We start from the raw sequence: 139,464 nt of genomic DNA on the forward strand, positions 1-139,464 counted from the left end.
ATAATTCATTGCGGGTATCAGCGACAAGTTCTGGGCAGCCTGCCTAATCTCCGGAGTCACTTAAAATCTTGGTCGTTCCTGCAAAAGTGAATGTTTGAACAATTTATTCCACACGTCCTGTCAACAGAGACACCCTGGAGTCCTCATTTCCACATCACATTTCATGGTGTTACGCTGAAATGCGCCATGCGTGCCTGCCACACGTTAGTGCCGTAATCGCTCTCCGTTGCCGCGGAACTGACGGGGAAATGGTGCTTTGATACAAGGAAGGGTGACAAGGCCACGCGGTGCTGAACCTGGGATTCTGCAATTATCGCTCGTGAAAGGGAGATGGTTATCAAAGCAGCCGTAGGAAGACGTCTCCGGGCCGCCTCTCGGAGTCAGGAAATTTGAGACCTACGTCTCAGTGCCGCGCGCCACACCGTAAACCCTTCTGCGGAACGTGCGGACTTGATTTAATGTCGTTGTTAATTCTGCTGTTCACAGCGGGGTGCTCTTAAGGGACCCATCATTTTTATTTCAGGTTGTGTTTTGTGTTTTTTTTTTTCCCCCTTTCCCTGGCAACGGAGCTCTGAGGCTTTTCTGGGCTTGTCCTGAACTGTGGGAGCACAGACCCCCTCCCCGGGGCAGGGGAGCAGACGGCAGGCAGCTTCCCCAGAGGCTGGGGCTGTGTCTCAGCTCTCCGTGCCAGGCTGGGGCGGGTCAGAGCAGGAGGGCTGGGTTTGAAAAAATAGAAAAAGGAAGAAGAGGAAGAAAAGAATAAAGCTTTGTGGCAGAACAGGAAATAAAGGAAACCCCGGTCACTTTCCAAGAGCATGAGGGGACTGCTCTGGTCTGGGTTAGCCGAGGGCACAGGAAGGAGCAGGACAGACAGAGCAGAGTGGGGGGCAGGGAGCAAACCAGAACCAGGCCACCCACAGCAGGGACCCAGTGGACGGAGACACCTGCCCTTCGCCGGCCTGTGACCCCGCACCGCCAGTCTGCTGTCCTCCAGCCTCCGACCACAAGTGACCCGATGCCACAGAGCCTTCCTCCCCCAGGGAAGACATGTTCAGTGAGCAGGAGGGACCCCTTTGCAGCACCCTGTAACCCTGAGGTACCTCCTCTGGTCTGGAGACTTGAATGGCATCAGTATCCTTATGAACTGGACGCATGGCCAGGACCCAGGGGCGTCATGCTACAACCGTGACACAGGACGGATCCGTGTCAGCAAAGTCTCAGAGAAGGGAGCAGGACACTCTCCACTCTTGGGTCCAACCGATCCTTGGGGGGCGTGTCTGCCGTCCACAGACAGGTGCCGGCAGATGGCCCCAAGGTCACATGTCCCCTTCTTCAACGACAGAGAAGACGAGACAGGAGCAGCAGAGCACACACCGGCAGGTCAGGCAGGGGAGCAAACGCCACGAGGGTGAGAAGAGGGAGCACCTGCTTGCTCCAAGCTCTGGGATGGAGCCCAGGGCAGTCCCGGGACTCACACAGGCACCGTGGGGGTCAGCACCGCACCCCGGGCCTGGACAGGCGGGTGGGACATCTGCAGTGGACGTTTGTTCTCCGTGCTCTGCAGTCCTCCCCTCCCCCGCGCAGCAAGAGCTTGGGGCGCGTAGCACAGCGTCTGATACGTCACCGACACTCGGTGAAGGGTGGCAGGAGGCCTGTCACATTTGGTCTGTGCCCCCGTGCCCCAAGCCCCTATGTCGAGCACTAAACCCCAGGGCGGCTATAACGGAAGTGGTGGCCCTAGGAAGTAATTGAGGGTAAACGAGGCCATGAGAGCGGGCCTGGGTCCACGAGGGTCAGCGTCCTTGCGAGAGGAGACTGCGGAGGGCCGGCTCTTGCCCAGCTCTCCCCGCCCTGCCAGGCACCGACACCGGGGGAAGGTGGCTGCGGGCAAGCCAGGAGGAGGGCTCACCTGAACCTGTCCACGCAGATCTCGGGCTTCTGGACTCCTGCCCGTTAGGAAGAAACATCTGCTGCTGAAGCCCCCGCCTGTGCTGCTGTCAGGACAGCCTCCGCAGACTGACACGCCGGGGGCACCAGCCGGCCCTCACCCCAGCCCAGGTGGGGGCGGGGCACACGGCTCAGGCCCAGGCCAATCAGCGTGGACCTGGCCCCAGCCACGGCCAGGGTGGGCACAGGACCCGAGCCTGTCCAGTCAGGGTGAGTCTGGGGGCTCTGTGCTGGGAATGTGGAAGCACCTGCCTCCGCCGTACCTAAGCTGGACACGGGGGGCTGCCTCTCCCCGCGTGGAGGGCTCAGCCCGCCGGACACTGCAGGGCTGGAACATGACCGGGGCCTCTCAGCAGGCTGACCGCTCTACGGCCCCAAGTCTCTGCCCTTCCCATGGTCAACCTCCGCCAAACAAGTTCTCAGAGCCCTGCCACAGCGACCTCGGCCTCGGATGTGACACCGGCTCTGGGCGCCAGCCAAGGCTCGAAAGCCACACGCACTTGCGCTGCCGCCTCTGTCTGCCCAGGAGCGCGCCCCGCTCAGCCTAGTAAGGGAACGCGGCACCTGCCGGGGCGCTGCGTCCCCAGAGCTGACCTCCCGCCAGCCCGACACCCACCGAACCATGCTGAAGGGCCAAGAGTCAGAACCTTGGCTGTTCGCCGGAAGGTTTGCTGTAAGTTTAATGGCAAGTTCACAAAGCACCAGGAGCGTGAGAGTGTGCGCGGGGACACACACACACACACACACACACACACACACACAACTTTGATGTGGCATTTCTCGCCCTAGCGGAGTGTCCGGGCCACCGTCAGGGGCTGCGGAGGCATGGGGGGCAACGTGGGGCCCCCAAGAGGGTCTGGCACTGCCTCTGGTGAAGGGTCCGCCCCGCTCACCTGCACTGGGTGCCGGCGCTGAGCTCCCCATGGGTCTCAGGTGCCTCAGGGGTGCTGAAGACCTTCTCGTAGTACTCGATCAGCAGTTCGGTGAACAGGTTCAGAGGCACGAGGGCGCTCAGGGAGGATGCCCCCTGAGACGGCCAGATTAAATTCAGCCCAAAGACGCATGCCAGGTTGGAGCTGTTCATTCTGTTAAAAATGCACTCCCGGGACACCTGGAGGACACACACAAGACCAGGCGAGTGACGGTGGGTTCTGTGCTAGGGCCTGTGCAGCCAGCACCCTGCTCTGGGCCTCAGTTTCCCCGTCTGCAGAAGGAAGGCCTCGGGCTTGATGCTTGAGGGCCCCTCTGGCTCTGACTGTCAATGAGCTTCTTCTGGAATCTCCTCGGCATCAGTCTTGTCTTCTACTCCAAAGGACCGGGAAGGTCCCCTCGGGGCGGCGGTGGGGGGGGGGTGCCTCCAGGATGGTGGGTGCGAAAGCACCGTGTTCGGTGTCACCCAGCCAGAGCACGTCTCCGATACCCACACTTTGGCCAGTGAGTCGGGCATAGTCAAGACGGACCAGCATGCAGGGGTCATTGGAGGACTAGGGGCGGTGTGGGGGCAAGAGCTTGCCTTACAGCACTTAGAACCCCAAAAAGCAGGATATGTCACCCATCTTACGGAAGGAAAAACTGAGGCCCAGAAGGTGCAAGGAACTTGCTCAAAGTCATGTGGCCAGTAGGTGGCTGGGGAGGGGGGGCATCAGAGGGCATGGCCTGATCTCTTCCTTGCCTCCAGGGTCCTGGGGGTGTCCATGAATCAGAAGTAGGCAATGCAGAGCCTCGGGGGTCACAGGAGAACACAGAACTGGGGGGGTTGGGGAGAGCTGCACTGGGATCGATGAGGATGCCCAGGCCGCCCAAGCCTCGTCTCTGGGAGACACGCAGCCCCGAGCCCCTGCAGGTGTCCCCCGGGGGCCAAGGCTATGCAGCGCCAAGCCCCAGGGGACATATTAATGCCAGCAGCATGGCAGAGGACAGAAAAATAAATCCATTTCTAGTTCAAGAAAACATAGAAAAAAAGATGACGATCACTTAGTTTTTGGCTTCTGAGAAATAAGGTCAAGTGACAGAGAAGGAGAACGAGATAGCTTATTTTTTTAAAGTGATCTCTACACCCAACATGGGGCTCAAACTCATGACCCCAAGATCAAGAGCGGCCGGCCCTACCGAATGAGCCAGGCAGGAGTCCCCAAAGTTTATTTTTAAAACCAAGAGGTGGTCAAAAAAATAAAAAAACCCAAAAAACAAAATAAAACAAAAAAAACCCCAAAAAACCAAGAGGTGGTGTTTGATGAACTTCAACAGGTGACACTGGTCCTGCCCAGAGGTCCCCTCCCCTCCACTGGTCATCACATTCCCAGGCCACCTGCCAGGCAGCAGGGTTCCCGCATAAGCCCCAAAGACCCAGGCCAGCCCCTGCCGTGGTGTCACCATGTGGGTGGAAATGTGCCCCGCGGCTGAGAGCCCCACGGCCAAACCAGCCTCACTCACGCCTGCACCGCACGCGGCCTGCAAAGGGCCCGGAAGGATGCGTGTTCCAGGAAAGGTCGGATGACAGAGGGTTGTGGGTCTGGAAGCAAAGGGAGTGACCTCAGAGACTACTCCTCCCTGCCTGAGGCGTGGGGAGCTCAGCCCGGACCCGAGCCAGGACAATTGCTTCCCTCACTGTTCATTTTCTCACCCCATGTAGGGGGCTGAATGGCAGCTCCACCAAACAGATGTCTACCGGGAACCCGAGGATGTGACTGACCTCAGTCGGAAACAGGGTCCCTGCAGAGGTAATCAAGGGTCTCAAGTGAGATCATCCTGGATTACCCCACTGGGCCCTACACGCAGTGACAAGCATTCTTGTAAGAAGAAGCAGGACATCTGTAGAGAGGGGATGAGGCCTTGTGGGGACAGGCAGGAGCGAGGCGGCCACAAGCCAAGGGACGTGTGAGCCACCAGGAGCTGGAAGGGGCAGGAAGGACCCTTGCCTCGAGCCCCTGTGGGAGCACGGCGCTATGCACCCCTCGATTCTGGCCTTCGGGCCTCCAGGACCGTGACAACACGTTTCCATTGTCTGTAGCCGCCCATCGGTGGCACCGCATTACGGAAGCCCCAGGACACGTGCGCACCCGGTGACTTGCTCCTCCCTCAGGAACGGCCTCCTCAGTCTGCTCACTGTGCATCAGGCTCGGTGCCCTGGCCTGGGGACCCTGCTCCTCCCTCCAGACAGCCCGTGTGGGAGACGACACGGGAGCAGGGGACCTCAGTCAAGAAGTTCCCATCAGTAAGCGAGGGCAGCGGGGGGCGGCAGGGGCGGGCAGAGAAGCAGAGCTGTTGCCTGGTCAGGCCTTGAGGTCCTGCAGGCCATGGAGACCCCAGACCCTGCTCCGTTTGGGCACCGTGAGCGGGACAGGCCACCTGGGCCAGGCACAGAGCTTGGGCCTCCCCCCTCCCCTGCCGCCGGGACCCGGCTTTGCCCACTCACCTCGTGCAGGAAGCCCATGAGGTAGCTGAGGACAGCGCGGTTGTGTTCTGGAAGGCTCTGCAGGATCTGGCGGCAGCGGGTCACCCTCAGGCTGCTCTCCACACCTACAACGGGACGGGGCTCCTCCTGAGTCCTTCCCGAGGGGACAGCACGGATGTAGGGAGGAGGACAGCTCTGAGAACAGACTGTCCCGATGTCAGGCCTGGATGCCTCACTGACGTCCGGGCCATGAGGCTGTTCCCTGCAAAGCCCCCCCTTCCGAGAGCTCCAGTCCCTTCTTTACCCTGGAACTGCGGCTGTGACCTCCCAGAAAGCGCAGGAAGCCGAGTCACTCACTTCCTAGCGGGAACGGTCTAGCCCAGCGGTCCACGAACCACAGCCTGCGGGCTGCAGGGCCCCCGTTCGTCAGTACAGCTGGACTGGCACAGAGCCACCCGCTCCGTGTGTCCATCTGTGGGGCTTCTGCAGGACGGCGGAGCAGAGGACGGCAACGCGGATGGACCCGCAGAGCCTGAAAGATGGTCTGGCCCTTGCCAGGAAGTTCGCCGAGCCTGCTGCAGACGGAGGTGACCTGTGACTCCCACGGCTCGGGGCCCCACGCCCTCCGGGTCTGGGTGAGGCTGTCCCAGACTCAGACCCCCCACTTTCCTCGGAACGAAACCCTCCACTGGGCTCCGTAAGCTGCGAGTCAAAGCGGATCCACAGCGAATCCACGGCAGACACACGTGTGCACGTCCCGCTCCCCCAACACGCCCACCTCCTCCGGCCATGCCTTGGGCAGGGCCATCGTGAACCCCCTGTGCCTTCCAAACACAGCCACTGCTGAAAGGGAGGGACTTCCCTACCCGTGAATGTTCCTGTCGGCTTCTTAATAAAAGCTCTTCTTTCGTGAACTCAAGCCCTCGTGGGTAATGTCAACGGACAGTTCCCGTGAAGTTAATAGTCCCAAGAAACCAACGAGCTTGGAGGCTGCCCTCTCGGTGCCTGGACCTCAGCTTCCCAGCCTCAATGTCATCTTTCTACGAATTACGGTCCCAGAATGGGTCCTGGTACCAGGTCCACCTGCAGCTCACGACGGTCCCTTCGAGAAAGAGCCCTCGGGGGTGAGCAGAAGGGAGCCGCCTGCAGACTGTCCCAAAGCCCTTTTTGTGGACCATGAGCCATGTCACGTGTTTTATGCACATTTAATCCTCAAAGCAGTCCCCTGTTCCATACCAGTGAGGAAAGTGACCTCAGAGAGGTTAAGTGACATGCCCAGGGTCACGGAGCTACCACGTGTGGACGCCCAGACTTGGAGCCAGATCTGTCCGGCTCTGAGCCGCTCCTCGTAACCTACTCACTGCAGACCGGACGGCTGTCCCGGCTATGATTTTCCTGTGCCTTGGACACCGCAGGCCACCCAGAAAGCCCATTCCTCCCGAGTGCACCCCAGAAAGCCTTGTTTTCACATCCCTGCAAGGAGAGACCCATCCCACCTGAGTAGGGCTTCTAGATGAAACAGAGGACACCCAGCGAACTTTGAATTTCAGATAAACAGCAACTCTTACTTACACTAAAAAAGCAATCATTGTTGACTGGAAATTCGATTTGAGGTGAGCGTCCTGTATTTTTTTATATTGCTAAATCTGGCCAGGAGGGGCCTCCCCCTTCATTACAGAGCCTCTGCCTCTGCCCTGTTGATTTTGGGGCTGGGGGGTTTGTTTACACTGTGAGCTTGTGTTATTTCCATCATAATTGTTAAAAATTTTCAGCAACTGCCCCACCCCAGCCCTGCCCCCTGGTGCAAAAAGGCCAGAGGGCGTCAGTCACACTGCCAAGCCCTCCGCTCTGTCCTCCTCCTGCCAGGGGCCCCTCTGCTCTCCTTCGGGGGGAAACACCAACGCCCACCTTGAGACACGCTGCCTCTGTGGGGTTCTGCCCCCGCCTTGGGTCGATGACATGCCTGTCCCTGCAGCTAGCCTGGCCGTGGTAGCCTGGCCTGGCCATGGACACCGTGGCCCACCGTACCAGACTGCGAGCAAACCCTACCCCCCCAGACTGGCCCTCGGCGGGCACCCCCAGGACAGGCACCTACTGGTGATCCCGAGAATCTGCTCATAGGCCCTGAAGGTCAGGAGCGGTTGGGGCAGCTCTCGAAGAAAGGTCTTCAGGATCACGGCAGGGATGTGGATGTCTCCATAGTCATCAAAGTTCACTGGCTTCCCTGGACAGAAATTGTCATATCTGGGTCCTGACGGGGTTGGGGATCCGGCTTCACGGGGGGCTCATACGCAAATGGCTTTAAAACTGTGGGGAAGAGCTTTCCTGGAGCCAGGCGTGTCCCTGCCCCGGGTGTGCCCCGGTCACCTGCGGGCTGGGACCGCTGCAGCCCGCCCTCCTCTGCTCTCCAAAGGCCTGGGCTATTCTGGGGCGGAGGTGGGGCGGGGCAGCTACTCTACCCTGGGATTTGGGACCCTGCAGCCTTGGAGGGCGGTGCAGGCCGGTGCGGGGCTGGTGCTTACAGGGAGGGGTCTCTGGGCGCCAGACTCACCTTGATTGTAGAGCCGCTGAATCTCGCGGATGGCGTGGACGCTGGCCGATCTCCGGAACAGGCCCTCCGTGCGGAGTCCTGCGGAAGGAAGACCTCCAGGCATCTCACAGGTCCCAGCACATGAGGTTTCTGGAACATTCCCTGGCTTCCGCTCACACATGCTCTCCGGCCGGGCTCATTCCCTCCCCTCCCCCACCACCGGCCCCACCTTTACTCCTCCAGCTGCTTCACTCCCCAACCCCAACTGACGGTACTTCTGCGGCCCCCAGGAAGGGAGACTCTCGTCAGACAGTCCTGGGGTCCAGCCCAACTGTGTTCATCCAGCTGCGTGACCTCACAGAAAGCACGCGGCCTCTCTGAGCTCGGCCGCCCTGTGTACAGAGTAAGGCCGCGAGCCCGGGGTCTGAGGGCCGTAGAGAGGATCCACGGGACGAGGCCCGCGTCCAGAAGGCTCCACAGGTGCTGCCTCCCCGTGTTCCCACCGCTGTGTCTGCACGGCTGACCCGTCTGGTGGGGTAGCCACTGGCTGCCCAGGGTGATGTAAATTTACATTTAAGTCGTAAGAATTAAATAAGATTAAAAACCCAGTGGCCCAGCCTAGGAGGCAGCTAGGAAGCGCTCCATTGGGTCACTGGCACCAGCAGCCAGAGGCTACCACGTGGGACGCGGCAAACAGAGGACGCGGCCACGTGGCACGGGGTCGCACTGGGCTCCCCTCCCAGTCTCTTCCCCGTCCTGAAGCCGAGAGCGCTCTTCAGCATTCTACGTCCGATTCCGACCCGTCTCCACGGAGCCCGTCCCCGTCCTCGCGGGTTAGTTTCCCACGGGCACCACGGACCTGCACAGTCCAGCCACTCCTGCCGCTGCCTGCTCCGCACCCCCACGCCAGCCTCCAGCCTGCTCCACACTGCTTATACTCCCGGCCTTTGCATGTGCCGTGCCCCCTGTGTGAGCGGCCGGTCCCTCTTTCTTTCTTCTGAGAGACGGCAGTAGGGGAAGTTCTGAGATGGCTTCCAATTCCTGGACCCTGTGCTACAGACACTTTCTTCCTGGTATTCATTCAAACACTAGTCTACGTGCTCCAGAGAAGGGACTCTGCAGAATTCAGGTCCAAGGCAGCTGACCCTAAAAAATGGAGATTATCTGGGGCACCTGGGTGGCTCAGTGGGTTAAAGCCTCTATCTTCGGCTCAGGTCATGATCTCAGGATCCTGGGATCAAGCCCCGCATCTGGCTCTCTGCTCAGCGGGAAGTCTGCTTCCCCCTCTCCATCTCTGCCTGCCTCTCTGCCTACTTGTGACCTCTGTCTGTCAAATAAATAAATAAAATCTTTTTTTAAAAATGGTGAATATCTGGGGTGGGCCTGACCTAATCAGGCAAACTTTTAAAAAGGGACCAGATTTTTCCTGGCAACAGAGTGCTGGAGCATGGAGGCTGGAATCTGACAGATGGGAAGGTCTGTTGGTGGAGGGGGAGGGCACAGGGGAAGGGGAAGTGTGCACCACTACAAGAAAAAGAACTGACAGCCCTGAGTAAATGGGCATGTCTGCATGAACTGAATTGGGCTTACAGCCTAACGAGCGTGGAAGTGGATTCTTCCCCAAGGCCTCCAGGAAGAAACGCAGCCTTGCCAATGCCTGGAGTTTCACCCTGTGAAGCCCCAAGCAGACTGGCCCCCGAGCGCCCTGACTTCTGACCTACGGTAACTTCAAGAATAAATTCATGCCGTTTGAAGCCACTAAGCTTATGGTCACTTGCCATGCAGCAGAGGAAGCTGGTCCAGTGACCTCGGCCCAAGTGTCCAAGCTCAGGTCCCCTGATGTCCAGGACAGCTCAACCCCGCCCGTGTGAGCACCTGGTCGTCACGAGTGTAGTGTTAATGGAGGAAAACGTCGCGGAGTCTCGGTTCCCACCACGAGCCCCCAGAACAGGGGCTGGGTGTTGCAGTTACCATGGCAACCCCAGCGCCTCCATCCGGGCTCGAGACAGGGAGGCGCCCAATGAGCACACGCTTAGTCATGTACTCGCTCAGCAAACACATACGGAGTTCCCCCTCTGGGCTGGGTTTCTCGTTCGATTTTGTACTAAAGGAACTGATAGGTTCGAACCAAGGAGGCGCCCTCTCACGGTTTCTGACTCGCGGTCGTGAAAGACGGAGCAGACGGGAAGTGCCGCCAAAGTGGAGACTGTTCCAAACGACCACCACAGTGTCTTCTGGCCCGAGAGGGAACACGCAGTTCTGAGCCCGCCTGGTCACGGAGCACCGGGGAACCAGCAGTGGCCCCCACGTCTCGTCTGATGCAGCCTACACACCCCCCACCCCCGGCACCTGCACCTGCCGGTCCCCCCCCACCGCCGGCAGCCTGACCCACGCCAGAACCATTCTCACCGAAGGCACCTGCCCCACTGGGGAAGGCACCTGCCAAAAAGCTATCTGTCACGTCATAATTTATGGGGGGCTCTATGTGTATCGTGTCACTTAGGCCCCACAGCAACCCCGTGCTTCAGGTACTGTTACCAACCGCATTGGGCAGATGAGGAGTCAGAAGCCCAGAGAAGGTAAGTAACTGCCCAAGGTCACACAGCCAGTCCACAGTGGAGCCAGGATTCAGACCTGGACAGTCCATGTGCCGGAGCTCAGCCCGTCCTGGTCGGCCTCCCGGTGCGGCTTCCACCCCTCCAATTCCCTAGTCTGCAGGGTGCGCAGGACAGGAGTCGAGGCCCCCAGGGAGGTGCACCCAGAGGTCCTTGCGCCCCGGGCGGAAGCCAGCTCTCACCTTTCTCTCTCAGGTACGTCACCGTGAACCTCAGCACAGGAGGGATGAGCTCCCCTTGATTTTTGTCCTTGAGGCTGAGGGGAAAGAAGAGGAAGTAAGTGTTTCCTGGGCCTGACGGGAGACTCTGGTCTTCTCCACGCCGCGGTGAAAACACAGGACCGAGGAGCCGTGCAGGGGGAGATGCGGCCTCGGTGCTCAGAGTCAGTGTTCCGGGGCCGAGAGAGGCAGGGGTAGTAAAAAGGATAATGCGGCAGCCGAGAGCTCCACAGAGAGGATGCCTGTGACACAGGGGAAACCTGAGGGCTGGGGGGGGCCTTCCCATGAGGGCAACTTCTGAGTAGGCTGTGAAGGATGGGTAGGAGCCCGTGGGGGACCAAACAGGGAAGGGCATTCCAGGCAGAGGGGAGTGCACAGGGCGGGCCCGGAGGCATGGGATTCGGCCGTGAGGACAGACCCAGGAGACCCAGAGCAGATGCCGACCCATCAAACACCAGGTCGGACACGCCGGACAACACCAGCCTCCTACTGCACTCATCTGACAGACTCGCTACAAGGCAACTTGAAAACACAAATAGAAACATAAAAGAATGGCCCTCCAGACAGACAGACAGACAGACACACTCCACCCCAGGTGGTAGAGTTAGCATCTGAGGCCCCCTTTCCCCCTGTGTAAAATGTTTTTCTCTCTCCTCATCTGCTGGATGTTCTCGCCCGGAAGGCAGCATCCTTGGGAGACCGTGTCGGACGGAGGAAAAGGGCTCCGAGGTCAGACACACCGGCTGGAGTCCTGCTCCAGCACGTTTCAGCTGAGAAAAGCAGGGGCATTGCTCCTCTGGGAGAACACGTTGTCCAAAGGTCAGTTAGGTTCGCTTGGCTGACTGTGGTGTTCGCATCTTCTAGACGCTGGTTTTCCACCTACCGATCGTTCAGAGCAGGGTACGGATGTCTCCGCGTGGAACCGTGTCTGCTTCTTTCTTGGTTCTACTAGGTTTTCCTTCGTGTATTTAAAAACTCGGTTACTAGCCCATGCACTTTTAAATTTATGTCTTCTTTATTATTATGAAATGTCCCTCTTTGTCCCTGGGCTTATTTCTTGTTCTGAAACCCACTCTGCCTGATATTAATACAGTTCTTACAACTTTCTTTAGGTTGGTGGTTGCACGGCTTAAGTTCTCCATCCTTTTACCTTTTACCTTTTAAAAAATAAAGTTTATTTAAGGGCACCTGGGTGGCTCAGTTGGTTAAGCCTCTGCCTTCAGCTTGGGTCATGATCCCGGGGTTCTGGGATCGAGCCTCAAGTCAGGCTCCCTGCTGAGCCCCCGAGGAGGCTGCTTCCCCCGCTCCCACTCTCCTGCCTATGGTCCCTCTCTCGCTGTGTCACTCCCTGTCAAATAAATAAATCTTTTTTTTTTTAAGATTTTATTTATTCATTGATGCGGGGCTCGCTCCCAGGACCCTGAGATCATGACCTAAGCCAAAGGCAGAGGCTCAACCCAGTGAACCACCCAGGTGCCCCTAAATAAAATCTTTTAAAAAAACAAGGCACCAACAGCATCCACCGGCCTCTGATTGCCCCACGCTCCGTGGGCAGCTGGTTTCCCGGTGTCTCTTTGCAGAAGCTCTATGTCCGGGACGAGAAGCAACAACCCAGCCGGCCAAGAGGCCCTGATGACAGCCGCTGCCTTTGTGAGTCCTCTCGTCATAGGAACGTGGGGGGGACAACCCCCACCCTTGTCCAAGGCTTGGCTTCCCGTGTCCCTCTGGAGTAGAGTCCGGACAGCCCCCTCTGCGTCCCAGGGAGGGAGGAACATGGTGGATGGGATGAGCGGCCTCTTCCTCCTCCTGCTTCCTTTGGGAGCCAGACAGAGCTCTGGTCCTGCCCTGAGGTGGGTGGCCCGAGGCCAATCTCTCAGCCTCCCCAGCCTCTGTTTACCCAGATGGAAAGCAGAGGTGCTGGCACCATTACCGCCCCCGCCGGGAGCAGCAGTCAATGCTGAGGGCTGTGGAAAGCTTGGTTACGTTCTGAGTCAAATGTACTAACAATTCAAATCACTGGAATGCCAGGGCCTGAGTGGCCTCCCAGGCCAGATATGGGCGGCTCGTTTCACGGGAAGACACGGGCTGGGGACACTGCAGGGACCAGCCCAAGATCTCCCAACTTGACAGCCTGGGTCTGTTCATTCCAAAGTCTGTGCTAGTTAACATTTCGGGGAGGGGTCCCCCCTGAGACCTGTAAAATAGGCCGGATGGACACTGGTGAGCAGCCCAAAGACCCCCTTGCCTACAGCTTAGCCCATATCTCCTCTTTCACAAGTGGGCTGTCAGGGCAGGGAGGGGCCTGGGGTCCCAGAAGGGGAGGGGTCCGCTCGCAGTAGTGGGGTCCCCCCGCCCAGACATGCCTCCTCGCCTGGGCATTCAGGGTGCACTGACTCCAGCCGGGCGGCTCGTGGTGAGCAGCAGAGAGGGTCCCGGTGGTCCGTTATTCCTCTCGACGGCACAAAAACCCCCGCTGAGGATTTCTCCTCCATCCCTGTCCCCAGCTGCTGGCTCGGAGAGGGGCCCATTCAGCCCACTGAGTCAGGGCGGAGAATGACCTCTGCCCAAGGGGTTCTGGATAAAAGGTGCTTCCTGGCCAGGTGAGGGGGGAGTGCCCAGGCCAGCAGAATTCTGTCCTACCATGACCCGCCCTGTGCATCCCCAGGTGTGCAGGCCGTGGCCAGTCTCTGCAAGGGGGCACGGAACATTAAACCCACACCCCGAACTCAAGTTCCGAGGCACGTGCCAGGCGCAGGGGCTCTCGGGGGCACAGTGCTGTTCCGGTCCCGCAGCCCCCAGAGGGCACCGGGGATTTCTCGCGCGTAATTCTCGCGTGTAGCCCCTCCCCTTGGGGGACGTGCCTCGAGTTATTCAGAGCATGTTTCTTCCCTGGTTTTGCATGCAAGGAACACAGAAAGGAAGAGAGACTGTAGCATTTTAGAAATGCTAAACATGGACAGGGAGGAACGGCTGGCCTGCCTTGCTGGGACCCCGGCTTTCCCACCCGTCCGAGACGGTCCTTCATCTCTCATCCCCCTCCTAGTTCCGAAAGCAGGACGGTGGCTGCAGCGCAGCTCACGTCGCTGACCTGGGGAGGTCTCAGCCGCAGAGGGGGCCAGGAGGTCCCGGGCACTGGCAAAAGTGGGGAACGCAGGCGGACACCCCAGGAACCACAGTGTGCGGAGGACCAATGTGCACCAGCACGCCCACGCACCACCGGGACTGCGGGCTTCGTCCCTGGGCCGCACTGAGAACCAGAGCCTGAGGGACGCCTGTTCCCCTCCGCACAGGCCATTCCCAAAGAGTGGCAACTTTTGTTTTCTGGACAGCCCACGGCGCAGGAGACCAAAGACGAGTGAACCCAGGCACGCAGCGAAAGAGAAGGGAAAGCCGGACGCCCAGCACCTGTTTCCTCGTGAAAGCAGGCCCTGGCTCAGCCAAAACCTCCCGCTCTGGGAGAGACGCAGCTGTAAGAGCCACGCGGTCCTGCTTTCAGGGTATCTCTGAATCTGTCCCCCCCAGATCCCATTCCTGCAGATACGAGAGGAGGCGGAGAGGTGTGGGTAGGGGGAGCACCTGCCCTTCTCCCATGAGTCTGAAGATCCCTCAACCCCCGTGAAGGAAAGATTCACTCTGATCTGACACAAACTTTTGCAGAAAACAGAAGGGCCATGAAGCTAAGTCAAAGACACCACAATGGAAGGTGGCCGCAGGCCCGTGTTTCTGAGGAATACAGGCACCAAGTCACCCACAAAATACCAGCAAAGCAATCGAGCTACGTGTGAAAAGATGATCTACCACAAACATCGTGGTTTATTCCTAGAATACAAGGTTGGTTCCACACAAAAACCAATCGATGTCATCACTATATTAGCAAAGGGCAAAAGCAGGGGCACCTGGGTGACTCAGTGGGTTGGGCCTCTGCCTTCGGCTCAGGTCATGATCTCAGGGTCCTGGGATCAAGTCCCACATCGGGCTCTCTGCTCAGCGGGGAGCCTGCTTTCCCCCACCCTGCCTGCTGCTCTGCCTACTTGTGATCTCTGTCCATCAAATAAATACATAAAATCTTTTAAAAACAAAGACAAAGGACAAAAGCTATGTGATCTCAATAAAGGCAAAAAAGGCATACGACGCAAACTCACATCTCTTCTTGGGAAAAAGAAAAACAAGAGCCGACCACTCAGCAAGGTAGGGATGGAGGGCTTCTCCGCCAACGACAGACGGTGTCTATGAAAACCCTCAGCTAAGATCACATTGAATGGGGAAAAATCATAGCCACTTCCCGGTAAGAACAGGAAAAGACAAGGACATGCGTGCTCTACCCAGTGGAGGGTCTGGTCAGTGCGATCGGGCAAGCAGAGGAAGTAAAAGGCATCTGGAATGGGCAGGAAGAAGTAAAACTATTTCTATTTGCAGATGACATGATCTCAGATATAGCAAATACTCAGAAAATTCACAAAACATCTATTAGAACTAAAAACTGATGTTGGGCAGCAGGATAGAAGGTCAGGGTACGAAAATCAACTACATCTATTCGTTAGCAGTGAACAATCCAGAAAAAGGGAATGCAAAAAATTTCATTTACAACTGCATCACAAAGAACAAAATACTTACAAAAATTTAACAAAAACAGGTGCAAAATACAGAGATGGGGAGCCATAAAACCTCACTGAAAGAAAAGGAGAAGAGCCACCTGTGAGGAAAGACTTGTTGTGGTTCACCAACTGGAAAGCGTGGTTTGGGGAAGACGGCCGTGCTCCCCGAAGGGATCCGCAGAGACAGCACCATCTCCGCTGAAATCCCGGCTGCCTTTTTACGAAATTGACAAGCTGATTCTGAAGTTAATATGGAAATGCAAGAGTCCCCAAAGAGCCAAAACCATGTCAAAAAAGAAGAACAAAGTTGGGAGACTCACATTCCCGACTTCAGAACTTAGTACCAAGCGACAGTACTAAAGACAGTGTGGAACCAACATGGGCCGATGGACGAGAATCCAGCATCCAGAAATAAACCCTCACACTCATGGGCAATCGGTTTTTGATAAGGGAGCCAAGGCAATTCGGTAGCAGAGAGAATGGTCATTTCAACAAGTGGTCCTAAGTCTGTGTGGAGTCATCAGGGAAGGCTTCCTGGAGGAGGGGAAGATGAAGGAGAAATGAGAGCCGGCAAGCCGGGCAGTGGGGACTAGTTCACACGGTCTGCACACCTTGTTGTGAAGCTCCCCTGGAGGTAAGGAGAATACGGTTTTAGCTCCACTTACGGGGAAAGAAACTGGGGTGAGTTACGTCACTGGCTTGACTTTCCCAAGCTGGGACCTGCATCCCCTCCGTTACCCAAAGGAGGCTCTCATTTACCTGCCCTCTTCCCCCTACCCCACAGCTGCCTAGAGGGAGCTGTACAGAATGCACACGTGCCTTTCTCCTTCTTCGGGGATGGCAAGGAGCAAAGCTAGCTTGACTCTCTGTCTCCCCCTTAATATATTATCTTAATTAGCTTGTTCTAAGGTGATAGCTTTCTGTTGTGTGCTTCTGAACTTAACTCAGCAAATTAACATTTGTGAATAGGATTTGGTTATGAATTTTAATGACTTCCATTCATTCATAGTCCAAACAAATTACATATTTGGTGCTCTATCTAATATGTTTATTGCCATTTTATTGTAGTCATTTTCAATGAAACAGCATAAAATATTAATTTAAAGAGGCGATCCCATGGATTAGCTCTCAAAGTGGCACACACGGCATGTTCTTCAGAGGCTGTCCCGGGATACTCATCGTTCCCTAAAGCTGCAATGAACTGGGGGTGCGGGGCCGGCTCGGTCGGTTGAGCCGATGACTCTTGATCTCGGGGTCATGAGTTCAAGCCCCACGTTGGGCGTCAAAAAAGAAAAAAGTACAACTGAACTGAGTTCAAACTCGTTTGAGTATAAACGAACTGAGTTACAACTGGCCCCAGAAGGAGTGAACTAAAGGACATCTCTAACACCCGTCTTTGCTCTGCTAACGGAGAGGTTCTAGCGTTCAGATGCTCCGCGAACACACTCTGAAAGCGTCTGTGGAGTCGGAAGGCCGAGGCTGCCTCCTCTGCTCTACACTCAGGTCGACGGCGCTAGCAATCCAGGAGTCTGGTGTGTTTTGTTTTTTTTATTTTTCATTTTTAAAATGTTATCGGACAATACGGTGACAGAAGTGGCTCTGAATACACTCTCAAAGGCCCTGCTGGGTTCGCCAGGCTAAGGGACGGATAACGGAAGCGCCGCGGGCCTCGGGCGTGGCCACCGAGGACCCCGGTTACCAGCCGGCCGCTGCCCCACAGGCCAGGCTGAAAGCGAGAGGGAACAACAGAAGCCTCAGAAGTACGGAGCCCACCTGGGCCCCTTGTCTGAGAGCTGGGTTCTCACAGCAACCCCAGGTCCCCCACACTCACTGCAGGTACCTCCCCGGCTGCCTTCCCTGGCGGCCTCCAGAGTCACACCGTGAGCTGGAGTTGGTCACGCCAGCACGTTTTTACAGCGTGTAAAGAAGGAAAATCTGGTAAATGTTTGTTCCAGATATATGTGGTAACACCGTATAGGCTCGGACGCTGCCTTCCCCAAGTGCTTCCCAAGTTCTCTTCAAGGGAACCCGCTTGTGCGCGTGTCCCGGTGGGAGCCAAACCGTCCTGCAGGCCAGCCGGGGGCCGTTTAAGTTCACATCCATTAAAATGACATAAAGTTAGAAATTCAGGGCCCGTGCCACACTAGCCACAACGGGCAGTGTGGACCACGTGTATCACTGCAGAAAGTTCTGGAAAATGGGGCTCATCTTTAGCTGCTGAGACCCACCCAAGGTGTAGACAACTCCCACCTCCTTACCCACCCCTCCTTACCCGTGCCAGCCCCGCCCTCGGCTCGACCCCCAGCCCCCAAGCCCCCGCGAGCCAGCACCAGCCCCCGTGGCGTGTTCTGGGAGCCGGGTGACAGCTCACCTTGCTCCCCCACACACTTCTCCTGCCGGCTCTTAGCTCCCTGTGCCCGCTGCAACTAATTACTATGGACACGGCACTTCCGAACGGTAAGAGCTCGCGGTCCTAGCCTTCTGCAGTGTCAGAGGCTAAAACGGGTCGACGGGGCTGTGTTTTGTACAGAGGCTCGAGGGGAGAACCCGTTCCTTACCTCTTCCGGCTCCTCGGGGTCACCTGCATTCCCTGACGTCACTCCAGCCTCCTGCTTCCATGCTCCTGGCTCCCCTCTGACTCTGACCCTCGTGGTGCCGCTGGGCCCACCCGGGTCCCTCACGGTCCCGAGATCCCTCACTGAATCACCCCTGCGGAGTCTCCGTCACCATGTGACACAATCGCAGGGACACTGATGTCCCCAGGGGCCGTGATTCTCCCCGTCACACGCAGCAGCCCTCCTTCACTCCAGGCCAGGAAGAAAGAGGGGTCCCCAGCGTGTCTCCCCTGTAGCCCCACAGCCCCCACGAGAAGAGGATGAGGAGTCCACATGCCCAGAGACCTCAGGAGAGGCAAGTGGCAAGTCCGAGGGGGCAGGTGGGGATCCCCCAGCGCCTTTGCCAGGACACCGGCCAGTCTCCAATGCTCAACCTTTCAGACTGCATCAAGTCGCAGAAAGGATTGTGACTGAGCAAACCACATCCAGGACCCGGCACCACCTCCAGACCCCGGTTTTCCACACACTGTGCACACCAGACCCAACAGCCCCACGCGGCCGTCAGATAAAACACCTCCTCCGTCTGGCCTACGGCCGGCAGCAGAGACCAGGATGGACCAGGCGCTCCCTGCCAGGCGGTGGAGTGGGAAGGCTCCCCATCAGCCCGTCGGAGGCAGTGGTGAGGCAGGAGGTCTCCATACTTCACCAGCAGCATCAGGGAAGCCTTCCTGCAGAAGGGGCCACTGGGGGAGTCTCAAAAGCAATGAAGTCGGCCCGGAATCCTTTACAAGGAAATGCTCATGGTCACATCCTCCAGCTCCTTCATTCCAGAAGTAAGTTAACCAGCTGAGATGGGGAGTGGATTCAGGGTCATGCGGCTGGTAAGGGGAGAGACCAGTCAGGAAGGACAGGACACACCACGCTGTGACACTAACAGTCCCCAATCAGGCGCTAGACAGGACAGAAGTTCCTTTCTCAGTCGGGCTCTGCGTCTGGTGTGGCAGCCACGGGAGGTGCACTGTGGTCACTGGGGGGGCCGGCTGGCATCGCCGCCGGCTGCGTCACTACAAGGCAGACGGTGAACTGGCTCCCAAAACTCCCTCCTGACGGGCCCTGCCCCACGGCCGCCCCGCCTCACTGGCTGAAGCAAAGCACATAGCGTGCTTCATGTTGAGGCTGGTGGCACGTGTCCTGCCATGGCCTGGATGCCCTGAACACAGGAGAGAACCCCAGGAACCAGTCCCCTGCCCACCACTGGGTCCCCTGCACATGGGCAAGAACCCCAGAACCTGGTCCCCTTCCCACCGCTGGGTCCCCTGCATGTGGGCAGGAACCCCAGGGACCTGGTCCTCTGCCTGCCACTGGGTCCCCTGCACACATTCACGCGGACACACTTGGAAGCAGGTGCTCCCGCCTCCAGGAAAAGAGTGCATTTCAGGTTCCCCGCAGGGGTAAGCGGGACTGCTGGATACAAAGGCGTGGGGACAGCCTCCCTGGGACACGAGTCCCACGGTCCCCCAGAGGAAACCAGCAGGTCACTCCCCAGCTCACTTACTATTGCAGACTGACGCCAAACTGCTGGGTGGGCAGAGGGGGCCGCGGCGGCGGCATCTTGGCAGGAGAGGGCGACCTGCCCTCGTGCAGGTTCCGGAGCTTCTCATCATACCTGAGGACACAGCGGAAGCACGGTTCTTACCTTGCTGGGGCCGGATGCCCCGTGAACGTCTGCAGGGCCCGTGCCTTGTCCTTCTGGGCCCAGGGGTCATACTGCCATGCCACGCGTGTGTGTGAGCACGTGCACACACACACACACACACAAACACACTGTCCGCCGCTACCGTGGGTGTTCGCATCAAAGGCACAGAGGATGATCCAACTTCAGCACATGCCACTCTCTCCACCCAACCCCGGGCCAACATTTCACCCACGTGTCTCCACAAAGGCTTCCCTCTGCTGGAAGCGCCCTTCGCCAGCCTCTGGGCCCAGCCACTGGTCCCTGGGAAACTCACTTCTTCCCCTGATATCCCCTTGCCCCTAGTCCCCTCCGTAGCAGTTGTCACCGACTCCTGGCCCCTACCACCGGGGCAGGATCACTCCCCACACCACCCTGTGTGCCCAGCGTCTGGTGTGCGACTTGGCACCCACAGCAGCTCAACATCTCCCCCACCCCTGAAAGCCTCCCCACCTCCCTGCAGCTCAGCGAAGGCCCTGCTCCCTCCAAGGAACCCCAGATAGGGAGATGCGAAGGGCCGGGGTTCTAAGACCTGCCCCTGCGTGCTGTGATGCCAGCCGACCGCACACCCTCCTCTGCTCCCGACCCCATGGGAGAGATCCCCGCTGCCATGGAAGCTCAAGTAGCAGACACACAAACAGGCTTTCAGCAAAAGCCACCGGCTGGGCTGGCGTCCAGAGCACCTGCGACGCGCCCGAGAACACTGCATTCTGTACGCGGCGTTATGCACACGCCTGAGAAACGCCCCCGTTTCTCCGCTCAAGGCAAACATGGTAAACACCAAGACCGAGAACAGCAGTTACCGCAGCGGCTTGTATTTTTAAATCAGTTCTCCGGGGGGCGGGGGAAGGGCCCGGCATCCGCACGCACAGCCCGCACAGCCCGCCGCAGGCTCGGCTCCTCCCTGAGTCAGCACTTAGCATCCCTGCTGACGCCGCGCATTTCGCATTTCGGGGCCAGATCCGCTGGGCGCGTGTTCTGGGCGCGTGTTTGGAGGCGCAGCCTTCCACGCTACGGGGGGCGGGGGGTGGGGACCAAGGCCCGTGGGATCCCCGGGGTGTTTCCACACCTCTCGGAACGGGTCCAACTCACCGCAGAACCTCCGGGGGGACGATCAGCTGGTCGTACTTGAGGTGTTCGCGGAGCTCGCTCAAGCCGTTGACATAGACGACTTTTTTCCCAAACTTATGACTGAAAAATCAGAAGCAGGAGAAGAAGGACGATGAGCCCAGGAGGCCGGGCCGGGGGCGGGGAGAGCAACGCGGGCGTGTCTCGCGCCGAGACGGTAAGTGCTGACTCCAGTGGAAACCGGGACACCACAGAAGCCGCGCATCTGCAGATCTGCCGCTTTCAGTGTCTCATCTGCATGAAAATAAAGATCTGCCTCCAGCTTGACTCTGCCACGAGTCTGCACACACGGGCGAGGGCAGGGAGGGGCCGGGGAGCCTGCGGTTTGGGGCGCCTTCCCACTTGGCACCCCCTCTTTGAGAGGGTCCTGGGGCGGGGCAGGGAGCACGCAAGGCACGGTCTGCCCTCTCTCCAGGACGGTGTCACTCGGGCGGCCAGCCGGGGGTGAGCACCAGTGGGGACAAGCCCCAGCCGAGTCTGCTTCCCCGCCTCCGAAGGCCTCATCCTCCCTCTCGGGAACGGGGTCGCCCTGAGTGGGACGGTCTGAGAAGACGCCTGCCGTCTACACCAGGACATACCACCTGGGACCGCCGTTACCAACGAGCCCGCGCCCCGAGCTGCGGAGCGAGGACAGGAACAGGATCCGGAGGGCAAGGAGCCCCACACCCTGCCCCACACCTGCCCCTGGTAAAGGACGGCTGCCCGCCTAGCTCCTGGTCACGGCTCCGCTGGACGGTCGCTGGCACCCAGGGAGAGGTGGGACACACACATACGCTGTGATGCTGTCGCCACGATCACGGCAATGAGCCGGTTCGTCGTCTACAAAGTGTTCCTCGCGTCCCCTGGCTTTGTGTGTGTGGCTAGAACGCTCAACACGAGGTTGTCCTCTGGACAGACTGTCGAGGGCACGACACCAAGTCGTCAACCACAACCCCACGCCAGTGGCCGGGCAGACGTCGAGAACCTCTTCCCTTGTGGCACAAGCCCAGCTGTTCCACCACAAGCCCAGGGGAGGCCACGGGAGGCCACGGGAGGCCACGGGAGGCCCAGCCTCGTGCACCGGCTCCCCCTAGTGGGCGAGCAGGAATTGGGCCAAGTGCCCCAACCCACAGCCACCTGCCCTTGGGGGCAGAGTGGGTCCAGGCCACTCCGCATGCATGGCTGGGCTGTTGGGGGACAGAGAGGTCAGTTTCTGAGCTGCAGGGAAGCCTCTGGGGCCAGCCCCTGCCCACACAGGAACACCCTCCAACATTTGCCATGTTTCTGCTGCCTGACCCCCTCCAGTGGCCAGGCATTTGCTAGTCACCAGGCTCTGGAGGTCTGGAGGACAGATACAAGCAGAACCCTGTTTCTTGCCACTGATACCCCGGAAAGGCCTCGGGGCAGTGCACTCTGGGGGATGGCAATGGAGGTGCATGGGCAAGCTCCGGGCCCCGACCCCCGAGGGTCGAAATCAGGAGGGGTCTGTCGACATCCTCTTGGTTCTTGGGTGCTGGAGGGCCTCTGTGCTGATCCACTTCACTTCCAAATGAGGACTCGAGGGCTCAGAGAGGTCACGCGGCTGCCCGAAGCCACACAGCCAACAGGTAGCAGAACCCAGTCCTGACCCCAGTGCCTCCAGCCCTGATTCCCAAGGTTCTCTCCTGGCCCCACTGTACGGCCACACCTGAGGCAGGGTAAGTGGCAGAACCACATGGCCTTGAGCTGGAAACCCGCTGAGCCGGGACTTAACCTCTCTGAGTAGCAACCTCCTCTCCTTTGGAAGAGAGAGAAGACAGCTGACTTCACGGGATCATTTCGGCTGCTATGCACGTAAGGTACATGAGAAGTTGTGATAAATGAATCACAAAAAAGATATGAAAAAATTTTTTAGGGGCACCTGGGTGGCTCAGTGGGTTAAAGCCTCTGCCTTTGACTCAGGTCATGATCCCAGCGTCCTGGGATCGAGCCCCGCGTCGAGCTCTCTGCTCAGCAGGGAGCCTGCTTTCTCTTCTCTCTCTGCCTGCTTCTCTGCCTACTTGTGATCTCTGTCTGTCAAATAAATAAATAAATGTTTTTTAAAAAAAAAATTTTTTTTAAAGCAACGTCCATAGCCAGCACTGAGATCAGCGAGCGCCCTGCAGGCGGCTTCTGAGCACTGGTGGGACCGGGTCACAAAGTCCCGCAAGGACAGCACGACTGCGTGGCACCACCAGCCGCAGGGGAAACCAAGAGAGAGGCTGTGCCTCCCGCCCAGAACACTGGGTGACCAGAAGCGGGGCCGAGACAAGCCCGAGCTCCCGAACCACCGCAGCGTCTGGGCGGCCTGTGACAGAACGGGAGGGTGATTATCTCCCCAAGAACTCAGAGAGGTTTCGAGAAGTCTGAGAGCTTTGCGAAGCCGAACGACACAGCCAACGGCGGAACAACATCCGACCGGTCTTCTCGGGCGGTTGCGTCACCAGCACAGGCTTCCTCGCTATGTCAAGCACAGCCTCTGTGGGCTGATCCTGGTTAAGCAAGGGGACAGACGGACAGAATCCCACCTTCCCAGCAGGCGTGGGGCTGTGGCGGCGGGAGGGGCAGGCCGTGGGAAAACAGGCGGGGAATTTTCCAACAAGGAGGAGAACTCCGGCCACCGAGGTCTCCCCTGCGGTACGGGAGCAGACTCAAGTCCCCGATTCCAGGAATTCTCCAAGCGGAGCCTGCAGACCGGGGAGCCACATCCGACCCCTCCCCCCATAACCTGCAGGGCCCCGTGGGCCACACTCTCTGGAAGGAGCGCTGGTCTGAGTTTTGTGAGTCATTGTAGTGGCCCACCCAACCTGAGCTGGCCTTGGGGACCCCACCCAACCTGAGCTGGCCTTGGGGACCCCCAACACAGGTGCAGAAAGCAGGTGCTCAGGCCAGGGTGGGGTTCAAAATACCAGGTGCAAAGGTCACCAGTGTTGCGAGCCTGCGTTCCTATCCATGACTGTCAGCCTGTGACCCGCCACAGCCACGGGGGGGGGGGGGGGGGGCAGCGTAGCACAGACACGTGGGTGCCCCGGAGAGGAGACCTCCGGAGAGGAGGCCCCCTAGGGAGAGCCGCCCCGGCCCGCCGCCCTGAACCCACAGGATGCAGCCTCCCACCCCCGAGAGGTTCTCGCCGAGATCACCGCGTACCTGATGAGCGGTTTGAAGATGGTCCAGAGGACCCTGATGAAGTTGGTGGGATGCACGACGTACAGCGCCTTCAAGTTCTTCTTGTACCTAAGGAGGGAAGCGTGAGGGGACTGCAGAGCGACTCGCCCAACACCCTGAGCTGAGGAACTGCGAAGCCTAACCGGGAGCCTCAGAACCTGGGCTCTGTCCACGCACGCGGTTCAAGCACACTGAGCCCCACGTCGAAGGGGAAAATCAGGACCGCCTGTTTGCCTCCGCTGCCCGGCATGCACGGCACACCTTACAGTTTGCAGGAGCGGGGTCCCTACTTCTGGGCACTCGCCCACACTGGGAGGCGGGGGGCTCGCTGAGCTGTTCATGACGTGAGGTACGGGGCACTCACTTAAAAACAGGGAGCTACGTAGCTCACTGGCTCCCCTCATTCCAGAATAATTCAGTCCAAGGCCATGAGGCTGGGCCCAGGAGATCAGCACCAGCCGGGTGGAGGCAGCAGGGGAGGGCAGGGTGGTCGTGGCCCCCGCCTGGCGCTGTGTGAGGGGAGGGGCGTGGGGTCCGCCAGGGGGACTCCGGCCAGCTCTCACCCCCAAACAAGAGCCAATGGATGGTCAGAACTTCAGGCATCTGGGGGGCCAGTTGTGAAAAACAAATTAAATAGCATAAACACATAATAAATCACATTAAGCACCGAGGCAATGTTCAATACTCATCACCCCCTCATTATTTTACTACGTTGACTTCTTCCCTTGCCCGTGATGCTATTTGTCTGCTGCATCCGAGTAAGTCTAATAAGTCCACACCGAGTGACCCCAACTCTGTGTCCAGTGGTGACACGCTGGGACCCTGAAGCTGGCCACGGTGGCTGGAGATCAGCCCATGACCCCCAGGAGCTGGTCATCACACGTGTACCAGGCTGCTGCCGGTGGGGAGGGGGAGGGGCAGAGGACGAGGGAGGTGACTGGAGGCCGGCTGTGTGAGCAGGGCTTCCACACGGGGACACACTGGGGGGAAGGGGGTGCACAGCGGCGGGGTGCCCCAAGAAGGTAACAAGACCAGCAAGTGAGATAAGTCAGATGCTGGGCGATGGACGGGCAAGCAAGTCAGTAAGGGAGGCACAGGCAGGTCCTCACTGCCAGAGGGGAGGGGACAGATGCAGAGAGAGAGAGCCAGAGGAGCCCTGCTGGGCAGGAACGGCTGTAGACACCAGGGTGAGCGCGCGGGCCCCGGCAGAAACGGAGACATGCGAACAACACCCCAACTGTCCATGCACAGGGCCTGGGAGCCAGTGTCCCCGAAAGCAACCAGCACAGTCCTTCCAGACCCTGGCCCCTGGACTCTCTGCACTGAGCGGAACCAGGGCCCCTAGAGAAACGGCGGACCCCGGGGTGTGCTGAGGGCCGGGTCACATGTGCCTGCAGCCCCACTGGTGCTGGATTCCGGAAAGGCAGGGCTTGCTTGGCGCGACGGGACACCTCTGAGGGTCACAGGAAGGGCACCCACGGGGCTGCATTTGAATCTGATTAAACACAATCATGGACTAGAACCCACTGAAAGAAACAGGAACTCGCGGGGTACCTGGGTGGCTCAGTGGGTTAAAGCCTCTGCCTTCAGCTCAGGTCATGATCTCAGGGTCCTGGGATCCAGCCCCGCATCGGGCTCTCTGCCCAGCGGGGAGCTTGCTTCCCCTCCTTCTCTCTCTGCCTGCCTCTCTGCGTACTCTGTCTTGTCAAATAAATTAAAAATAAAAAAAAAAAAAAAGAAAGAAAGAAACAGGAACCTGCAAGTCCATACAGATGTAAGCAAGCCAGAAGTGTACGCTCTGCCTTAGGGTAAACTGCCAGTACTTCCAAGCACCGTTCGGTCCCCCAACATCCCTGAGTTCTCAGCAGACCAAGAACGAGCGATGGAGGCTAAGACCAGGATGCGACGCTTCAATAAGGAGCAAGGTGTCTACAGTCTCAAAGTATCTCCCAAGGAAATACTAACAAATTACAAAGAGAAAGGCTCTCGGTGCAGGGAGGGGGCTGCAGCGAGTTGCGGGTGGTCCAGGGTCCCAGAGCACTGCTGCCGCCGAGTCACTCCTGACATGGAGGTGGCTTCCCCGAAGGGGTCCAGCACGTGTGTGGACTGGTTCCTTAAAAGGAATGGCCCGGCAGAACACTCCGGAGAATGAGGAGTCAACAGCCAAAAGGAAAAGAACGCAGGACACCCACCAGGGTGCAGCGAGAGCAGGCAGAAAACCCTTGTGGTATAAATCTCACTGAACTGCATCTGGAGCTCCCCTTGCATACCTCTGGTGACGGGGAACTCACCATCCCAGCAGACACTCCACTGCTGGTTTTGATGCCTAGAGTAACTGTCCTTTTCTATCCCATCGAGACAAGGTCTATAATCCTACCTATATCCAGGACCACCTCCTGGTCCACCTTTGTGAAAAGTAGGAGACACGTGTGCCTCCTTCCATTTGATAATTGATCTCTATTGGCTCAACAGAGGGGTACGTATCATGTCCTTCTGTCGGCCTGAGCTTCTGGAAAAGGCCACTTTGAAGGTGTCATTCACTTCTCCTCAAGCACTTCCCAAGGCTCCCCATTGCCTCCTAAACCAAGTCCAGTGTCTTCAGCACACGCCCTGCCCTTGGCCATCTCCCTCCACTCCCTCCATTCCCCAGCTGAATCCCCCAGGCCAGCCCTCCCACCACGAAGCCTCAGCCCCCCTCACTCTTCCTCAGGTCGGCCACATAGCAACACCTGCCCACCCCTCCAGGGGCCGCTCAGAGGCCACCTCCTCCAGCTGGCCTCTCTGACTGCCCCAGCCTGAACACCAGCACTCACTCCCGGCCCCACCTGGCTCCTCCACCACTGAGTGAGAACCTACCCCATGTAAACCTTTTCCCACAGGCAGGGGAAAAAGAGATGGGTTGGGGGGGGTGCAGTCGGGCGCAGGGGCCACAAACACGCCACTCTGCAGCTGCCCTGTCTGGTCAGAGACAGCGAGGACGCAGGGAAGGGGCTGTTGATTGCCCAGGGACAATCCAGGAGAGCTTCATGGGGGAGGGGCTACTGCTGAGGCCCGGCTGCCTCCAGCTCCCCTGCAGGGCCTGGCACAAGGTGTCAGGTAAATGACGCCAAAGTTCGCAATAATCCTTTCCCTAAAACACAGCACAGAAAGGCAAGAAACTCCACCAAAGAGTCACAGGTGACGACAGCAGGCCTCAAAGGACAGGTGGCCGGCTCTGGGAGGTCAGGAGCTGCTGGCCAGCATCCCACCCACTCGAAGCTCTGCTAGATCTCCATCAGAGGTACGACGGGCCTTTGGGAAGGAACACCCAGAGGATTCCAGGACACCCGCACGAAGGCCTGAGAGTGCAGCCCATTAGCCAAACACACTCTGAAATCGACTGTTACGCAAGACGTCACTCAAGAAAAAATCCCCCGGTCCATGCTGTTCCCAAGTGGTGCGGAGCATCGGGTGGGACAGGGAGACAGGGTCTTCGGTGGGTCCCAGCCCTGCCACACACCAGGTGAGGGGCACAGGGAGAGACACCTGCCCTCTGGGGCCAGTGTGTCCTCACCTGCCCAGCACGCCGTCTCTCCAAAAGAGACACCAGAAGGCCCTGTGCACACTGTAAAGTGCGGAGAAAGCACAAAGGGCATCTGGAAGACAGCCACGCGGTTGTGTTTCTTTGCCACATTTCTTAGATGAGGGTCGGCTATCTAGAGTACACGGGCCACATCCGGCAGGCCCCCGACTTTTGCACAGGCTGCAAGCTGAGAACGGCTTTCCCCAGTTCATTGTTGGGGAAAAATGGAATGTGAAAATGACATGAAATTCACAATCTGGTGTCCATCAGTGAAGCTTTCCTAGAACCCGGTTCCGCGTCTGCGCGTGTGTGTATTATCTGGGCTGTTCCCGTGCTGCACGGCAGAGCCGAGCGGTTTCAACGGAAATCTGAGGGCCCGATGGGGCACCTGGGTGGCTCAGTCATTAAGCCTCTGCCTTTGGCTCAGGTCGTGATCCCAGGGTCCTGGGATCGACCCCCATATTGGGCTCCCTGCTCTGCAGGAAGCCTGCTTCTCTCTCTCCCACTCCCCCTGCTTGTGTTCCCTCTTTCGCTGTCTCTCTCTGTCAAATAAATACATAAAATCTTCAAAAAATTTTGGAAAAAAAAAAAAAAAAGGAAATCTGAGGGCTGGTAAAGCCAAAATGTTGACTATCTGGACGGCCCTGCCCTGGATGAGGAAGCAGGTTAGAGGCCCTGCCGAGGGGAGGTGACCCCACCCACCCCCAGCTCCTCTAGCCTAGCTTCCCGCCTCCTGTGGCACAGCCCGGACCCCTCCTAGTCCCCTGGCCCCCCCTCCCACAGTGGGACCCTGAGCCCCGCCCCCGCCCCCGCCCTCCAGGGCTCGGGCGCACACACCTCCTGTCAAACTCCTTGTAGGCGCTCTGCAGCCAGCCCAGCGACGGCTTGTTCCGGCTGTTCAGCCCGTAATGGAAGTAGACGACGGTGTAATCGCTCTCCACGTACTGGTCCAGAGTGTACTTCAAGTACCTGGGCATTAAGCGCAAGACCCGGTTTCGAAAATCACCTCTTACTGTCACCGAAACCAAGGACGCTTTCCCCAGAACAGAAGCCATGGGCACCCATTGGGTGCCAGCACCCAGCACCCCAGGTCACGGGGGTACCCATCCAGGGCCCCTGGGAACCCACCTGCAAGGGGCCCCACCGCCTTTTGTTAGAGGCGGCTCAGAGAGGTGGAGCCCTGAGGGTCACGGTCACACAGCTAGCAAGGGGATGTGACAGGCCCAAAAATGGCCCAGAAGAGACATCCCCAGCAAACGTCTGAGCCCGTGAACGTGACCTGACTCGGAAAAGGGTCTCTGCAGCTGTGACTGAGGTGAGGCTCTTTCGAGGAAGAGTTTCTCCTAGATGATCTGGGTGGGCACTCAACATGCCCACATGTCCCACCAGGACAGATAAAAGGGGAAATCCCAGAAGACAGCTGTGTCTGAGAAGAGAGAGGCAGAGCGGAGAGTGACGGAGCCCCCCGCCCAGGAGGGGAAGGTCTGCTGCCAGCCGGCGACGCGAGGGGCAAGGTTCCTCTCCTGGGGGGCTCCCTCTGGAGGAGCACGGCCCCGCCAACACTGGTTTCGGCCTTCCAGCTGAGAGAATAAATTTGTTTCACTCATTCCATACGCAGGGATGAGTTTAGCAGCCCCGGAGGGTAAGAGAGGCCGAGCCGGGATTTGAACCCAGGATAGAACCCTGCCATTCGGATGCGTCTCTAGGAGCAGGCAATTCCCGCCTTCCAGATTAGCTCCAACCGTTTTTTCTCATCACCCTAGAGGAGAATCCTGACTCTGCTTGTTCTGTCTCGTGGCCACATGCCACAGTACGAGTCCCCAAAACTCTGCGATCGCTTCCAGGCCCAGGCCTCGTCCAGCCACCTGCAGGAGGACCTCTCCGATGTCCCTCGTCTCCGATGCATAAATGTGAGGCAAAGCTGGCCTGACGTGTCCGAGGTTTGGTCTTATCTGTTGGGGAGGCAGCCCCAGTGCTCACTCTCCAGGACACTTGCTCAAACACTGCTTGGACTAAGCTCCTGGGGCAGCCTTCACTAAGGCCGTCCTTCTGTCCCCCTCACAGGCAGAAGCCAGGCTGAGGTCTCTAAGTCCACAGAGCACCCACACCGCCCGGAACCCCTCATTTCTGCAGATGGTCACCCTTGCGTTTCTCAACTCTCAGGAGAGGAGACCAGGGGAACATCTATGTCAGCTCACTTGTCCACGCGGGACACGTGGGCACATCCGTGCAAGCAGGCACCCTTCCCCGGCCCAGAGCGCTCCCCTGTCCTTCCTGCGAGCGCGCCGAGCTCTCTCCCTGTCACGGTACATCTGCTGTGCGGCGTGCTTGGCGCAGGAAGTCATTAACTAAATTACTGGTTGAGCTTCAAAGACACAGACTTATTTCTTCACCCACTGCAAAAATAGGAGCGCACATCTGGCCACAAGAAAGCTACTGCTTGGACAGGGAGAAGGAGGGTGGTGTGCGTGGTGGCAATGTTTTCCATGGAGTCATGGAAGAGACAGCCTGGGCACTTTTCCTAGCAAGACCAAGAAGCCCACAGGCACCTTGGAGTAAATCAGAAAAAGGCGCTCCTTCCTCTGCATTGATACCCTCCAGCGCTGGGTGAGAGGAACGGCAGCTGGATGGCAGCCCGTCGTGGTGCCTCCCTTGTGCAGTGAACAACCTACACAACTGTCCACAGAGGCTGTGCTGGCCACTTCCTTCTGGTAGTGAAGGTCTCTGAGGCAGCACAAGAGAAAACACCATGTACCCATTGCTATCAGAGGTAGGTTTTTTTGTTTTTGATTTTTGTTCTTTTGAATTGAGATAAAATTTGTAACATAGCATTAACCATTTTAAAACGCACAATTCAGTGACACTGAGTACACGCATGATGTTGTGTGACCACTGCCATCCAGCTCCCGAAGGTTGTCGTGGCCCCAAAGCAAGCCCACAGCCGTGAATGAGTTTATTACCCCGCCTCCTGCAACCTCCTGCTTTCTGTCTGTCCGGGATCCTTCTGTCTTTACAAGGAAATAAATCCAAACACCTCCTGGGCCAGCAGTGGGCCTTCAGTGACAGCTGACCTGCAGGTCATGGGTTTGTGAAGCCACAGAAGGAATAATCTACAAGGGATTGTGTTAACCTTGGAGGACCCCAGACGGGAGCTCTCCCTGACCCGGGACCCCCTCTCTGTGTGCCCCCATGTGCGAGCATGCTGGAGGGGGCCAGTGCGCCACAATGCCGGCGCTCCTTGTGGACTCTGTGGCAATCTCGCCCCACAGCAGCGGCAGCGCTGGCTCGAGACTCCTGAGCCCCCGGGGCCAGCAGGGTTCCTGCGGTCACACTGTATCTCCCACTGCTGTCAGAAGACCCTTTCGCAGACCAGATTGGAGATTCGGGTCAAGGGGATTCTCATAAAACCACTACCCACAGACTCTCAATTGCTTCTGGGACCCGCTCACACTTTCCCTAGAGCTGGGGGCTCCAGGGCACGGCCCCTCAGCACTACGCCCTGGGTGGAGAAGTGGGCAGGCTGGAGCGGTCAGAACCGGGAATGGGAGCCACACTGGGGCCGCGGTCAGGACGCGCCGACCCTCCCAGCACCTCTCACGAGGCTCGCGGGCTCCCGCCAGGAAGTAGGCCTGGGAAGCAGCACAGCCAGCACATGGAGTGTGCAGACGCCAGCGGCAACAGACAAGACGGAGGGGGTGACAGCAGCCAAGGCTGCATGCAGCTAAGTGGACGGCCTTCCTTCTGAGCAGGGGAGAAGCAGACACAGAGGGCAGGGGTCTGTGTGGGAGGGAGGTCTGAGAGGGCCCCTAGGGCTGGGCTCAGAGCTTCAGACTGTGGACCTAAAGTCACCCTGGGCTGAGAAGAGCCTTAAGCCCCACAGGTGGCTTTGGTGACCTGGAAAACGATACAACATCCACCTGGGGACCTGTGAGTCGACCTACACTGATGAGCCTTTAACCCTGAGCATCCACTCATGCTGACGGTGAGGGAGAGGAGTGCATGTGCATACGTGTGCATGCATGTGTGTGTGTGGCGCGCGCACAGGGGTGTGTGTACACGGGTGTGTGTATGCATGGGGGTATGTGTGTGCATGCGTGTGTGTGTGCGGGGGTGTGTACATGTGTGTGCACGAATGTGTATGTGTGCGTGGGTGTGTGCATGTGTGCACGGGTGTGTGTGTGCACGAGGGTGTGTGTGTGTGTGCAGGGGTGTGTGTATGTGCACGGGGGTGGGGTGTGTGTGTGTGTGTGCACAGGGGTGGGGGTGGTGTGTGTGTGTGCCTGGGGATGGGGGTGGTGTGTGTGTGCACAGGGGTGAGGTGTGTGTGTGCGTGGGGATGGGGGTGGAGTGTGCGTGCACGTAGGTACGGGGTGGGGTGTGTTTGTGTGCACAGGGATGGGGGGTGGTGTGTGTGTGTGTGTGTGTGCACGGGGTGGGGGTGGGGTGTGTGCGTGCGCATGCACACAAGGGGACACACACACACACACAGAAGGGCATGCGTGCGCACAGGCACCCATGGGACTTACTCCAGCAGACGCCTATGGTTGAGCTCGTGGGAGGGGGGCATCCGGCAGCAGCTGAAGGTGATGACTCGTCTCCCAAAGCGGTCCTCCCCTGCAGGAGCAGACACCGGCATGAGCCCCACTGGCACCCAGGGCCGCCTTCTCGTGGGGCAGCCCCCCGCACTGACGGGAAACAGAAGCCTCCCGAGCAGCCCCACCTGACCTAAGGGGCCCGGGCGGCTGGCAGCCAGCGAAGACAGCTCCTGGATGAGCGTGTGCTACACGGCGCCTCGTGTGCCTCCGTCAGGCTCAGGTTCGCCCCCAGCCCGCACGCAGGGGCACTCGCTCCCCTTTACGAACGGCGATGGGGCCTGGCGGGCTGAGTCACCGGTGCACAGCGGCTCCGCGGACGGAGGGCACCTGGGCTGGAACCTAGATGCACTTGGCCTCACCCCTGGGGTCCGGCCACCCTGCCCACTGCCGCCTCCTCATAGAATTCGAGCGTCCCTGACACCCCCAGGACTCCAGGCCCTGGAGAAGGCTTGGGGGGGCCTGGGGGATAGTCTCCCCTGGACTGTGAACAGGAGTCCTGGTGCTTGGTGCTGCCACCAACGTGGCCCAGGGGACCCTGTGACTCTGCTGACACAGTGGTCCTCACCACACATGGGACAGTGCGAGGGGGGTTGCTCCCCAAGGGCCTATGCCCGTCTGAATATCTGTGTCCCCAGCACGCAGACCCACTGCCCATGCCTGGCCTCAAATTATGCCCAATCACCCGTCACTGATCAACTGGGAGACGGGTTCTAGAACCTGAAGAAAGCAGGTAGCCTTCTAGAAATAACACCACTTTAAACTCGCTTTCATCCTAACGAAGTATTTACAGCCATTTTCAGGGATTTGCTTAAAATGAGAAACAACGAGAGCAGCGCTTCCCAGCCCCTCCAGCTCTGACTGGAGCTAGTGGGGACTGCACACACACTCGCATGTATGTCTGCACGTGCACACCCACGTGCACACTCGTGGCTTGCCCTAACCGCACACCCGGGACGGCTGTTTATTATTGGGGACACATCTGAATCTTCCCAGGAGCCCAGAAGCTACTCTGATGCTCAGAATTCGAGAGCTGTTCCGGTTTCCAGACACGGCACCTTCTCATTTCCGGGGCTCCTCACGGATTCTGCTCACGCTTCCCACGTGTCTAGTGAGCCCCTGCGTGGAAGGACTGCACCGGAAACCTCACCGAATGGGGGCTCAGCGGGCGTGCCCGGGAGGGGAGTGTGTCCCACACACTGCTCCGAGCGTCCCAGAGGCTGGGGTCCCGTGGCCAAGCAGTGTCTGTGCTCGCCTGGGGGACACAAGGACTGTGCCTTGCCTGTGCATTGCCTTTCAAGCTGGGGATCTTCCGTGGGGCAACCGAAGCCGTGGGAATTAATTGCCCCTGGGGCTGAAAGAGAAAGTGAGCGTCCGTCATGAAAGGACAAGAACCCGATGGCGTGATCGTTGCCCATCAGGCCAAGCGCAAACTCTTGGGGGGGCAAAATAACGTGGCAAATGGAAGACAAGGTCAACAAGCATTCACAGAAGGCCCACTGTGCACTCAGCTGTGGGGAGAGAGACCAGACACGGGCCTCGTCTGGCCCCACCATCCTGGGCAAAGGACTGTGATGTAGGGAGGGGGTCTCGGCCCGCCCCCACAAGCCGCTGAGAAGCCTGCGGGCTCCGGCAGCCACAGGCTACGTCTCCAGCACCTTCCACCTGGTTGGGCTTGGGCCACACCTCCTGGGCGAAGGGCTCCATTCTCCACAGAGGGTCCTCACTTCAGACGGCAGCTGCTGGTCGGGGGTCCCCCGGGCACCCCGCTGCGGACCAGCTGGCTACAAACCCAGAGGCAACCACGACTGCCCCCTGTCGGTAATGCACCAGCTCACTTCCATTCTACCATAAAGGACGCCAGTCAAGACCAGCTAGGAGCGGAGACGGGGGGCGGGGTGGGAGGGTCCTGGGTGTGGAGACCCACGCCGCCTCCCCCTGCAGTCAGGCAGATCCAGTGTCACCACCACCACCACACGGGCACGTGGCTCCGGAGTCCTCACTGGCTTCACCACAGGGGTGCGGCAGACAGAGCTGTGACTCAGTCCATATGCGGTTCCGTCCGTGATCAATGCGGATCGAACGCCTGGCAGTGGACTGAAGGCAGTCTCCAGCCCCTGGAGGTCACAAAGCTCGGGCCCTCTGATCCCGGTTGGTCCTTCTGGCTCAGCAGCCCCGTCCTGAGCTGTCTTGGCAGCACGCACGACCCGGAGTCCGCTGTGAGCCTCCTCTCTGGAAACAGCTGCTCCTGCCACTTGGGAAATTGCAAGGACTCGGAGGCTACTTCCCAAGAATCAGAGACAAAGACCAGACGCGCCATTTACCCCGCCGTGTCACATGACCCTACGCCCCTGCCACGCCGACTGTGCAGAGCGGGGCGGGACAGGGCTGTCGTGGGGGCCACCACACCCAGCAGGCCAGAGACGCAGAGGCCAAGCTCCAGAAAGGGACGCTGAAGCAGGAACTGGGGCTGCAGGCAAGACCTTGCTGAGGGCAGAGCGGACGTCAGCTCGCAGGCCACCCTGATGGACCGAGAACAGCGCGGGTGTGACACAGGCGCCACCGCGGGCTGCAGGCTGTCCCGGCAAATGATGGTGGAAGGAGGGGCCGAGGCCACAGGGACGAGGAGAGTGAGGGTCTGACTTTATCCTGCTGACACTGCAGAGCCGGTGAGGAGGGAAGTAAGGGACACCATCTGACGGGTCGCTCTAAAGGCCCATCGGCTGCTGGTGGAGGGGGACCTGGAGTGGGGCGTCCCAAGCAGAGACTGCATGTGGGAGGGAGTAAGGCAGTGGGGGCCAGTGACCTCCACAACTGGAGAGGGGCCCCCAGTGCTGGCCTGGGCTGCCGGGCCATTGGTGGGGGACACAGGAGGCGGAGCCAGTCCGTGCATACACGGGGTGGGCAGGGCTGAGGGGTGCACGGGGGGGCGGGGCAGCCTTGGGCGAGGGCTGAGCCCATCCAGGATGGAGGGTCCCCAATGCAGAGGGCTGATGGCCTGGAGTGGATGCGGGGCCAGAAGGAGGAGCAGCTGCCCAGGCCAGCGGATCCCAAGGAAGAGGGAGCTTCCACCACCAAAGCTGCCCAGCCAAGACCCACTCGGTGTCCTGGGGGGCCACGGTCAGGCACTGTCAGAGCTGGAAAGAGGCAGCAAGCAGAACATCCACAGCCCGCCACTGTGCAAGACAGTCAGGAGCACAGAACTCAGTGCAGGCACGGCAAAGCCTCAGAGAGGAAAAGGGACAGATGTGGGGAGCACATGCCCTGCCACAAGGGCCCAGCAAGGCCACCCCGGGACCCAGTGTTCAGGAATGCCAACCTTCTGGGCAAGGCCAGGACACAGCAGGTCTCCTCAGCCACCAGCGCCCGGCCCTCCTCAGACCACAAGCCCTGCTTCCCTCCCTACTCTGCTCTGCCGATTTGCCGATGGTGGGCTGGGGGGCTCGTGGCCTGTCCAAGCCCCCAGACCCAGGGCTGCTGACAGATGCTGTGCTGGCTGGGCAAGGGGACATGCCACCGCGGCTCTGGTCAGCAGGTCCAGAGGGTAGAGGGTGTGCAGAGACAAGGCAGGCCGGGGTCAGAGGGACGAATTCCCCCTGAAGAGTGTAGACTCCGTTCAGCCAGCGATGGGGCGTGAGGGGCACTGACCAGCCGTAAGCCCCGTCCACCACCATCTGCAAACGAGGGAGAGGAGTGTCCCCGGACAGAGCCCAGCGCGGGCGAGCCACAGGCAGGGACGTGGAGGCGGCCTGGGAGCGCAGTGCCCACGTCTAGCCCAGTCCCTTCTCATCCCGCTTGTATAAAGCACTGACTTATTCACTCCTTCACAGCATAAACACTTATTGTGCACCTACTGTTTGCATAGTTCATCAATTCGCATGGTGTTGGGCCACCAGTGAAGGGTTTTTACTCCCCTCAAAACCAAAATGGCAACGTCACTTAGTGTAATCTTTCCGCATCCCCCGATTTCTAAATGTCCCCTAAGCTAACATCCCAGCATTATGCAGACGGACAGACTTGTAAAGCTTACGGCGAGTGTGGCGGTGGGCAGACTGGACTTGTGGACAAGGAGATAGGGAGGACAGCCCGGGCCCTGGGATCCTTGTCCCCTCACAGCGGGGCAGTCCCAAGCCAGCCTCTCTGCCACCCTGCAGGGCAGGCCCGGTAATCAACGTGGCTGGGAAGGGGTGCCCAGAGGGCTGTGTCGGTTGAGCATCCGACTCTTGGTTTTGGCTCTGGGCGTGATCTCAGGGTCACGAGATCGAGTCCCGCATCAGGTTCCATGCTCAACGCAGAGATTGCTTCAGGTTCTGTCTCCCCCTGCCCCTCCCCATGCCCCTACTCTCTCTCTCTCAAATAAATAAATAGATCTTAAAAAAAAAAAAATAACACCAGCTGGGAAGCACTGAGACAGTAACTTCAGTAAAATCTCGGCATGGCACTGGCACACAGTAAGTGCTCAATACATGTGACCCGTTTCCACGGGCCAGATGGGGGTTGTCTCCAGGTGTGCTGTTCCATTTACAGACGAGGAGGCTGAGGCCCGTCGGGGCGGGGTTCCAGCTGCGCGGTGGCACCCCCAGCCGGGTCGCACAGCGCCCTCCACCCCCCACCCCGAGCGCCCGCGACGCCAGCGAGAGGCCCCCCGGGCGGCCCTGAGGGGCCCCTGGGACAGCCTGGCCTCCCGCTTATTAAGCAGTCAACACGGCATCTGCATCAATGACATCAGTCAATGTGAGTAAATACCGCTCCGCCGCTCTCCGGTGACACAGGCCGGCGTATCGAAAACGGGCTTCAAAATGATATAATGTGGAAGGAAATGAAAACTATCAATAAAATGCAAATTCTGCGAGGCACCCGTTTAATTCATGACCCCTATTCCTCCCCGCACCGGGCGCTGCACAGCATCGCTCACTGTCTCCGAGACGGAGAAGCCCAGTTTATGAATAAAGAAACGGCTCCCGGAGCCATGGCCCGGAACGCACTCCCGACGATCCGTCATCGGCTCCGAGAGAAGGACGATTAAAATGCATAATAAAGGCAGCAGCAATCCAACCCGGAGTGACTTGGGCGTTTGTCGCTTTGGGGTTTTGTCTGACGGCTGCTCCTCTTTTTTTGTAAAAATGAAAGGAAACCTGAAGACCCGCTTTGGCTGCGACCCGCAGGGAGGCCTGGCTGGGGTGTCAACTTGGGGGGGGAACAGGACTGGGGCGGCCACCTGTCCCCCTCTGCTCTTCTCCGCCCCCGGCCGCCTCAGCCTCTCCGCTCCTCGGGACCCTTCCTGTCTGCCCCGCTCTCCACCCTTGTCACCCCCCTCCGGCTCACACGCCGGCCCCAGACGGAGCTCCGGACGGTGACCACTTCTTGAAACGCTGAAATCAACTTTCTCTGCAAAACACTATCTTAAAGGGTTACAATGCTACAAAGCTTCTCTTTGGCCAAGTGCGCGCCCCCTCAATAGGGACAGATCATTCAATATGACTTTGTATAACGGCTCCAATTTCTAGCTGCAGTTCTGGGTGTCCAGCTCTGGGGGGAGTGACACCGGGAGAGGAAACCGGGGGGTCCCCCTTGGTGGGGAGTGAGGTCTGCTCATGCCCAAAGTGGACCCCTTGGCAGGTGTCACAGGATGCCCCACGTCACTTCCCTGTGGAGCAGGGCGAAGGGTTCCAGGTCATGAGCTGTCCCCGAGGTGGGCCAGCTACCCAGGAGCGTGCACGGAGCTAGGGACGAGGGGACAGACCCGGATGCCCAGCTGAGGCTGGGAGGAGGGAGCAGGGGACTGACCTTCAGTGAGGGAACGCCAGGGGCTCTCACCAGGCACTCCGATAGAAAAGCCGGTGGTGGCTTCAGGATGTTGATTTCTGCTCGAACGATTTCTCTCTGCTTAGCCGCGGGTTCACACCGGTCGGAGCGTCTGGATTTCCCCTGCTCTAGCTCTTTGTCGTGAAGTCTACCTCAGCCACGCTGGGAGCTGCCCCATCCAGCTTTGCTCCGGCCGCCTCTGCCTGACTCCAGAGGACCTCCGGCTGGGCTGGCCTCTTTTAAGGGTCACCTGAGGCCATCAGGTGTTCTCTAAGGACAGTTCAATGTCTCAAGAAGCTCGCACGGCAATGAGAACTCCGGTCTAAAACAAGAGAACTCTCCAGAGCCCGAGGACGGCTGTTGTCCCGGCAAAGAACCCCGCAGCCTGAGGAGGGGCTCAAGTGTGCCACCCGGCGGACCTCAGAGCATCCCTGGGAGAAGCTCCCCGCAGCCCAAGGCAGCCCACGGACCCTGAACGGTCCTGAAGGATCCAGGACAAACCATGGGCCGCCGACAGCCTCGCCAGGGGAGGAGCCCCGTCCCTTCCCCCAGGCCCGCTGGCCAGCAGGCGGAGATGAGGCACACACGAGGAAGGACCCCAGCTTATTTCCCAGGGCCCCCATCTCTTGATTCAACTCTCCTTCCGCACCCCTGGGAGCCTCAGCCGCTCTGCTGGGCCCCGTCCCAGTCAGGTGTCAGCGGGTCCCCCTGTCTGATGGTGAAAAGCTCCACAGCGTGAACTCAGACACCACTGCTCTTGCTCCGATCGGGGGCACCCCCAGCTGCCACCGGCAGCCCCACACCGCGGCAGGAAGGGTCATCCTAAACCACAAGCCCCACAGTGCCAGCCCTCTGCCTCACGCTCCCCAGAGCCCGGGGACCAGGTGCAGAGTCCGGAGCACGCCTGCGGGGCACTGAGAACGTGGCCGTGTGGTGGACGAGAAGGACCAAAGGACAGACAGTGGGAAAGTGTCTAACTCGACGCGAGTCAGCCGTGAAGACTGGGACCGGCTGAGGGAACAGCACGGAGACGACACACCCACCAACACCAGTAAGGACAGAGCCGGCCCGGCTGGCCCGACGACATGAACGTCACACACGGTTGTCGTAGCGGGGGCACAGCCGGACGTAAAGGAGGGCACCTCGAAACAACACAGAGGTCAACACACCCGAAGACGGGACAGCCCTACGTGTACGTGCCCCCGCCAAACAGTGTCGAGACACACAGAACAAAAGTGGACAGAATCAAAGGCAGAAACAGACAAATCCCAAGTACGAGCCTTCTGAGCCCCACCCCTCCCGAGTCAACAGCGGAGAGGCGCAGACGCGGAAGTGACCAGAGGAGGCAGAAATCTAAACAGCACCACGCATCAACCGAACCCGGCGGAACCACACGGAACATTCCGCCCAACACCGCGGGATACACATGCCTCTCGAGTGTTCGAGGGACATCCGCCGAGCCCGCTCACATGCAAGATCACCGCTTCTCAGACTTCCAGGTCTTGGGACCCATGGATAGTCTTAAAAACTACTGGCATCCTCAAGGAGCTGTATTTTGTTTTTTTAAGATTTATTTATTTTAGAGAGAAACCGAGCACATGTGAGCTGAGGAAGGGGGAGAGGGAGAAGGAGAGAATCCCCAGCAGACTCCGGGCTCAGTGCACAGCTTGAGGTGGGGTTTGATCTCACGACCCTGAGATCATGGCCTGAGCCGAAACCACAGGTCGGAGGCTCGACTGACAGAGCCGCCCAGGCGCCCAGGTCCTCAAAGAGTCTTAAAATTTTTAAAAAGTGAGTTATTTCTATAAAAATTGCCCATACTAGAAACCTAAAAGGGAAAATTTTAAAGTATTTACTCATTTATTTAAAAATAACCCATCGCGGGTGCCTGAGGGGCTCAGTGGGTTAAGCCTCTGCCTTCGGCTCAGGTCATGATCTCAGGGTCCTGGGATCGAGTCCCGCATCGGGCTCTCTGCTCCACGGGGAGCCTGCTTCCCTCTCTCTCTGCCTGCCTCTCTGCCTGCTTGTGATCTCTGTCAAATAAATAAATAAAATCTTTAAAAAAAAATAATAACCCATCGCCGGGGCGCCTTGAGGGCTCGTCGATTGAGCCTCCGACTCGTGGTTCCGACTCAGGTTCTGATCTCAGGGCCGGGGTTCGGGCCCCACGTCAGGCTCCACGCCCAGAGCAGAGTCTCCTTGTCCCTCCCTCTCCCTCCATTCCTTCCCAGCTCACGCGCGTGCTCCCTTTCTCTCCCTCTCTTAAATAAAATTTTAAAATCTTTAAAAATAACCCATTGCACAGTACCATAAATAATTTTTTATTCTTATGACAAATAACTATTTCCTGCCTTCCTTTTGTGGGCACCTGATCTGCGCTCCTACATGGGGTCCAGCAACCGTCCCTGCTCCCCAGACCTTAAAGATTCTCTAAAATCAACACCTGGGGCTTGAAACGGCCGGCCACCTGTCCAGTCCCCACCCTCTCCTCGGTCGTCTGCACGGACTGTGCACCAAAACTTGGCGTGTGTGTCTGGGGACCTCCAACTATCAGGAACCGTCCTCCACTTCATCATCACCTTGACACGATTGCAGCTCCTCGGGGACAGGGACTAACGTTTACGGAGCTCGGTGCAGGGGCCGAAGAGGCGAGACATCAGGGTCACTGCCTATGATGGCTAACGCCACGGGCCACCTTGACTGGGCTCAGGGAGCCCCAGAGGGCCGTACAACAGCAGTTCTCGCTGTGCCTGCGAAGGGTGTTTCCGGAGGGGAGCGGCATTTGAACCCAGGGAAGATCGCCCTCCCCGAGGCAGGAGGGCGGCTCCAATCTGTTAAGGGCCCGGACAGAACAAAAGGGCAAAGGGGGAATTTGCTCTCTGCTTGAGTGGGCGACCCACTCTCTCCAGCCCTCGGACACCATGGACACCAGTGCCCGCGGTCCTCCAGTGCCTGGGAAAGGACGTACACCACCAGCCTCTCCGGGCTCCCCGGCTTGCCGATGGCAGATCCTGGGACTTCCCAGCTTCCACCATCACGCGAGAGCCAATCCTGACAATAAACCTCTTCTTGCGTGGACCTCGATACATCCTCCTGGTCCCGTCCCTCTGGAGGACCCTGATGTCAGCTGCTTTTTCCAAACGCAGGTATTCCTACTGTGGCTTTCACTCTGGGGCTGCAGCCAGCCGGAGGGAAGCAGCCCGGAGAGCCTACCCCATACCATCGGGCCCAGGAGATGCTGGCATTGTCAGTGTTCCCGGGACCACCCTGCTGCGACCCACCTGCCACCTGCAGAATGCCGTGCCTGGCCACGTCATAGAAGGGGTGATTCATGCTCAGCGCAGGGTCCTGGGCAGCCGCGGGCGCTGCCGATGGCCTCCTCACTATGCTCAGAGCGGCTGCTTCCTCTTCATCTCTCTGCAGCTCTATGGTAGACAACAAGGATAAGAGGGGCTCAGCTGTCTTCTTGAGGAAGGGGGCAATGAGGCGGGTTCCTGAGGTCTCTTTATAGGACAGTCACCATGCCTCAGTGTGCACCCACTATGCACCCATTTCTGTTGTGCTCCCATTATGTGCCCCCCTCTCCTGTGCACCCACTATGTGCCCACCTCTCCTGCGCACCCACTATGTGCCCACTTCTCCTGCGCACCCGCTATGTGCCCGCCTCTCCTGCGCACCCACTATGTGCCCACTTCTCCTGCGCACCTGCTATGTGCCCGCCTCTCCTGTGCACCCACTATGTGCCCACCTCTCCTGCGCACCTGCTATGTGCCCGCTCAGCGTGCAGAATCATGGAGGCATAAAATGACACCTCAGGGCTGAATACTGCCCTCCACGCCGACAGGGGTGGAAACTGAGGCTCAGAGACAGGGAATGAGAGCCCAAGGTCAGACTGCTCCTGGACAGTGGAGTGTGGACTTGAACTCGATTGCCCAGCTCCAAATTCCAACCAACCCAAGCCCTCCTTGAAGATGTGGACACAGGCAGCTCGCAGGAAACCACATTTGGGTTGGAGGACAAAAATGGGCCACTGTGCTATGAAGGACGAAAAAGGACGATCTTCCGGTTTCATTTCAGGGGGGTGGGGGGGGAGGGTCTTCATGCAAAACAAATCAAGGCAGAGATGTTTTCAGCTGGAAAGAGATCGGGACCTGCGACTTTTAGGCTGGAGTAGACTCTGGTCCCCAGATGCGCCGGGTGGAGGAGTGTCCCTCCAAGAGTCCTGTCCGCCTGGAGCCTCACGATGGGACCTTATTTGGAAATAGTGTCTTCAGAGATGAAATTCAGTAAGACGTGGTCATACTGGACTAGGGTGGGTTTTAAATCTGACAATGGGGGTCGTGATGAGAAGAGAAGAGACACAGACGCGGGGAAGGCAGCCACGTGAAGCATCCTGATAAGCGGGGGATGGTGCTAAGCTGAGTTCTGGCTCCTTTTTTTTTTTTTTTTTTTTAAGATTTTATTTCTTTATTTGATGGAGGGAGATCACAAGTAGGCAGAGAGGCAGGCAGAGAGAGGGGGAAGCAGACTCCCCACCAAGCAGAGAGCCCAACGCGGGGCTTGATCCCAGGACCCTGAGATCATGACCTGAGCCGAAGGCAGAGGCTTAACCCACTGAGCCACCCAGGCGCCCCTAAGCTGAGTTCTGGAAAACAGGGCACCCCAAAGAACCAGGGACAGGTGTTCTAACAAAGACAAGTGCACGCCACGATCATGGCAGCCAAGACGTGGCCACATGTCCATCCAGGGAGGAGCAGACAGACAAAATGTGGGCTACCCATGTGCTGGGTATTATCTAGACATAAGAGGAACACAGTACGAGGGGCGCCTGGGTGGCTCAGTGGGTTAAAGCCTCTGCCTTCAGCTCAGGTCATGATCCCAGAGTCCTGGGATCGAGCCCCGCATCGGGCTCTCTGCTCAGCAGGGAGCCTGCATCCCCATCTCTCTCCGCCTGCCTCTCTGCCTACCTGTGATCTCTGTCTGTCAAATAAATACATAAAATCTTTAAAAAAAAAAAAAGGAACACAGTACTGATAGTGTGACGACCCAGACGGACCTGGAAACCTGGAAATACCAGACCACGGTAAAGAGGAGACCATATGATGTAGAATTCCGTTAACAGGAATGCCCAGGGCGGGTAACCCCATGAGGTCAGAACGTAGACTGACGGTTGCTGGGGCCGAGGGACGGAGTAACTGTTAACGGGGTTTGGGGTTTCCTTTTGGGGTGATGGAAATGTTCTAACGTTGTGGCGACAACGCACAACATTTTGAAGGTAGTAAATACTTTGATTTAAGCTAATTTTATGGTATGTTAACTGCACTTCAGTTAAAAAAAAGAAAAAGAAAAAATTGCTTTAGCACATGGGGCACAGCCATGGAAATGGGAGGAGGCAGAACGCTGGACTATCCAAGGAGGGACAAGGACGTCCCCTTCGGCCATCCCTAACCGTGCCGCTGACATCAGGCTCCCGCTCCTGCCACCAGGGGCCCCAGTGAGAAGTGCTTCCATGTGGCTGCACGGCTGAAGGAGCCAGGGGAGCAAACCAGAGGCACAATGCTGGGTTCTCAGGCGCGGATCACGCAGCAGGTGCAAAACCAGCCAAAGCGTCGTGCATCTGGGACACGCTGACGCAGGACACACAACTGAAATCCATCTATTTCAGGGCAACAGGCCGTCAGCAGATTCTTAGGATCTACTCCGGTTTTTGCAGACCTGGAGGAGGGAAGTGGACTCAAACAGCCCGGGCCCGAGTGCGTAACAGGAAGAGCCTCGCAGGTAAACATGTACACTGACGATCCAAACCAAAACACCGGGGGGCGATTCCGGGGAGAGGCTCTCTTCCCAGCTTGGCCCCTGTCACCGGGTGCCCTGGGACACGTTTTCCAGTTACCCTGAGCCTCGTTTGCTTGTCTGTAAGACGGGGATGCAGAAGCTGGCACCTTAGTGGGTAGCCTGGAGCAGCGACCGACGCTATTATCCCACCTGAGCCCCCACATACGTATATTATCTATTAAAAGCCAATGTACACCCATGATCTCCTTGCAGGACGAGGCCAGAAGGAGAGCATCCGGTACCTATTTCGGCCAGCTCCTCCAAGTCCAGCTGGGACATGCTCTGCGGCTGGGCAGGGCGGTCCAGGCACACCGTCCCAACGCCCCCTCTCGGGGATTCCGGCATGGGCTCCTTCCAACACCCTGAGGGAGAAGCACAGAGAACCCATGGACATGGAACACACAGGACCTGGGAGGGCTCAAGGAATGAAGGAAACGCCCTTCCTGTGCCCAGCTTGCTTCTTTCTCCTTAATATAAAAAAAGCACCTACTTCTGATCCCCCAAGACCCCAAGTCAAGACATTTCCACCTCTGTTCACCTGCCCAGCCCACCCTCCACGTGGGGGAGGTCCGGGGAGCCAGAGCCCCAAAGGTGCAGGCCTGTGTATGTGACTGCCTCTTGTTTGGGACCTCGTGCCCCCCGCTGGAGCTCCGTCTCACCAAGCTGCCCCATGTCGCAGGAGGGCAGGGCAGGGGGCCGGGGGGCGGCGCACACCTCGAGTGGGAATGGCACCCTCAGGACCGAAGTCCTCAAGGCCACCATCACACCTGCACAAAGACACATACTCACTCCTGCACCCATTTTATGGACGGGGAAACTGAGGCCAGCAAAGATCAACTAGAACTGCTAGTGGCTGCAGAGCTACAAGTCACCAAATGTGGTTATTCTGTGCCTGGGATAATGCGACCGTACCCACGCAAATCTTTACTGAACTCCCGTAGGCCCCAGATAATGGAGTATTTGCACCCCCGTGGGTGCTACCACATGGGTGATTCTTTAAAACGTGACGCTGGGCGAAAGAAGCCGGTCACAAAAGACATGATTCCGTTCATACGAAACATCTGGAACTGGCAAGGTCATAGACAGACAGCGGATCGGTGACTGCCAAGGGCTGGGAGAGGGAGGGAACAGGGATGGATGGGCACAGCCAAGAAGCCAGGAGGCACTGGTTCCTTCTGAGGTAAAGGAAACGTCCTCAAAGTGACAGGGGTGACAGATGCACATTCTCTGAGATGACGCTAAACACGGGGGACGATGCCGGCTTTGTGCAGGCCCACTGTTTATGTCACCTGAACCGTACCATCATAAAGGTGTTTCTAAAACACTGAAAACGCACAGGGAGAGCAGAACGTGGTCTGGGCCGGCTTCTACTAGCAGAAGGAAATGCACAATGTTGCAAGAATGCCGTTTTCCAAGAGATCCAGGGTAAGGGTTGGTAATTCCATGTAATTACCCACGCTTGGCCTTTTTTCATTTTCACAAAAGCCTGTGTGGCTCTCAGTACAAGACACAGTGACCTGAACTAAAACAACGTGTGGCTGACGATGTAAGAAGGATGTTTCAGGACTATAAAAAGATCTAAACCCTGCTGCCTTCTTCTTCTTCAAACTCTCTGTTGGCAAAGTGCTGCTTTCGTCTCCGTTTTACAGATGAGAGAACTGAGCCACGGGTCAGGGAGGCCCCTGCTCATGGGCAGAGCCCAGGAAAGGGAGGCGTGGAGGATGTCGTGACGCTGACCCACGACATCAACCAGAGGTGCGCGGGAGCAGGGAGTCGGGGAAGGCCCAGGCGGGGACGGCACGCCCCCTTTCAGAGTCTGTGCTTATCCATGACCGCTGCCAGTGTTTAAACATCAGAATCTAACTTGAAAAGAGAAATACACAGGGGTGGGCACCCAGGACCCCGCAAATCCAGCCTGGACCCATGCACAGAACGCGTACATCTGTGCGTGGAGAGACAGGGGAAGGGGCGAGGACGTTCGGAGCGGCACTCCTGAGAACACCCCACACGGGAATGACCCAAGGAGCCAGGGCCAGTGGAAGGGGGCTGTCACCATGACAGTCCCACGGGGCGCACTCTGCGGCCCTGTGAACAGGCCATCCTCAGTGGGTGTCCTGACACGGGGGCGGGGGTCCCACAATCACGCCCAGCAACCGGCCAGACGCAGAGGGGGACACAGCGCACAGTTCCACACTTTACAAGTTCGAAGTAGGCAAAGTGACCCTATGGCAATGGAGGTCAGGAAGGTGCCTGCCCTGACAGGGAGGGCGCGGGGGCTGGCCACATGCTGTTCCTGGGTGCTGTTGTGTGTCCAGGGGGTCAGATGTATCAGGCACTCAGGGAGGGCTGCCCAGCAGGTGGAAAGGCTGTAGGCAGCTCCGCAGAGGAAGGTCAGGGGAGAGGCAGCCAGGGATGGCGTGGCTGACACCCAGGCCTCGGCAGGAGGGTGGGGAGGTCACAGAGGCCTCGAACATTCATTGACAACCACGTCTTGGGCAGGGCACCGGGGCCCCGGACACAGAGGGTAACAGATGGGTGCCTTTGGAAGTGCTCAGGCTGAGAGAGGGCCCCGACCAGGAAGAGGTCAGCAGGAGGAAGGGAGCTGACCTCACCAGCAGCAGGCAGTAGCTGAGAGAGGGCAAGGCGCCTGCTAAGGTCCCACATGGGCCGGGGAGGCCACTCCCCAAACATCAGGGACATTAGGGGCACAGCAAACAGCATCCCCAGCCCGTGTGGCCTGCACAGTCTGTGCAATGGAACGCCACCGCAGACACACGCTATGGCCAGAGTCCAGGGCTACAACACAGGAAGGGACTCCTTAGCTGGACAGAGTGAACCGCTATCCTCTTGGCCACCAGCATCCCCTCCCGCTCTGCCAGGAACACCCCCCACATTCTCTCTCTCTCCCTCTCTCTCTCTCTCTCTCTTTCTCTCTCTCTCTCTCTCTCACACACACACACACACACACATGCACAGAAGTACACGTGCACACCACAGGCATGCAGAGGCCATGCGACGTGGCAAGAAGCTCTACTTCGGGCACCAAGCACGGAACGCAGGATCCTTGCCTGACCCATCCTGGCACCAAATTCCCTGAGCCACAGAGATGAGGGTGGGCAGGCGTGATCACATGCCCTCAGCTGATCTAAACAGAGTGAATTCTAAGACTTCCATGAAAGCTACTGAGAAGAAATACTACTTCTTCTCCTTCTTTTAAGCAGGCTCAGCGTGGAGCCCAAAACAGGGCTCAATCTCACAACCCTGAGATCATGATCTGAGCTGAAAGCAAGAGTCAGAGGGTTAACTGACTGAGCCACCCGGGCGTCCTGAGAAGGGACACACGTTAAATATATTCCGCTGGACCCAAACCTGAGAGGATATGGGCCTGGAACTATCAAAGTTCACCATAGGGAATGGGAGAAAAATGAAGCCAAACACAGAAGACAGAACAAGATAGAGAAACAATCCCATAAAACACTGTGCACCTGGATCCAGCCACACCTGAATGCAAACATCCAATAAATCCTCTTTCCTGCTTAAGCCCGTTTGGGTTATGGACAACCTGTCACTTCTAATAAAACAAGTGCTTGGGGCGCCTGGGTGGCTCAGTGAGTTAAAGCCTCTGCCTTCGGCTCAGGTCATGATCCCAGGGTCCTGGCATCCCCACATCAGGCTCTCTGCTCAGTGGGGAGCCTGCTTCCTCCTCTGTGCCTGCTTGTGATCTCTCTCTGTCAAATACATAAATTAAAAAAAAAAATCCTAAAAACGAGTGCTTCCGTGTTTTTTTTCCTTGAAAAGTCAGTGCATGCTGAAACACTCAATGGAAATTCAACATTCTCTACTTTAAGAAAAGAAAATGATCACCACCCATACTGCTTTTCTTTTCTTTTCTTTTTTTTTTTTTTTTTTTTTACTGCTTTTCTTTTTGATTGTGGTACGAGTAAATGAACTTCATTTCCAAAAACTCTGAGGGGGAAATCTGGCTTTAGCAACACCACGTCATGCGCCAGCCAACCTCAACCCTACACCCACACCCAGTCCTGGCTCTCTACCTCCACAGGATGCCACAGGGCCCCAAGGTCACTGCTCTCCCCTTGATGTGAACTTCCCTGCCAGGCTGACAACACGATCTCCTCGCGAGCCCCATCCACTTCATGTGGCCACAAGTCAGCCCCTCGCCCTCCTCTCTCTGCTCAGTGCATTTCCAAAGGCAAGATGGCTTAACAGCAACACGGAAGGACTGCGTTCAAGAGGACGCGAGCCTCCCCCTAACCCTGTGAACAACTTCTGGTTCTGCACACAGTCTCCAGGTCCTCGTCCACACGCGCCCGTATCCTACAGTCATCCTCGGATCACCGGTGCACGCTGCAATCCACCCTGACGGCTCACTACACCCTCCCGCCCCTGAGCCATTGGCCCCGAACATCCCAGACCCCAGAACATTCAGCCCGAGGCCCAGGGCCGCCAGCAGCAGCACGGCCCAGCATGGTCTGGGGTGGGAGCCGGTGCCCCTTGCTGCAATGAGACAGGCGAGCTGGGGTGCAGGGAAGGGGGAACCACAGGACTGTGTCCAGACAGGCGTGGCCGGCAGCCCAGTTGCACAAGCGAGCTTAGCCCCAGATGTCAGCGGCTCTCGGGGTGCGACCATGCCAGGGACCCACCTACGAAGACTGCCGGCATGTCTCCGTGGGTCTAGTGAAGCCCCCAGAAACCTTCTAGAGAAACTAGCCCTCCGGGATCAAAGAACACACAAGAGGGCGCCATGGCGGGCAACGCCATGAACACGCTCAGAGAAACCCACAAGGAGACTCCGCAGACCGCCGGCCTGGCCTCTCCGCAAGTTGATGTTATTTAAAAAGAAGAAAGACAGACACACAGTGGATCCCCAGTGAACGGCACCCATTTCTGAATCAAGCACGTGTGCTCGCTACGATGCCGTCCATGTTCCTCTCCTCTGAACAATTCGGATAAAAACCAGGTGTGGACGGAGTGAGGGAGGTGGGCATGCGGCCCTGCCCCGCTCCAGGGCCCCGAGAAAGGCCACCGTCCCCATCTGCCAGAGCACAGAACTGAGCACAGAACATGGGCCCAAGGCAGCTGCTGGGGGTCTCTGCGTGCTCCCGTCCCTCTGCCCTCTCTCCTCCCTCTCTCTCCTGGTTCACCCTGGCACAGGGAAACCTAGGTGCTGTGCACTTCCACTCCCGGGAGCCATGGCAACAGTGGCCTAGCTCGGGACTCCAGTTTCAGCCAGCCCCCTCCCCCCACTTCCCACTGCACCCCGGCCCCCGCCCGTGCTCCCTGCCCTGCCCCCTCCTCGGATGGCTGGGTGGCCTTGCCCAGGCTTCTGCCCTCTCTGGGCTGAGATGGAGCAAGAGCCTAGTCCTTGCTGCCAGGACGCAGCAGCCGCTGGTGGGAGACACTGAGCCCAGGACAGGGGGAGGGAGTGGGGGAGAGGGACGGCAAGGACTCAGAAGTCACAGGAACACCCACCTCCCCCCCCCCCGCGCGAGTGCACGCACGCGCGCGCGCACACACACACACACACACACAGGCATACTGGAGTCTCACACCCTCACCTCCAGTGAGGTCCCCCACCCGCCTTGACACTGCCTCCTACCCCAGCATACACGACAATTCCAGACCCATCGGTCACCACCCACATTTCATACCAGAGCCTTGACCCGCCACCAGCTCTGCCCACGGCCTCTCCGGCCCTGCATGTCCCTGCCCGTCCTGCGTTTTTCTGAGGTCACCTGACCCTGGAGGCCGCGGCTGCCGAGGGCAGAGCAGGTAATGGGAGGGGAGCCCTACAGCCAGCTGGCCACTGGTCAGGGCCAGGGCACACAAGGGCAATCGGGTTCACTCCCTGGCAGGATAAAGGGCCCAGAGCCCCAGGTAAGGGAGGCCCGGCGCTGCCCCATGCGGACCCGGTGGCCCACCATGTCCAAGCTGGGAGCCCTGGGCCACCTTCCAAATCCGGCTTCCCCGGAGCTGACGGCAGCTCACTGGGCACCAGGGAGGGAGGGGTGACACCAGGCCTGGCTGCGAGCCACTCCCACTCGCTACCTGCAGTGAAAGTGAGAAAAGAAACTGGATCATCTACACCCACAGCTCTGGCCACTGCCAAGGCCGTCGCCATGGCCACACCAGCTGGGCTGCGATCAGCTCTGGCCAGGAAGCCCGGTGAGCTGAGAACGTGGCTCACCTTTGCCATTCGTCCCGGGGCCACCGATGAGACCGGCGGTCAGGCACAAGGGTGCCAAGGGCTGCCGCGGGGGAACGGAGCACCCAGCCTTGTGGGGGAACTTCCTGTCACCCCATCATTCTGCTGTCCCTCACACCAGGCAAGGGGGGCTCCCTGGAGTTGATGAGGGAAGGAGGCCAGCTTGTCCCCACCCCAGAGCTTCCCGAGTCCCACACGCGTCCCTTTTGTGGGCTAGCCTGGACCGATACACCTGCTAAGAGCCAGACCAACAGCTTGAAAGCAACCTCCTGGGGGCATGTCTTGAGGGACCCACCTGACCCAGGGGAGGACACGTCTGGAACATTCTCCCTTCAAAGCCTCGTGGGAGACACTGACCACCAGAATGCACCCAGGCTTCTTCCCGGCCCTGTGCCCTGTGCCCTGGCGGGGAGGGGAGGCCCCCCTGCCGAGCGGCACAGCGGGAGGTCTTGGCAAGGAACTGGTGGGGAGTTGGGAGTTCAAAACCACAGAAGCCAAGACAGCTTTGTTTTTCCTCCAGAGCCTGCTTGAACCAAACAGAGCGATACTACTCCTTCTCTTCACAGGCTCAAAACCTTCACCCGGACCGCCTATCTCAGAAACCACAGGCAGCTTCGTTTTGAAGTCTGCGTGCTCAGACGCGGGCACGTCACACCCAACCGGGGGCAACAGCCAGTCTGGGGGCGTGAGGCGTGCGGATCTATCTGGATGGACCCGGGGGCCATGCCCACTCCTCCAATCCTATACCTGATAGTAAAATAAGGCTCTCCCCACCGTCCTGGAGTGTTCCCAGGGTTTGCACCAGAGTCTGACAGCTCCAACCCCCCGCTGCGTGGGGTCAGTGGGACCCCACCCCACACAGGACGGGAACACAGCCAGAGCAGAAGGAAGTCCGTCCCGCGGCTTCCACTAAGGAACCCAGGAGTTCCTCCGAGAGGCCAGTGTCCTGTCCCCACCAGACACAACTGCTCTGCATTCTCCAGGTCCAGGAGCCAGTCGGGTGGTGCTGACTGGCCAGAAGGCATCTGGGGGAGCAGTGGGCTCTGGCACCAGGGTAAGTCTGGTCCCATTGGCCTTGTGATGGTTGATTTTTGTGTTAACTTGTCTGGACAAGAGTGCCCGGCTGTCTGGTCAAACACTAGCCTGGATGCTGCTGTGAAGGTATTTGTAGATATGACTTGCAATCAGTTGACTTTGTATAAAGTGGATAATGGGGATGCCTGGGTGGCTCAGTTGGTTAAGCAGCTGCCTTCGGCTCAGGTCATGATCCCAGCGTCCTGGGATCGAGTCCCAATCGGGCTCCTTGCTCGGCCGGGAGCCTGCTTCTCCCTCTGCCTCTGCTGCCACTCTGTCTGCCTGTGCTCGCTTGTGTGCTCGCTCTCTCTCCCTCTTGCTCTCTCTCCGGCAAATAAATAAATAAAATCTTTAAAAAAAAAAAAAAAAGTGGATAATGTACCATAGCATGGTGGGCCTCAGTGGAAGACCTTAAAAGCAAACACAGAGGTTTTTTTTCAGAGAACGGCTTCTGCCTCAAGACTACAACACAGAATTCCTAAGGCCCTGCAGGTTTTAGATTTGCCGGTCCCCACAACCACATGAGCCAATACCTTGAAACAAAACTCTTTATATATGAGTATCTATTGGTTCTCTGTCCCTAGAGAACCTGAGACAAATCTCGCACATACCCAGATTACTCCTTCCCAAGGATTATCAAAATCACAAAACAGTGATCCCAGGAAGGACCGCAGTGAACATACTGTGGCATCAACTGTCCCTGTACAGCAGGAAAACAGAGGCCCAGAGAAGATAAGGAACTTGCCCAAAGTCACACAGCAAGTCAGTGAAGAGCTGGATCTTAAAACCAGGTTTCCTGATTCCTGCCTAGAACCAGAATGACTCCAAATACGGTGGGAAATGTCAAACATATTCTTTTAAATGCAAAGAGGAGAGTAAACATTGGCACCTTCCCCCACCCCACCCCACCCATTGTGCCAACCAGTTAATTCTGTCTTATCAGAATTCCTTCCAGGAAGTTCTTCAAGGTGTCGGCCTGTGTTGCACCAGGACGCACCTGTGACTCCTAGACTGGTCCCTGCAATGGGACCCCCTTGCTCACCAAGGGTCTTAAACTATTACTTAAACCTCAGGCTACCAGCGGATTTCCTGGTGTTGACGACCAGTCCCCACAGGTGCCTTCTCCTAGGTGTGGGAGTAAACCTGTGCCTTGACGGAAAAGCATACGTTGTCTAGAACAGAGACGCCCTACTGGGCTGACTCCATCCTTTGGGAGCTACTTGATAACTCTGCAAACTGTTGACAGCGAGAGCAAGACAAAATCATTTCTCATCTGCAGACGTGCCAATTCCATCCTGCCCAATGGAATTCCTCTCTCTTCCCGCTCCCCTTCCTCCCCTGAAATGCCCCAATTCCCTCCCTTTTCACTTTCATTTCCATATTCCGGATCTGTAGATGCCTCCGCACTTCAGAACCTCCTTTCAACCAGTGACAGCATCTGCCTGCTTCCCTCGTGAGTTTAATAAAATCCTTAACATGTGTTCAAGTCTATATCTGTATGACAGTCACAGCTTTATCCCTTTCCTAGAAATTATTTTTTTTAAGATTTTATTTATTTATTGGACAGAGAGAGATCACAAGTAGGCAGAGAGGCAGGCAGAGAAAGAGAGAGGAGGAAGCAGGCTCCCCGCTGAGCAGAGAGCCTAATGCAGGACTCGATCCCAGGACCCTGAGACCGCCACCTGAGCTGAAGGCAGCATCTTAACCCACTAACCCACCCAGGCGCCCTCCTGGAAATTATTTTTTAATGTGACTTTGCTCCAGGCACCCTGAGCCTTGCAAGAAAGGGACCCTGAATGAGGGAAGGAACTTCTAGCCCCGCCTGCCTTCCTAACAAGACAGCAGGCTCAGGCTCAAGGAGAAGAGGGCTCCCAGCCTGGGGCTTCAAGTCGGGCTTTCACTCCGCCTGCACCCCCTCACCCTGGGTGTCCTTTCTCAGGTGGCTGCAGCCACAGAAACCAGGCATCAAAGGCTTGCCCAAATCCCATGCTGCTCCTACCTACCCCAGGGCCCTTACACAGCCTCTTCCCTGAGCCTCGAATTTCTTTCTGCCCCTGCGTGGTGTTTTCTTCCAGCAATGATGTTTTTCCAACACCACTTCTCTGATCCTCCAACACCAACTGGGGGTCCCACAATTCAATCTTACTCTGACACAATCGACCCGGGGCCAGCACAGACCCCACTGGTTAAGGGCTCAGTCCGAGCAACTGCCCCCATTTCAGACACCAGTCCCAGATCCCAGGTATCCAGGCTAAGGTGTACTTTGATCTAATGCGGTTACAAATTCGGGGGCTCCCACAGCCGCCATTCAGGTTCAGTAACTCAGCAGAAGACTCAGGAACTCAGGAAGCCACCTGACTGATGGTCACTGGCCTGTGGCAAAGAATATGACTCAGGAACTGGCAAACAGAAGAGATGCACAGGGCAAGGAATGGGGGGTGGGGGTTTTATGCATGGAGCCTCTGTGCTCTCCCTGGGTGTACCACCCTCCCAACACCTAGAGGTGTGCTGTGGCTCACCTGCCGGGAAGCTCTCTTAGCCTCAGGGTCTCAGAGCTCTGCCCCGGCTCAGCAGGTGACTAATCACCACCAAGGGGGATGGAACTCAGGCTCCAGCCCCAGGCCCCCTCCCTGGAGCTTGAGGGGTGGGGCTGAAAGTTCTAACTCTCTAACCAGGAGTGGGGAGGGGGTCCCCTCTCTATGGGCCCAGCCTGAGTCACCTCATTAGTTTAGGGAAGGTCAAAAGGGACCCTTTATAAATAAGAAAAGACCCTCAGACGGGTGCTCGGGTCTAGGGTGCTCTCCCTGGCACGGAGACCAAATCTGTACTGCCCGTCCTCGTCATCCTCACCACCTGCGTCTGCAGGATTCTCCCTTTGCAACTTCTCCCACTGTTAGTGCCCCGCCCCCACGGCCACAAATGTTCTGCGGGCGAGTGCGCCCCTCATTCTGGATCCTTAGATTAACGCCGCCATGGGCCTCCCTCAGCGGATCAGTGTCCTGGGGGCTGAGCTGCTGCCCAGACCTGTGGATCCGGGAGCCCTAGAACTCAGCGCCCTGCAGACACTACAGTCACACTTTCTGTCCTGGGCGGTGGCTTTGAGGCACAAGCTCTGTCCCCCTCCACCCGAGTCCACCCCACGCAATTCCCTCCGGGGGCTCTCCATGCTGAGCCCTCTCCCCCCCAAACTGTGAGCCAGGCCTGAGGAGCCCCCACCGCATGGAGGGGTTTGAGCAGTCAGGAAGGGGGGCCGGACCTGACTGCAGTCGTGGACCACGGCAGGCGGACGTGATGCAAAAGAGATTTCAAACTGCCGGACTCATCTGTTTATAATTCATAGCAAAATGGTTTGTTGCTGTAAAAATGCATTTGCACATTTCACAAACAGGCCCTCAAAGCAATCCTGTTAATGCAGTAGCTACAAATTAACACCTACTTACCTTGGGTGAATTAGCACTAAGTTGAGTTGTGTGGTCGTGTGCAGGTGCACAGAGGAAGGGCTCAGCTTGTGTCGCAGAACAGGGTTCTGCTACAGGGATCTGGAAGGAGGGGAAGGTCCCTAACCCTGTATTTCACAGGCACCAAGGCCCAGGGAGAGGGGCTGGCACAGCCAAGGGGGAGGGGAGACAGTGTCCACATGTGAGGGGCTGGAGCCCTTGCTCCTGGCTGGGGGAAGGGGGGGAAAGGGGAGGTGGAGGAGAAGGGAGGAAGGAGAAGGGGGAAGAAGGGGGAGGGGGAGGAGAACGGAGAGGGGGAGATTAAGGGGGAGGGGGAGGAAAAGGGGAGGAGGAGAAGTGGGAAGGTTTACCACTAAGCTGGGATTCCAGGGTCTCTAGAGGGACCCCATAGAAAGTAATTTTTAGGGGCACCTGGATGGCTCAGTTGTTCAAGTGCTGACTCTTGATTTCAGCTCGGGTCATGATCTTAGGGTCCTGAGATGAAGCCCCTCTCTCCTGCCCCTCCCCCACTGTGCACGCACTGGGCACTCTCTCCCCTTCCCAAAAAGTAATTTTTACACTTTTGTTTCAGCTCTGCTCCAAATTCATTAAATCTGACCCTCCCACTACCTCACAGACAGTTCTGAGTCCCTGACGCTGGCAAGGAGGCACATGCAGACCATTTGTCCAGGCAGGAGGACCGGAAGCCACTAGAACCTGTCTGAGATTGCCTGCTGAGGCACCAGCAGCAGGATCCAACAGGCTGCCTCCAGCTGCATGACCTTGCCCGAGGCCTGGTACTCCCAAAGGGCGAAGGAACCTGTCCCATTGTTGGGGCCACCCGACCCTCCTGTGGCTCTTGTAGACACCAATGTCAAGGCTCAGCTGCTCCCACAGCCAGCTGGGCAGACAGGGCTGCTCCCTCCCCAGCAATCCTGGTGCTCTGCCTGGAGTTCCCAGGTGCTCACTCAGGTGTACACACCACCGCCTGCACAGCCCTCCCAGGTGGCCCGATTACCTACGAGTAATCCTATCTCTCTTCTCAAAGGTTTGTTGAGGAAGCCAAGTCTGAGCCAGTCAGCACATGGCAATTTCTGGGGCCACAGGAGTGGGTGCATTCAGGCCTGTGAGGCCCCAGGAAAAGTCTTCCAGATGCTTCTGGGAAAGATCTCAAGAGAGGACCACTGGAGAAGTCTCTCTCCAAATAGCCATGTATGAAGATAAGGCCTGAAATGGCTGCAGCCGACTCGCTCCCCACTGGTTCATAAAAAAGGTTCAGAGGTTCATAAAAAAGGCAGGGAACTGCCAAACCCTGATCAAGCCATACCTGATCTCCACACTGTCACCAGACCACTTCAGCTACATAGGCCAATATATCACCCAGTTCAGAAATGGGTTTTCTCTTCATTCTAATCAAAAGCCTCCTGATGCCCCGGTTGCCCCACCCACCCAAGCCCCACCTTCCCAAGGCTGGGAGAGGGCCTTCCTCTGAGCTCTGGCAGCCCCCAGCTCCATCACAGCCCTCCTCAGACTGCACCTTGTGTCTGTGTCCTTGACCCATCCCTGTAAGTTCACTGACAGGCAGGCCGTATCTGACTCACCCCAGAGGCCCAACATTTACCATCCCCAGGGCTGGGAGTGTCTGTTGAACAAGAGAACAGACAAAAGGCACACAACAGAGTCCAGCATTCTAGACATCCCTAATGGGGTCTTACCAACAGTTCAAGGTCACTCCCCCTGCTGGCCTCACTCCATTGCATCCAGGCTGCTCTGTCCCTGGAGAGGACATAGCTGGGGCCCCTGCCAAAGTCTCCATCATACAACTCAGACCCATCAGGGCAGAGGAGTTTCGGGACCTCTCCTCTCCTATGGGATGCTCAACCCCATGCTTTCCACCCTTAGACCCATAGCTCTGGCCCAGACTGCTCTCCCCGAGTCTGGTCTTCCAACTACCCAATTCATAATCTCCTGACACCCTCTGAGCACCAACACCTGCCTGTAGTTCTTGGAATAAAATTCAAACCCCTGCAAACACCTGAAAGACTGGCTCTTCATGCCTGGGCCCCACCACCACCTCAGGCCCTCGCCACACTACCCCACTCCCTCTGCTCCAGCCACAGGGGCCTCAAGTCCATCTGAGGTTGCCCCTCAAATGCGTCAAGCTGTTCCTGCCCCAGGGCCTTTGCACATGCTGTCTTGGCTACCTGGAACCTATGGTTCCTGCAGGGAGTAAGGGATCCATATATTGTTGCTATTATTACCATTGGCTCACGTTCAATTCAATGATTCAATCAGGGGGTGGGGGTGGGGTTGCCTGGCTGGCGCGGTTGGTAGAACATGCGACTCTTGGTCTGGAGGTGGTAAGTTCAATCCTCATGTTGGGTACAGAGATTTAAAAATAAAATCTTTAAAGGGGTTCCTGGTCACATGACTCAGTTTAAGGGCCCAACTCTTGATTTCAACTCAGGTCATGATCCCAGGGTTGGGAGACTGAGCCCCATGTCAGGCTCTGTGCTCAGCAGGGAGTCAGCCTGAGACTCTCTCCCGGTCTCTGCCCCTCCACCCCACCCTGTGCTCTCACTCTCTAAATAAATAAAACTTAAAAAAAAATAAAATCCTTAAAAATAATAATAATAATACAAACTGAATTCAAATCTACCTGCTCCATTGCCTCCTGGGAAACTGAAGTGGGACCCACGGAGCCCCGGTAAACCCACAAACTTCTGCCATCAGACACCTCTTTATAGAAAGGTGACAGTGTGGCCAGACTAAATACTGACTTCCCCTCAATGCGGCCAGAGGGAAAAAAAAATGCCCCAGGTCCCAGGAGATGGTCAGGCCACTCTACCTGCCAGAGCCAGGGACCTGATACTGCTCCCCTCGGTGCCCAGGCCCCGAGCCGGCTGCCGTGAGCAGCAGGGACAGGGTGAGATGGCTCATTCCCGTCTCAGTCATCGGTCATTGCTTCTCACAGTGCCCCTTAGGGGGCCGCCAGCTCCCCTCAGGCCCCACTTCCTGCCCCGTGCAGCAGGCACAAGCCCCACCGATACCTTCCTGAGGATCAAATCAAGTGAAAGGGATGACATCACACCAAGGGGCAGAGTGTTCTGAGGCGAAGCGTCCCAGCGGTCACCGAGGAAGAGACAGCTAGCGCGGGCCACGCCCAAAACCGGGCGGCCGTGCCTCCCACGTCAGGTGAACGGACCAAAACACAGAGACCTTATCTGGATCCCGATTAAAAAAAAAAAAAAATTTGGTTGTGGGGGAGGCACGTGGGTGGCTCAGTCAGTTAAGCATCTGACTCTTGATCTCAGCTCAAGTCTTATTCACACGGTCATGGGTTCAAGCCCCACGTTGGACTCCATGCTGGGTATGGAGCCTACTTGAAAAGAAAAACTGGGGCGCCTGGGTGGCTCAGTTGGTCAAGCAACTGCCTTCGGCTCTGGTCACGATCCCCGAGTCCTGGAATTGAGTCCCACATCGAGGTCCTTGCTCTGCAGGGAGCCTGCTTCTCCCTCTGCCTCTACCCACTGCTTGTGTGTGTGCACGTGCTCTCTCTCTGACAAATATATAAATAAAATCTTTTTAAAAAAATTACTGGGATGCCTGGGTGGCTCAGTGGGTTAAAGCCTCTGCTTTCGGCTCAGGTCATGATCTCAGGGTCCTGGGATCGAGCCCCGCATCGGGCTCTCTGCTCAGCGGGGAGCCTGCTTCCTCCTCTCTCTCTCTCTGCCTGCCTCTCTACCTACTTGTGATCTCTGTCTGTCAAATAAATAAATAAAATCTTTTTTTAAAAAATCATTCATGAAGCTTTTAAAAAAATAAATAGATAAAAAGTGTTCTTTGTAGCAAATGGGAATCCAAATTCTGACCACTGGATACTACAGAATCATGTTATGTTGTTCTTTTGGCATTTTAAGTGGTCTCTCCACCCACCATGGGGCTTGAACTCATAACCCTGAGATCCAGAGTCATATGTGCCACTGATGGAGCCAGCCAGGCGCCCCCGTATTCATTGCTTCAAGCGTGGCAATGGTATTGCGGTCATGGTAAGAAACCAGGATTCACACTGTGATATTTATGGAGTCTGGGGGCTGCTTTACAGGAGCAGGAGAGGCAGAGGGGGTGAGCAGGTGGCAGGGAGCGGGCTAGAGGTCTGGAGGGAAGCAGGCGCGGTGGGGGTGAGCCTAGGTCAGACTCAGCCGTAGCATGACAGAGCCCGATGCTGTGACGTCCTGCTTATTTCCAATTGTCTGAACTTCCCCACACAGAAGAAAACACAAATGAATAAAAAAAACCCTGCAAGGTGTTTGAACAGCACAGAACCAAAGGTGGTCCCTCTCTCGCTCCCAGCTCCCAAACCTGGGAGCTGTAGGGGCCTCAGAGGCACCGAGAACTTAGCACCGAACAAGCCCGAAAGAAAAGGCACTTTCCAGAAGCCCCACCCACAGCCCCACTGGTTCCAGATCCTCCCCGGCTTCAACCACCAGGGCGTTCCTGCGGATGACCAACATGCCCGCCCAGCCTGCCCACCGCCCACCAGCCGGGGGGGCGGGGGGGAACGACACAGCTCCCCAGGAGCTGCTGGACTCCTGAGCTGCCAAACCAGTTCCTTCTGATGGACAGTCACCAGCTCAACTGAAAATTAACTGCTCACCTGTCGAGGGTCAGTGAAGAGAGAACGGCTGCCCTCTGCAAGGGAAGGAATGGGTCCCACCCAAGTCCACTCTTCACACTCTCCCGGGGGTCCATGGGTCGAACCGACGCTGAGAAACACACTTATAAATGTGCCACATCTTGTATTGGGGCTCAGTGTGGATTAACTCATTTGATCCTCCCAGGAATCCGATGAGCAGGTGATAACATTGTCTGTATCTTACAGATGGGGAAACCGAGGCACAGAGATGGCCAGCAATGCTGGCTAGCAGGTCCAGGTCACACAGCCGGGGACCGGGGAAGTCGGGGTGGGGGCTCCAGAGTCACTTCTAAGTTCAGCCCCATCCTTGCCCTACTGAGTGTCCACACTGTTCCCTCTGAGCCTCAGGACAACCGGCTCCTGACGTGGCCCATTTGAGAGGTCAGAAAACAGGGACGGAGACTCAGCCAGGTCTCCTGCCCTCCGAGGACCCAGAAACCTGGACAGCACCCAGAGCTGGCTGCCAGAAGTTCCAGGAGCCTCCGCCAAGATGGCTGGGGCGGGACTCAGGAGCTGCGTGTCACCGGCAAGAGCTCCCCACGGGCATCTTCCAGGCCATCCCCACCCCCGGTGCCGGGCCCAGAAGGGCTCCCCTCACAGGTGCCCCGGGAGGCCCGGGGAGCCCCTGGATACACACGGTACATCTTCCCTGAGCATCCATTTCAACCCATGGATTGATGGAGAAGTTTAATAATTTATCTGAAAAGAAATAGAAAACAGTCTTCTTCTACCCCAGGCTAACTTCGTAGAGCTCTGGTGGGCAGTCAAGGGCAGGCTTCAAACGGCTCCACCGAGAAGGCGGACCTCAGTGCCCCCGGAGGCACCATGGCCCGGTGGGAAGGTGTGGACGCTGCAGTGACACGGTGGGCATGAGGCCAGCTCTCCGCCCACTGGCCCTGCAACCTCATAAAGTCACCTGGGCCTCCCTCCCTCCCTTTCCTCATCTGTAAAAGGGAACAGTCACAGTCCTGCCTCGAAGCGGCTCACGGCTGTGAGCGAGGGCAATCAAGCCTTCTGTGAGGTTTTAATGGCCCTTAGTGATGGTGATCGTGATTGTTCTGGGGAAGGATGGCCAACGGGGCCATTTCACAGGTTAGGAGGCTGAGTCCCTGAGAGAGAAAGTGACCCTCCTTAAAAACTAGCTCTGCCCCCTCTTGCGGCTCCTTCCCCCTCCTGCTGCCTCTGTGCCTCAGTTTCCCCATCCCCAAAAGAGGGTTAAGATCAAAGAATGGGGTGGATTCTTGGACGTGGTGAAGATAAGCACCCAGGCACCTCCAGGGTGGTCCGAGCTCTTGCTGTCCCCTCTTTAACCAAAGCCATCATGCACGACGTGCCCATGACGGACCCAGCTTGCTGGAGAGATGCCACGCATCCACAGGATGTCTCCTCAAGTTTCCAGACCTTCAAACATCTCACTGAGATCACATTTCAAGGACTCAATGGTGTCGTCCAAAGAAATTCCTACCAGCTCCGCCTATCCCTCCGCAGGCATTTCCACCCCACCTCCCCTGGCCTCTGGGTGACCTCAACATGCATACCTTCCGTGCCAACCTCCCATCCATCTTCCAGTTCAATGGCTGCCTCCTCCAGGATGCCCTCCTTGACCTCCCACTAGCCCCTGGCTTCTCTCTGGGCTCCCTGTGGGCAGGGAGTGTGGAGATGGCTGTCCACAGGAGGAGCCGGGTTCAGGCCAACGTACCATGTCCCTGTTCACCTGCCCCCTGCCCACAGTGTTAGGTTAAGGAATGGTTAGTCCCTGTATTAAAGGAGAAATCCACAAACAAGGTCCCCAAATTGCCAACAGAGACCAACCAAAAGATGTTCACTGTTGAGCCTTCATTTAAATTTTGAGTTCTCACCTGGATGAATGTTAACACTGCATTTCACAGAAGCCCAGAAAACAAAAAACCTCCAAGTCTGTGGCCACCAGATGGCCAAGGCCATGTCCCCCACCCCACAGGAATTCCTCCCCTGTGCTCGCTTCCTGAGGATTCCATAGGCCCTTCTCCAGGGGCCTGGGGAGCCCCCCTGCAAACACACACCCTCCAAGCCAGTGCTGAGATCAGCGACCCCATGCTAGGACTTGAGAACAGTGAAAGGGGCCAGGCCTCTCCTCCAACTGATTCTGGAGACTGACAAGCCGCGAGATCTAAGTTTCTGGCCCACTAACTCCTGGCCTTCCATTCCGGGCGCTGACCCAGCCAGAGCGTCGGAATCAGCCTCAGCTTTCTCATCTATGAAATGGAAAGATGAGTCCTACCTCCCTGGTTTGGGGTGAGAGGAGCTGATGGGCCTGCACAGTGTGCAACCCAGCCAAATGGAGGCCATCAATTAGGGGAGGAAAATGGGGGAGGGGGGCGCAAGGAAAGTTTCGACTGAGACAGCCCAGCCAGACCGAAACAGGACAATGGAGGAGAGAAGGGGAGGGGAAGGGGTCAGGCGTGAGAAAGGGAAGGAGTGGAGGGAGGGGTGCAGGGCAGGAAGGGGGAGGAGAGGAGGGGAGCAGGGGGAGGAGGGGAAGGCCCCAAAGAAGGCCAGGGAGAAAGGAAGGGAGGAGCTGAGGGAGTGGAGGGAGAGGAGAGGAGGGGAGGAGAGCAGGAAGGGAGAGGTGCAGGGCAAAAAGAGAGGGCCTGCAGGCAGCAAGAAAGAGGAGAGGCGGGGAGGGGAGGGAAGAAAGCCGGGAGCAGGGAAGCGGGGTGCAGGGTAAGGAGGGGGAGGAGAGGCGGGGAGAAGGCCCGGAGCATGGAGCGCGTGAAGGAGGGGGAGGAAAGGACGGCTCAGGCCCAGAGCAGGGAGGGGAGGGGTGAGGGAGAGGAGAGGAAGGGCGCAGGTGGGGGAGGCGGGGCAGGGAGCAAGGAGGGGAGTGGGTGCAAGGGGGGAGGGCAAGGGACACGGCTTGGCGGGGCCGCTGGGTTCGCCCGCGTCCCTCCGCCACGTCACGTGTCGCCGCGCCCACCTGCGCGGTGACGGAGCGCGCCCGCCGGCTCACACCCGCGGAACCGCGTGGCGTCCCCACGCGAGGCACAGGCGGGCTCCCGCCCGCGGACGCCAGGCCTTACCTGCCACCGCCCCGCGGGCTCCTCACCTGGGCTTGACGGCGCCGTGACTCACCTGGCCCCGCCCCGGAAGTGGCCCCCACGCCGGGCTCGCCCCTCGCCCCGCCCCCTTGCCCCGCCCCTGCCCGCGCGGCGCGGCTCTTCGGGAGCCGGGACTCCCCGGGTCGCGCGGGGCTGGGCGGGGCCGAGAGCGCGAGGTGCAGGTGAGCCCGCGCGCTGGGCGGGGCTCGAGCTCCGAACCCCTGCCCCGTAGCTCCGGAGGCGCCCCCGAGGCTTGCCTGGTTCAAGGCCCCGCTTAGCACAGCCCCCACCCCTGGGGCTGGCGCTTTCCTTGAGAGACCGCTTCCCCATTTTAGGGACAGGCAAAGTGAGGTGCGGAGCAGAGAGATTCGAGGAACCGAGAAGAAACATTCAACAAAAATCTCCCAAAGAGTCCTCTGGGCCAAGAGTCGCCTTCCCGGGACTGCGATGGGGACCGCTCTTGAGCTCAGAGTGGCCGGGCAATCCCTGACCCATTCTGAGGAGCACGGAAGACTTCCTGGAAGAGGTGACCAAGACTTGGGCCTCTAAAAGGTCCCTGGGGGCCAAGCGGTGCATTTCTGTCTCAGGGAGCTGTTACTGTTCTGACCCGCAGTATGCCCCAGGGCCCAGTTTGAACCCCCTTTTCGCCTACACTCCCTCTGATCTCATCCAGCGCCCTGCTTTTGATATGGTCTATACCCGGATGATCCCTAACTTGTATCTCCTGTCCAGAGTCCTGTCTCTAACCGCCCACCTGACATCTCAATGTGGGGGGGTGTGTGGCCTGAGCAGACAGCGCCAGCTCCTCTCCGGGGCTTCTTGTCTCATTCTCCAGGGGCTCTGTCCAAACCCTTAGGGGTCATCCTTGGCTCCTCTCCAGCTCTCAGGTCCCATACGTGGTCCCTCAGCAAGCCCAGATGGCTTTTACTTCTAAATCAGTGCCCCCACTTTTCTCCCCTACACTGGCCCAAAGAGATCAAGCCCCACCCACTCCTCTCAGGTGGCTCCTGCAACAGCCTCCTCCCAGCTCTGCCCTGGCCTCAACACAGCAGCCAGAGAGGATCCTTCCCTTGCCCCAGATCCTGTGCTCCCCTTCCTCCTCTCCCCACTTCCCTTCTGGGGGGAGGGGAGGCAGGGAGGAACAAGCAGCTCCACAATCCCAGGCTGCTTTGCATGGAAGGTTGCACAGCTTCTGGTGTCCCAGGTGCGATGGGCTCTGTAGTGCCCAGGAGCCTCCAACAGCAGCCAAGATAATCTACCAGGCATACTGACCTCTCCCCACCTCCAGCAGGATATGTGAGTACAGATGTCAGTCGGCACAATATTCCTCCTCTTAACCAGTGATGCTTACGAGGTTCTTGAAGTAACTGGGCCTAAGCTCAGTCAACACAGGTCTTCATCATGCCACAGCCAGCAGTTCAGGCCAGTCCAGCTGGAATAGTTGGTGGAAAAGAAGTTCTACCTTTTCCTTTTCTCTCCCCCAACCTAGATGAGGTACGTCAGTGCACTAGAGACACTGGGCCATCCTGTGACCACAAAGAGATACAGGCAAAGAGATCTGAACAGAGACGGCAAGGAGCTGGGTCCTTGGTGACAGTGACAAGCCCCTTGATCAAACCTGGCCTGAAGCCTGTCAGAACCTCTGGACATTCTGGTTTGATTCTCCAATAAATTCTCTCATTGTTGAAGCTAGTTTAGAGTTTTCTGATTCTTACAACCCAAAGCATCCTCTGATTTATTTAACCAAATTGCAGAATTTCTCTCCTGACAATTCTAGCAGGAAAAAAAACAAAAAAGAAAGAAAAAAGAAAGAAAAACAAACCCAGGGAAGGCCGCCGATTGGCTGAGTCTAAAACACACAACCATTCCAGGAATGGGAAAGGAGTTAGACCAAGACCTTAACCTCCCCAAAGTCAAGACAGTCAGCTTCACGCCAGTTTTGCTAATGATAACCATGAAGGAAATGAATATGGATTAGTGTAGACAGGACCAGTGCCCAGCTCTAAACGCTGGCTGTTCCCATTGCATGGCAGGCGGTTTGCTCACTGCCTGCCCCCATCAATGTGGATGAAAGAAGGACTCCAGTTTCCGGCTAGCGTTGAACGAGGATTCCCACGGCCTCCCTGCTGACCTCTGTGTGGACCTTCCCACTAAGTTCTTTCCAGCGCATCTCTTAACTCCCACAAAAGACCGTGCAGGCAAAGTGTCCCCCGATGGGAACCAAAACTACCCCCTCAAGCAACAGGGCCCACCCTGAGCCAGCAAGTCCCCCGGGTGACTGAGCCCGTGACAATGACCGGCCTGACCTGTACCGCCCACTTGCACCTTCCCACTGGTCTTTGTCCCACCTTTTCCCTCCGTAAACCCAGACATCTTTCCAGCTCTTTGGGAGCAGTGTTTGAGATGTCAGGGCGCTGGCTTCCCGGCGTCAGCCTCGCTGACATAAACTCCTTTCCTGTGTCACTGCCGATCTTCCATCTTCTCCGGGCCTCAGGATCTTGTCGGCAGTGAGTGACAGTACCCAGTCTGTTTGTGTTGCCGGACTCAGTCGCTCCTGCTCCCCGGTATGCCCAGGGACATCATTACCCAAGGAGCTGCCTTTTCATGTGCAAAGAATTTGTAGGCTCCTCACCAGCCAGCCTGTTCAACTAACATAGCGCCCCTGCAAATTATGATTACATCCTGTCCTTGTTCCCAGGGGGCTCCATGTAGCGAGGAAGGGACGGCAGGGCTAACTTCTGACACAAGTGCGTGTTTGAGCCTCTGGACGGAACAGGAAGGGGCCCATTTCAACACCAAGTACTTGCTCTCAAAACATGACAATGACATCAATTTATTTATTTTTTAAAAGATTTTATTTATTTAACAGAGAGAGACACAGGGAGAAGAGGGAACACAAGCAGGGAGAGTAGGAGAGGGAGAAGCAGGCTTCCTAATGTGGGGCTCGATCCCAGGCCCCCAGGATCATGACCTGAGCCGAAGGCAGATGCCAAGCGACTGAGCCACCCAGGCGCCCCAAGGATTTGATTCATATTAGCGACTCACACACCGGATCCGGTTGTTCTAGTGCTTGGTGCCACGTTTCTCTTTTCCTTTTTGGGAGGCAAACGTCTTTTTTTTTTTTAGTATGAATGCAAGCTCGGTCCCCCATGAAAGAGGGACAATTTGTAGGTTTTCTGTTTTAAAAAGCAACTTAGGGCAGAAGTCAGAGAAAACATCCTCCAGCTGGTGTGCGGCTGGCCCATCATTCCATGGTATCAAGACGGGGAGGGGGAATGCCACCCTCCTCGCATTTGTGTTTGTGTAAACCTCATACAAATTCCTCAAGTATAGCTTAGTGATAATAAAATATGCACAATAAAGCAATAATACAGAATGATTAGAGGGGAAACAATGCAGGTGTATTCCGCCATTCATGGGAAAAGGAAAGAGAAACAGAAAGGAACAGCAAAACCCGGGCAGGTCCCGTTTGCTTCTTTTTTCTGTTTTTTCCCCAAGTGCGTCTAATCAGCAAGGCACCAGTTACTCGTTTCCTTTTGTTGCTATAACAATAACTCCGTGCATTTCGAATGCCTTGCAATAGAAGACAAAGAATAATAATGCGAAACGAAGGAATTACATCTGAATGGCATTATTCCCGGCTTTATTAAATTTGCTCTTACAAATGTTTATGAAGTCGGAGATTTGGCTCTCCCCCAAGCAGCAAATTCCACATTAATAAGCACTGGGGGTTGGAGAGCTTGAAGGAAGGAGGAAATAAAGATCCTTTGGTCCAACGTCTTAGGCTTCACATTTGTTTTCTCGCAAATTAACTCTCCCTGCCAGCTGCTGGAGCCAAGACTTGCTTTGCTTTGAACCTCATTAAAACCTCGAAACCAGAATTTCCCTGCTGAATGTGGGCGCGGCGGCTGGACGGAGCCTAAAGGGATCTAGATCATCTAGATCGCGTCCCACTTCTCTCGTTCAAGGCCGGGCCCCTGAGACCCATCGAGGCCAGGAGGCTTCCCTGCAGCGGTCAGGACCCTCCATCCATCCTCCTAGCCGGCGCCCGAACTTGTTTCAGAGCAAATGTGTCTGGTTGTTAGTCCTCACTGCAAACTGCGATGACCCTTGTGGACCCTCCATGAGGTTCACCATGTTTTCTGGGATCCTTTGGTCCTAATTGTTGAAATCCTCTTGATTTGCAACTGAGCAGGCCATGCTCTTGATGCCCTGTTTGACATCAGAGTGAGATACTGGTTGTGCCTTCTGGCCCCGTGCACCTTTCACACGCCCCTGCTGCACTGGGATGCTCACTCTTCCTAATCTTTCTGCGCACGGTGGCCAGACAACGGGTTTACCTGGCCTCCTTTGCAACCAAGGCCCAGTCGACAACTTCGGCTCCACCATTGTGATGTACGTGCTTAGGGAGGAACCAGTCCGGGAATATGTTACAGTGGAAAGGGCAGCAGGGCGACGTGCAGTGTGGGGGGTGGGGGAGGCTGCAGTGGCTATAAGTACTTGGAACCTGATTGCTATCAGGCCTGGTGGCAGCTGTGGGTTCAGTCCAGGGCACCTGGAACATCCCTGTGCAGTGGGGGCGTCTCTGTGCGGTGGGGGTGTCCCTGTGCAGGGACCGCAGTAGTGGCTATTTTCCCATCAAGTCTGTCCTTTGGGGTGAGTTGAGGCACTGTTCCTGGAAGGGAGCACTACCTCAGTGTTGGCTCCCACCTACTGACAACTCTGGGATCTCCCAAAATCCTTCAATGAACTCCTCTGTAATCAGCCAAAATCTGCTTCGGCTGCTTGCAAAGGAGAACCCTGACCAATTCCACGGCCTCCTGTCTTACGTTCCTCTTCCCGCGCCAAACACAGGCTGACATAAATCCCCATAGTGAAAACAGAAATGTCAGCATGAGAAATTCTTCTTGTGATGATGTGGATGATACTTTACATTTTTATAGCTTTTTACAGCCTATTAAAGCAGCTCTGAGCTCTAAGCAAACACATCAGTCAACGAGGAGAAGCATTCTTGGGGTAAGACCATCCGTTTAGGATTAAGCCATTATCACTTGCAGGTCAAAACCCATTAAGTGCTTGTCTGTCCCATACTGTCCTATGCGAGGAGCTGCTGAATCAGGGACGCTGGTGTCTGGGAGCTTGCATTCTTATATCCGCGCTCCCCATGTGTCCACGGTGCACGGACAAGCCGAGAACCATCACCAAGCTCACGGGATTTTATATTTGGAAAAACCCTTGCTGCAGATACCAGACTCTGAGGACGGAGGACTTGCCCAACATCACACAGCAAGGTAGTGACCAATTCGGGATGAGAACCCCGGGGCCCGGCTCTACCCAGGAAGGCACGCGACACGTGTAAACACATAAACCCGCCTACCCCACTCAACCTTCTCTCCCCGTTCACCAACCGCTTCCCTCTAGCGTATCTGGGAAAGCAGAGCGTATCAGCCAGCTCAAGCCGGGTCACGCAACAGTAATAAACATCCGCCCATCTCAGGGGCTCACAGAGACTCAGGTCTATCTCCCACTCACACCTTGTCTGTAAGACCCCACCTCACAGAGCAGCCCCCTCTGGAATCCTGCCGATCACCAGGCAGAGGGCAGGTGAGATCCCGAGAGTCTCCACCTGGCAACTGCGCAGGGCCCCGTGTCCCTTCTGCACAGAGCTCATTGGCCGGGGCCGGTCACGTGGCCCCACCTGCCGCAGGGAGACAAGGAAGTGTGGGCCTTCGGTGCGCGCAGGAGGGGGATGTGGAAGAGCATCCTGATGTTAGGGGCTTGTCTGGCTGATGTTCCCCTGAATCCCCAAGGTCACTGCTGGACACTCCTGGAGCTCCGGCACCCAGTCCCTCACTGGAATAACGCCCCAACCCCCACTCAGGCCTCAGCCAAGGGGCCAGTGCAGGGCGCTCCACACTCCCTGAGGGAGGGAGATGCTGCAGGGAGGGAAGGAGGTCTTTCTCTACTTCCTCCCATCCTCCCTCCTTCCTCCCTTCTTCCTTCCTAGCCCTTTCTAACGGTGGAGTACATTCACAGGGCATGGTGTGAGCGGGCAGAACTCTTCATCTTGCAAAGCTGAAACTCTGCCCCCATTAGACCCTAACACCCCAATCTCCTTCCCACGCCCCTGGTGACCACCTGTCTACTTTCTGTCTCTAGGAGTCTGACCACTCTAGGGACTTCACAGAACATGGAATCCTGCAGACTTTGTCCTTCCGTGACGGGTCTATTTCACCGAGCATAAGGTCCTCAAGGTTCGACATGTCGTGGCAGGTGTCGGGATCTCCTTCCGTGGTGGTCTCCCTACTCCATGGTGCGGAAGGAGCGCATTTGGTCCATCTGCTCGTCCGTCGATGGGCGGCCTGGGTGGCTCCCACCTTCAGGCGACTGTGAATTCTGCTGCTATGAACATGCAAACGTTATTTCAAGTACCACTTTCAGCCGTTCTGGGTTTATACCTAGCAGTCTTTCTTTTAAATTATAGGACAAATATTACTTTCACGGTAGAAAGGGAGATCACAAATGAGTCAAATCTTCGGAGGCACGTGCCCGGTGCCCAGGCTTTCTCCTGTTCCCGGCGTTTTCCTCTCCTTCGCTGGGGGCATCCTCGGCTTCGGACAGCTCCGCCACCGCGAGGGAACCCCTCCTCCCTCTCCCTCCAGAACACAGGACTCCTCCCACCTGTGATTCCTAAATGCAGGAGGTGGTCCTTCCACACACTGACACACGGAGAGCAAAGCGGGCACTTCGGAGGACGCTTGCGCTCCAAGGCCATCCCCACGGAGGTCTCCTGCTAGTGGGTGTCTGCTGTGGGACGCACACACACACCCCAAAGCAAATGTTACCTCTCAGAAGGGGTGCAGGCAGGCGAAGACACTAGGAAGGCTCCAATGACAACATCCCCCCCACCCGCAGTTTTCCTAAATATCATAGGGTGGGCAGGGCTCCCACGACTGGGCTAGGTGTTTGTGGCCCCGTGGTGACCCTCCTCTGACTTCTGGGATGGGCTTGGGGCATTTTGCTGCCTGAGAAATGGACCCATCCCTTCACCAGGGTGCTGTGGATGGCTCTGTGTCCCCTGGAAACTTGTACGTTGGAGCCAGAACCACGAGAATGACTGTTTGGAGATGGGGTCCCCAAGGACGTAACTAAGGTTAAATGGGGTCATGGGGTGCGTCCTGACCCTATAGGATGAGTGTCCTGAAGGAGAGACACGAGGAGCTCTCTGTCCACCAGCGGAGGACACGGTGAGAAGGTGACTGTCTACAAGCCAGGAAGACAGTCCTCACCGGAACCTGATGGTGCGGCCCCCGGATCTCGGGCTTCCAGACTCGGGAGCTGTGGGAAATGAATGCCTGCTGCTTACGGCCCCCAGCCTGTGGTATCTGTACGTGGGGGGACCTGACTAAGACACAGAGCCCCAGCAAAATGCAGGCAGGTGCCTCGAACGACCATTTACCTGTCCCTCTGTTAGGGTGGCATTGGGCAGAGGGTTCTCTGGGGTGGTGGGAGGGCGCCAGGGGTATCTGTGACCCTCCTTTGCAAGAACCACCCCCTCTCTGCAGCGGGGAAGGAGGCCTCTCTCCCGGAAGCATGTGAGTGTGTGCATGCGTGCAATGTGTGTGTGAGTGTGTGGCCGTCAGCATGTGAGTGTGTCTGTGAGTCCGTGTGTGTGTGTGTGTGTGTGTGTGTCTGAGAGATAAGACAGAAGAGCCCAGACCTGGGCAAAGGCACTGATAGCAAGGTGGGGACACGCCGAGGGCCCTCCCGCTGCGAGGCTCTGGATCCGGAGTCTGGGGCTGGGGGTGGGCAGGGCACGTGCAGCCTGGGGAGGCCACAGAGACGCAGAGAGAAGGAGAGGAGTTTCAGCAGCAGGGGTGAGTGGGTGAGTGGCCCTGCCCGCTTCAAGCGTTCCCTTCTCCCTGAGGCTGCAGCGGCAGCTGGGGGAGAGGCGGGGCTGGGGGGGCTCCTGTTCCGGTAGGACACCTGAGGCAGCACCCAGCCCCCCACCAAGAGGTAGAGGCCAGGGGAACCCAGACGGACTCCTTGAATACGATGTCGCGGGCCTCCCACGGTCTCAGGATAGCTGGTTCCAGGCACACGGAAGTTGATTCTGGAACTCCTGTGGGTGGAGGGGGAGACCGTTGGCTGTTGTGAGTGTGTGTGCCTGCAGGACTTGTATCCTCGGGAGCACAGGTCCTCCGTGTGACGGGGCAGCGATGAAATCTAGTCACTCCGAGAGGGGCGTTTTCCCCAGCCCCTCCTCTGCAGGACGAGGACCATGGTGTGGGGGGCTCACATCCGCTGTCCCGGCTGCCAGGAGCAGCACCGGGAGCAGCCACCAATGGGGACAGCTTGGCCAGCTGAGCATCTCTGCCCACCCAAGGTTTGAATAGACTGAGGGGCAGACACTCCCGCGGGCTTGAACTTGAAACCCCAAGGGTGTGCCCTGCCCCTCCATGTCCCTGCCTGGCCAGCCCCAACTGAGCTCCAGGAAGGCCAGAGGTGCCTGCCCGTTTTCCTGTGAAGTTTGGGGGCCGTGTCGGTCATGCACGCGGATGTGCCCCCGGCCACGGGGACCCCATGTGTTTGCGGCGTGCTTCACCCTAAAACAAACCCATGCAGAAGTGCCAGTGCTGTCTTGGATGGGAGTCTGGGACGACACGAAGGCAACAAGGGGCAGTGTGGAGAGAAGCTAAAAATATTGTTGGATTTTCATCTACCTTTTCCAAGAGAAGAACCAAGGCTCCCTCTGGCCTGGCCTTTTTTCCAAGAGGCTCCTCTGCCATTCAGCTCACCCAGCAGACACCTGCTGGACGGGCACCCTCTGAGCCAGGCCCCGGTGGGGGAGGGGGGAAGGTGCAGGTCCCCAGGCACAGGTCCCACATCTGCATCCCCAGACGCTCGGCCTGGCGGCCACCAGAACTCTCCAGCAGGACGGAGCCGAACTCACACCTCTTGGAGCCTCTGCCTTGTCCCTTGTGAAGGAGGATGGGTGGTAGCAGTCAGCCCCGGGGACGGGGACGGGAGGCTGAGGTGGACGCCAGCCCAGAGCAAGAGGGGGAAGTTACCGGGGCCCAGGAGAGCCGTCCCACAGGTGACTTTGTCCACGTCCAGTTCTCAAGCTTCTGAAAGTAGGTGGGTCCTGGCGGCTGATAGGGCCTTTGTTGAGAAGGATCAGGCTCGGTATGGAAGTCTGGGGCTGGGGGACCCCGCGGAACTTTTTTGCCTGAAAGGAGGGAGATGCTGAGGGGGCAGGGCCAAGATGGTTTCCTGCCGCAGGACAGAGACAGAGACAGGCAGGGACAGAGACAAACGTACACACACACACACACACACGCAGAATTGTCTCTGCATAGGTGCGCATGAGCTAGAGGGGAACCTGAAGTCTTACAGGAATACAGGGGTGTATGCAGGGTGGTGAGGGTGCACGGTCTCCCACAGGGCCCCCGCCCCCGGGGGGGGTTCCGTGGAAGCCCCCGTCTGGAATGCTCTGGTGCACCAGGGTTGTTCAGGGAGAAGGCGACGCAGGAACCAGTCCTGCTTTGAGGCCGCTGCTCCTCTCCCGTGTCCTCCTCCAGGAGGGGACCCTCATTTTACCTTCACTCCTGCTGGGTTCCAGGGCTGCAAATGAGGCTGGCAGCGGGGCCATGGAGCGCCCTATGTCTTTGGCCAGATCAGCATGAGCCTGCCTTCCCAGGGCTCATGGTGTTGTGGGAATGTCACAGGCCAAGGTTTCCCCACAGGGACACCGGCAACATCTTGTACACAGGCAGGTGGGTCCAGGCTCAGGGAAAGCAGAGAATGGGGATTGGAGGTGGGGGTAGGGAGCAGCAACAGGCCTCAGGGAGGTGAGTGTGTGTGCACGTGGGTACGTGTGTGCACATGTGCACTTGCACGCATGGGTGTGCAGACACGGGGATTGTACGTTCACGGAGGACGGTGTCGAGTGTGGGGAGCCGCAACCAGGGGTGGCCCAGGGAGGGCCATCCACCCCAGCCTACAAAGTGGGACACTTCTGCCCAGGTCACCGGGCAGCCGCAGAGGGCTCCAGGAGGGCCATGGGGTGGCAGACCCTCTGTCTGCCCCATGCCGGCCCGGCTGGCTGGAGGCGCAGCTGCAGGGAGAGGCAGTCCAGAAGGGCCCCTCCTCAGACTCCCAGAGCTACCGGCGGATAAAACTTGGGGACCCAGCACTTGGGGACAGACACCAGCAGCTTGGCTAGCTGCCCTCTTGTGGGGGAGCACCGTCAACCAAGCCCAGCCCCGCCGCAAGCAGCCCTCAAGGTTTGTCCCCAGCAGAGATCACACTGGCTCACGTCACCCCCAGGGGGTGCTGAGACCCGGAAATACCGTTTCGACTCCTGACTCCTCTGATGTCCAGGGGAGCACGGGCCCGTGTGAGATCCGGCGGCCGACCCACCCGTACAGACGCACGCGGCCGCAATCCACACGCATTAAAGATGGGCTGGGCGTCGTGCAGACTTGGTTTCCTTCGTGATCTTAGGTATTTTATTGTAAAAACACTATTCTAAGAGAGCGTCCCTGGGCTTCCCAGGTGCCCGAAGGAGTCACACAGACCACGTCAAGACCCCCGAGATGGACGGTGGGACCCCCACTCTGTCGCACGGGCAGGGGTTCCCCAGATGATCTCTTAAAGACGATTTTTTGGTTTCCCCCAGATCGTCCCCCTCTGTGGCCCTCTGTGACCCCTGCACCCCCGTCACCGCCCTCTTCATCCTCTGAGGTTGCCGGGCAGAGCGGGCGTCCCATTTCTACAAGCGCGACGCTCCAGGGCCTGCTTCTGGGTGGGTTTTTGCCGGAAGCACTAAGGGCTTGGACTGTGGAGCAGGACTTCTCTTTTCCGGCTTTCGCAGCCCCTGCGTCAGCTGGGCGAGGGTCACAGCAGAGTCCCATCGGCAGGTGTGGGCGGGCCTGAGACCCCGGCCCTGGAGGCTTGCCGGAGGACCTACGACAGACAGAGATGGGAACAGTGAGCCTCGTGGGAAACCCTCCACTGGAGAAGGTCCCTGGTGGTGCGTGGACGGTGAACCGTTAACCAAGGAGGTCACACATTCGACAGGCTTGATCTGTGGCTGGGGACTCAGCAGGGACAGGACAGGCGGCCTCTTCGTGGGGGGACAGACTAGTCCTGGACTCCTGTGTCAGATAGGGTCTCCCCAGAATTCGTGCAGCCTGAGCCCCTGGGCCCCTCTTGGGCCCAGCTCTCTCCTGGCCATGGGGCTGCGGATGTCCGAATGGCTTTCCCCACAACAGGAGCGCCGGCAGAAAGTTCTGGCCCCATAACCCGTTTCCACCCCCTGAAAATTCAGTGACAAGTCCCGTGGAAGGAACGCGTGGAGAGATTGGACACAGGAGGGGGGTGAGGGGTGTGGAAGAATGGCAGGTCACGGTGGCAGACAGAGTCACAGGTCTACACTGGCCACAGCCAGCTCGGGGCTTGGCCTGAGCTCCTGGTGGCCAAAGTGAGACCTGAGCAGGGCTGGGACCTTCATTATAAGGAAGTTTGGTTCTTGGAGGGGACACCAGTAGCCAGAGTCCGAGGTTCTGCGGGTTCGGGGGGTTTACTGCAGCAGGACCTTTATCTTAACTGGTGTAATCTGTTCCTGATTTTTCACACGTAATTTACCAATGTATAACAGGATGTTTTGATGCAGATCTCCATTAACGCTCTTTGAACAAGGCTGCGTGTGACACAGACCTGCTCCCAGCCCAGACGATGAGCTGCTCCTTTAATTGGGGGAGGGCGGGCGGCTGGACAGCCCCAGCCGAAGCAGCCCCTGGGATTCTTCAGGACCCAGGTTCAGCACCCGCCCTCCCCAGGGCTCCAGCCTCCCCATCGCAGGTGAGGCCCCACTGGCTGGCGCATGGGGTCTCCCTCCACCCAGGGCAGGATTTGGCAAAGACCTCAGGGGGCCCCACAAAGGCCACTGGAGTCCCCAGGGACCTGAGAATCTCAGATCTCCTGGTCCTTCACACCAGGAGGTGGAGACATCACAGAGGGCTCAACACCCCAGTGAGGGCAGAGCCCAGACAGGTCCCTGTCATTTCTGCCCTTTGCCTGACCCTTTTGCCTTGAGGGGACCCCACTGATAATGGTCCCCCCCAACTCTCCCCCCCAATGTTAGCTGGGTCCAGGCTTATCCGGGTTCCGTGAAGGATCTGGGAGCCAAGGAAGGCCGTTCAGGGATCTCAGCCCCATCAACCAGCCCAGCCAAACGGCCATTCTCCTGGGTTCTCAGACCAGAGACAGGCTTGTGGCCCAATTCCCAGCCCCAGTCCCCGAAGAGGCTGGGGCCAGTCACTCCTACTCTCCCAGCTGAGCCCCACCGGGGGGCTCCCCCGCCCACTGCCGGAGCATTTTCCAAGGGCCGAGCGGCCACGGAGCTTGTGAAGTGAGTACTTCCCCACCTCACACGCAAGACCGAGCTCCCGGTGGCCCTGCAGCCCCAACGCACGTGTGCATCCCAAAATGAGCCCCAGTAGACAGGAGAGGCCCATGCAGGCAGGGGATCCCTCTGGCCGGTCCCCGGGGACCGGGGGCCCCTGTGATTTGGCTTTGGGCGAGGCATCAACCTTCCCTCCCTGACCACCTGACTCACAGAACTCCCCGGCCCCCCTTCCATTAGGCCTGCTCCCCAGGCTGCTCTACTGCTGGCCACGCTGATCGCTGACCCTCTGAGCGTGTCCCTTCCCCACCACGGTCCCAGCTGCTCCCGGCTTCCCAACTCTTCCTTCTGGGGCCTCTGGGCCCCAGTGTCAGGAGAGGACCAGGAAACTGGACCCTAGGATCCCGCCCTCCCTGGGAGTGGGGAGGGGAGGCCCCACCGAGGCGAGGGGACATCGGAGGGTTAGCACCAGGGAAGAAGGACGTCTGGGGCCTGGCGTCAGAGACACGAGCTGGGGATTGGGGCAGACACCTTTATTCCATCCTCTTCCTGCCCGTGGCTGCCCCGAGTGAGGACAGCCTGTGTGAGCGTCTGGGACAGGAGCCCACAGGACATGCTGTGGCCTCAGGTGAGTGGGAAGGGGGAAGGCGGGTCTGCTACCGACCCCCCTTGCTCTGGGAATCGTTCCGGAAGCCTGGCTGGGCCACAGCGCTGTCTCCGTGGGTGCGGACGCTGGCGGGCTGGGGCAGGCTGGGGGTGGTGGCCAGGTCTGCTCCGTGCACACAGGGCGGACCGGTGCGCCTGGTGACCCACATGAGGCCACTGGAGCGGCCAACACGTGCCCCGAAAGGAGCAGGGCCAGGGGCTTGGGAGGTGAAGCTTTCTCCAACGAAGACTCCGGAATGGCACAGTGGCCGGGACCCACAGCCGACTGGCCGGGACCGAGTAAAAAAACTCTTGCACACACGTACCCCCCAGGCACACATGGGTCAACAGAAACGCAAGGCCCTCACACGATGCTCCGCCGACCCCCGGCCCCCTCAAACTCCGATGCGCCCGGGCCCCGGCCCCGGCCAAAGTCAATGAAGATCCCTTCTGAATCTGAGTCCACGGACTCCAAGATCTGGTCCACCAGGTTCTCTGGACTGGAGGAGGGTGGGGAGGGGTGGGCCGCGCCTGGGCCAGGCTCGGGGGGCTGGGCAGGGGGGTACAGTCTGCTGGGGCAGGGCCCCGACTGGGGGCCGACAGAGGATCTCAAGGCCCCAGGGGGAGCCTGGCCAGGTGTGTCGGAGAAGCCCTGGGGCTCCGGGCAGGATGTCATCTCCGAGACGGAGTGTCTGCGGATGCCGGGGCCGCCGGCGGCTGCTCCTTCGGCCTCGTGCTCGGCCACGGGGTTCAGCAGCGGGGTGTTGTAGCTCTTGGAGCGCACCACTGGGTTCTTGGCCAGCACATCCCCTGAGCGGGAGCGGCGCAAAAAGTGCTTCTCTGCAGACAGACAGACAGACAGAAAAGGTGTCAGGCATGGGGTAGGGTGGGTGGGGGCCAGGGTGGGAAGTGGTCACTTGGCAAACCTAGGCACCCGTGTACTCTAGGCCCTTCCTGGGGCCAGAGTCTAGCCAGCACCTACTGTGCGCTTAGCTCTGCAAGAAAGGGCAGCCACGGGGAAAAACCTGAACGGTGCAGATCCTTGGCCCAGCCCCCTGCAAGGAAGGGGAGTCGGCTCTAACACTGTGTTTGTCCCTATGTGACTTCTTCCTTCCTTCCTCCGTCCCAGCCTCAGCCTGGAGGTGGGCAGGGGGGGTGGGTGTGTGGAGGTGCAGGGTTTGGTTCAAATGCGCACATGCCTCAGTTTCCCCCCCTGTTGAAAGTTAAACAACCTGTAGCACTTCCTGGAGTCCCAGTGTGTGGTGGGGAGGGGAACAAAACCACAGGTCAGGTAGTGGTTAAGTGCCAGGATGGGGGTGGGGAGGATAAGAAAGGGTCTTTTCACAAGAATTCGGGGCTGGGGTTTTACTCGGACTGTGGTGGGCACGCTGGGGGTGCAGGAGAGAATGGCCACGGCGGGGGGGGGCCTGGACTGGGTGGGGGGCCAGATCTCAGGCTCCCACTCAGGGCCCTGCAGTTCCAAAGACTTACCACCATGTGGCAGGGCTGAGCACAGTGAGTGGCTCAGCGACCTACCCAGGGGCAGGAGAGAGGTTCTGCCCAGTTCTCCTAACCCTAACCCTAACCCTAACGCTGGGGGTGGGCTTTATGCCAGCAGGCAGGTGGGCGCTCCCCAGCGGCCCCTGTGCCTCTGGCCCCCAGTCCAGGTTGTTCTTTGTGCGCCTCTCCCCAGACCTGGCTCCTCCTCCCTCGGCTCACCCGTCATTTCCAGTCTGGCCTTTTCTAGCACGGCCCTTGCATCACCTGTGTATGCGTCCCCCTGGAGACTGGTCAGGGGACGGTGTACCCATGTGGGTGGGGCCTGGCCTCTGCATCTCCCCCATGGCCAAGAACAGGGGCAGGCACAGAGTAGGTGCTCAGTGCACACAGGGGAACGAACCAACGGACTGTCTGTTAAAGGAGCAACGTGGCAGGCCTCCAGACAGGCCAGACAGCCCCAGGACGCCCATCTCCCCTCTCCCCTCTCCTACAATTCCCCCGAACAAGCTCGGTTTCTTGGGCTCCAGGCCTTTGCACATGCTGTGTCCTCTGCTGGCCAACTCTTGCCTTTCAGGATTGAACACAGATGGGCCCTCACTGGGAACATGGAGCTCCGTGGGGCTCTCAGGGGAGCCATCTCATTACCATGTATAGTGTCAGCCCGACAAGTCCCCTTCAGTTCTTGTAGGAGGGACCCGGGCCCTGTGTGTCCAGGCCTGGCACATAGCTGCTGCATGACCGGAAAGCAAATCCCCAGTGGGACCTGGCTGTGGCCATCTCCTCACTGGGAGGCCTGGACCCTGGGCAGAGGTGGATAGGGCCAGAGGTTACCCCGCTCCCCACCCCAGGCCCAGGCAAACCCTACCCAGGATGCAGGAATGCGTGAACGGGCCCTCGCTGGAGTAGAGGCCGTAGGTGCCCAGGTAGGGCGACACCACCTTCTGGATCAGTGTCTCTAGGCGCAAGTAGTCCTTGGTCACGCCCCGGGACTCATGCACTCCCTGTGAGAGAGGGAGGGAGACGGGTGGTCACGAGACAGACAGCATGCTCCCTGCCGCCCTGGCCCAGCCAGGAAAAGCTTGCCCCCCAGGGCCAGCCAGGCTCTAGTCCAGCCCCCAGGTGGCCCTGCCCCTCCCCTGCTCTACACTGATGCCCTTGCCAGGCCCTGCCCACCTCCTCCTCCTTGACCCGCCTTGTCCAGAGCCCTGAAGGGATCTCTATCTCCTCTGGTTCCATCAGAGCCAAAGCTGGAAGAAGGCAGCCGCCTGCAGGACAGACTTGGTCTCGCTGACGGGGAGGGCAAGCTCTGGGCCCCCAGCACCCCAGCAGACGGCTGGCACACAGTAGGCCCTTAGTAAGCACTCACTGAACAAAGGACGGCTGAAGGAACGGGGAAGACAGCCCGGCTCGGGGGGCTGCCAGAGAGGCTCATAGCACAAGATGCCTTTAGAATCTTAAAATAGGGGGCGCCTGGGTGGCTCAGTGGGTTGGGCCGCTGCCTTCGGCTCGGGTCATGATCTCAGAGTCCTGGGATCGAGTCCCGCGTCGGGCTCTCTGCTCGGCAGGGAGCCTGCTTCCCTCTCTCTCTCTGCCTGCCTCTCTGCCTACTTGTGATTTCTCTCTGTCAAATAAATAAATAAAATCTTTAAAAAAAAAAAAAAAAAAAAAGAATCTTAAAATAGCAGCTAGGGACAGCCTGAGCCCCCCTGCCCCAATACCACCCATGAGAAACCCACTTCAGCCGGGAAGACACACACAGACTATAAGCAAAGAGTTGAGGGCCGTGCAGGCGGCTCAGGCAGTCAAGGGGCCGACTCCTGGCTTTCACTCAGGTCATGATCTCAGGGTTGTTGGATCAATCCCTGTCTGGGGCTCTGTGCTGGGCATAGAGCCTGCTTAGGATTCTCTCATTCTGTCCCTTCCTCCAATGAATGAATGAATGAATGAATGATAGATAAATAAAAGCAAAGGGTTGAGAAAGCCAGGCCATGCAGACGTCGGGAGCAGCTAGGTTAATTCCAGACAGAGTGGACGTCAGACTGAGAAAAGTCATCAGGGGTCAAGCAGGTCACTATGCAACTGTACAGAGGGCAGTTCTCGGGGAGGATGGAATGACCCCTAGCGTGCCTGCACCTGACAACAGAGCTGCAGACCGCATGGGGCAGAGCTGCTAGAACCGAGGAACAGACTGTTCATCTGCCTGCGCAGACAAACCAGCAGGCAGAAGCTCAGGAAGGACACGGCACTCAACACTCCAATCGCTGTCAGACCGCGGCCCCCCGCCCCTCCCTGGATGCAGAAACACACGTCCCATAGCTCCTGCGGTTCACCTGTCAAGTCAGACCACATTCTGGGCTATAAGATGCGCCTTCGCAAATTTAAAAGGATGTAAGTACAGCGCCAGCTCTCAGAGCACAGCAGCATGAAGCCAGGGAGTCGGGAGCGGGGAGAGAGCCGGGAGAGCCCCAGGTATGCGGAGATCAAACAACTCACTCACTTCTAAGTAAGCCACGGATCCGACAGGAGATCTTTTTTTTTTTTTTTTTTTAAGATTTTATTTATTTGCCAGAAAGAGCACAAGCAGGGGAGCAGCAAGGAGAGGGAGAAGCAGGCTCCCCGCTGAGCAAGGAGCCCGATGCGGAACTCGATCCCAGGCTCCTGCAATAATGACCTGAGCCAAAGCCAGATGCTTCACTGACTGAGCTACTCAGGCATCCCCCAAAGAGGAAATCTTAGCAAGTATCTTAAAATGTTTTGAATGAAATGAAAATGAAAACAGATCCGCACTGATGGGACGCACTGGAAGCTATGTTTGGAGGGAAACTGTAGCATCAAACGGATACATTAGTAAAGGGAAATAAGTGTCTACCCCAAACCAGAAAAAGAAGAGCGAACAAAGTCCAAAGAGAGCACAAGAGAAATAATCAGAGAGAACTCACTGAGACTGAAGCAGGAAATCCTCAGGGAAAATCAAGGCAACCAAAAGCCGTTCCTCAAAAAGACTGGGAACATCCCTAGGCCCCCTGCCGGGCTGACTACTAGAGAGCACACGAACTCCCACCGTCAGAACGAAGAGGAGCCATCACTACAGACCCCAAGCCCCTGGGAACTGCCTCCGCCCCCACGGATAGCAGCACGGACCAGCACGATGCTTCTCTCAGCCGGGCATTCCGTGAACTTCGAGTTGTTTCACTCGCCAGCCTCGTACAGGACATCTGTCTCTGCTCCCCACTGCACACTGAGAATGGCGGCCCCGGGGCTGCATGACCTGTGAGTACTCAGAGGCTGAGCTGCTCCCCTGGCTTCCCCAGGAGAACGGTCACTCTACTGGGGAAGCACAGGGCACACGGTAGGCCCTCGACACATGCTAACCAGCAGCTGTGACTTCAGATCCATCTGGGACTCGAAAACAGTGGGGACAAGCTCAGTCAAAGTGCCAGCCAGGTCGGGAGTGGGGCAACAGCGAAGGGGCAGGAGGGCAAGTCCTAGGGGTGACGGGACCAAGCGGAGGAAGCTGCATGAGGCAGAGAGGCCACCAGGGGGCAGCACCGCCCCAGTCTAGCCCCCAGCGTTGGGTGGGACCTCCTTGGCTCCAAATCCCTGTCCAGCCACCGCAGGCTCCCAGAAGCACCACAAAAGGCTTTACATCTGATTTCTCCCCACTGTCCTTGAACCTGTCCTCCAGGCAGGAAGTCACATAGGCGAGGAAAGAGACTGAGAGGCACAAAGTCCTTAGAGGGCCCCGGCTTCAACCCAGCCAGGTTCCCCTAAAATCCTTCCAAATCCCAACAGCAGGACATGTGGTTGCCAGAACGACCACCAGCTCCTGCCCTGTGCAGTCCCTCGACCCTCAGACCTCCACATTCATCAGCACCTTCCTTGCTCTGGAATCTTCACTGGCTGCCCTGGACCCTAGGACCAACCTCGCAGACTAATTTAGGTTACCCATGTGCACGAGGGGATGAAGAACAAGGAACAGGACTTGGGAGCGTCAGATGTGGGTGAGGACACGCCTTGTTAGCTCTGGGCAAACGAGGACTCTATTTCCCACCTGTAAAATGGGGTGGATGACAGTGCCTACCTCTGTCCTTTTACAGTGGGACAAGCGGCAAACTATAGGGTCCTATGCTTGGGATGCAGGAGTTTGCAAAAGTCCCTGTTTGTGGTCCATCAGACCCTCTGCTGTTTTGGGCAGGCCACTGATCCCTAGCTGCTGGGAGCAAGGCTGCCAACAGCGTGTGGCCGGCCCCTTCCTAAAGCTGCTCTGGCGAGTGAAAGACACCCGCACCAGGAACGTCTGGAACCGTTGTGGGGAGGCGGCCAACAGCCCCAACAGCTGGCTGGTACAGGGTGTGAACGCATAGTCCCTGCCCACTGGGGACACCTCTGGGCCCGTCCACATTCCTGGGCTCCCCATGGGATGAGGCTGACGTCTGCCTTCTGTTGAACTCCCATCTCCCCCCAACACCTTCTGGGCTCTTCCTGCTTCCCTATCTCCTTACAGGTTTCTCCTAACAGTCTCTCCCCATTGACGAGTCCTGTGGACCCAGACCCTTGCCTCAGGCTCTGCGTCTGGAAGGCCCGGCCTCACGCCCAGTGGCCTCCTTGCGGCGCCACGCACCTGCAGCACCAGCAGCATCTGCACGATGGCGGGGGGCACACGGGCATGGGTGCGGGCCAGGGCATCCTCCAGCTTCACGCTCAGGGTGATGGCGTTCCGGAAGTGCAGCAGGGCGAGCTGGCGCACGGACGGCTCCTTGCCCTGCGGACACAGAAGACCGCGCCCCACCCCGCTGCCATCGTCAGAAACTGCTGCTTCCCTGTCTGCCGATCCGGGGCCAGATCCCAGGGCTACGGCCCTACATGTCCTTGGGCCCCCTTCTACCCCACCCTCCTCCCTGGATGGCCCTGTCCTGAAGAGAGGCCCCAGCCAGCTTCCCCAGGCAAGGAAAGGGTCACTGTCACATACCAAGCCCCTACTGTGTGCGGGGAAGGGCCTACTATGTGCTGCCCAGGACTTGATAGGGCCTGTGGGTAGGGGGGACTGTCCTCCGTTCCAAATTGTAGGTGGGAAAGCAGGTGAGGGGTCCAGGGATGTGGCCATCCCCGGGCTGGGGACAGTGTGCTGAGATGGGTGGTCGCCGGGGCCCCGGGCATCCCATGGCCGCAGGGGCCGTTCACCTGCACTGGGTAGAAGATGGCCTGCAGTGTGGGCAGCACGTCACTGAAGAAGAAGTCCCACGTCTCTGCCAGCGAGTCCAGCAGTTTCTGTCCTGTGGGCACAGGGAGCGGTCACTGCTCAGCCCTCCCAGGCTGGAGTCCTCTCTCCCATCCGCACGGGAGCCGAGGGCCCGGCTCTGGGCCCCGGAGGTGCCTTCCCCGCCCCCCATGTTGACCGCACACAGCCCTTAGCAACTCTGTGGCTGGGGGTCCACGATGCAGTCGCCCCGTGCCTCAGTTTCCCCCATTAATAAAACAGGACAGTGAAAGGGACGACCTGCCAGGGCTGTGGGGATGAAATGAGCAGAGACAAGGTCCAGGGCAGAGAAAGAGCTGGTGAGTCCTGGCTGGTTCCCATTCCTTCATCCCACCCCAGCCCCGCACAGGAATACCCCCCCCCCGCCCCGGTGGCAGCTGCCACACATAGCCCTGTCTCCTCCCAATTCCCACTGTGTCCCCCCAGCAGGCGGGCACTCCGTCCACCCATGCAGACATTTGCAGAGCACCTATACTCGGCACTGGGGACCCAGCAGAGCCTCCAAGATCCCCAGACGCATCGCAGGACTCTGAATGGCAACTAGGAGCGCAATCATCTGCCCATTGAAGGGGCAACCTCAGTGGGCAGACCAAGAGACGGAGCCTCTGAGAGGTTCAGGTCCTTGTCCTCCAGGCCCCTGGTCCCCGCCAGCCCGGGCTGCCTGAGCTGGGGTCAGAGGAACCAGGGAGGCCACATCCAAGAACGGTGCATCCCAGGTAGGGAAGGGAACCAGAAAAAGTGGAGAGGAGCCGGCGGGGGGGGCTTCCCGGAGGAGGTGCTATCTAAGCAGATTTAGAAGGCTGGATTTGCTGGGTGATGGACATCCTCAGTGTGGGAACCACACAAGTAGATGTGTGGAAAGCAGGCATTCGGTCAGGCTCTGGGTGTTTCTGCCAGCCCCAGGAAGGAGCCTGCCTTCCTCAGGGTGGGCAGTCTCTGAGGGATGAGGACAGATGAGGTGTCCCCGAGCTGGGACTGGACTGCTGCAGGACATGCAAAGCTCTCAGTGCTCAGCCCTCCTGCCTGGAACAAACAGAAAGCTTGGTCTGCCCGGTCCGGGCTAAGCGCGTCCCAGGACGCGTCGCCCAGGCCCCTGCGGCTCGGTGGGACCTCCAGTGGACGGCTGGAGAAAAACGGGGTGTGCCGGGGTCTCTGGGTGAGAAGGGCGAAGTACCACATGCTGGCTGGCCTCCCAGACCACACTGCTCGTGCGGGACCGCCTCGAGGTTTCTATGGGAACCAGCGAGCCGAACAAAGGCCTTCGCCTCTTCTCCGTACTTTCTTTGGGCTCTGAACCCCACACTTTCACTGCCCGTAGAGGCCCCAACCCTGTGTAGGTGCGGGGGCTCTGGGAGGGAAGCCTGGTGGGGGCGGCCCCAGGAAGCCCGTCCAGCCCCGTGGGCGGCGAGGGTGGCCTCTGTGCATGGCTGATCTGTGGGCACCGGGGCTCTCTGCCCGGCGGCCAGCTCCCAGCCCTCCCCAGGGGCCCACACCTAGCTCCGTGGAACCCAGGATGGGTGGGTGCTGCCGCCCGCAGGCCTCTGTCTATACAAAGGTCCCTTTAGGTCCCCGCCATCCCCGGCGAGAAGAAAGACGGCTCAGTTCTCTGGGCCGGCCGTGGGGTGGCTCTGGGCCCAGGCCAGGCCGGCGTCCGCAGGCCGCTCTCCAGCCCGCGGGGCGGAAATGCTGTGGAAAGCAGATGTTGTAGAACACAGTTCGAGGGCCCGTCAGAGCTGCAGGCGACCAAGAGGCCAGGAAGCACGGGCTCGCCCACGGGCCAAGTTCTCCGCTGGGGCCTGTGGTCTAGGGCTGGCAACAAAGGCGGGGTGGGGGGGGGGCTGTCAGGGGTGACAGCGTCAGGCTGCCCGGAGCTAGAGCCCTGCTCTGCTTCGCCGTGGGACCCTGGGGAGTCTGGCAACCAGGCCTCCAAGCGACGCTCCGTAAGATGGGTGTGAACGTCCTCGCGTGCACAGGGTGGAGGCTGCTGTGCAGCAAATGCTCACTCAGTGGTGGCCATGGCCGTGGCCACCGGTGCACCCGTGCGGGCCGCCCTGTCTGTGCTGAAGTTAGGCAAAACCGGGCTTCTCTGCTGGTGTGTGGGTCCTCTGCCCTCCTCTGTTCCGTCCGAGTGCTGAGGGCCCGGGAGACCGGAGCGTACCAGGCTAATCTTGGCTCAGGTCTTGGCGCCGTGATGACCACAGGGCCATGGAAAAGGCCACAGCAGGGGCTCCGAGGCCGCCGGCCAGCCAGGAGGTCGGCCCAATGGAGTCAGGCCCGCCGGCCAGTGTGTGAAGGCCACTGGGGAGTCAGGCCAGATGGCCAGTAACAGGCTGGGATTCCTGCCGGCCAAGAGAGTGCCGAGCCCAGGGCCTGGAGCCTGCAGGGGGCCCCGGGTTCCTCCCTGGAGTCGTCGGGTGTCTGGCCGCTGAGGAGCCATCCTGGGCGGCAGCCTGACCCCACTCCTGTAAGCCCGGCTGGGAGACCACGGAACCACAGCCTTAGGCGTGGTCCGGGGAGAGAGGCTCCATGGCAAGGCTGTCCCTCCTGGCCTCCCATTTCCAGGAATTGCTGTGCTTGGGAGTTGATGTCCTCGAGGCTGGAGGTGGGTGGGCGAGGCCACCCACGGCCCCCAGCAGAGGCACAGGTGAGGACATGGCTGGCCACAGGGAGTGATCTCAAGGAAGAGCTGCTCTGGGAGCCAAACGGGGCAGAAGGTGGACAGGGCAGGATCCAGAGGCCGCCCGTCGGGAGTGGCGTCAGCGACTGTCCCCTGGTATAGACTGAGGGGGGCAGAACGGCTTCCCGACAGACTACATTCTGAGGCCTGACTCAAGGGTCACTGCTTCCATGGAGCCCTCCCTGACTGCTAAGATGGAGCGAACCCTTCCTTCCCCACGGCTTTCCTTCACCGCCATGCATCACATGGAGCTGTCACCGTCTGGTCCGCGTCTGTGTACCCGACTGGACTGTCAGTCCCTGATGGACAGAGCCGAGTCTCCCCCATCTCTAGGCCCCCAGAAGCTAGCTGTGGTCTGACCCGTACTGAGCACATGGGTGGAGTCCAACCAGCCCCACAGTGCTAAGATGGGGAGACCGAGGCTGAGGTCTGTGGCTGGATGGGAAATGGAGGCCAGAACCCATGGCCCCTAGACTGGGGCTCTGTGCCTGTCCCTGCGGCCTGGTGCGGCTGGATGGGGTGGGCACACCCCAGAGGGTGGCCAGGTGACACGGCCGCTGCAGGCAGGGCCCGACTAAGCTGCACAAAGCTTCTCTTCTCCGAAGCTCCCAGCTCCCCTGGGCTGGAGCCGGTGGGAGGCAGAGGCGCTGCTGGAATGTGCCGAGTAAGGAGGGGGTGTGGGAGGGCACCTCCACCAGGTGCCAGATCCTCAGCGCCTCGACTGCTGACTCAGTTGCTGCCTCCTCCAGGAAGCCAGCCTGGACCCCAGCAGTCTGTGTCTCTCCCTCTGCTGGACTGCGGTCCTGGCGGTCCTTCCCACACTCCCACCTCAGCGCTGCCCCCGACAGAAGCAGGACGTGCAAAGAGAGTGGGGGACACGCAGCTCTGAGCTCACCCAATGCACACTAGGCCACTGGCCTCAGTGTCCTCCTCTGGGAAATGGGATTATACTCCTTCTTTCTAGGATCAGAGTAAGGACTGAAGAAGGAACCAAAGTGGCAGTGGAACCAGGTTGCCGCACAGAGCCGCATGGCCTGGGTGCCTCAGTTTCCCCATATGTGCAGTGGCTGCCGTGGTATCTCCCGAGCAGGGCTGCTGGGAAAGCCAGTGAGTTAGTAGTTGGAAAAAACGCAGGACGGTCTCGTGGAGAGTAGGCAAGTGCCCAGTGCCTGGTGCATAGTAGGTGCTCAGCGAATGTTCGTGGAACTTGAACTCAGCACTGGGTCTGACCAAAACAGGCCTCAGCAAAGGCACTGGGGTCTGAGCTGGGTCCTCTCATAATGTGATCATTCTCTCTGCCAATTCACTCCAACCAGGACACACCACTTTGGCTGCTGCCCCCTGACTGAGGGACAGGGGAGCTGGAGGGTGCTGGGGGGAGGGAGGCGGAGCCCGCCAGGACCCTTCCCTACCTGCTGAGGCCCGGGCCAGGCAGAGGTGCACTGGAGCTCAGGGGCCTCCAGAAGGGCCAAGGGCATGTGCGCTGGGGTCAGACTGGCCTGGGCTTGGATGCACCCCGCTCTCTACTCAGTGCGGCTGCAGACATACTGCCCTCAGCTAGGAAACGGGCACAGGGACCCAAAGGTCTCGTGGCTGGGTATGAGCATGGAAAGAGAAAACTCATCTAGAAGGTCCAGCCCCAAGCTGAGGCCCCAACCTCTGACGGGACAGTGGCTCCCAGCCCGGTGACAGTCCCTGCCTCCCACCTCCTCCTTCGGGAACATCAGGGCAACCTCGGCCCTATGCTAGCTGCCTGGTCCTCTAAGATCCTGTCAGGGGTTCTCCCAGGCTGCGGGAACGGGGTTCGCTAGCACCAGAGGCCCCGGGGGCAGGCTTTTCCCTGATTTCTCAGCCCTCTCGGGCTCCAGCAAATTGTGGGGCCGTGGCAGGAAGGGCAGATTCTCTCCCCGGTAAGGTCCGCTCCTGGAGTCACTGTGGCCTTGCTGCCCCTGCCGCCCTCCTACCCGGAGCCCCGGGGGCACAGGCAAGGCACGCAGGGCCACGTGTCCCAGCAGATATGGTGGCAAGTCCCTGCACTCAGTCCCCGCTGTGGACCACCACACTCACCCTCATAGAAGCGGATCTTGTCCCGCAGGATCACCATGCCTTTCGTCAGCAGCTGGTTCTGGAAAGCACACACAGGCAAGCTGTTACTGCCCCGGGGGATGGCCTTGGGCAGGCGGAGGCCCCCAGAAGGCCTCCCCCTGCCCCTTCGCCCCATCAGCCGGCAGCTGAGGCCCAGGGGGGCGGGACTCACCCATTGCCCCCAACCTCCCCCACCCCAAGCAGAGCTTGAACCTCGGCTCGTGCTGGGGCCTCGGCCACAGGGGCCTCAGGATGCCGACGCCAGGCCAACAGCGTCACTGTGTGCTCGGGGCGCAGGGGCCCTGCAGTGATGGGGACGTCTGGAAGCCTACCCTGTGTTCCGGGAGGTGAATAGCCCGGAAGAGAACCAGCCCCACGTCCTGCCGCGTGCCAGGGCACGCCCGGCGCACAGACTTCACCCGCACCGCTGTCATGAACCTGCCCGACGGCCCACACCGGCTGGGCAGGGAAACTGAGGCACAGTGGTGCGGCGGCCCTTGGAACCTAGCACACTGTGGACCACAGAGAGGCGGCGGCCCCGGTCCTTTCCGGCCTGCTCGGAAAGCTACGCCGGCCCGCTCGAGAGCGCAGACCACCCACCTGCAGGTACTCGGTGAAGAACGACCCCAGCTCTGTCTTCAGGAGTTGCCTGTGGGCGGGAGGGGACAGGACAGTGAGGGACGGCAGGGCTCAGACCAGGCGGTGCTGATGGGGGGGGGGGTTTCTGGGGGCAGCAGGAGGCCGACCTGCTCAGCCCAGGGGGAAGTGTGGGCATGCCCCCCCCCACCCCGTCCCAGTGCAGGGGGCAGGCGGGGAAGGATGGCTGGGTGGGCCTCAGGCCTCCGTGGTGTTCACTGGGGCTCTGCGGGCTCCTGCCAACGTTGCACACGAGAGGAAGCGGAAGGTTCCCCAGAGCAAGTGAGGGCCACTGGCATCTGTCACATTCTCGGGGGCGGGGAGCAGCACTGGGCCTCTGACCCTCAGCTCCATCCCCACCGCCCAGCCCAAGCCACCAGCACAGCTACCCGCCTTCCGCCCTCTCTCCCCGGGGCAGCTCTCCTGTATTGTCCTCACCAACCCAGCAGCAGGTGCCAGTATGGTTCCCTTCTAAAAGCGAGACAAGGGAGGCTCAGAGAGGTCCAGTGTCTTGTCCAAGGCCACACAGGACACACCAAGTTAGGGTCTGAACCTCCTCCTTTGCACTCAGGTTGACGGCTCTCCACACTGCACACCTCTGGGGGCTGGGAATGGCGGGCGTCCCAGTCCAGACCAAGCACGGCCTGAAACACTCGGGCGCTGTCAACACTTGACCTCCCCTCTCGTCTCTGTCAGCCCTGGAGCTATGTGTGTGCACGCACACGCGTGTGTAAGCATGAACGTACACTTGAGGGGGCACCAAACTCACCACCCCTCATCCCCACTAAGAGGGTGCGCTGGTCCTCAAAGGCCTTTTCGGGTGACTATACTCCACCCTCCTGGCGGAGCTGAAAGCAGACCACCCCCCAAGGACTGGCTGTCCCCAGTGGGGGTGGTGGGGGTACGGGCCTGGGGGATAAATGAAGCAGAGACAGAGGGCAGGTGGCTTGTGTCAGTGACTAGCAGTCAGCAGCCGAGCAGCCGGCATCCCTGGAACTTGGGGCTTCGGGCAGGAAATAGAAGGTGCAGAGATGATGGCGTGGGGGCATGAAGAGAGACACAGCTGGACCGGGCCGGTCACAGCCCAAAGCTCATGACAGCTTGACGATGGTCTTGGTGTCCCTGGATGGGGCAGATGGGGACCCTGAGGCAGAGCAACTGCGGCTGTCTGGGAGCAGCCCTAGGACCCTGTCCCGCGCCCCTGGCACCCTGTCCTACACCCCCGGCTGGCAGCTCCTCTTAGCACAGGATCAACCCCATGTCACAGCCCGACGCCATCCCTGTGTCACTGTGACGTTAACAGTGGCCACATTCACCAGGCTGAACTCCACCTCGGACAGCAAGGGGGTGTGAAGCCAGTGGCCCCTGCCATGGTCCCTCCACCTTGTCCCAGTCGTCTGGGCTTCCAAGGACCGGACGTGACCTCAGCTCACATGACCTCAGCTGTGTGACCCCCCATGGGCAGGCTCAATGTCTATCTCAGGTCACCACGTGTGTGACCCAAGGGGCCACTCATGGCCAGAGAGCAAAGGGCAAGGAGGGATCAAGGCTGAACCTGGGTGAGTCCCCTCCGCCCGTCAGGGGCCAGAGAGCCAGCCCCGATGCCGCCAGTCCACCGTGTGACTCTGGGCAAGTCCCCGCCCCACCGGAGCGCCGGCAGCCTCCTCTGGGCCCAGAGACATGCCAGGAGGTGGGGAGGAGGGTCCGGGCTGTCAAGTGAGACCACAGCTTACCCTTGGTGTATACAGCAGGTGCTCAGTAAAGCCCTCCTCACTCTCTCCCTGGCCTGTGATTAGTGACAGTGAGTACGAACCCGAATGAACGAATGAACGAATGTCTCCTTCAGGGCCGAGCAGACCCTCTGCCCCACTGCCGGCTGCCTGCGGCTCCCCACACCTCCCGATATTTCCTCTTAACTCACTACGTGAGCTCCTGAGCAGGGGTGAGGGGCATGGCTGGGCAAGCATCTGTGTGTGCCGCGCCCATTGGCTCTCCTGGCTGCTAGAGGGGAGCCACGCTCATTCTACAGATGTGGACACTGAGACGCTGGGGGGCCTGCGGGTTAGGCGGCTCCCGTATCCGCAGGGGAATGCCCAGGCAGCCTAATCACCCCAGGACACCACCTGGGGAAGGCACTGCCGGGGGAACAGCCCGGGTGTCATCGGAGGGGAGAGGGACAGCCACAGAAAGGGGCCAGGGTGGGGGGCAGAGGCTGAGGCCAGGGCCACCCTGGCCAGATGGGTCTGGTGGCTTCTGGGAGTCACAGGGCCAGTGGATCTGCATGCCAGAGCCCAGAAGGCAACAGAGGGGGCCTCTCAGGACAGAGCAGGTGGCTGAGCTCTTGCCCACGAGCCCCCACGCAATTCTCCTGGCCCGGGGCAGGCCAGCTGTGCCATCGAATGCTGGGGGCATGGTGTGCCTGGAGGGGTGTCCTCTGCGACCCAGAGTGACTTAGTCTGGGGAAACTATTATGCAAAGTGTGCCTGGTTTGGGGCCTTGAAGGCGGTCAAAGGAACGGGTCAAGAGAGAGGCTGGACCACACCCTGATGTCACCAAAATCGAACCTTCATGGTTCGGAGAACACCGCCAGGAACGTGCGAAGACAACCCACGGAGCCAGAGCAGCTGTGCCAGTCAGAGCCTGCTGAAGGTCCAGACCCTGAATATATAAAGAACTCCCGCGACTCAGTAAGAAAGAGACAAGTCATCCCCTTTATAAATGGGCCAAGGAGACACTTGCCCAAAGACGGTCTGCAGATGGCCAACAAGCCCGTGAAAAGATGTTCTCGTCCTCAGTCATCAGGGAAGCGCAAACCTCAGCCACGAAAGGGCTCCTCACTCCTGCAAGTGCCATCAGAATACAAATTCCCGCAAGTCAAGTCGCACGTGCAGGGAAGAAGGTGGGGGCACAGGCCGCGGGCTCCGGGGTGGGAAGCGAAGCTGTGCAGCGCAGCAGGGCAGCCCCTACCCCAGCCTGGGGGTGGCCCCAGGAGAAACGAAGCCACATGTCCGCAGGTCACAGGAAGCCCTGCGCTCACAGCCATGTGCGTGTCACGGCCGAGGGGGCTGCTATCAGCAGGCGAACGGGTACAGGGAACGCGGTTTCCCTAGCATGGAACAGGATTTGGCCGCGGGAAGGAATGAGGCGCAGGCACGGGCTCCGGCGCGGCGAGATTGAAGGCGTGAGGCGACACGGATGCGGCCGACACAGGCCGTGCGCACACCGGGTGATCGCGCGTACGTGAAACGTCTAAAAGAGGCAAATCTACAGACACAGACGCTCAACTGGCCTTTGTCAGGGGCTGGGCAGTGACTGTTAATGGGGACAGGCTTTTATGGGGGGGGGGAGTGGGTGAGAATGTTCCAGAATCAAACAGCGGTGAGGACTCACAACTCTGAATCTGTTAGGAACCACCGAACTGTCCATCGGAAGAGTGAATTACGCGTCGCTGTGCACACCTATGTGTGTACATGAAAACGGAGGGAAAAAAGGGTGATGGCCGGATGTCAGGGTCCTCTGCCTGTTCACCTCCTTGGCCTTAGCCTCGCCGGGGCCCACCGAGGAACACCCCCACCTGCCCCCATCTCACCACATGGCCCCGAGAACCGAGGGGAACGTCTGGGTGACAGCGCCATCAACGGCGCCTGTCACCAGGCTCTCTCGTGGGATGGAGGCCAACGACCAGTCACGGGGACCACGCATAATTCCTGTCACTTGCTTTAATGTAACCTTGGGATGGAGAAAGCTGGGTGGGAGCTGGGCAGGGGGACGTCCCAAGGGACCCACAGGCCCTGGGGTCAGGGACCCGAGCCCCAGCTCCACTGACCAGCCCTGTGGGCACATGCAACAAGTGACCTTGGCCTCAGTTCCCTCCCCGGTAAAATGGGCAGTCGAGGAGCCTGAGGAAAGCAGGACCCCCGAGACGGGCTGCATGTAAGGGGGCCTGGGAGAGGCAACACCACCCCTTACCCTCCCTGCTCCTCAGTTTACCTGTCTGTAAGGCCCTTTTCGGCCCTGCCACACCGGGCGGGGGTGCCCTGTATGAATACGATCCCGGTCCCCATTATCCTTTATTCCCATCTTGAGCAGATGAGGAGCTGGGCCGCCTCCTCTCCCCAGCTGACACAGGGACTGGGTAGCAGAGCCCGGAGGGAGAAGTGAATAATAGCACAGAGAGAGGAAATGCCTCCTTGAGGCAGCTGTACGACCCTGGGCAGACATCCTGATCTCTCTCATCTACAGCCTCCTTCACTGCAAAGCAGGACTACCGGGGTTGGCCTTGCTAATTCCCTTTGAGTGACAGACGGTACCCGGCTCACAGCAGCAGCTTGGAGGGGCTGGTCCATCCTAGACTCCCTCACCAGTGCTCACTGCTTGGCCGTCCACAGGAAATGAGGGGCATTCAGCCGGGCTGTTAACTGCCTTTCCGGGAACGACACTCCCGTCATTAGGCAGGTGGGTCCTTCCTCTTTAACAGAATAATATCCTTCATGATGTTCAACACCAGCGGGGAATGTGGGCGTGATCTCGAGCCCCTGTCCAAGTCCTACCCTGCTTCCCCTGAAGAGAAGTCCTCGGGACCGGGGGTGAAGGTCCACCAGGCCCAAGAGCCACACGACCAGGACCTGGGTCAAGTTGCACACGGTGGCCCCGGGGTCGCTGCCCACCGCGGCCGCAAGTGCAGTATTTCAGGCGTGGCTGGGGAGGCAGGGCCTGGCTACAGCCTCCCGCCCCACTCACAGGCCCAGGACAGGACGGGACAGGCAGCCACTCACCGGACGCCTTCGTTGAGGCTGAAGAGCTCCTGGTCAGGCAGCCCCTTGCGCTGGAAGACGGCGATGACCCCGTTGTGGATGCTGCGGGCGGCAGAAAGACGAGAGTCACGGAGGCCCCGCCACCCCTCCCCACCGGCCCTCCCCTGCCCTACTTGGCTCGAGGGACAGAAGCGGGTCTGGTCAGAAGCAGGTGCCCATCTTTTCTCTTGCAAGGCAAGCCCAGGAGAGCAGGGGTCGGCTGTCTTCACGGGACCCTGTCCATACCAGAACCTCAGTCCCCACCTCGACCCCAAGATCCACATCCCTAGCTCCAGCCTCCCCAGAGCCCCAGGCCTGAGTCACCTCCAAGTCACCTCTCCAGGATGTCTTCTGTGGCCTGCACACACTCTGCTCCCCTTCCTATGTTCTGGAATCTTCTATTCCCAAGGGTACCCTTTGATCACCTGTCCCACCCTGCAACGTATCCGACCCCGACACTCACCATGGGCTTCCAGGTGCCCCTGAGCCGGCCCTTCCTGACTCCTGGTGTCCCTGAGCACTGAACGCTCATGCTCTGTGTCCCACTGGGAAGTGGCCTCCAGCCACAGGGCCTTTGCACACACCAATTCTGCTGGCTGGTCCTCACCCACTTCCATTATCTATTCTCTTTAGATCACACACTGTTGCCAGCTTTTCCGGACAGCCACTGTATAACCATGTGATCTGATTAACTTGTTTCCATCACTGTCTGTAGACCCCAAGAGCACAGAGCCTCGCTGTTGGAGAAAGTTGTAAGCATTTGGGGAAAATTCATTCTTGACTCTCCCTCACCCTCTGAAACCAACTGACCCTGAGGTCAGATCCATTTCTACCTCCTGGAACTCCGCTGCAGCCCTCCCCTCCCCTCTAGCTAGGGCCCCTCCTTGCATGCCTGGACCTGATCCTACCAGCCTGCCTCCCTGCTGCCCCCAGTCACTTCTCTGACCAGGGTCTTGTGAGGAACCCGACGCCTGCAGATACAGCCCGAGGCCTGGACATGGCATTCGAGGCTTGTCAGGAACGGCCTCTCCCTGCATTCCGGGGCATCTTACACTCCAGACTGCGAGAGTGCTGGATCAGCCAGAGGCCACTATACCTCCCGGTTTCTGCACCCACTGCCCCTTCCGTCTGGAAGGCCCTTCTCCTCCCTGTCTACAAGGTAAGCAGCTGTTCATACTGAAGATTCAGCTCAGAAGCCACTTCCCCCAAGAAGCCCTCCTGACCCCTTCCTTTCCCCAGGGAGCCTCCTATCCTGGCACTTTGCTGATTCACTTTCCTATCAGCACCCCGCCCTCCCTTGGCCACACACTTCCGAGGGCAAGAACCAGGTCTGGGTGGCTCCTATGCCCTCCACCCAGGCCCTAGGCACCGCTCCGAAGCTCAAGACCCACTGCCGTGACTCTCAGCGTGGAGGGAACAGCCGGGCGCGTGCTGCCATTTCCATCGCAGACCAGGCAGCAGCCACAGGCTCCCAATGCCCTTGGCTATTGGCATTAGCTCCACCCTTCCCCGGAACGCAGACTGGCCCCCCACTTCACAGACGGGGAGACAGAGGATCACAGAGGCCATGTCTCCTGCGGGAGGGCACAGAGCTCCTCATCCAGCAGCTGCCCCCTGTCCCCAGGCAGCCGGGTCTGAGGCCGGCTGGGGCAGGACCCTGCACACCCCCACCCCCTCCCAGGGGCATGTGCGCGCCGGTCCTCCAGCAGCTGTCACCCTGGAATCCGAGCAGCTGCAGGCCGACTCCCAGCCCTGTGGGGACTGCTGGGGGGCAGGAGGCACAGGACAGTCCTGGTCACCGCCCTGGGGCCTGGGGGCCGAGCCGCTCCCGAGGTGCAGCGGGGACCAGGTACAGAGGCCCTGAGGTGGGAGGGGCAGGACGAGCCCTGGGCGGCCCCTCCCGCTCTTCACACACACCTGCTCCTAGCAGCCCCGCCCCCGCCTTCCTCCTCTACCAGGCAGACTGCCCGGGGGACCCCAGCCCAGAGGTGACCCTGCACTCTGTGGCTTTGGATGGTGAGGCCGGCTCTCTGACCCTCAGAGAGTCACCTGTGTCAGCCCCTCCTGCCTCGGGCCTTTGTCCTTGCTGTCCCTTCCCCTGTAGGCTTGCCCTCCACCCGCTCCCCTGGCCCCTCCAGGTTGGGCCCTCCGCCCTCACAGCTGTGTTGCAGAAAAAAATTGACCTCAGTGGTCTTTTAGGGGAGGGGTGGTCTATCTGCTTCACTGTTTTGCCCCCGTCCTTGACCCCCAGGCTCATCGCATCAGCTGATCACCTCCCTTTGATTCCTGCCAACACCCAAGTCTCAGCAGCCTCCGGCCCAGCCCAGGGGCCACCCTGAGATCCGCCGTCCCCTCCCCGCCCACCGTGAACACTGGCCACCTGTGCCTCGGCTTCCCCTCGCACACCATGGATTCTGAACTCCAGCGCCCAAAGGAGACGGCGCCCGGCAGTGGGGTGCCCCGCGGGTGACACTTACTGGGGCGTCTTTAGCTTGTCTCCGAGGAAGGGTGTGTCCCAGCAGCTCCCACCACAGCTCAACCATCCGCTCTGGTTTTCTCAGTCTCTCCCTTCTAACCACCACACAGGGGGCCCGTCACCCCCGAGGCTACGGAAGGAAATGACGAGGGTCTGGGGAGCCAAGAACTGCCCAGAGTCCCAAGAGCACGACACCTGCCAGAGCCCGCGAACCTGGCCCGTGGTCCTCCGGCCCCGGTCGCTGGCTCGGAAACTGCCTTCCCTCGCTGCCCGGCTGGACGGGCTCTGCTCCCTCTGTTCCTCCCCGGCCGGGGGCTGGGGTTCCCCTTCTGTCCCAAGTCCAAGTTGGGCCACCAAAAAAAAAAAAAAAAAAAAAACAAACCACAAAAAAACCTTGCTGTGAGCCACTCAGGGAGAGGAAGGGTGGGGAGCAGGAGGCCCGCACGTGACTTCTCTTTCTCCCCAGCCACCCCGGTCTGTGGCCTCCCGACCAGAGGTGGGCAGGCCCGGAGTGGGCACTGGCAGATGGTCCCGAGGAAACCACAGGCGGCCTCCAAGGGCACTTCCGGGTGAGACCCGTGGCCTCTCCCCACTGGGCCGTCCTTCGCAGAGCCCGTCCCCCTCTCCTGTGCGGGAGGACAGTAGGGCAGGGCCAAGTCCCAGTCTCTTCACTGGGCCCCAAGTGGGTCTGGAGCAAAGAGGAGAAGGTACCAGAGCCCTGGTGAGGCTCCAGAGCGTCCCTGGAGTCTGTGGCCCAGGAGGGGGGTGGGGCATAGCCAAACTGGGAGAGGGAGGGCTCACCATAGGGCTCCCGGGGGTGCCTGCCTGTGGTCACCCTGGTTTGGGCCAGAGCCCGTGTGGGGTGGTGGGCTGAAGGAGACCCCACGGGTGGGCCTCTGGCCCAGCATCACTTTTCTCAGGGTTGCCCACCCACCCTTACAGAAAGCCCCAGCAGAGGCTGAAGGGGTCGGGCCCACCACACGCCCGGCCTCTGGTCAGGTCGGCTGATACACCTCTGGGGACCCTGGAGAGGGTAAGGCCCCTGGGAGGAAGCAGAGTCCTGCCTTCTCTGGTGCCTTCCTCAATGTGGACACGGGCTCCAGAGGCCTGAGGACACACAGAGGGGGGAGGGCCTCTGCCAGGTGACGCCAGAAGGCCGACCTGGACGCTGAGCAGGGCGGCCACCTCCTCGGGTCCCTCCCCCTGGTGTCCAGGCCTGGTGTGTCCCACTGGCTTCCCAGCCAGCAGTCCCTGCAAAGGGACAGCCATGTGAACGAGGAAGGGCAGGGGAGCTGGGCGCCACCAGGTTCCAGGGGCCACCCAGGCTCCTTCCTCCACCCCATCTGACTGCCGAGGCTCTAGTCCCCCCTGTCCTGTCTATCTGAGGGTGACCGGATGGAGCCCCAGTGTCCTCGCCGAGATGAAGGGGGGCCCACCTGGCTTTGTTGTAGCCGCCTTCGGAGCAGGGCCCATGGCTTCCTCTCTACGTCCAAGTGAAAGGCACAGGAGGTAGGCAACTTGGAAGCTGACTATGCTCCCGGCCAGGCCCCAATGGGACCCTCTAGTGAATAGGGTGATGATGCCATTTCCAGCCCCGTGTCCGCTTCATCGGCTCCTCGGCAAACTGAAAACACCCGGGTTTCAGTCCACCTAGCTTCGGATGCTCATCCCCAGCGCTAACAGGGTTCCTGGCTGAGCAGGAGGGGTCCGTGCCCGTGCCCACCCCCACCCCTCCCTGGGCACCTGGCAAGGGCTCTGACCTGTGCCAGTCCTGACTGTGGAGGGGACAGCGCAGTGCCCCCTTCCCAGCTGTGAGGTAGGTTCTGGGCCCACGATGGAACCCCGGGCCGGGGTGTGGGAGGTGGTGGCCCAGGGCGCTCAGTGGTGCAGGGGGAGGGAGGGAGCAGGGGGGAGGGGGGAACGGGTGTCAGCATCACAAATTTTACGGACCCAGTGGCTTCAAACAACCCAGATGTGTTTGCTTTCCTTTCTGAAGGCCAGGAGCTCCAAACCAGTTTCCCGCGGCTAAACTCAAGGTGCGCTGTGACTGGCTCCTCCTGGAGGCTCTAGGGGAGAATCCGCTGCCTGGCCTTTCCCAGCTTCTGGAAGCGCCCCCATGCTTGGCTCAGGCCCCTTCTTCTACGCTCACAGGAAGCACCGTGGCACCCTGGCTCTCCGCTCCCATCCTGCCACCTCCTCCCCGACTCTGAGCCCCAGGGCTCACTCTCGGGAAGACCCTTGTGACCGCACTGGGCCCCCACCGTGAGACCCTTCACATCATCATGCCTGCAAAGTCCCTTTTTTGCCTCTAACATAGCCGCAGGTCCCGGGGGCCGGGTGTGGACATCTTCGGGGCCATTCCTCCGTGGACCCCACCCTGATGGCCCCGGTGGGGCCGGAGGCTCAGGGCCCAGAGCAGCCACTAGGCAGGGGTGGGGTATGGGGAGCCAAACCCAGGCCCCCGGCAGCCTCCAACCCCCACCCCCAACCAAGGGATCACCCGGGAGCCTCCACCGGCCCCTCAGAGACCCTCCCCTGAGGTGGTGGCAGACATGCAGGCTTTGGAGCTGGACCTAGGTTAGATCCCAGCTTCTGCCCAGACTCCCTGTAGAGACCTGGGCCAGTTCCCAAACTTCTCTGAGCCTCAGTGTCCTCGCCTGCAAAATGGGGCTGCTGAGTCCCACCTTGAGGGCCGCTGGGGAATGACAGGAGTGCCTTCAGGTTTGGCGTTTGGTCAGGACCCCTCACTAAGTGAGTGCAGAGCAGAGGGTGGGGGCTAGCATTGATGGAATCAGGCAGAACATTCTCACTCTGCAGGGGTTCGGCAGGCGGCCCCTGCCCATGGCAGGGGAGTGCCCACAAGGTGGCTGCCGCCAGCCTCCAGGTTCTTACCACCAATACCCACCTCTCTTGGTCCCTGAGCCCTGACCTCAAGTCAGACCTGGGGTCAGACCCCCAGACCCCGACATTAGTATGGGGTCTTTTTTTTTGATGATAATTCTTTTATGTATTTATCTATTTATTTATTTATTTTTAGCGTGCAGTCTTGAGCAAGTCCATTCCCCCCACCTGCTTCCCTCTCTGCAAGCTGAAGACAGTCACCCCTGCCCTGGAGGGAGACGATGGGGACAGAGGGGGTGTCCCACGCTGGGCAGTGTGCATGGCACAGCACCGGCCCACACTCCCCCTGCCTGGGCCCTCCCCTCCCACACCTAGAAGCTGGGACAGATGCTGGGCTCTCCAGACCAGGAGCATTCAGGCCCGGCAGGGAATGAGAATTAACACGAACTCCATTAACGGTTAACACCTCTGGCCCAAACACGTGCCCAGGGGACCTGTGCTGGGCAGGCCTTTCGGGCTGAGGTTTGGGGAGCTCCCTCTCGCCCCTCAGCTCAAGAGCATAACCTCCACGGAACTAGTCGCCCCACCCCTGCACGGGGTCCAAATCCTGTCAGGAGCTAACTGGGGAGGCCCAGGAGGAAGGCATTCACAGAGCCTCATGTCCCGGCCCTTGACAGAGGTGGGGGGGGTGTGCAGCTGCAGGTGGGAACAGCCTGTCTGGGGCCCTGTGCTTGGCTTGGCTCAGGGGACAAACCCGCCCAGCAGAGAAGGGCCGAGGAAACAACTGTGCCTGGCAGCCAGCACTCACTTGAACACTTCCCGTTCCTGCACCCCCGGAATCGAGATCCTGGAGGAAAGAATGACAGCAATCACCTGTCTCCCAGTTTATCTTCTCCCGGGCACTAAACACGACCTGCAGTGACCTCATACCTCTACCTGTGTCCCTGTTTATCTCCTGACTCCCTCCCCCAACTCAGGAAGCTGTTCTTTCTCTGCTGACTCTTGGCCCCAGAAGCCGCCCAGTGCCAGGCAGCACAGGAAGGAACGAGGGAACAAATCCCAGGGATGAGTGTCTCAGTGAACGCACGGAGCCCGTTCTCACGAGAGCAAGCCTTGTATGTTGGCCCCAGGTCCAGATGAGGAAAGATGCACAGGAAATTAGTGGATGCACCCAGGGTCACTGTGGTGGGCTGAATGGGATCCCCAAGAAATTCTTGTCTACTCTGGAAACAGGGTCTCGCAGACCTAATTAGGTAAGGATCCTGAGACAGAATCATTCGGGATGAGGGTGACCCCAGAGTGAATGATTGGTATCCTTCCAAGAGAAAGGAGAGGGAGTTTCGATCACAGACCCAGGAGAGGCCACGTGAAGACAAGCAGCCTGCCACAAGCCAAGAAACCACCAGAAGCTGGAGGCGGCGGAAGGCTACGGAGGGAGCACTGTCCCCTCGACGCCTTGGACTCTGAATGAGGAGTGCCCAGCTTAGCCAGGCGGGCCCTGAAGACGGACGCAGCTGTCCTGTATGAGGGCTGTTGTCCTGCCCTGCCTCACAGGGGGCACTGCAAGGAGGGGTGGGCAGGCAGAGATCAGAGTGGACCCCCAGCCTGACACAGCTCCCACTCTGGAAAGGGCAGATGAAGGTGCCCTGCCTCTCCTTGGCTCGGCACCCTCTGTCTGGAGAGGAGAGAGCAGCGGCTCACGCCCTACCGTGTTCTACGTGGGTGACACTGACATGGGCAGGTCTGCTGGGCGCGCTGTGTCCCCCTCTGCACCTTCAAAGGGTAGATGAGAGAAGTTAACTCCCTCTCTGGGCTAAGTGAACCGAGGGACCTGAAGGTGTCGGGCGCATAGGAGAAGTACAGGACGTCAGATGGGAGCGGTCAGGTGCCCAAGGGATGAAGACTCAAGCAGGGGGAGAGGAAACGTGTTCTTCTGAAGTCTGGCAGATGCTGGTTCTAAATGCCATTAAGTGAAAAGCAGAGGAGGGACTCAGGTGGCCTTTCTCTGTAGTCCCCTCCCGGAGCTCCCCAAGACTCAGAGCTGGCCCCAGGGTCACAAGGGCAGGGGGCTAAGCCCTTGAGCCAGTGCCCTCCCCTCTGTCTGGACACCCCGAGTCCCTACCATGTGCTGGGCACTGCACAGAGGGCTTGAATATGTATGTTTGCATTTAATCCCTACAACAGCCCCTGAGGCAGGCACCCTTAGGAGCCCATTTTATAGTTATGGAAATTAAGGCCCAGAGAGGTTGATTGATTTGCTCAAGGCCACACAGTGAGGTAGAGGCGGAGCTGGAAACTGAACTAAGTCTGTTTGGCTACCACTAAGCAAAAGCAGAGAAGTGTGTGTGTGTGTGTGTGTGTGTGTGCGCGCGCGCGCACACGCGCGCGTTGGTGGGGGGAGGGGATCAGCATCTATCTCCTGAATTCTGAGACAGGAGAAATCAACTCTTGGGACACTGTGCAGTCAGTGCGTCACTGACATTCTCCCGTGACAGACCTTCCTTCACTGTCTCCACATCGGCCCTGTAAGGAGGAATGCACACACCCGCTGACAGATAGGGAAACTGAGGCAAACCCTGCCACAAGCAGTCTGCAACCTGGTAGGGGACAGAAGCCAAGACATGGATGATGGGGTCCTGCCTAGTGCCCAGACAAGGGTCTCAGGCTGGTGGCCCTGTGCCCACTGGGATGCTCAAGAAACTCTCCTTGGGTGGCCACACGGACAGCCGGGTTCCTGGGGGCCAGGACCACAGCCAGCAGAGCATCTGGCAACATTTCCCTGCCAGGTGTGTGTGTATGGGGGGGCGGCATTCACAGCCCCCCCTGAACAGCCTTTCAGTCCGTGCCCCACCCCTCCCTTTTCCTTTTGGTGGAAATGTCTACTTTGAAAAGGGATCAGGAACAGACATGCTGGGGAATCCCACTACATAAACCATCTCTTTTCCGGATCCCAGCCTTGCTCTTCAAACAAAGCTTGGGGGTGGGGGGACTTCCCACGCCCCTGCTAGTCTGGGAAAGGCCCCCAGGGAGGAGGGTCGTCTCAGGAATGCCAGGCAGCTGCTGCACCCCTGCTGACAGCTCGGAGGACAAGGGGCCGCTCAGGGGAAGCTACCCGCCCACCTCCCTCCGACCAAAGGGACCTTTACTCGGAGACAGGAAGCGCAGCGGCCACCCACCGACTGCGCCCTTGAGGCTCATCTGCTCATCTGAGAAATGGGAAAAACACTTCCTGCTCGATTTACCTCCCAGATGGCCACGAGCACCGGGGCGCAGACGCGGGAAGACCCCCGGGTGCGAGGCAAGCACGCGGGCTCCAGGCCCACCCCGTCGCCCACCAGCTGGGCGCTGCAGGACGAGTCCCGAGTCCGCGGTCTCGTCCCTCCCTTCCAGAAACACGTTGCATTAAACTTCCCTGTCCGCCCGCGCAACTCCGGCGGAGCAAGTTCTTTGCTAACTGCGAGGTAGCGCGGCGCTCAGGGCTCCATTGCTTGCGCGCGGGCCCGACAGAAGGCTCCCTCTCCCCGGGCTCTGGGGCCCCCGGCCCGGCGGGCGGGCCCGGAGGGCGCGGCCTTACCTGTTCCAGGTGGCGTTGGCGCAGGCCCGGCGCTGCTGCGTGCCCCGCTCGTCCGCGCCGGCGGTAGCCGGCTCTCTCTTGCCCAGGTCACTGAGGCTGGGCGAACTCATGAACTTCAACCTGCGGAGAGTCCTCATGGTGACCCCGGCGGCCAGCTCCGCGCCCACGCGCGCCCGCCGCCGCGCCCTGCGCCACGCCGCGCCGCGGGCCCTGGCCGGCACTGCGCCCTCTACGAGGAAACTTGGGCGAGAGCAGGAAGCCGAGCTGCCCTCCGGGGTCCCGCTGCGGCCCCGCGCCTCCGCCCCGGGCCCCGCGCCGGCTGGCCCGCCGGGTTAATCATTGCTCCGAGCGGCCGCAGCATGGAGCGCCAGAAGCGCGGCCGGCAGCGCCGACCCGGCGCAAACGCAGGCGGGGGCGGGGCCCGGTCCGGGGGCGGAACGGGGGAGGTCCTGGGGGGGGCGGGGCGGGAGGGGAGGCGTGGCTATGTCGGGCCGAGGCGGGGCCTCAAGCAAAGGGGTGTGATGGGGCGGGGCCTGGAGGGCGGGGCCACTAGCGGGGGCGGGGTCTGCGCCTCTTTGGCCAAGGCCGCCCCAAAGCCCCCTAGTGTCCACTTCCGGGTCAGGCTTGGACCCCTCAGGTCTTCCGAGGGCCACCTATGCTCCCAGGAAACCAACACGCATGGGACGCACAACCCAACCCCAAGTGTCCTCCCTGAGCCGGCCACCGCAGCCACAAGCACGATGCTCAGGGACTCCTTACCCCCTCCCATTACCAGAACCCCTTTACCAATGCTTCACCCATAGTCACCCCCTCCTGGCCATCCCCACAAAGGCTATGCCACGCGGCTATGCCCACGGGCCAGCCGGCCACGTGAACTCCAGACCCTGCCACGTGAACTCAAACTCCTCCCAGTTTCTCTCAGGAGGTGGAGACCTCCTGACCCCTTTGGGCACCCGGCCAGGACCCCACCCCACCGAAGCCCAGCCTGGGCATGACAAGTCACCCTCCCTGGTGTGGAGGGACTGCCAGACTGGGGCCTGGGGGGAATCACCAGTGGCCTCTGCACTGCAGAAACCAGCAGAGCTGGCGCTCCACCCACCCCTCCAGGTATCAGGGATGGCAGAAACAAGTGGGTACCCTAAGACCTGGTGGCCGGGGACAGTGACCCCAGTGAAGGGCGGGCACAGCCTTGGCGCTCTCCACGCTTTACACAGCACTTTTAGATGTTTGGCCTCAGGCCAATCTCCCTCTACCAGGTAGGAATTCTTCTATTTATGTATTTATTTTGAGTATCGATACAGAGGTGGGAAGGCTTCTTCCCATTCCCCAATAGAGGAGATGAGGTCTAGAAAGTGAAAAAAAAAAACCCGCCCAGCACCTACAATTGGCAAATGGCAAAGTTGGGCCAACGCAGGCCTCCTAAGCACAGGGCACGGACATGCAAACAGCCCCCCCCCCATCAGACAGGGCCCCACAGCATCGCTGCTCTCATCCTACGCCTGGACACTCCCTGGGGCCGTTCCTGTGCTGATCACGGTCTGCTGGCACCACAACCCCAGCTCCCTTGTCTTCCCATAGACACTTCCCCTGTAAATCAGTGGGGAGAAAGGAGCGGCGGATCCTCGAATCTCAGCAGGAGGCGGAGGCTCAGAGGCCACGCCCCCGTGTCCTACGGAACAGGGAACTGAGGCCCAGAGGCCCCTGGTTCCTTTATGCCAGAGTATGTGTTTCTCCTGCTGCCTCTTAATGGCAGAGCCAAAGTGCCCGCCCCCTGAGAAAGGGGCTCCTTCCCTTCCCTGGGTGGGGGCTAGCTCATGCAGTCTGATGCGGTGTAGACAGGAGTCAGCTTCAAGGAGGCAGTGGCGAGGCCTGGCTCAGCCCCCAAACGGAAGCTCTTTTCAGCCGAATGTTCCAGGAGGGGTGGTTTGCCAGGGTCAGGCCAAGCAGCAGATGAGCTGCTTTTGTGGCTTCGAGGGCCAAGAAAGCCCCGTACGAAGTGTACAAGAATCTCGCAGGGACACATGGCCCTGTTAAAGTCAATCGGCATTTCCCAAGCCCCTGCTGTGGGTCAGACATGACCCTCACCCTAGGGAGGTAGGGTCATGACCATCAGACTCCCCGCCCTGAGCTCAAAATTCGACGGAGTGGAGACCAGAGGCCGTGCACTCCCGCAGAGCCCGTCATCCCCAAGGCAGAGACTTGCACGGCCTGGTGTGAGCGGACAGGCCAGGAAGGACTGAGCTGGCCCCTGCCTCACCCTTGGGGGTTTCTCACCTCTTTAGAAACACCCCTGGAGCCTGTATGCTCCCTCCACGCCCATCCACCTGCTGGGCCGGGAACCACACGCCTCCCTCAGCGCTGGTCATCTCCTCCTTCTCCGGCTGCCTCCACCCTGGGTTAGGCTCCGGGGTTGCCCTCTGGTCATTTGGGGAATTTGCCGCCCTAGTGCCAGGAACCAGGAGGGCAGGGACTACTAAACTGGGTCGGCACTACGTTCCCAAACCCGGCGCGCAGTAGAAATGCGGCGCTGACTGAGAAGGGACAGTTAAACATCCGGGCACAGGAGCGGAGGGACGACCTTAGACCATAGGAAGGCAAATGCTCTGTTGAACGTGCCCCGCCGGGCGCACGGAGGCAGAGCCATGGTAGCCACCAGCGGGGCAAGTGGGGCGGAGCAGGGCTGTGGGGTTGGACTCTGGGTAGGACGTGATGTATGGTGGTTTCCCAAGCTGGGGGAGAGGGCTGGCTTTGTCTGCTGGGCACACTCAGGTGGGTGGGCTGGGGGCAGTCTGGCAGCAGGGGCCGGCTCGATGTGGGAGGGAGGCGGACTCCTCTGGATGAGAAATTAAAGGGAAAATGGGTGGCATGTGGGTAAGGGCAGCCCAGAGGGGGAGGTGGGAGGAAGGGAGAGGAGGAAGGGCTGAGGGGGGTCTTGGTGGAAAGGGGGCTCTGGGAGCCGTGGTGGAGAGCAGCGTTCTGGAACAAGGGGCCAGCAAGAAATTCTAGAGGTAGGGATGGCCGAGGGCCTTCAACCCTGTCTGCCGGTCTGTGTTAAGGACATTTGCTGTCACCATGCCCTAGCCTCAGCTGAGGACCTCCATGAAAGAGCCCAGGGTCAGTGTGTATAGGACACTCAGGTGAAGGTGATGCTGCCCTGGGTCTGGGCAGGTGCAAGGCGGCGAGGGGTACAGGGATATGGGGGTGGGGCTCGACAGCCCAGGGGAGCAGCCAACCCTCCGGGCTGGAAGCTGAGGCTGAGGCCAGGAAGAGACAAGACCGTTCCGATCCCCCAGAACAGGGGACAATGGGGTGGCCACAAACCGAGCCAAGCCCCTAAATGGATTCTGCACAGCCTGCAGTGCGGGGGAAAAACAAAAACCAAAAACTGTGCGCAGCCAAGGTTTTACAATGGAGAGATTGACATAGAAACCCTGATTTCTGGCTTCCTGGGAAGCATCAGATGACCGGGCCTCCTGGGCCCGAGGCCCCACGTGACAGCCCTCGCTGAGCTGCCGCCCCCGCAGGCAGGCAGAGGGGCTCTGGGCGCCCACCAGGCCCTCCACTCGCTTATGGGGCCTTCCTGGCCTGATGAGCAGGTGGGGACTGAGTGACTATATTGCAAGGGTGGCCCTGGGCAGGGTCCATCTGCGCCGAGACTCCTGGGAGGGAAATGCCCTCTGTGAAAGGGACTGGGAGACTGGGGTCCCAGTCCCCCACACTGTCAGAGTACCCTTGCTCTGGACCCATGCCAGGCCAGATAGCTCCAACCGTGCCCTTTCTTCCCCAGGACCGGAGATTTAGTCATCCCTCCCACCCACCAGTGGGGTGTCAGGAGTTGGTACAGGGCCCTGGTCACCAAGACGGACCCCAGGACTTGTCCTTCTGATAGGACAGAGAGCCCTCGACGGAGCAGCTGGACCTGGGGTCCGCCAGCCCTGCCACCAAGTCAGGTGATTCCTAGGCCTCAGTTTGCCCATCTGTAAGATGGGTGGGCTTAGGGGTGAGGAGCCTCGCTGCACCAAGCCCCCACCGGTGCGTGGGAAGGATGGGGACTGAGAACCACAAAGCTCTTTGGGGGCCACACGCTCCCACAGACGTGGCCGGAGATGGGGATCCAGGTGTCTTTGAGGCGCACGGTAGGACTGTGCCGAGGGGCTGGCCCCGAGGTTTTGTCTTCACAGGAAAGGCACTGGGACCAGAGGTGACTTGTGGGACGGGCCTGGCCCGTGGCACCGAGACTTTGGATCAGAAAGAGCCGCGGGGTTTGTCCCGCTCCTGCTGGGAACCTCAGTCAGGATAATCGGGGGCAGGGCTGGGGATGACGAACGAGCATCTGAGGGGACTCTCATGGTCCCCTGGGCTCCGCGAACCCCTGGCTCAGCCCCTCACTTCCCGGACGGGCAGTGTGGCACGAGGCACGGACGGCAGGACGGGCTCGCAGGTCTGCTCCCTGGGCCTCCAGGCGTCGAGTCCACCAGGGCAAGCTCTGGAGCTCAGGGACGCCAGCCTGTGTCCGTGGGCCACCCGGAGCGGGGAGTCAGCCCAGCCCCACGCGGCTGGGTCCGAAGGGGGCCCAGGGCCCGGGGCAGCCACCGCAGCTGTACCGTGTCCTCCAGGGCTATCTAGGCTGGGGAGAGGAACATGCCCTCAGCCCCAGTCAGCAAGTGGCAGAGCGGAAGCGGGAGCCAGGCCAGCCTGGGGGGTGGGGGTAAGGGGTGGACGGCTGCCAGCTCTGCCACTGTCACCAGCGCTGTCCTCAGCTGCTCGCGCCTTGCCTACTTCCAGGCACCGGCCGCTGCCCCCTAGTGGCGAAGCCTGGTGCTTCCCGAAGCCGGCTGGGACCGTGCCTCCTGTCCCCTAGGGGTCTTGGACGCAGGGAGCCGAGGCCATGGGAGGAGTGCCCGGCTCATTCCTCGCTTCTCCGGGGTGGACAGGGATGGCGACACGTCTGCCTCGTGACAGGGTGAGGTGGACCGGACAATGCACGTCACCATGGGGGTTCTGTAACGGCTGCTGATTAGGGCCGCGCGGCAGAATGGGATGCCCGTCAGAGCTGTGATGCCGGCTGCCTCCAGGATCACTCATGATTCTGCTGGTCATCCCTGCAGGCCTTGCAATGCGCTGTCCTCGGTGACTGTCCCGAGGCTGGACAGCTGCTTGTCATCCCGGGCTGGATGGGCAGCAGAAGTGACACCTGTCATCTTCCATGAGTGGGGGGACTCACAGAGACTCCCACTTGCCATGCCTGGGGCCAGCGGGTTCTGCTCTTATGCTGGTCCAGAGGAAATGTGCCTCTGGTGGCCTTAGAGCCAGGCTCAACTCTTAATACTCCCACTTCACAGATGGGGAAACTGAGGCCGAGTGGGATTACGTTGCTTGTTCAAGTGGTCGGCCATGAAGTTCCGGAGCTGGGACGGCGCTGCTGGTGAGGCAAAGCCTGCCTCCCTCGTGCTTTAGTAAACACTGCAGACAGACTTCTGGAACACCTCCTACAGACATCCTAGGTGTCGGGGGTACAGCGGGGGACAAGAAAGACTGGGTCCCTGCCATCATGGGGGGAGCTCCTGTCCCGTCCAATACCTCCTCACATCTTCATGTGCCCCTCCAGTCTTCTACCAGCTGAGCCCCCGGCCCCATCACACGGCCACCAGGACCCCATTCCGAGCTCTTCCCCTAGCGGGCAGCCTCTGGCCTCTGTTCTCAGAACACTCCCCCTCCACTTGCTCTGGATCCAGTTCTAGGGGCGGGTGAGGAGGTTCCGATCAGCACAGGCCCCTTGTCTCCCCCGCGGTCACCCTATGACTGCATCCACACAGCTCTCCAAACCTGACTTGCCCCTCCGTAAGTGAGGTCTCGAACAAGCAGCGTCCTAGGTCCTTCCTGGCAGGTGTTGGATAACCCCGATTCGGGTCTATAAATAGGTGCCCGAGGCACAGTGAGGGTAAAGGCAGAGCAGGAGCAGGGCACAACAGAGGTCGCAGGCTTCACAGACCCCCAAATGGGGCCGCTCTCTGCTCCCACCTCCCCTGCCAGCCTCTTACCCTCCAGTGCCTTGTCCTCTCTGTTGAGTAAAACGGGGAGACAGACCACGGACCCGGCAGCAGGAGCACGAGGGTATGTGACAGCAATGACCGCGTGTTGTGCTCGGGGAGCACCTGCTGGGGCTGGTTCGTCACCGCGTGCACCCTGACTTCCCATAGCCATTCTACACAGAGGCAGCTGCCCCTACCATCCCCATTTATAGGGAAGCCAGCTGGGGGCCCCAACGTTTAAGTGACTGATCCAAGGCCACACGGCCAGGCCAGGATTCAAACCCAGGCCGCCCGGACTCCACGTTGGGGCACTCGATGACCTCCTTTGCTCACGAGCAGTGTGTGTCTGCCAGGGGCCCGGTACCGAGCAGGCCTGGAGGAAACGGCAGCCACCGCGGATTCTCATCCGTAATCAGCATCACATCTAGAGTCAAGGTCGGCGGCATGCGGGGCGGGGAGAGCTGGGGGGCCACCGCCGCACAGACGCGCGTCCTTCCCAGCCCCTCCCGGGGGAGGATGACCCCGCCAGCCCCATCCAGCGCTGCAAACTTGATTTGGATACAGACACAGTCATTGCCTGCCGGACGTAGTCCTGGGGGTATCCAGGCTGCTCTCCTGTTGTGGGTAGAGCTGTGTCCCCCCGAAAAGACATGCTAAAGTCCTAACTCCTGGTCCCTGTGCACGTGACCTTGTGTGGCCAGAGGGTCTTTGCAGATGTGACCAGGTTGAGATGAGGTCATCCCGGAGGACCCTAAATGGCAATTTATAAGACCCTGTGAAGACACAGATGGAGACGCGGGGGGAGGGCAGCTGTGTGAAGACAGAGGTAGACGGGTGTGGGGAGCTCACCCACCAAGCAGCGCCACGAAACGCCGGCAGCCACCAGAAGCTGGGAGACGCAAGGAACGAGTCTCAGCCTTGCCCCCACCTTGAGCTCGGACTTCGGACCTCCAGCACTGCGAGAGAGTAAGTTTCTGTAGCAAGCCCTCCAGCTTGGGGTCCTCTGTTAAGACAGACCTAAGACACGACTGCATCACCTTCCCCCCAAAGGGTCTGCACGCCCCAGGCCCTGGCTTTGACCTCCGCATCTGGGAACCTGACATCCAAACGTGGACAGGTCCGGCCCCAAGGCCAACCAACTGCAGACACTCGCGTTCCCTTACCCCTGCTTTCTCCAATAGGAACGCACAATCCCCAAGAGACTGGGGGGGTAGGTGGGGTGGACAGCTTTATTTCTCCCTTGGGTGCCTCCTTGGCCAGCAGCCTTTCCTTAGAAGAATCCTTGGAAAGAACAACCACTCAGGATATTGGAACTCACCCTGATAACCAAAGACGTAGGAGAGGGAGCCCGAGAGAATGGGGAGGCTGGGTGCAGGACTCGGGGCCTTAGGAAGGGCTCTGTCACTCACTGCTCCTTTGTGACCCCTCACTAATGACCCTTCCAGGCAAGTCCCAGGGCACTAGGAATTACTAGTCCCAGGCAGGCACTTCGATCCAGCAGGGCATGTAGGAAGCGGTGGCACCCAAACTTGGCCTGCATTCTCGAGCTCAGAAATAAAGCCCAAAGAGCCCAGGAACGGGGTGACATTGGGTTGTCTGGACTCTGCCAAGTTCAGGGCTTTGGTCCTGGAGGAGGGTGTGTCCAGCCAGCAGGGGAATGGCTGTTCCACGAGCCATCCCCCCACCCCGCCCTGCTCCTGCAAGAAAATGGTTCAAAGGCCACGAAGGGATGGATTTTGATGGGGAACGGACCGCTGGGATGCACTGGAAGGACTGGGGGCGGCGTTCCATCCCCCTGTAGAGGTGGGAGATGTCCCTTCCTGAGGGCCTGGCCCACACGTCCCCAGCACAACCCTTCCTGCTGGGCAGCCTCATTCCCTACTACAAGAGGACACTGAGGTCCCAGATCCTGATGTCACCCACAGGGTCACAGGCTGGTGAAGGGCAGGGCCGGGGGGGACACCAGGCTGCCCACTCTAGTCCCTGGCTTCCCGCCTGGTGGACTGTGGACGGAATTCACCTGCCTGGAGCCAGGCCCTTCCACACCTGAAGTCTGAGCAGGTACCGCTCCCCTGCCCTCCTCCCAGCCCCGGCTGGGCCACCTGCACTGGCCCCAGGGTTGTGCCGCAGCTTGCCCACCCCTCTGAGCCCCCAAGCCCCTGTAGGCTCAGGACTCCTCCCCGCCCCCAGACACAGCGTCCCAGCCTCCCAGCCTGTCGGGGTCCACCCTGCCGCCCTCACTCGCTCCCCAGCTCACAGGCTTCAGAGGAGCGCCTCTGCCTGCCAGATCTCCGCATTTCCAAGCTCGGGGTCCAAGGCCCTCCACAATCTGGGCACGAGCTTCCATTCCTTCCATTCCGCTTCATCCCTGGCTGAGCCTGTCCAGGCCCCCGTCTGCACCAACCAGAAGACAGAGGGACTGCTTGTTCTCCGGACTTTCTGCCCGTTTCCCACCCCTGGGCCTTGCGCCAGGTGCTGCTCTCCGCCCGGGATGCCCTTCCTCCCTCTCCTCCAACTCATTTCTTCTCCAGCGATATTGATGATAATAATAGTACTAAGACAACAGAGTGCCCTGGCTCAGGGCACGGGCTGTGGCTTATACTGGTGAACAGCCGTCTGCCTTGGGCTCACGAGTGTGGTTCAGTGTGCCTCAGTTTCCCCACCTGAAAAATGAGAACCAGAACAACACCTTCCTCCCTGGGTGATTCCCAAGGCTGAACAGGTGTCCACAGATACAAAACGGGCCAGGTGCACAGTGGGTGCTCGTCGGTACGAGCTGTTATCAGTAGCTGTCCCCCCCACGCTGTCTTCCCCTGAATGGGAGGTCTGCCTCCTCTATCAGACTGGGCGCTTGCTGAGGCCTTTGGCTGCAGTGGACAGAGGCCTGTGGTATGTGCCGGGTGGACACGAACAAAGCCTTTCCTTCTTGACCACACTTTGGTCAGGCTCCTTGGAGCCTCTGTCACTGGACCGACCTTGGGCTTCCCACCTACCCTTGCAGGATCCAGTCTGAGCAGGATCAGTTTAGCCCAACCCCCACCCCCTGTATCTTATCACCCTGTCCTGCCTTCAGCAAAAATTCCCCAGAGTCGGTCACAAGAGTGCCCCTTTCCCCACAGGTTTCCACCCACTGACCCTGGCCCTGCTTGTTGACGGTAAATCCCTCCTTCTGCTTGCTGGAATGGGGAGCTGAGGCTAAGTTCTCTCCCCCACGGCAGATCCCACAGCCTGGAAACGCACAAACTCTGAAAATTCAAGTTTTTTCAGAGTCCGGCCACAAAATCTGGATCTGCTCTGATGTGAGGCTGTCTGGAGTCCTTGTCTACCCCTCTCTGTGCAGACGCGGTAGAGGGACACAGTCCCCCGGACGCCGCTCTGGTGTCTTCCGCCAGCTATCAACAGGTAGGATCACCGTTCAAAAGCCAGCAGGAGTTCCCAGGTCACATGTGGCCTGAGGGTCTCCGATAAGGGGTGGAGGGTTTGAACTGATGGGAAGCTGTGTCACAGAGCTTGTCGGTGGCTGAGCTGGGTTCCACTGGACCCCGGATTCCAGAGGTGGCCTGCCATTTCACAAGAAGCCTTGGAGACAGGTGCTTAGCACTCTGGAAAGTTCTCTATAAGAAGCAGTCGTCCATAGGGGGCATTAGGATTCTTCTGCATTGACCACTCAAAGGCCAAGAGGCTGGACAGTTTTAAGAATGACACAACCTGAAAGCTCTCTCCCTATGCCCTTCTAGAAATGCTGGATTTAAAAAAATGACACATCTAAATGCATAACTTTCATACGCCCTTGTAGGAAAAGGAGGAAGATCGCCAGGGGCCAGAATGTTAATACTAGTATTATCATTCAGACTGTTTCATTCCCACACTTAGATGGTATTTAGTATTGATTTTACTGAAGGGTGTTACCTCGAAGAACGCTGGAAAGACGCAATCGTTCTACGTGGAGGGACCTTCTCGGTGCCTTAGGGCATCGAGCCTTCTAGCACTTCCAGCAACCTTATTCTTTGCTGTGCCCATTTTGCAGATGGGGAAACTGAGCAACCCTGTGCTGGTCAAGCTAGGGTGCAAGCCCAGGTGGACTGGCTCCCAGGTCTGTGTTTTTCCGTCTCAGCCGCTCCACTCTCTGTGCTCTAATCAGCGTAACAGTGAAGTCCCAGGAAAAGGCCAGGAGCTAAAAACTGGGGTCTTGAGACAGAGGATCAAACCAGCAGTCAGGAGGGAAGATGCTGAGCAGGCAGGTGTGAGAGACAACTGAGTCCCTCACACAAAGCCAGGGCTCCCGAGGGGGGCTGTTCCTCTAATAAATGGGTAGCTGAGAAAAAGATCTGCCCCCGGGCCGAGAAACCTGGTGTGTGTCTCCCTAAACTCTAGGGAGCTGGAAGAGCACGCACGTCTCCTAGAACCTGTGTGGGCATGTGCCTACATCTGCCTACCATCTGACCAGCCTGGTGATAGCCTGGGGCAGCCCACCCGAGCCATCGGGAAGGTGCCTTGGAGCGTCAGGGCCCCCGAGCCCCGCAGGTGTCTACAGATAACCCCTGGCTGGAAGGAAACTCAATCCCAAGGATGCAGCACCCAAGGCAAAACCGGCCACCAGTGGGAAGGAGGCACAAGCCACAACTGTCAGAACAAAACCCCCGGGGGCTTGAACCAAGAAACCATTCAAAAGAGACCCCGAAGGGAATTTGCTTAACACTGTCAAAGGCGTACCAGAGAACAAGAATGCACGATGTTATAGAGCGAAGCAGACTCCCCATGGAGCTGGGAGCCCGATGTGGGACTCGATCCCGGGACTCCAGGATCACGCCCTGAGCCGAAGGCAGTCGTCCAACCAACTGAGCCACCCAGGCGTCCCAAGAATGCACGATGTTATAAAAGCCAACTCCCTACTGGGAAGCCAGCGTACTGGGCATGTGGACGGGGCTCAGTGGTCCCAGTTTCCTGGGCACCTGGCTAGGTGTGTGCAAGGGGACAGATTTGGAAAAGGGAAAAGGTTATTTCTGTACTTAAATACACATGATTCTCTTTCTAAGAGATGAAGGTGAAATCCTTGTGGAGTCTGAAGATGACCCAGGACCCTTCAGTCCTCTCGAGGTTATGGGACCTCACTGGGCCCTTCTCACAGACCCCCTGAGGATGCCCCCCTCCCTCTGCCCTGCCATTAGGGCAGCCTGGGGACCCTGTTCCAGACACCAGGTCCTTGGATCAAGCCAGACCACGGGAATACCAAGGACTCGGGTCAGCCCATTGCACAGGACCCCTCGATGCGGGTTCCTAGAAGGATCATCCCTCCGGTCTCATTACCAGGAAAACCTGTGCTTTCCTCTGAAGGGTATTCAACTCTCGGGCTTGATCCTTCCTCTTTGCTCTTGTCGCTAGGAAGCTCAGAGTCAAGAATCAGTCCATATCTCACAGGTGTGCTGGAACCTCCTGGCTGGCTTTATTTCTTTGTTTTGTCATTCCAGGTACATCTTGATAACGCTATAGTAACAACACACCACGGGTATGACTTTAGGGACATTTTTCTAATAGCCAAGCACAGGCCTGGGGAGGTCACACACGATCACACCATCAAGATCCCCACTGACGCAGGGACCACTAATCGTGCTGTGTAGACAGGCTGGTGAAGCTGTGGGCGATGTCCCTGCAGGCGCACGGGGGTCAGGGAGAGCACTGCGCCATTTCCTCAGGGGCCCCACTGAGCAGAGGGAGCTGTACCAATCACACTCCCTTCCTGGGGCCAGCGGGGGCAGGGCAGGGGAGCGAGAGACTCAGGATTCCACTCCCAGAGGTGCCTGTGGGGACAGGACCTTCTCCCACACCCCCTGGGGTCCCTCTGACACGCTCCCCTCTGTATGCACCTGTGTCTACGGCCCTACACTCCCCTCCCACTAGCCCCATCCATGAACATGGTTTAAGTTTGGGAACGGACACAGGGTCTAAGAAAGGCATTTAACAAAACCACCTGACCCCTAGCAGCAGGAGAAAATGAGTGTTGGGCTCCCCAGTGTAGGGTGCGGGGCCACCCTGCTCTGACATGGACTCCTTGGGCCCTCCTCCCTCCACTGGTTCCCACAGGAAGCCCAGCCCAAAGGGCGCCGGGAGTTCATAGGGTCCAGCTGTCCATTTTATAGATAGGGAGACTGAGGCCTCAGGCCGGCGGGACACGCAGGTCACCCACAGGCAGGACTGTCCTAACGTGTGGGGAAAAGGAGCAGATGCTGAGGTCCTACTGGGTGCTGGGAACCCACTTCCCTCCCTCGCAGGGCTGCCTTACCGGTCAGAATGCTCGCTCCGTTTCACAACGAGGAGGCTGCCGTTCAGAGGACACTGGCTGGCCCTGGGTGCACAGCAGGTAAGGGAAGGGCTGAGATCTGAGCCCAGCTCTGACCCGGAGGCCACCACCACAGAGTCATCAGTCATCGTGAGCACCTCCTGGTGAGTCACGGGTGGACAGAGCCACAGGAGGCAGCGGGTGGAGGACAGAGATTGCCTTGGGGAGTCCTGAAAAGCCCTCAGCAGCTGTGCTATTTTAAACAGGCCTGGAAAGATGACCTCTCTCTGCAGGGCCCGGTGGGCCGCACCCTCAGCAGGGGCAGGTCTTTTGCTCGGCAACTCCACAGGATGTAATCTCCCAGCAGCCCACTGGGAGGGGCTCTGGAGCCGTAAACACAAGGCCACACAAGCAGTTGGGAGGTGGCCCTTGGGCCTTCCTGCTGTGCTCTTCACCCCCTGCGCCTGCTGTCCCAGACCTGCCCAGTGCGAGGCCATAGCTGGAACTTGGACAGACAGGGCCTCCCTCCAGGATTGGCCCCTGTGTCCCCAGAGCCCCAAGAGCTGGGCTTGGAGTGAAGCCAGGTGAGGGTGAGAGGTATTCCACGAGGGGACCAGACCTATAGGGCATGTGAAGGACAAGAGCCCCACCAGGTAGGGGATGTGGAGCCTGGGGGGAGAGTGTGTGCCATGCTGCCGGCCATGGGGTGTGTGAAGGTTCTAGAAAGGCCACTGCCTGGGGTTCAGACCTCTCATGTCCGTGGGCTAGCTCCAGTCCCCTTCCCTTCCTGCACTGCAAACTGGGCCGGCCCCTAGGTTCTGTCGGCTTCAGTCTCCCACCAGGTTCCACCACCAGCATGAGAACTTGCTCATGTCACGTGGGGATGATGACAGGACCTCACGGGGCCATGGTGATGATGGAAGGGGCCATGTATGTGAAATGAAGCATGGGGGCCATTGCGTTTGGTCAGCCAACTCCTATTCATCCTGCAAAACCCTGCCCAGGGTGACCTCACCCAACAACGTGGAGCCCCCTCCCACTGGGCTGTCAAGATGAGGCTGGACCCGTAGCTCTGGCTCTGTGAGCACTTGGGGGTGGGGGGAAGTCACAGGAGGCTCAATTAGCTGAAAAGCCCTAGGGCCTGTCCCCAGCCCTCCTTGACCTGCATCCGTTTGGGAAACCCTTGTCTGCGGGCAAGGTCAGCCGGCTGGGCTCAGATCCGGGCTCTCTGGGGGCCCCAAGACTAAGATGTAGTGATCCCAGGCTTGGTCTCTACTGCTCATCCGCTGAGTCCTTTGAGCCAGAAAGCTGGACTCTGACCTGGAGGCGGACGCGGCGTCCCACTACATGCTCTCCCTCAGCTCTTCTCTGGGTCCCGGGTGCGGGAGGACAGCCTTGCCCAGACACCTGGCCTGGCCCCCCAGGGGCTCCTCGTGCAGGTCTTCTTGGTAGTTCCTGGTTTGGCTCTTTCCCTGCGGTTCCCAGTGTGGCTGGTGGACAAGGTGGGAATGGATGAGCGCTAGCTGTTCCCTGGGAACCAAGGCGGCGAGGTGCCTTGTAGCACCTGTAAGCTCTACTCCTCCCCTGTGCTGGCTCACCCCGCAGGGATTCCCCCCACCCCGACTGGAGGGCCAGGTGACAGCAAGGGGTCTCTAGGGCTGCGCCACAGGGATGAGACGAAAGGATGAGGCTATAAGCTCCCAGCCCTCTTGTAGGTGACCCACCAGGCTGTCAGCTCTGGGGATGTGTAAGGGGAGAGGAAGGGGAGTCAAGAGCCTCCCTGAGGCTTTCCAGGTGAATGAAAGTGGAGGTCAACATCCTGGAGAAAGCTGTTGTCCTTGGAGGCCAGGCCCAGTTCATGGCCACATGCTTGCCCTTCACTCTATCTGGTAAGACCTTCCTCTAAGCCTGGCCTGGACAGCCAACTCCTATTCATCCTGCAAAATCCTGCCCAGGGTGACCTAACCCAGCGACGTCTCCTCCAGGAGCCCCACCATAGCGCGTGTGCATCTGCATTTGGAGGACAGCACTGCCCAGGCTGCTTGGAGGTTGAGAGTGGGACCCCTCACTATTAAGGACATGTTCCAGACTCTTTCCTTGGTCGGCTCCTGCAGTTATAAGTACACCTTAGAATTCACACACAGCATTCTCAGGTGGGCAGGCTGCGAGCCACCCTTCACCGGGGACGCAGGGTTGTGAGGACAGGACCAAAGGCTGCATGCACTCACCTCCCTTTCATTCGGTGAGTATTTCTTGAGAACCTAGCATGTGCCAGGCCCTGAGCTAAGTGCTGGGTTTGAATCTGACCTTGGCCAAAGCTTTTACCCTGGGCCAGCCTTGGTTTCTACTTGGCCATCGTAACTGCTCTGGCAGGAAGAGACAATGTTGTGGGGAGGGAGCAGTTCCCATTTACCAACAGGGGCAGAGGCCTGCACTGGGCATGTCTAGAGCTTAGCATCCAAGGCCACACCCAGAGGGCCCAGCCCACCCCACCTTGCCTGTGCAGTTGACAGCGGGGCTCCTACCGGAGCAAAGATGGTGAGCCCTGGCTGGGGCCTACGCAGGCCCCTTCCCCCTCCCTCCTGCTACCATCTGCTACCATACATATAGGGGAGAAGCTCGTCTATCTCAGAGAAATTCTTAGCAACTCCCCCCAGCCCCCCAACATGAGGGCCCATAGTCTCCTGGAGGGCCCTCTTGGCCTTGGAGCCGATAGAACAAGATGATGGCCCCTGACCTTGACTGTCAGCACAGAGGAGGCCTTTTCCCTTCACTGGCTCCTTCTCTGTACCTTCAGGTAAAGATGAGGAAGGCTCACCTGCACTGGGCCAGCCCCCTCAGTGGGCAGATCTCCGTGGCAGGGGCCTGCTGCTGCCTAGAGTTCTTTCTGGTTGATCTTGGGACATGACACTCATTTCCCACTTCTGGGGGTTCACCTGTCCCTGGGGTGCCTCCTGTGCTGTATCTCGTCCCCTAACCAGGCACCCTGGGTGACGCTCTGACCACAGACGACAGAACAAGTCCCAGGGAGGACTGGAGGTGGTAAGGGTTATGACGGTGCCCCCTTGCTCTATGATGTCAGCTGCTGAGGCCCTCTCTGCAGATGAGCCAGCGGAAGGCCTGGAGGCTCTGTGAGGGGCAGGGCTGCAGGGAAGGCCAGGGGTTCCAAGCTGGGCTCTAGAGACAAACGGACCTGCACTCAAAGTGCAGCTCTGTCCCTTACTGTGACTTGGCCTCAGTTTTCCCATTCTGTGAGATGGGGACACAGCAGTGCCTACCTCGTAAGGTCAGGGCAAGGATCTCAGGGGCTCCTTAGTGCAAAGAGCCTGCCGCAGGGGCAGGGCGGTGGGTGGAGGGCTCAGGGCTCAGGGGATGCTGTTCCTGCGATGCTCTTGGGGCGGGGCACACGCCCTCTCCCACCTGCATCACTAAGGATCCCGTCCAGCCCTCTCCTCCAGGGTCTTACCACCCCTGCCTCACCCTCCTTCAGGGCTGCAGCCACGCAGAACTCACAGACCTAGCCCACCTGCTTTCTGAGCAAACCCAACCACCAGCAAGGTGCCAGCTACTCAAAGCTGACGGCTGGGCCGAGGCCTCCCCTGGGCTGCCCTTTGTGACAACTCCATGGCACCATGGGTCCGCGTTCCGTTAGCCTCCCTCATCAGACTGTGTCAGGCCAGTCCGATGGAGACTTATGCCCAGCAGGCAGGGATGTGTCTTTGTGGCAACGGCCTCCTAGAGTTTAGCAAATGCCTCTCAACACACGTGTGTGTTACTGAGCAAACGCCCGTGAACGCGTCCTGCCACCTGCCGGCTTCTCTCCAACACGGAGATGCCGCCTGTGCAGGATGGACACGAGGCCTGACGGACGGGACGAGGGGTCATGTGACTTGGGGTCATATGACTCCAAGGCCGGGAGGCCAGCCCTCTGGATCCCCGGGGCTCTGCAACAAGCCTCCACCAGCTGTCTCTCTCAGGGCCGCAGAAATCCTTCCTCTCCCACTGAACATCCGTTGTGTCTGAAGGTCAGGTACACAGAGTCCCTGTCTGCAGAGATTGGTCCAGAAAGGCAGTGGGTTTCCCCACGGAGCACACCTCCTAGCTTTACTGTTGTCCTTTACCACCTGTTTCTGAAACCCTGCCACGGTCCTGGGTGTCACTCCCTCCCTCCCTCACTCACTCGTCCATTCCTCAGACGCTCCCGGGGTTCCTCTCTGCGCCAGCCCCAGGCTGAGCCTGGGGACCCAGAGATGGATCAGGCAGAGCCCCACCTTGGAGCCTTTGGAGGGTGAGAGACCGGGAACGGATGAGCATGGGGCGCTGAATGCTGCCGCAGATATAGAAGCCAGGATCCCACGGGCTGCCCCATCTCGCCTGGGTGGATGCGGGGAAGCCGAGAAGGCTTCCTGGAGGAGGAGGGCACCTTCCAGCAGGGCCTTGAAGAACCAGGGGAAAGCCCCAGTGAAGCTGAAGAAGGACAGGAAGAGTTCCAGGCAGAGGGACGCCTGGGGAGGCTGAGAGGAGGGAAGAGTGAGGAGAAAATAGGCAGATGAGATGCCCCCGCGTGCGTGGGCAGGCAGTGAGGGGTGACAGTGGCTCCATCTAGCATGGGGGTGGGGGTCCTCGGGGGGGTGGAGATGACCCCCGGCCACCCGCAGGTATCCCATCAGTAGCTTGCATGCGACCGGGCTCCCTCTGACACCTGCGGGTGACAAGGGCGGCTCCAGGACCAGAGCCTGCCTTCAGAACTCCAAGCCCCTTGGGAAAAGCCACTCGTAGAGCAGTGGCTCTGCAAAGCCCCTCGGGGCATCAGCTCCGGTTCCTCCCTGGGAGAGCTTGCTGGGGCCTCTCGGAAACCAGACCTGGTCCCAAGGCCAGTGAATGCCCAGCAGGCTGGTGTGCAGAGGTGACAGAGAAATGTCACAGGTGCGATCTGCACTCGGGAAAGAGCAGTTGACCCTCAAGCCACAGCCTGGAGGCCGAGGCTCAAAGGGGTGGGGCGGCCTGCCGGAGCTCCCCCAACATGTAAGCAGGCGGTGAGCGGGCCTGGGCGCTGAACCCAGCCCTGACGGTTCCGTGGACTCCCCCGACCGTGGCATCAGTGTCCCCCACGGGTCCACGGAGCCTTTCATGGTGGCCCGCGGCCAGTGCACCCAGAAGATATTTTATGAATGAGCGAACAAAAGAATCTGAAACCCCTGCGCTTCCTCCCCACCATGAGGCCGTAGGAAGAAGCCATCTGCTACTGTTTTTTGTTGTTGCTTTTACTCTGAAAATCAAAAGCACAAACCCGAAGTCATAGCTCTGGGTCACATCAGGACGGACAGACAGCCCAGCCCCCGATTCTGGCTAGAACTGAGTTTGTCCTCCCAGGGACGAGTCAGACAGACGAGGGCCAAACCTCCGCAAAGCCACTAGCAGCTGGAGACTTGACGGGCCGCACCCCTGCTCGGAGCCTTGGCATCCTTCCCCCCCCACCCCAAAAGAGATGCAAGAGGTCCTACCTCCTTTGCCGGCTGCTGTGAGGACCAAGGAGGTGGGACCCTGCAGGGGTGAATGCATGGGTATCCCGGCCTTCAGGCCTCCTCTGCCCGTGACCTTGGCGGCTGGATAAGCTCTGGAGCCCTCAGCACTCACTGTGCTGGATGCCCTGTGGGCAACTGAATGGCTTACACATTAGGAGGTGTGCATGCGGACAAAGGGTAGAGGGGCCAAGGAGGGTGCAGGCAGAGGGCTGGCTGGGCTGCCCTGTGACTCAGCAGGATGCAGGGAGGCTGCAGGTCTAGGGAGGGGAGCTGCCCCTGGCTGCGCCTTGTGCAGGGAAGCCCAGATGCCGCTGTTTTGGATAAATATTTTATCACTGCTCACAGAGCCGTCCCCAAGAAGGTGCCTGCCGCCTCGGAGCCGGCAGAGCCCTCCTTCCTGCCCGGACAGAAGGAAGTGGCTGGGTGGGGTGCAGGGTGGGGTCAGGAGCCCAGACCGCTAGCACGTTACAGTTCCGCTGAGACTTCAGGTCAGCTCCGCTCAGCAAATGCCCCCTGAGCCTCACCCACACTCTGCCCTGCCCTGGGCTGTGAGCCGCAGGCTGGGTGCAGGGCTTAGCGCTGCCCCGTGGACAGCTCCTACGTTCCTCTTCACCATGCCTAAAGCGCTAGCCCCCTCTGCCCTTTGGCTCAGGCACACGTCCCATCCTGGTGGTCCAGTGTCATGCCACCTCCTCCAGGAAGCATTCCTGGCTTTCCTTCTTTTTACTGTGTGACCTTGGGCAGGCCCATGGCGCTATCTAAGACCTTTTCTAAAATGGAGCTAACGACCCCCACTCGTGGGGCACAGGATGAGATTCTGTAAACGAAAGGTCTCCCAGCACTTTGCCCACATGAAGACATTCTCTTTGGAGGGAGCGGGACGTCAGGCGTCCGATCAATAAACACTGAGCACGTCGCAGGGTGGGACCCAGGGACGCAGACCGCCTGGCTCCTGTTCACAGGGGTCCATGATTTTCCTAGGGACACGGGACCCAAATAGTCCTAATACTAACAGTAAGCGCAGGAGTAACAACATGACAGTAGTAACAGCTGCCACGTTTCCAGCCCCTGCTGTGCCAGAAACTTGACATCACACCCCTTGTTCACACCTCCCAGCAGCCCTGTGCCACGGGGTTCTTACCCCCACTTCGTAACAGAGTGAAAACCATAGCTCCCAACCTCTCCACGGCTGGGCTTCCCAGCACAATCAAAGCAAGCTCAGCATATTCTCCCAGGCTTCCCTTTCCACGCTGAGTCTACTGGGCCAGGGACCATCACCACCACTTACTCAAGTCCAAGACTAACAGTCCTAGGGACTCAGAAGGTAGTGAGCTCCCTGTCACAGGAAGTGATCAAGCAGGGGGCATCACGTTTATTATCATCAATATGTGGCCTCGATGGCTGGCTTTCCGCCCATCTTAATCAGACCTAAACACTTACCAGTGGTGTGACCTTGGACAAGAGACTGACCTCTCTGTGCCTTGCCTTCCTCATCTGTACAACGGGATCATACCATGGCCTTGGAGGGTTACATGAGGTGCATCTCAAGGGCTGCTTATGTGCTGACTATTACTATTCTGTAGCTTTACCTTACCCCTCCCCCACAAGGGAACCAAACAGGGTAGAAATCGAAGTTCCCATTTCACAGATTTGAAAACTGAGGCGTGGAGAATGACCTCTCAGACTCAAAGGGTATGTGGCAGAAGCAGAACCAGAAGCAGAACCAGAACCAGAACGCAGGTCTCCTGGTGCTGAATGGGGGCCTCCCTCCCGGCCTGGATCCTCCCTCCCCCGATCTTTCCTCCTGGGTTCTCCTCTGGGCTCCGGGCACACTGGTGTTGCTGGAGAAAGTGCTTGGGGCAACACATAGAAGCTTTTTAACCAGTTCAGCTGATGGCACAGACAGCAAAACCTTAAGAACCTTCCAGAAAGCGAGCAAGACTTCTGCTGGGGTCAGAGGAGCCCACTGTGGTGGGTCCTGATGTTGGGGTGTTTTGGTGACATTCTCTGACCTTCAGGAGGTTAGCGCGGAGGGGTGGAAAGGGGGCGTGCACACCTGCCAGTCGGCCTAGGTCTGAACCCCAGCCCTGGTCCTTGCTGCCCGGGTCTCCAGGCAAACCACTGGGCCTCTCTGAATTGGCCACGATCACCCTCTGGGCTGGCTAGTCCCTGGAGAATCTGCACGTGGGACCAGGCACAGGTACATGGTAGGTGCTCAAGAAACAGCAGCCCCCTTCTTCCCAGGGGTCAGCCCACACTCTGGAATCCGAACCGAGGAGAGAGCACTACTTCCTGCTGAAATGAGCTGCGATTTTCTTGATAATCTTTTCAGAAGGGGCCCGGCCCCTGCACCCCCACCCCCACTTTTCCCAGGGCGCAGATAGTCGGTGGCCTCACTGTCCTCCCCGGAGGGTACAGGTGGGCACGAGAAGGAGCTGAAGGCTTCCCCGGGCCAGGCATGGAGTCCTCCCGCCATGCCGGAGGTGCACAAAGACACTATTGCTGACCCCGATGCTGACAGTAACTCCGGGCCCAACGCCAGCCTGAGCAAAAGGGCCACACATCGGAGCGCCGTGACGGCGCGAGCCGGGGGCTGGACCGCCGCTCTTCCTGTCTTACACAGGGACGGTCCCTCTCAGGGCCTTATGCGGAGCCACCAGATCCTCACCGCGACCCTATGCTCCGAGTGCTTGCCTTTCTCACCGCTTTCCAGATGAAGAAATCGAGGCGCACAGAAGTCGAGGGCCTTGCCAGCGTCAGACAGCTGGGGACAGGCGGGGCCGGGATTCAGACCCGAGCAGCCTGGCTCGGGAAACCAAGGTTTTGATCATCTCAACAGTTTCGTGCGAGCGACCCAATGCAGATGACGCAACTGAAGCTCAGAGAGGTTAGGCAGCTTTCCCACGGCCACACAGCTATTGGACGGAGCTGTCAGGATTTACAACAGGTGGGCCTGACTCCGGGGTCCCCGGCCCCTGCGGCCCCTCTCTGGGCCTGGCTGGCTCCTCCTATCCCGCCGCCTGGAGCCGTGTCCTGGACTTAGGGATTCCTGAGTCACCAGAACTGGGGTCACACACAGATCTCAAAGCCCTCATCCTGCTGGTGCTCCCCCACTGAGATCTGGTTCTGAGACATGTAAGGGGGATGTGGTTAAAAGGCAAAAAGAGGGTTACGGTGTCACCAGGAAGTCACCTTTTTGTTCCACTAAACCCATGTCTTCACAGCAGTCCAAGACTCTAATTTGCTTCTCCCGACTCAGACTCGGGATGTAGCTGGGTCTTCTTCAACACGTATCCCAAGGCCACCCAAGGACATCCTGACCCCACTGTGTGACCCTGTGCAGCAAGGACCCCACAGTCTGACCCTACAGCTCCCCGTTCAGATGGCATCTGTGGCTTCTCCCTTCTTGCCTCAACCGGGACCCCCCTGCCATCTGCCAGGCCTGGAGAAGGCCAGTGGGAATGAGCGAGGGAATGAATGAAAGAATGAATGTCTTTTCCTGCCCTTCCACGGGTGTCTGGGGAGCCCGCCCTCCTCACGGACGTCCCAGGAGATGATTTTGTTCACGTCCACGAAGGCCCAGGACTCAGGGCACCTGAAGAGGTGGGGAGAGGGCCCCGGGCTGTCTCCTTCCTCCTCTTGGCCCCAGCCCCTCCTGGCTCTGCCCGGAGCCGCCTGGGAGACCCGGGTGTCATCTCCCAGTGCCTGTCTTCAGAAAGAGCTGGCGCCAGCACCCCAGCCGATCCCACGGGACGCTGCCCGGCCGCCCAGGCGATGCCGCTCAACCAGCCCCATCCATTTAATCCATCCATTAGAAACAAACAAACAAGTCCATCCGCAAACAAATGTTTCTGCACCGACCGCTTTCCCTGACGGGGAGACATTAAGTCCACATGAAGGCCTCCATCACCAGGTCGTTCAGGTAGCCGCAACACAGACGGTGCCCACCTCTCTCGTGGCTCACCCCGGGTTCGCGGGGGTGGGGGAGGTGGCTTGCCAAGGGTCAGGCAGTGCGCCGCCTTGGGTCCCCTGACTACCTGTAAGGAGTGGGGGATACTAGGATTTGGGTTTTCAGATGGAAAATACGGAGGCCCCAAGAAGCAGAGTCACTTGGTCGGACCACACGGACAGCCAGCGGTGGCTCTGCGAAGCTGACCGAGGTCTCCCTGACGCCAGAGCACCCTCCCGCCCCCATATTTTCAACAAACGGCTCAGAATCCCAAACAATTTGGTAGGAAAGACCCTTGGGAGGCCATCCCCCCCGCTGCCAGATGGGGACCTGGGCTCAGGAAGGGGGAGTGGTTTGCCCAGGGGACTTGTGAGACCAAGCCCCTGGGTTGGGCTGCTCTTGGATCCACCCCACAGCGCACGGGCCAGAAGGAGTATGTGATCTCGTGTTCAGCTGTGTTCACATTTGCACGTGCATGCGGTGGGGGTTGGGGGGTGAGCTCTAAGATGCGGATTCCCCGGTCAGGACGAGAGCCCAGGCACTGGCGTTTTATCAAGCACTGTCATTGAAGAGGACAATCTGGTGGTCCTAGACCCCACCCCCTGGAGCCCCTAGCTTACCCCTCCAGGAAGGGTTCTCAGGCTGCACCCGGTGCAGGAGGTCTGCGAGGCCACAGGGAGCCCCACCTCCCCCTCCAGACGCAGTCCAAGGAATGCTGTTTGGAATCCCGGGGAACTCCAGCCCCGCCGGGATGTCGCCAAAAGCATCACTAATCACCTGGACCACGATGGCCACTCCAGGCAGCTGTGCACCGTGTCACTGATGCCCTGAGGCACGGATGGGGAAATGGAGGCCGCCCACAGGAAGTGGCTGGGCTGGTCAGGGCCAAGACCACACCCAGTGACCCCCAGGCCAGGGACCCTCCCCGAGCCCAGCACATTTTCCCCTACTGTGGTTCCACTGGAAACAATCTTAGAAAGCGTCAGGCCCTGCTCCTGTGAACTGGGTCCAGCGCATGGTCTGATCTTGCCAGACCCAGACCCGGACGCATGCAAGTCTGCCCTGCCCGCCACCTCTCAAAGGATGTGAGGGGAGCTCCCTAGTTCCGAGGCCATAGACCCCTCTGTGCTCCAGCGCTGGGGTCTCTGCCCTCAGATGTAACTACTGCCCCAGACCATGCCCCCCGCCCTCAGGGTTCTGCAGGGCCAGCTCCCCACAGGAAGGTGGCAGGAGGCCCAGGCCAGAGGCCAGAGGGGTGGGGCCCCGCGCTGAAACCGGACAGGGCTCCGAAAGGAGGTTCTCCCTCCCTTGACCATCTTTGTTTGCTCTTTTAAGGGGGAGCCGTGTAAAGGGAGGGGAGGAGGGGCCATGGGGAGGGGGCAGTGCTGGGGAAGGAAGGCCAGGAGACAAGGCAGGGGGACACCCGGCTGGACCGACCGGCAGAGACCCACCCGCAGAGACAGAGCCCAGAAGGGGGCGGGGCGGGGCGGGGCCTTGCGGGGGTGGGGGTTGCTGGCGAGAAGGAGAGACCCCGAGAGAGGAGCTGGGAGGTCCCCGGGGACTCGTCGTGGGAGAGGCTGGAGCCCCTTGCCCGGGGGACGCCCGACCCCTACCCCATTCCATGTCCCCGCAACTCGGCGTGACGCGCGGCGCACACAGACACACAGACACACACACACACGGCGCTCCGGTGGCCCCGGCCCGGCCTCTTCAGGGGCGCGTGCGACCCCCCCAGACCCCCCAGCCCCCTTCCCGCGCGGGGCCTCCGGGGCCCGTCGCCGCCGCTCACCTTGGTCCCCGCGCCACCGCCGCCGCCGCCGCCACCGCGCAGAGCCGGAGCCCGGGCCGGGGGAGGGGGCCGCCGAGGCCCCGCCCCGCCCCGCCCCCGGGCCCGCGCTGGGGCGCAGGACGCGGACGCGGCCCCGGCCGCCGCCGCCCGGGCTCCGCGGCCGATGCGAGCAAGACCCGCGGAAGGAGGCGACCTGGGCCGCCGGGGAAGGGGCCCGCCCGAGCTGGGAGCTGGGAGCTGGGGCCGGGGCGCCCTCCGCGGATCCCGCACCCGGGTGCACTGCGCAGGCTGTAGGCGGTGCCCGCCGGGGATGGGGCGTCCCCGGCCACCCAGTAACCCCCCACCCCCCACCCCGGGCGGCGGTCCTCTAACGCCCACTGAGCGCCCTCTCCTCGAGCCTCGGCCTGTGCGGGGCGCTGCGAGCCGGAAAGGAAAAATCAGACATTCGGATTCTGTCCCTGCCCGGTTGGGCGGGGTGGGGGGGGGCGCTTGGGATCTGGCGGCTGGCAGAGGGGGCAGGGATGGAGCCAACAGACGCTTCCAGCATCTAAATGGCCGGGCCTGGGGTTCTCAAAGTCTGGCCCCACCCGCCTCGTGGGCATCACCCTGAACTTGTCAGCTACGCACTTTCTCAGACCCCATCCCAGACTTACAGACTCTAGGGTTGGGGCCTAGGAACCTGGGTTTTACCAAGCTCTCCAGGGGATACCCAGGCCCGGAGAAGTCTGAGAAGTACTGGCCTGGTTGAAATGTCCAGCACCCTGTATCTTATTCCCCAGACGGAGCACCCCGGCCCCACACCCGAGAGCATAAAGAAGATGTTCTTTTCACCGTTGTCTCCTTTGTGATGTTGTGTTGGGAAGGGGGACAGGGGCGAGGGTGGCTCCTGGAATTCTGTGGCAGGATTAACAGGCAGAAAATGTAGAGGGCCCTCAGGGGCAAGGCCGCCTGGCTGGGGCCTTCCCATGGCAGTTACTGGTCCTTCTGTGTGTCACAGTGTAGGGATGGTTTTAAGTTTTGAGGTGCAATTATGCAGGCACTTCTGTCTGTATTCAGGACTTTTCTCTCCCCTGACGGTGCTTGTTTGAAGCCAGGCCACCTGCTCCTGTTAAAATCACATAGGTCAGGAAGCAGGCCTTCCTGGCGGCCGGAGGCCAGGAGAGGGAGTGTGCTGGTGGGCTTTGCCAGGGTCCAGGGACCAGCACGTTTGCCTGGGGGGCAGGCCAGGGCGTCCAGAGGGTGGAGAGGGCATCTGGACGGAGGGACCAGCTGGAGTGAGCACGGGAGGCGAGCGGGTCCCGGGGATGTCCAGCATATGTTTGCGTTATCTCAAATAGCCTCCCTTTCTTCTTTCTTCCCTTGCCCTACTTCCGTTCTCTTCCTAATACTCGGGCTTGGCATTTTATTCTGTAATCGGTCATTTCTTTCGTGTTGGGCTTGTCTTCCAGGATGCAAATTCCCTGAGAGAGGGGCCTTGTCTCCTCTCTTCCCCCAAAGTGTCCCCAGCGGTGAGGACAGTGTTTGGTACTTAGAAGGTGCCAACTAGGTGTTTGTAGAAAGAATGGGTGGGGATGGATGGCCCCATAATGAGCACCACTGGTCACTTTTCACTTGTGGCATCCCTATCCCCCTCCCCCCCCTCCTCCTACCCACCCCCCGCCACTGCCACCAAGTCCACCCTCTGGCAGTCTGTGTCCGCCCTGATGGGTGGGATCCTCTCCTGGTTCCTGGCTGGGGCTGGAACAGCAATGGAAGCAGCAGCTGGAGATGAGGAGGGAGAGGCAGAGAGGATGGGGCATTTCCTCCCGCTGACCACGGGCCGGGCCGCATCCCCGGCTCTGGCTGGGAGGCCTGCCGCAGCTGTAGGTCCCCTGGCTTCCGTACGAAACACGCTTCCTCAGCTCGTTCTTTCCAGTCCCAGGGATGGTAGCAGCTTCCTGCAATCCCAGCCCCTGGGTGCTTCCTTAACCTGCCCATGCTTCTGTGGACAGTTCCTTTCATGTGTCCCTTATCTGGACCAAATGGGTGACATTACCGTGGTAAGTAGATGCATGTCATTATATATTTGTCCAGACCTTCAGAATGCACACCCAGAGGGACCCTAATGTCAGCTCTGGACTCTGGGTGCTATGTCAACGCAGGTTCACCTGTTGTAAGAGATGTCCCACTCTGATGGGGGATGCTGATGGCGGGGGAGACAGTGCATGGGAGGTGCGGGGTATAGGAGCTCTCTGTACCTTCCTCTCATTTAGGCTGTGAACCCAAAACAGCCCTAAAAAATTAAATTAAAAAAAAGCCCAGGACCATGCAGTGAGTAATAGTATTTGAACCCAAGACCTGGCGGTTTGAAGCCTCTCTGTCTGGCTCTTGGGGGTTGTGAGCTCTTCTCCCCTGAGGGGCTCCGGACCGGGGTAAACAGTGACAGTGAAGGTGACACAGGTGGTATACACGGCAGCCGACCCCTGGGAGCCCCTGGAGGGAGGGCACATGGGTGGCTGTGTCCCCAGGATGCCCGCCTGCCTTTTTTAGCAACTCGCTGAGAACTGAGTGTCTCCCAGGCCCGGCAGGAAACCCCAGATTGAGCTCTCGTGTATGTGCTAGAGCAGCTCCGAGGGTCACGTGGGGCGGTGGGAAACCACCAGGAGGCTCAGGTGAGCCCTCTGTCCCCACCACAGCAGCGGGTTGACCTTCCATTTCCTTCCTCTCCTCTCCAAGTGAGCACAGGAGGCCAGTGCTCCCCGTGTGCCCAGACTGTCCTGGTGCTGGAAGGACACACGTTCTGCAACCAGGAGGCCCAGGGTGAGGCCCTTGTCAGGTGACCTATCCCCTCTGAGCCTCAGGCTCCTTGTCGCCACAATGGGGGTGGTCACACCAGCTAATTTCATGAGTTTGTGCATTTATGCATTTATTCTTGGGTTGATTGAGTCACTGGAAAATATCTCACGAGCTTTTGCTCATTGCCTGACCCCTTTGCAAATCTATAGACCTGTGCAAGATTGAGTTCTGTGATGGGTGAGTGTCTGTTGTGGGACAGGGTGGAAGCCCACAAACTCTGAGGGCTTCCTGCGGGGGGGGGGGTCTCTTGGAGATGCCTGCCCAGTCCATGCAGACCGAGAGCCAGGAGCCAGCGATGTACGGTGACTTGCCTGTTGTCATAGAGCATGTGACAGGAGGTCTGTGATGCACGCTCCCCTCCTTGCCCCCAAATGTCCACGTCCTAATCCAAGAATCTGTGAGTCTACTACCTTTCAGGGCAAAAGGCACTTTGTAGATGTGATTAAGGCTCTTCAGATGGGGGATGATCCTGGGTTACCCAGTGGCCTCCGTTATCACAAGGATCCTTCTCTGAAGGAGGCGGGGTGGGGGGGGGAGGCTAGAGGAAGACACAGGTGGTGTGGCCCAGAAAAGGAGAGAGAGGACAGATGTCACACCTGTGGCTTTGAGGGAGGAGACCACAAGCCGTGGAATGTAGGTGCTCTCTAGGAGCTGGAAAAAGTGACAAGACAGATTCTCTCCTTAAGCTTCCAGAAAGAAGGCAGCCCTCCCGACTTTTGGCTTCTCAAACTGCAAGAGAATGATTTGTTTTAAGCTCATAAATGTGTGGCCCTTTGTTCGAGTGACCACAGGAGACCAGTGTACACAGCAAGGCTGGGTTTGGGATCCGATCTCCCGCAGCTCAGCTGAGCCCTGTCCTCAAGCCTGCCCTCCAGGGATGCCCTGAGATCAGCCGGTGATTTGGGATTCACTCTCCTCCCATAACCATATGGTTAACAGGTAGCACAAAATACACATAAAGTATCCAACAATGGAAAAAAGCAAAAACAGAATGGCTCCCAGCCTTGCCTACCCGGCGGAAGAACTGAGGGCCCCTCTTCCTTGCTTTGCAGATCTGATCTGTTATTGTAGATTTAAAAGGTTGGTGCTGGGTAGCATTTTGGGACACGAAGGGAAGGGAAGGGTTTCTGAGCACTAATCCGGTGACATTTGCATTGTGTCCACATTGTGTACGTTGCTTTCCTTCTGCTCTTCAATGTCTTGGACTTGGCTGTTGGTCTCGGACGCTCTGTTAGATGACACTGCTTCTGTAACAGGTTCGTTGCAGAGCCTGCGTGCCGGGAAGCCATGACAAACAGGAGGGGCCGTGGAGGGACTTCCCTCACCTCCCCATTTTCTCTTCTGGAACGGAAGTGGGGAGCCCCGCCCTCAGCCCCGTGTCCCCGGGGTGCGTTCCCGGGCGTGGTCCACAGTAGGTGCTCAGCGAATGTCTGGCAAATCCTGGAAATACCGGACAGAGCGCTGCATAAAGGTGGAACCCAGAGACATTTTGACAAATACGTGCCTCACCTGCGCACCACACCTGGCACCACGTGTGGGCGCCGCACCTGGACGTCGCACCTGTGTGCTACTCCGGGGTATCGCACCTGTGCGCAAAACTCAGGTTGACCAGCAGGCTGCGGGAGCTGGGAAGCAGTTGAGTTCCAGCCAGGCTGTGAGGACGCCACACTGCTCCCAGGCCAGGGCCATGCGGGTTGGGGAGACCTTTGTCCTTAGCCGTGTCTCTCTTGGGAGGCTCCCGACCCTCCCTTTGGACTGGGAAGTGCCAGCTCTGCTCAGGAGGGCGCCGTCGGGATGGAGGCCGCCTCGACAAGCTGGTACCAAGGGGTGATCTCCTTGCAATCCAACCTCGAACCTCTCGTCTTGGGAATGTCCACTCTTGTCCCCGGGCCCTACCCACCCAGGCTTCCAGTCCACCCAGACTGCCGGATAGCTGCTCCCGCCTTGTCCCTGGCCCCCAGGGGAAATCCAGGGGACCTGGGAAACCTCAGCGCAGAGCTTGGTCTTTCTGCCGTGTCGACCCCTGAGCCCTCCATCCCAGCATGTGATACATTCGGGAAATTTCCTAAACATTTGAGGGGTTTGGCCCCACACAGCCCTTCCCCTTCTCGGGAAAGCCCTCCCTCTCCAGACCAGTTTGTCCTCCCGCGGAGTATAAACCACCACGCAGAACATCAGACAAGGCCGCTAACTGAGAATGAAGACAAAGACAGACCCTTAGGTCAGCACTGAACACGGATGACGGCGTGAACGTGGTACGGGCCGCAGAATGACCACACCCAGCTCTAGCCGGCTCCAGGCTCTGTGGACTAGGGGTTGTTGTTATTATTATTTTTTTAAACTAAGCTCTGTGCTCATGACCCCGAGATCAAGAGTCGCACACTGTACGGACTGAACCAGCCAGGGGCCCTTGATGAGGGCTGCTGGGATGCCGCCTGCCTGACAGCGCCCAGGCCGGTGGAGCAGAGCCCCGCCTCCTCCACCAACCCCCGCCCCCTTGCTCTGTGTCCCCCAGCACTCGCCCAACGTCCCCGTAAGTCCTTTCTCACCCTCTTGCTGAGCGCCCCCCGCTGCCGTGGTGACCCTCCCTCCAGGCCACGGGCGATGGTCCCTCTTTGCTCACCCACAGGGATGCTCCTGGTGGCCTCTGTCAGAGACATTAGGCAACGGGGAGGCTCTCCCTGGGCCACCAGGAGGACGGGCTCCTTCTCCAGACCCTCAGACTGACGGGGAAAGAGCTGGAGGGAAGGTGGGAGGTTCAAACCTGGCTGGAGGCTGGGTCAGCTGAACAGTGGACTGTTGGCAGGTGATATTCCTGTGGAGAGAGCCCAGCCGGCTGGCGGGGGAGGTGACACAGCCGGGTCGGTGGGCAGACTTGCCAGGCGGGGCTGGCGGCGGGGCGGGGGGCGGTGCCGGCATCTCCCACTGGCTCTGGCTCCAGCATTAGGTTCGTGTGCTCTGGGCCTGTGTCCCAACGGAAGGCCAGGCATCCCGCTGTCTTAGGCTCTGGGGAGACCACTGGCCCGCTGGTCCCAGGTCGCCGAGTCTGATTCAACCGGAGGGCCGTTTTCCGTGGTTTTCATGTGCCTCTGCTGTGCTTGACTTTTCCTGTGGGCCTGGACTGTGGATGGGAGCCCCAAGGGAGCTCGGGGGGCAGGGGAGTCAGACTCCAAAACCGATTCTGCCACTGGATGGGACAAGGGCTCTCAGCTGGGGGTGGAGCCGTCCTCTCCTCCTGGGAGTTTGGTGACGGCTCCCCACGGAGGGCAGAGCCCGGCCCAGGACTCCGGGACCAGTGCTCACCCTGCAGGTGCCTTTGAACATAGAGGCGCCGGTAAAGTTGTCCAGGTCTGCGGTCTGCCTGTGAGGGTCTTGGGCTCAGATCAGGGCCCTGATCCGAGGGGTGCCTGAGGGGTGAACTCAGCAGGACCCAGCCTGCCAGCCTTGGGGCCAGGTTCTCCTTCCATAGACCGGCTCACTCACCCCTCCCAGTGGGAATGGCTCTGGCTGCACGAGGTTCCCTCCCCTTCCTGGGGTGGTTGTTGGGCGGGGGAAGTGCGCAACTAGGGGATGAAAGGGGTCTGGTCTGGGCACAGCCAGCCACTGTGCCTCTGTCCCTCCCTGAGAAGCTAGCAGGGAGCCCCCTGCGCTCGGCCCAAGCGTCCGGGGCCAGGGAACAGGACTGGCGTGGCCTGGCAGTCCTGCCAAGAAGCCATCTTCAGACAGAACAAGCCCGGCCACCGCAGAAAACCTGGCCCAATTTGCCTTAAAACAACGTCAGCATCCTTGGTGGCCTCCTGGGCAGAGGCAGCCCCTGTAGACTTCTCCCCAAGTTCAGCATCCAGATGTCCCCTTCAAAGCCAGAACCACCCCCCCCTCACCAAGGCCGGGACTGGTGGGCACTTTGTGGATTCCCTCGGGCTCTGCCTGGACCACCATGATGCTGGAACCTCCGGGCTCGAGGTGGAAAGGATGCAAGGACATCGGATACAGCATCTCCTTCCTGGCCCTCCAAGGGAAAGCCTCCAGTCTCATACCATTCCCTGGGGGGTTAGCTGTAGGTTTTCTTGTAGTTTCTCTATCTAGTTTGTGATGTTCCCTCACCTTCCTAAATGACTTAAAAAAAAAATCATCATAAATGGATTTGATCACTTTTTTTTTGCATGTACTGAAATACTATGGTTTTTAAAAATCCTTTATTCTGTCAATGGAGCAAATGGCCCTGGTTGATTTTTTTTTTTAACAATTTTTATATTTATTTATTTGACAGAGAGCGATACAGTGAGAGAGGAAACACAAACAGGGGGAGTAGGAGAGGGAGAAGCAGGCCTCCCACTGAGCAGGGAGCCTGATGTGGGCCTTGATCCCTAGACCCTGGGATCATGACCTGAGCCGAAGGCAGACACTTAACCGCTGAGCCACCCAGGTGCTCCAGCCCTGGTTGATTTTGAACATTAAATCAACCTTGTGTTTCTGGCAAAAAGTCTACCTTATCATGATTCATTATCCTTCGTGTATGTTGCTTAGTTCGATTTGTTATAACTCTGTTGAGGATTTGCTCTACATTCAAGAATGATACTGGTCTGCAGTGGTCCCTCTCTCTCTCCTTTGTGTCAAGTTTCCATATGAGGATGGTTCTGCCTCGTTAGAATAATTACAGGGCTCCTGTCAAACTGGTATTGTTTCTTCCCTAAATATTTGACAGAATTCACCATCGAAGCCATCAATGCCCGAAGTTTTCCTCCCAAGAGTCCGAGTTACAAATTCAAATTTTCAAAATAGATATGAGGCTCTTTAGATTTTCTTATTTTCTTCTTGTGTCAGTTTAAAGTTATGGTTTTCTAGGAATTTGATTCACATCAGTTGTCAGCTTTACTGACATGAAGTTTTTCCCAATGTTCCTCTGTTATCCTTTTAAAGTTTGTAGGATCTGTAGTGATGTTCCCTCTTTCCTGGGGTTGCTAATTTGTGCCTTTCTTTTCCTTGATGAGTCTTACCAGGGGGTTTGGCTGTTTTATTAATCTTTTTTAAAAATCAATTATTGGCTGTGTTGATTTTTTAAAAAATTTATTCATTTATTTGAGAGAGTGAGAGAGAGACAGGAAGAGAGAGCAGGCTTGGGGGAGGGGCAGAGGGAGAGGGAGAAGCAGTCTTCCTGCTGAGCACCCTGAGATCATGACCTGAGATGAAGGCAGACACTTAACCGACTGAGCCACCCAGGCGCCCCAGGTGCACTGATTTTTGTATTCATTTCCCATAGCTGCTGTAACTAATGCCTTGGAGCCCAACAAGGCAAATGTTTTACCTTTGGGTCCTGATGTAGGTCTCTTGGGGTTAACATCAAGGTGTCTGCTGGGCTCTCCCTTTCTGGGGGCTACTGGGTAAAGTCCCTCTTGGCCTCTTCCAGCCTCCAGACCCTCCCCACACTCCTTGGCTGGCAGACCGTGCCTCCGCCTTCAAAGCCTGCAGTGGGGGGCTCAGCCTTGCTTGGATCTCAGCACTTGGAACCTCTGCCTCCCGGTTCCACTGTCAAGGATGCTTGCGATTGATGACTCTGGGTCCACTGGAATAACCCAGCATAATCTCTCTGTTTCAGCAGCCTTCACTTAACCCGCCACCTTAATTCCCCTCCGCCACCTCTCCTCACGGAGTCACAAATTCCAGGGATCAGACATGGCCATCTCTGGGTGGGGGTGGGGCGGTTATTTTGTAGAATTTGATTTTCATTTGCTCTCTAGCGTCTTCAGATTCCTGGTTTTAAACCTCTGTTTTTTCAAACTATAAACACTGAGAGCTTCCCTGCCCTCTAAGCCCCGCGTTCGTTAGCGGCTCTCCGCAAATTCTGACGTGCATTTTTGTTTCTCGTTCAGTTGAAAATATTTTCTCATTTCCCTGGGATTTCTTCCTGGACTCACAGGGTTTTCCATGGTGTGTTTCTTGAATTTCCGAACATGTGCCGCTTTTCTAGATTTGTTTCATTGTTCTACATCTTTGCATGATTTCAGTGCGTGCACTGAGACTCGCTTTACAGCCCGGGACCTGGTCTATGTGGGTGAAGGTTCCACGTGGACCTGAAATGTGTACTTTGAAGTTGTCTGCTGTCCTGCTGCTGTGCAGGCGTCGGCTGGGACAGACTCTGGATTACCATCTCTCCTCTGTACCTGTTGTCCCAGCACCTGACCCCCTGGGCCTGGGTCAGTGGGTGAAGGTGTGCAGCTGAGGGAAAGAGGGAAGAGATGGAGGCAATATTTTGGTCAAAGTTTGTTGAATGAACTCAATTTCAAGTCGTAAGCTTGGCTCTGCCCCAGGGAGCTGAGCAACCATGAGCGAGGCCTTCAGGTCCCTGGGGCTAGGCTTCCTCACCAGTTAAGTGCAAGAATAACCAGTACTTGGGGTGCCTGGGTGGCTCAGAGGGTTAGGCCTTGGCCTTCGGCTCAGGTCATGATCTCAGGGTCTTGGGATCGAGCCCCACACCGGGCTCTCTGCTCAGCAGGGAGCCTGCTTCCTCCTCTCTCTCTGCCTCCCTCTCTGCCTACTTGTGATCTCTGTCTGTCAAATAAATAAATAAAATCTTTAAAAAAACAAAAAAAGTGTAACCAGTCCTTGCAAGTACTGAGAAGGTTGAGATGAAGAGCGCAGAGCTCCTACGCGGCACAGCACCTGGCACCTGGCGTGGGGCAGATGCTCCCTCTTTCCTGCTGCTGTCCGTGCCCACGGGTCTCCCGGGGCCTCCCTGCTCTGTCCGGAATCCTTGGGCGGCTCTGAATGCTGAAAGCAGAACTGCCCACGGAAGCCTCCTGTGCAGCTTGTTATAAGCCCTCCCCCCTCACAGACTCCTTTCTGGGCTCCGGGCCTCCCGGCAGCCAGGGGCAGATTGATGACTTCCAGAGATGCTGGGCTCGCTACTACCAGCATTGCCGGAACTCTTAGTGCGGGGTTCAGGTCGGAGAAAGATCTTTCTCATCTACCTCCCTTGTCCTCCTGTCCCCTGCCTCACCTAGACTATCCACCGAGCAGGTGGGTTCCTCATTTTGGAACATAATTAAAGCGGGAAGATGGATCCCAAACACAGTGAGGTCAGGGAGGCAAACATTCTGGCCACTTCCCTCTCTCTTTTTTTCTTCCCTCCCTCCCTCCCTCCCTCCCTCCTTTCTTTCTCTCTTTCTTCTTAAATTCTTTTTTAAGATTTTATTTACTTGACACACAGAGAGCACAAGCAGGGAGAGCAGCAGGCAGAGGGAGAGGGAGAAGCAGGCTCCCCGTGGAACGAGTTGTTGCACACAGGGCTGGAGCCCAGGACCCTTCAACCTCCCCCCCAACAACCCCCACTTGTTCTTTTTCTTTTAGAGGCTGGCCTTGGTATTTCTGGGGTGGGGTTGTCTTTTTGTCCCTCTGCCCCATCTCTCCCCTGACATCTCCACCTCATCCTCCGGGACGGGCCTCAGGGACATCACCATCCCTGAGAGGTTCTCGAAGCCTCTGTGCCTGCCGGCGGCTGCTCCACTGTGGCATCGAGCTGGAGCCGGGGGTGGGGTTGCGGGGGTGGGCTGGGGAGGATGGGGCAGTGCGCAATGTCGGTCCTGGAGCCTGGCCGTGCCTGGGCCACAGCAGTTCCACGTTACAGCGATGTCCCTGCCCTGGCTTCTGCGGACCGTGGGCTATCGAGGTGACCGCTGTGCCCTGCCCTCAGCTTCCCACAGCTGCTTCCTGCCCTGCCATCCGCAGGAACCCAGCCCTCCCCGGCTCCCCCATGACAGGTGCTGACCCTGCCCCAGGGGCTCAGGGGATCTTTGTCTGTGACCCTGACGGAAGCCTGGGGACGGGAACGCCCTGGCCTCCTTGCTGGACCTACTGGGCATCGGCCTCGCCCCAGAGGCTCCCTCTATGCTCTGGGTTCCTGCTGGGGGCTTGGGTGTGGACCCCGCGTGGGCCGGGGCCCTGGAAGGACTTCTGTCTGCCTTAGCCGGCAAGGGCCCGGGGCGGATTTGGTCCTGGTTCACAGAATTCTTATAATGGGAATCTCTCAGCTCAGCTTGGGACCCATCATAAATGCTCAGAAAATACATTTTCAACAACGGCGCGCCTGTAATTACATGTTTCTGGGGCCCATCTCTCCTCCAGAGCCCGATGGTAACTTGGCAAGAGGGTTCTGCCTGATTTATTTGTCAGTCCCCAGCCCCAGCCAGGCTTCACCACTGAGGACCCCAGGGACATGGGTCCTGCAGCTGGGTGAGAGAGGGCCGATGGGTGACGCGAGCCTCCCAGAGCACGGCCCGGCTCCGCGGCCAGGGCTGGGGGGAGCACTCGGCCTCCCAGAACAGACCACATGCTCCGGCCCGGCCCTCCTGCCGCCGAGAGGAGAAGCCAGGCGGCCCGGAGGGAGCCCTGGGCCTCCGAAATAGGAAGTCGTTCTGGGACACATGGATCTTGACATGCCCGCCTTCCTGCCTCCAAACCGCATGGCTGGTGGAGGGGATGTGTCATTTATAAAAAAGACTCCAGTTATCCAGAAACTTCTGCCAGGCAAGGAGGAATCAAGAAGGCACTAACGACGTCCAGCAGCCCAGGGTGTTGGATCTGCTGCTGTTCTGGGAAGAGGCAGGAGTGGCTCTGGCCCAGGGAACAGTTTGTCCCCCTAAAGCAGGCCAGCCAGGGGGATGGGCTGGGAGAGGGGACAATGTGGTGGCCGGTCCCTGCGTGTGCCCGCTGTCTACGCATTCTCTTGTGACCCTCCCGTCATCACCCTGGTGGGGTTCAGGAGCTGCTGGCCCGGGCCAGGGGCCCGGATCTGTGGGATCCCCCAGCCCAGCAGTGTCCTCCCCGGCCTTCCAGCCTCAGCCCCTGCCAGGCCCGGAGAAACTGGCAAGAAATGCATGGGCAACCCTATTGTCACGGGGGTGGGAGGGCGGCCGCTGGAGCCAGGCGAGCACCCCCTACCCCAGCTTCAGGTGGGCAGCTGCAGGGGTGGGAACAGGTCGGTCTGGGCCGGCGGTGCGGGACGGCAGCCCTCTGGCAGGAACGTGAACTCCGGCACCCTGGCTGGAGGCCCGCCGGGCGGTGTGGGTCAGGAAGTGAGCTGACACAGTAATTCCACATCTGGAAGCCTATGCGGAGGAAGGATTCCAAAACCTTTCTCACTGTTCCTCCCCGCATTTGTAGTGGAAGGAAATGTACGTGCCCAGCAAGAGTGAAGCATTCCGTGATTATACTACCGTTCCCCGGACAGTGAGGGAAGCGGGATTTGGAAGAGGGTCGGGGTGCGGGGGATGCTTACACAATCAGATCGAATTTAAAAAAGCCCCGAGATTCAGAATGTTACCGAGAGAGAAGGACCGGAGAGCAAGTGCCGAGTCGTTACCAGCAGTGATGCTTGTCGCCCTCCGGTATGGAAAGTTTCTGTTCCCGGTTTCCCAAATTCCCTGATGCCTGGTAACGAGCGTGTCTTGTTTTGAGGGAGGGAGGATGTGGGAGCACATCACTCCGTGGACCAAGGGTGGCCTCACTGTGGATGAAGCGTCTTGCAACACATCCAAAATTAGGGAGAAGCTAGTTAAGTCTGCCGCGCAGCCCCTGGCCCAAAGCCCGGGCTGAGGACGGGATCCCGACCCACAGCGCATCCTGAAATGATCTCCTGGTCTCGCTCAGGATCTCCGTCCCTCGCAGGCACCCGAGACTCCTCCTTCCCTCCTCGCCTCCCTCTACCCTCCGGCCTCTCCGGCTTGGGTTTGTCACCCACAGATCCTGCCGCTGATGCTCAGAGGCCTGGGGGCGGGGGTGGGAGGAGGCGAGCAGACGGAAAGGTGGATAATTGCATTGTAATCCCTGTTCCTATTTTGCCTTTAGACCCTGGTCACACTGAACCTGAAAAGGAGGCACCATGAGTCCTTCAAAGCTGACCCATAAGGCATGGGTCCTCATCACCGCTCAGATGCTAAGACCTTAATCTCCGGCCCTCGGATTTGGCCTTGTGGCCAGGCTTCCTGTTCCTCGGGCACAGCGGGTTTCCGGCCCTGTGCTGTTTGCTCCCCGTGGCTGGATGACCTCAGAGGCGAAAGCACCGCCTGCGGAAAGCCCTCCCCATCTCCCAGTAGGTGTGTGGGCTACCCATCACTCCCCCTGACTTGGCTACAGACCGGCCGTTGCCATGCCCTTGTCCCCCTTCGGATTTGATCGTTTACTAGAAGAGAGCATAGAACTTAGGGATGCATGTCTGTTCACCAGTTTATAACATTTAGGCTGTGAAAAGGATACGATGAACAGCCCAGTGAAGATGTAGGTAGGGTGAGGTTGGGGACAGTCCCTGGGGTAGGAGCTTCTATCCTTATAGAGTTGGGGTGCGTCACCCTCCTGATACGGGGATGTGTTCATCAACCCGGAAGCTCTCCGGACCCCCTACTAATGGGGTTTTGCGGAGGCTTCCTCACATAGGTGCAATCAGTCTTTAACTCCGTTCCTGGTCCCGGGGCCCCTCTCCGGAGGGTGGCGGGTGGGGCTGAAAACTCTGGCCTTCTGATTCTGCCTTGTTCTTTCTGGTGACCAGGCCCACCCAGAGCCCACCCAGAATAAGAGATGCTCTGAGCGCACCTACCTCAAGGTACGTACAAGGGCCTCGGGAGCTCCGTGTCAGGAACCACACCTACATAGATCCTGTGAGCTCACACCTGCCCCGGAAGGTGTTGGGGAGGTCTCCTCTGAGAGCGGGCCAGGCGGGGGGCTGTGCAAACCAACAGCAGTGTGCTCTGCGGCCGGGTGGCCGTGGGGTGTGTCTGTGAGTGTGCACCCACATGCGGGCACGGGGAGGGTAGGCACCCATGAGGCTCTACCAGCCAAGCCCAGTCTGCAGTGTGTCTGTCTTCCCTCCTCCCCTCTGAGTCTGTGTGTGCTCCTGGCTTCGCAGAGAGGCCAGGTCTGGGCCCTCCCTCAACCCCCTTCCCAGGCCAGTGCCCTTGGCACCACTTTGTTTAAAGCAGAGATGGTCTGTCTTCTCCGAGGGCGCTCCCATGGGTCCTCTTCTCACGGCCTGTGCCCCCAGCAAGGGAGGCTTGGCTGTGCTGTGAAATCCAGGGCCAAGAGTGGTGCTGACACTCACCCTCCTTCGCTGAGCTCATTTGGCCTGACCATCCCCTCCCACCACCCTTGACTGGCCTGGAGCCACTGGGGCTAGAAGGAGAGAAAAGATACAGGAGTGAATGGAATTCCCTCTTCCCCAGATGGGGTCACTGGATGGACTTTCTAGGCTGATGGAAATCCTTCCTCCTCCTCCCTTCGTCTACCAACCCACCCACTCATCCATCCATCCATCCAACCCTCCATCCCTGCATCCCTCCATCCTTCTGTCCCTCTATCCCTCCCTCCATCTACCCACCCATCTACTCATCTATTTATCTACCGAGTCATCCATCTATCCCTCCCCCTCCTTCCTCCATCTACACACCCATACCCATCCACTCATCCATCCATCATTCCATCCACCCATCCATCCATCCATCCATCCACTCGTCCATCCATCCATCCATCCATCCATCCACTCGTCCATCCAACCATCCACCCATCCATCCATCCACTCATCCATCCATCCATCCATCCATCCATCCACTCGTCCATCCATCCATCCATCCATCCATCCATCCATCCACTCATCCATCCAACCATCCACCCATCCATCCATCCACTCATCCATCCATCCATCCATCCATCCACTCGTCCATCCATCCATCCATCCATCTACTCGTCCATCCAACCATCCACTCGTCCATCCATCCACTCATCCATCCATCCATCCATCCACTCGTCCATCCATCCATCCATCCATCCATCCATCCATCCACTCATCCATCCATCCATCCATCCACTCGTCCATCCAACCATCCACCCATTTATCCATCCACTCGTCCATCCATCCATCCATCCATACATCCATCCACTCGTCCATCCATCCATCCATCCATCCATCCATCCATCCACTCGTCCATCCAACCATCCACCCA

General features: G+C 58.9%; 2 protein-coding genes across 8 annotated transcripts; both read right to left on the minus strand.

Annotated features, from left to right (window-relative positions):
• Window positions 1-2,610: 2,610 nt before the first annotated feature.
• Window positions 2,611-62,203, minus strand: ARHGAP8 (Rho GTPase activating protein 8). Of its 4 annotated transcripts, none has more exons than XM_044229354.1 (13): window positions 62,160-62,203; window positions 43,913-44,032; window positions 41,117-41,260; window positions 31,965-32,052; window positions 28,276-28,407; window positions 23,859-23,945; window positions 20,679-20,777; window positions 19,410-19,520; window positions 10,669-10,742; window positions 7,893-7,970; window positions 7,437-7,565; window positions 5,363-5,466; window positions 2,611-3,058 (listed from the first exon to the last, which is right to left on the minus strand). In XM_044229354.1, the coding sequence occupies exons 2-13, from the start codon at window positions 44,013-44,015 to the stop codon at window positions 2,837-2,839; spliced, it is 1,371 nt and encodes a 456-aa protein (XP_044085289.1). In that variant the 5' UTR covers window positions 44,016-44,032; window positions 62,160-62,203; the 3' UTR covers window positions 2,611-2,836. The 4 variants fall into 4 exon arrangements, with proteins under 4 accessions (XP_044085289.1, XP_044085290.1, XP_044085292.1 ...); XM_044229356.1 differs by lacking the exon at window positions 2,611-3,058 and adding an exon at window positions 3,779-4,459; XM_044229355.1 differs by lacking the exon at window positions 28,276-28,407.
• A 12,901-nt stretch (window positions 62,204-75,104) lies between these two features.
• On the minus strand, window positions 75,105-119,028 carry PRR5 (proline rich 5). 4 transcript variants are annotated; one of them, XM_044229359.1, is made up of 9 exons: window positions 118,884-119,028; window positions 101,071-101,190; window positions 92,162-92,242; window positions 87,351-87,399; window positions 86,733-86,790; window positions 81,913-82,004; window positions 81,353-81,493; window positions 77,597-77,732; window positions 75,105-76,071 (listed from the first exon to the last, which is right to left on the minus strand). In XM_044229359.1, the coding sequence occupies exons 2-9, from the start codon at window positions 101,178-101,180 to the stop codon at window positions 75,596-75,598; spliced, it is 1,143 nt and encodes a 380-aa protein (XP_044085294.1). In that variant the 5' UTR covers window positions 101,181-101,190; window positions 118,884-119,028; the 3' UTR covers window positions 75,105-75,595. The 4 variants fall into 4 exon arrangements, with proteins under 4 accessions (XP_044085294.1, XP_044085296.1, XP_044085293.1 ...); XM_044229361.1 differs by lacking the exon at window positions 118,884-119,028 and adding an exon at window positions 113,383-113,405; XM_044229358.1 differs by lacking the exon at window positions 118,884-119,028 and having other exon boundaries at window positions 101,071-101,234.
• Between the last annotated feature and the right edge of the window lie 20,436 nt (window positions 119,029-139,464).

The sequence above is a fragment of the Neovison vison genome, chromosome 12 (assembly GCF_020171115.1).
Source record: "Neovison vison isolate M4711 chromosome 12, ASM_NN_V1, whole genome shotgun sequence".
Taxonomy (NCBI): domain Eukaryota; kingdom Metazoa; phylum Chordata; class Mammalia; order Carnivora; family Mustelidae; genus Neogale; species Neogale vison.

What these genes read in the sequence shown, in the direction of transcription:
- PRR5 (XM_044229358.1), bottom strand. Translation starts at nt 101,207, where the DNA reads ATGAGGACTCTCCGCAGGTTGAAGTTCATGAGTTCGCCCAGCCTCAGT. An exon ending in CAAGATCCGCTTCTATGAGG is followed by an intron (nt 82,005 to 86,732) that starts GTGAGTGTGGTG and finishes CTGTGCCCACAG; the next exon opens with GACAGAAACTGCTGGACTCG. An exon ending in AGATGCTGCTGGTGCTGCAG is followed by an intron (nt 77,733 to 81,352) that starts GTGCGTGGCGCC and finishes CCTCTCTCACAG; the next exon opens with GGAGTGCATGAGTCCCGGGG.
- ARHGAP8 (XM_044229354.1), bottom strand. Translation starts at nt 44,015, where the DNA reads ATGCCGGAATCCCCGAGAGGGGGCGTTGGGACGGTGTGCCTGGACCGC. An exon ending in TACAAGGAGTTTGACAGGAG is followed by an intron (nt 23,946 to 28,275) that starts GTGTGTGCGCCC and finishes TTCCCTCCTTAG; the next exon opens with GTACAAGAAGAACTTGAAGG. An exon ending in TCATGGGCTTCCTGCACGAG is followed by an intron (nt 3,059 to 5,362) that starts GTGAGTGGGCAA and finishes TGTGTCCTCCAG; the next exon opens with GTGTCCCGGGAGTGCATTTT.